At 37.3% G+C, this 122538-nt stretch overlaps 8 protein-coding genes and 2 long non-coding RNA genes across 12 annotated transcripts; 5 read left to right on the top strand and 5 right to left on the bottom strand.

The window, feature by feature from the left end:
* Nucleotides 1-2680: 2680 nt before the first annotated feature.
* On the bottom strand, nucleotides 2681-24339 carry LOC136260448 (uncharacterized). 2 transcript variants are annotated; one of them, XM_066054169.1, is made up of 7 exons: nucleotides 24168-24339; nucleotides 17033-17493; nucleotides 13178-13716; nucleotides 12126-12181; nucleotides 10387-10494; nucleotides 9995-10332; nucleotides 2681-3158 (listed from the first exon to the last, which is right to left on the bottom strand). In XM_066054169.1, exons 2-7 carry the CDS (start codon nucleotides 17465-17467, stop codon nucleotides 2784-2786), a joined length of 1851 nt encoding a protein of 616 aa, XP_065910241.1. In that variant the 5' UTR covers nucleotides 17468-17493; nucleotides 24168-24339; the 3' UTR covers nucleotides 2681-2783. The 2 variants fall into 2 exon arrangements, with proteins under 2 accessions (XP_065910241.1, XP_065910242.1); XM_066054170.1 differs by having other exon boundaries at nucleotides 24177-24335.
* Nucleotides 18442-19025, top strand: LOC136261522 (uncharacterized). The gene is made up of 2 exons (XR_010703931.1): nucleotides 18442-18688; nucleotides 18818-19025. It is a non-coding gene; the product is annotated as an uncharacterized lncRNA (long non-coding RNA).
* A 16714-nt stretch (nucleotides 24340-41053) lies between the features above and the next one.
* Nucleotides 41054-50252, bottom strand: LOC136260751 (cancer-related nucleoside-triphosphatase homolog). The gene is made up of 4 exons (XM_066054611.1): nucleotides 50144-50252; nucleotides 44570-44735; nucleotides 42377-42692; nucleotides 41054-41359 (listed from the first exon to the last, which is right to left on the bottom strand). The coding sequence occupies exons 1-4, from the start codon at nucleotides 50196-50198 to the stop codon at nucleotides 41285-41287; spliced, it is 612 nt and encodes a 203-aa protein (XP_065910683.1). The 5' UTR covers nucleotides 50199-50252; the 3' UTR covers nucleotides 41054-41284.
* Nucleotides 50240-57345, top strand: LOC136260752 (uncharacterized). Its single transcript, XR_010703648.1, has 3 exons — nucleotides 50240-50515; nucleotides 56608-56806; nucleotides 56855-57345. It is a non-coding gene; the product is annotated as an uncharacterized lncRNA (long non-coding RNA).
* Nucleotides 51491-54022, bottom strand: LOC136259739 (uncharacterized). Its single transcript, XM_066053260.1, has 4 exons — nucleotides 53726-54022; nucleotides 52767-53168; nucleotides 52363-52712; nucleotides 51491-52227 (listed from the first exon to the last, which is right to left on the bottom strand). The coding sequence occupies exons 1-3, from the start codon at nucleotides 54020-54022 to the stop codon at nucleotides 52530-52532; spliced, it is 882 nt and encodes a 293-aa protein (XP_065909332.1). The 3' UTR covers nucleotides 51491-52227; nucleotides 52363-52529.
* Nucleotides 57346-63426: 6081 nt separating the features above from the next.
* Nucleotides 63427-70686, bottom strand: LOC136261281 (uncharacterized). Its single transcript, XM_066055258.1, has 2 exons — nucleotides 69086-70686; nucleotides 63427-64507 (listed from the first exon to the last, which is right to left on the bottom strand). The coding sequence occupies exons 1-2, from the start codon at nucleotides 70599-70601 to the stop codon at nucleotides 63582-63584; spliced, it is 2442 nt and encodes an 813-aa protein (XP_065911330.1). The 5' UTR covers nucleotides 70602-70686; the 3' UTR covers nucleotides 63427-63581.
* A 292-nt stretch (nucleotides 70687-70978) lies between these two features.
* LOC136261287 (uncharacterized) lies at nucleotides 70979-76171 on the bottom strand. Of its 2 annotated transcripts, XM_066055264.1 has the most exons (3): nucleotides 74631-76171; nucleotides 72188-72763; nucleotides 70979-71210 (listed from the first exon to the last, which is right to left on the bottom strand). In XM_066055264.1, exons 1-3 carry the CDS (start codon nucleotides 76129-76131, stop codon nucleotides 71203-71205), a joined length of 2085 nt encoding a protein of 694 aa, XP_065911336.1. In that variant the 5' UTR covers nucleotides 76132-76171; the 3' UTR covers nucleotides 70979-71202. The 2 variants fall into 2 exon arrangements, with proteins under 2 accessions (XP_065911336.1, XP_065911335.1); XM_066055263.1 differs by lacking the exon at nucleotides 70979-71210 and having other exon boundaries at nucleotides 71276-72763; nucleotides 74631-76170.
* A 44-nt stretch (nucleotides 76172-76215) lies between these two features.
* Nucleotides 76216-102822, top strand: LOC136260088 (AP-2 complex subunit alpha-2-like). Its single transcript, XM_066053708.1, has 26 exons — nucleotides 76216-76361; nucleotides 76750-76834; nucleotides 78798-78866; nucleotides 81321-81460; nucleotides 81657-81850; nucleotides 83007-83136; nucleotides 83204-83305; nucleotides 83544-83652; nucleotides 84080-84138; nucleotides 85735-85823; nucleotides 87517-87588; nucleotides 87661-87757; nucleotides 88055-88192; nucleotides 88857-89039; nucleotides 90546-90643; nucleotides 93782-93911; nucleotides 93967-94068; nucleotides 94287-94478; nucleotides 95079-95112; nucleotides 97826-97985; nucleotides 98068-98150; nucleotides 98267-98356; nucleotides 99151-99274; nucleotides 99876-100065; nucleotides 101051-101185; nucleotides 102454-102822. Exons 2-26 carry the CDS (start codon nucleotides 76774-76776, stop codon nucleotides 102529-102531), a joined length of 2859 nt encoding a protein of 952 aa, XP_065909780.1. The 5' UTR covers nucleotides 76216-76361; nucleotides 76750-76773; the 3' UTR covers nucleotides 102532-102822.
* Nucleotides 102823-110309: 7487 nt separating this feature from the next.
* Nucleotides 110310-114725, top strand: LOC136260624 (uncharacterized). Its single transcript, XM_066054430.1, has 2 exons — nucleotides 110310-111863; nucleotides 113771-114725. The coding sequence occupies exons 1-2, from the start codon at nucleotides 110348-110350 to the stop codon at nucleotides 114688-114690; spliced, it is 2436 nt and encodes an 811-aa protein (XP_065910502.1). The 5' UTR covers nucleotides 110310-110347; the 3' UTR covers nucleotides 114691-114725.
* A 1238-nt stretch (nucleotides 114726-115963) lies between these two features.
* On the top strand, nucleotides 115964-119037 carry LOC136260630 (uncharacterized). Its single transcript, XM_066054438.1, has 2 exons — nucleotides 115964-117518; nucleotides 117964-119037. Exons 1-2 carry the CDS (start codon nucleotides 115991-115993, stop codon nucleotides 118881-118883), a joined length of 2448 nt encoding a protein of 815 aa, XP_065910510.1. The 5' UTR covers nucleotides 115964-115990; the 3' UTR covers nucleotides 118884-119037.
* Nucleotides 119038-122538: the final 3501 nt, after the last annotated feature.

Genomic DNA, 122538 nt, shown 5'->3' with positions numbered 1-122538 from the left:
ATATTAACAAACTAGTACAATATTAACAAACTAGTACAATATTAACAAACTAGTACAATATTAACAAACTAGTACAATATTAACAAACTAGTACAATATTAACAAACTAGTACAATATTAACAAACTAGTACAATATTAACAAACTAGTACAATATTAACAAACTAGTACAATATTAACAAACTAGTACAATATTATTACAGTGAACCCTCGCAAATCCGACCCTCTCTAATCCGGATCCTCGGATAATCTGAATGGGTCATGTAGCTAGCTAGCAAAAAAAAAAATCTAATTAGTGCCCAGCAATAAACGCATTTTAGCGAGGTTAAAAAGTTGAGGATATGGTGCAAAAACGTGTCAATTGAGCAAAAGTTTACTATATTGAAAAATATTACTGGAGGAGCAAGTTTAAGCAACATTGCTAAAGAATATGGCATTGGCAAATCAACTGTTGTAAGTGACATTAAAAAGAATGAAGATAAGCTAAAGTGAAGAAGTGACTAGACTAAGTGTTATTCATACCAAGTGCTTCACTTGGTATGAATGTCAAGATGAGTGCACTACCCCATCACTTTCAGTAATGCTAAGCAGCTTACTCTTGACACTTACTTTCATTCAACTTAATCCAAAAACGTATACACTGTACTGTAAAACTTGATGTATGTAAAGACCTCTTATATACTTATTTAGTCAATAAAACTTAAAACACAGTGTTAATTGATGATTCACAAATCTGAACGTTTCAGTAATCTGAACAGCCTTTGGTCCCAGGGGAGGTCGGATTTGTGAGGATCCACTGTACTTTAAAAATGAAGCAAGGGTTTCCAGTGATAAAAAGTAGTGAAACAAGATAACATGAATGATGACAGCTATTACAACATAGCTATGTGGGAAAATCCCTACTTTGGCATTGTGCAGATGGTAATAACACACCAATGTAGGGATTTTCTCACAAGGCTATGTTGTAATAGCTACCATCATTCATAGCTTGTTTCACTACTTTTTATCGCTGGAACCATATTTTTAATTAATAATTGTAGGATATGCTTAACTGAACTCCTGAACTACATAATACTTCTAAGGCAAATGGGTATTTCTTAATTCATGTATAATAAGACCCTTCTTCCTGACAGAAAATTTGATAATTTATTCAGGTACTAAATAGCTAAAACACAGAAAGTATGAATGCATGGGGTAGTAGTACCATATTATTATTATCCACACAAAAACAGCCAAGCTGTGAAAAAATGGTGCGGCCTTAAAACGCGTGGGTGAAAAAAGTTGTGAAATCTAAGGTGGTGGCCAAGAAATGGCTGCAATGATGTTAATGCTAATAAATTTTAACAATGCACACAGCCATTATTAATTTTTTTTTAGCACTAACATCATTGCAGCCATTTCTTGGCCACCACCTTTGATTTCACTACTTTTTTCACCCAGGCTTTTTAAGGCCGCACTATTGCACCATTTTTTCACAGCTTGGCTGTTTTTGTGTGGATTTCACTCCTTTTTGGACTGTACATGGTCCCAAAACCAGTCTATGGCTGACTTTGAGGTTTGTTTTTACTCATATTTCTTCTTTTCTATGTAGATACAATGATGATTATTGAAGACAGACTTATAAACGTATTTCATTGCATGATTTAATTCAATATTTGATATTATTGTAATACTCTAATAGAGTGCACATTTTTTAAGGACTTCTAATAGAACATACATAGAATGTTCTAGAACAAACTTGTACTTCTTTTGGTAAATCTATGAAATTGCAAACATTTGATTATAAGCAGATTTCAACTAGAAATTTCATTTATAAAGCAGAAATTAAAGCAGAAATTAAATGAAATGATCAGCCAAGGTAGCAGTGGTTCAGTGGTTAAGGATGCAGGTGTTAGGTATGGAGGTTGCTGGTTCGAACTCTGGTAAGTTTTTTTTCAACATTTTCCAACATTTTTTGCACACTTTTTTACCCAGCGGTGACTGCTCTATTAGAGTATGTCAATCCCGTGATTTTACACTTGCTTGGTTTTTGCTTTATAATTTTGTCACTGCAACTCTATTGCTATTCAAACTATCAAAAGGCACTGCTACAATGATCAGCCTATCTACACACCAATTTTTAAGTCATTTCTATACTCGGTTTACCCTGTAGCTGTGACAGACATCTGATCTTTATTTACATGAATAAATGCTCATAACTCCTTGAATATTCCTCAGATTCACAACAAACTTGGTACGTGAATCCACTGTTACACGCTCTTTATTTGTGCCAAAGATCGAGGCAATCGAGTTACATTTTTGCATTTTATAGCAATTTTTGCAAAGTGTGCAAAAAGAAATTGAAGCCCCCGTACAACATAAGAAAAAAATGAAGAAATTAAAACGAAACTTTGAACGCCCATATCTCGCAAATGGCTGTTGCAAATTTAATGAAAGTTGCTGTGTGGCGTACCCTACCTGGGGGACAGCTATAATGCAAAAATGGTGTACTTTGGAGAAGGGGATGCATGCATGTAAAGGCTGTTTTCTTTCTTCCTGTTACTATACTCATGGTGTGGTTGCCGGCTTCCTTGACTGCACAACACACTACTGTGTGTCTTGATTCAAAGTATATGTTGTGTATAAACTGCCTTTCACTCTAATAAAGCAAACATTACTTTAGTACATAATACTTAAGTATATTCATGTTCTGTGGAATGTTTATTTGGCATTTACAATCATTATGCATACATATCATCATATTATATGCATATGCAAGGAAGTGATAAACTACCTATGTACACATTATTTGTACAATTTTTGAAAGAACCTTTTTACAGTAGAGAAAGGTATTACATAAAGTAAGTGACTGAAGTTTGTCAAAGAACTCAACATAATGTGGATCACACCAAACACAGTTGGTGTGGTAACTAGTTCAGCACTCTTTTTCCTGTATTGTTCACAGTAATCATTGTCACCCCCAGCTGAACAAGCCATGTACTGATAAGAATAGTGAATTAGGTCATCTGCCTTTATTAAGATTGCAACCAATGTGCCAAGGTAGAAAAACAGGCCAATTCCATAGTAGCAGAATAAAAGAGTCAATTTGAACTCTCCAACTGAAAATCTGAGGCAAAGTATTTTAGAGACAGCAATGTTTCCTGGCAGCAAGCGATGCTTCTATATGTAAAATAAAGAAATAAGCTAGTATTATATATGTACATGTAAACTATACCATAACTATGATATGCACTGTAAATTTTTCATTCTCTTGAATACTCAGACATACAGGAAGGTAGTACTGTATATTGTGGATCATAGACGTTCACACTTCTTCACAAAAACTATTGACTAGAAACCAGCCTTACAGTACCTTCATGGTGCCTTTGCAGTGTTGTCTTCAAAGCAGCCAAAATGCTTCAGATAAGTTACTATAAATTTTTTTAAAACCCAGAATTTTCTACTACGTAACTGCCTGCCTGCCTGATGCCTTCAGACAAGTGTAACTCAATAATGGCTAAGGCTATGGGTTGGATTTTTTTACTGTTAGGTGTCATTTTAGCATGACAGGTGCCTTTTGGTATACTGTATTTGGAGCGGCCTACTAGGACCACTAGGGCAAGCTGGATGTTAAAACAAATCCTCAGTATCTCAGATACGTACACATACACAAGTATAAGGAAAGTTAGGAATTTTAAGTTCAAATAAGGATCTTAGAAAAAAGTAGGGAAACAAGGGAGGTCGTATACACCTGCAGATATACTAGTGGATATTTAATCCCTATACCCGTGACTAAATTAGGGATTAAATGTCCACTAGTGTATTTGCAAGTGTAGTGACCTCCCTTGTTTCCCTACTTTTTTCTATGATCCCTGGTCAAAATTAAAAAATCCCCTAATATACTTGTAGTAGGGTCAAAAACAGTGGTTTTGTAACCAATGTCTGGCAAACAAAGTTTGATGGTTAAATATTGTACTTTAGGGTATTTTAAGCAAATTGAGCTTCCATGCTGCTTTTTAAAGTCCGGGGAAAGTTTGGTAGAGCCAAAAATCCAAAATGGCTGCCTGCTGACATATGCAAAAATAAAGTAACAAAAAAGCTTAAATAAAAGTTCTCTTTAGAGTAATTTGGGGTCAAGAAATCCATTTTGATGTTATTTTTTTGATTGGAAGTTCCATTAACCAAGAACTTCAAGTTGGATCAGACAAATCTTTCATAGCAACCAGTCACTCCCACAGAATTAGCAAGCTAAGTTGAGAAAGAGAAAATTTTACTGGATAATTGAGATAAATATGAACAACAGCATACACATTTGGTGACAAAACAATTATATTACCTGTCTTTACTGTAGAATCACTTCAAATTGTCCGTTTAGAAATATAAGCGCCTCTAGAAATAATTATTGCTAAGCACTTGACTTACATTAAATCTTGAAAATTACATCTACTTAAAGTCTCCAACAAGTGTTCATCACAAGGCTATAAGCTTGGCTTTAATGCCTATGCTGGTTAGTTGCTCATAGGCTTTGTAAATAACCTTTTAAAGGCATTATTGTTTTTAGCACTAGCTATGTCTTCTGCACACTTTGGGTGTCTTCTTCAATGTGGAAAGCCATGTGAGTCAGCTGATTCTATTGACAACATGACTCAAGGTGCATGGGAAAAGCTGAAATTGAAGTCACTGGACTGGAAGGGGTGTGATAGGTTTGGAAATGTGTATGATAGTGTGAATTTGGAGCTTGGGCCACATGGCATACATCTGCATGCAAGCTGTCAACTTGACATATCAAGCTCAGACAAGCTAATGAGATCCAAACTTAGGCAGCAGAAGCAAAGTAGAGAATCAGCACTTCATGAAGAAACCAATCCAGGCTTTGAATCACCTGCACCAAAGTGTCTTAGATCAGGCACAGGTAAAAGGCACCCTGAACGAACTGGTAGATGGCTTCTCCTTTCTTACACCTCGGCTTGGAATGTTTTTAAAAGTCACACTGTAGTATTGCAAGATGACAGTATGAGGGATCGTATCAACTGCCTCATTAATTCTATTACCGATCCTTTTTCAACTGAGATAAGATACCACCAGAAGTGTTGGCTAAAGTATGTAGTTCAGTATCAGAAGATGTCAGTTGAAGAAAAGCTACCTCTTATGCATGACATGACTTACCGTGAGGCACAGACCATGTTCATAGACCACGTTCGTCAGGTGATGTTTGTTGATCATGAGATCATTACTCTCCAAGGGTTGTTGCGTGAATACAAAAGCATTATGGGGACATATGGCTTACCAAATTTGGGGATTAAGTCAAGTTATGTGAAGGAGATGTTGATGCATGAGTTTGGTGATGGCATTGGCTTTCATTCCCCCCCCAAGAAAGAATCCAAGTGAAGTTGTATATGATACTAGTGGCAGTAGCTCATACATTGAAGCTGTCATTTCATTACTGGGTATTGACAATGATCAGCTAGTACAGAATGTTGCCAGTATGTTGAGAGATGAGATCAGAAAAGCACGAAAACTTCCCTGGCCCCCACAGGTTAGGGAGCTTAAGCAGGAGGAAGACGTTTCCCCTCTTCTAGTTCAGCTGATATCTTCACTCAGAAAATCTGGTCAGGTCACTCCTGATGCGAAGGTTCTTGCACTAGCTTCAATGCTCACATACTACGCTACTAGCAGTCCAACCACAACTTCTGTCAATTTGGGCATGCATTTGCATGGACTTAGTCGTAGCAAAGAGCTAGTTGATGTTTTTCATAGATTGGGGGTTTGCATTAGTTATGCCTTAGTGCTTCTCTTGAGGGATGCATGGGCATTGCATGACCTCCAGCTTTGCTCTGACTGTCCCAATGAAATTGCTGAGAATAAGCCTGGTGTCATCATTGTTGACAATGATGATTTTCAGAATGATACCCTGACAGGGGACAATACATCACATTGCACGAATGTAATGTATGTACAGCTAGTCTCCCTTGAAAACCATGGTCCTCAATGTGATGAACGGAGTAAAGATGCCAAAGCTTTATCATCTACTCTGAAGGAAATAGCAACAGGGATGCAGACTCATGAACGCTACATCACTTTAAAGCGAGGAGAACCACCAGCTAGTGACAGAATTCAGGCTTGCATTGGAAGTACCGAACGTCACAGGAAGAGATGTGCTATTCATGTACTGGTACGTGCAGATGCTGCTGGTGAGTGACCTGCCACTACCAATCAGAAAGTTCCAGGGTTTGCTGGCTTTCAAGCCTTGATATCAGCTCCTGTGGAGAAGAGCAAGGCCTACTACTTTATGACCTACCCCGAGCCACCAAAGAAGCATGTCTTTAATGATGCCATGATAAAAATAAAGAAAGCCATTCAAAGAAAAAGGATGCCCTTTGCTGTAGTCGTTGGAAATCAGCCAGTTTACACACTGCTTGTTGAGATCAAGAATGAACATCCACAAGAATATGAACTAGTTATTCCATTTCTTGGTCCTTTTCATACTCAAAGCTGCATGATTTATGCCATCTAATCTACAAGTGGTACAAGGGAAGTGGTATTGCTGATGTTCTGGTTGCTGCTGGAGTTATAGCTGAGGGTTCGGTTGATCAAGCCTTGAGAGGAAAGCACTATAGGCGTGCCCTGTGTTGCCTTTCTCTTGATGCTTTTACAAATGTTCAACTTGCTGTGCACCGTGAGCCAATGTCAAACTCCCAAGAGTGCCTTGCTTTTGCTCTAGAGAAGCTTGAGAATGATCCAGCCATAGATAGTCTGATCTGCAGCATGTTTCAGGATCTGGAAGCATCAGATATGGCCAACTACTGGATTGATTTTATGTCAATGGTAGAGGTACTGATGATGAATGTGCATGCTGTACACACATGTAATTGGGAAGAGTATCTCATTTTACTGCGGGAAATGATGCCCTGGCTTGTTGTCTATGACCAGACCAACTACGCACGTTGGACATGGGCATTGGTGGACATGGGCATGATGTGGCACCTAGCATCTCCTACCGCAGAGGAAAGGGTCAAGAGTGATGGGTCACCATACACTTGGGGTGACTACACCAACAAAATAGGGTCTCTGATCCTGGCACGCCATGTCAATGCTACCACCATCATCTGCATCAATGATCCCTATGACTATGCTGAATCCATCAAGATAATGAGTGTGAATTGCGTATTCAAGGCCAAGGTCCCATACCCAATGTACATATGAAGCCAGCTGACCTGTTTCCCACACCCTGCAAATTCAAGACAATTCTCTGTAGTGCTGGCAACAAGAAACGCCTCCAAGCTCTAATAAAAAACACAGCTCACAGAACTGTCTAAGTCCATCAGTCAGGAATTGGTCTACTCAGTGGGTGAGGACTGTGTCAGCCTGTCAACTGGCAACACCAAAGACAGTCTGAGCTTCAGCCAGGGTGAAGCTGACACTATTATGCTATCTGCTTATGTAGCTCTAAGATCATCTGGTTACACTAATCCTGTAGTAATTGATGCAGAAGACACAGATGTGTACATTCAGGCCGCTGCTACTTCACATGATATCCCAGGTATTCTCTACATAAAAAACAGAAGCAGTTATTTTTTCTGCAGAGGCATGTGTACTGAAGATTTTGCCAAATGTCTAATACCTTTTCATGTCTTGACTGGCTGTGATGCCAACAGCTGTTTTTTTGGGCACGGCAAGACGTCGCTCTATAAGAAATTGAATAGTACTGAGGCCCGTAGCCTCATCTCAAAGTGTGGGAAAGGCCTTCTACTGAGTGATGATGTCTTGAATGACCTAAAGTCCTTTGTTATCCGCTACATCTATGGAGACACACAAAGTTCCTCCCTGAGTACAGCCCGTGCAACTATGTGGAAAAGACAAAAGAAAAAATCATTGATCCGTTTGCTTCCTGATGATGACAGTCTTGAGCAGCATATCAAGCGTGCCAACTTATTGGCCTACATTCAGCGCCACCCTGATATAAGGAGACACCCCTCTCCCATTGGTCATGGTTGGGAAATGGTGAATGGCTGCTGCAGACCAGTGCGCCACACAAAAGCTGCCCTTCCGATTTCGCTTCCAGTCCCATCAATGCAACAGGATGACTATGATTCCGACTCTTAGACCAATTCAGAGTCTGAATCTGAAGCTACATCTGTATCTGATTTTGGTAGTGAATCTGAATCATCAAATGAGATGGAATCATTGGATGAACCTTGAACTAGACTTACATAACACAAAATGTATACACTTATTGAAAAAAAAAATTAAATTTTTTATTAACAGAACATACAATTAAAAAAATAACATCAAAAATGGATTTCTTGACCCCAAATTACTATAAAGGCTTTTATTTAAGCTTCTTTGTTACTTTATTTTTGCATATGTCGGCAAGCAGCCATTTTGAATTTTTGGCTCTACCGAACTATCCCCGGACTTTAAAAAGCAGCATGGGAGCTCATTTTGCTTAAAATACCCTAAAGTACAATATTAAACCATCAAACTTTGTTTGCCAGATGTTGGTTACGAAACCACTGTTTTTGACCCTACTATTGTTTGTTCACTTTTTTGTAATACTATTATGACTGGTGAACCTGCGCATACAGCATCAAAAGAAAGAATGGCACCAGAGTTCTTGTTTCCGTCTGAACGCACACCCCAACTATCAATTACTGACTCAAATGTGAAGTAGCTATTATGCTTCGCTTTCAACTATGTTCAGCCCATTACATAGTGGTACAAACAAAGAACAGTAACAGATGCACCTCTGCAGTCTTGTTTACAAACGTAGCCATCGAGCTACCGCAAATCGACACCTTGGGCTGTCAGCAAAAAGAAATAGGACACAAAGGAGGACAAAGGTAAGTCAACGATACATGCACTGTACGTACTGCAGTATACCAAAAGGCACCTGTCAGGTTGAAGTGATGTCAAACAATGAAAAATCAAGCCTGTATCCTTAGATGTTATTGAGCCACGCTTGTCTGAAGGAATTAATCAGTCAGCCAGTCAAAGTAGAAAATTCCACCAAAGATTTTAAAAAATTTCGTAGCAACTTTTTGGAAGCATTTCAGGTCATACTAAAGGCACTTTTGGGCTTGGTTATACCTAATCAATCCTACCAGGGTGCCATAAAGGTATTGTGAGGCTGGTTTTAGGGTGATATTTGTGGCCAGAAAAGTCCAAACCTTCATGACCCCTAATATACAGTACATGTATGATACATACAACACCTACACATAAAAAAAGCAGCACAGCAGTCCTTAATAGTAGGGATCACACACGCACACACAAGCGCGTGCGACGCGTGTGCTCATGCACACAAGCTTAAGCCTAGCAAAGCAAAACCTACGGCAGTGGTGTGAAACACAGTTATTGCCACCCAGCGAACCAGCACTGGGATTTCTGTGCACCACTCAGGCACTTGAGCCTTGTGCAGACAAATCCTCCTGGAGCAGGGCTAGTAACCCACAGGAGGACTGTCCAGGTCTAATGGAGAGAGTTGCATCTAATGGAGAGAGCTGCAGAATCCTAAGTTCCACAAACGACCCAAACATTGCTACACAAGATAAGGCACCATAGCCAAGTGGCTAGAGGTTTGGCCTTGTATTTGAAAGGTTCCAGGTTCAATGCCCAATTATGACAATTTGGTGTTGTTGTTTCCTTGAGCAAGAAACTTTACTCACCTTGCTCCAGTCCACCCAGCTGTATATTGGGGACCTGGTGGTGTGTCATCTGGGGAAGCAGCCCACCCAGCTATAACATCAATGGGTACCTGGTGCTTACTGGGGAAGTAAATGCCCAACACACACACATGCATGAACACACACACACACATGAACACGCACACACACGCACACACACACACACACACACACACACACACACACACACACACACACACACACACACACACACATGCTTGCCGTGTTGCTGCCATTGAACGATTAAGCAAGCCATAAAAATTATATTCTGCACACACATACATATGCACACAACACAAGCACAAATATATGCACAAAACATACATGACTCACTCTTCGGAGAATCCAGAATGATCCAAATAATAATGTAAGGCCAGTAATATAGATAAGTAAACCTGGTATTAATCCAGCATAAAACAGAACCTCTTGAGACTGAGGAGAACAGTATAATCCATTATCCTGATACTGAGATATACTGATAGTAAGAACTGGGACTACAAATCCAAATGATACCACTATCATCACTTCAGTAAGGTGAACTTTTCTCCGAAACATGTTAGAGTCCATCATTTCTTTAACCCTGAATGGATACATCAAGCTGAGGAACAGGTGGAAAACATGAAAAACCCAAAACCCAGTAAACCAAGCAATGACAAGTTGCATTGTGAATCCTATTAACAAAAGCATACCATTAATGTACACACTCAGCAGTAGGATATACCAACCTTGAATTTGACAGAAGGTTGTAGGTTCACCTATGCTAACAAGAAAATTCCGATCTGAACACATCAATACTGATCGATCCATGTAAAATGGAAGCGCTTGTAGTAATGCTACAAGAATGCATATAATATTGTATTATACATACTGTTACATATACACAACAAATTCATGGTACATGCTGCTTTTGTATTGTAGACTACATATCTACTGATATACACATTTTAATGGTGCAAAATAGCAAATGATGTACATGCAACAACTTGGCAAAAAATGTGTGATTTTAATGAACCTCGCTATGAAATATGAACACTTTAATAATCAGGACATGCACTTGTCTATGAATCATGCAGTATGGTGGTACTGGATCATGAACGTTTGGGCTCTTCTAGCCAAATATCACCATGATTCCTTCTTGACAGCTTGGCAGTATAGGCAGGGCATAATCAAGCCCATAAATGTCCTCAGAGCAATCCCGAACTCTAACAAACCTTTTAATGAAATTTCTATTTAACAGAATTTTCTGCTGCCTAGCTGACTGTCTAACTGATGCCTTCAGCCAAGTATAACTTGACTTTGGATAAGCTTGATTCTTCACTATTCAAAATTGCTACAGCCCGAGATATGCCTTTTTCCAACTGCAGCAGCTTCAATGCTTGCATCATGAACTTAAATTACCTCTGTCCTTCTTTGTGTCCCAGTTCCTTTTGCTGACAACACAGAGGTGTAGCTTCGCAATAATGCAATACATCTTCTGCCTATTATGCTTATGTATTTTCCAAAGCAACTGGATTAATTGTATAGATGCTTCTTGTACTGTTCTTCATGTGTAATGGGCACAACATTGCTGAAAAAGTGTAATGGCCACTTCACCAAATCAGTAGTTCATTGTTGGGGCATGCGTTCAGACGCAAATTAATTTAGGGCATGCTTCTTTCTTTTGATGCAGTATGCGCTTGTTCAGTAGTCATAATCATGTAAACAAACTAGTAGAAGGAAAAATTTTAAGTTGGATTAGGGATGAAAGAAAAAAAGTAATGGAACAAGGGAATAACTAAAAAGTTGTGAAACCAAGAACCTTGCCTATACCCACAAATATACTATTGGACATTTAATCCATAATTCGGTCATGGCTATAGACTGAAGTACAGGGATTAAAATTAAGGTTGAATGTATACATTAGGGAGTTGAGGGGATTTTTTTTGTTCTACAACTAACTTTTAGGAACACATTCCTATTTCCTACTAATAAAGCCCTTTGACTGCTATCTGAACGTTTTATTAGTAATTTATTGACTGTTGCAATTTTCATCTCCACTACTAAAAGTATAATTTTGGAAAGATTTTATTCAGGGCTAAGCCCCCTTGGCAGACTAAAGGAGCTTCAGCCCCTTAGCTCCTCTCCTTTTCTGCAGCCAGTGGTATTTATTAAAATACACAAAACCAGATTGGAAATTTACAAAGGGAATAGAAACTGCATTTATACAAAGAAACTGTTGGTGTAATAAAGTAAACCACAGATTTCTATTTAGAGTCAAAAGGATTGTTGGGATAGTATGTAATTAATAATCCAATATTTCCTCAAGATAAAAGTCTAAATAAGGATTTTTGGTTTACATTACTGTGGGACACACCATGCAGCTATCTCCCTCTTGTTTTGCAGTGTAGTTACCTTCACATTTCATTTGTCTAGTAGATACACAATTTTAGGAAACAATATTGTATGTAGTGTATTGCTTGCTTACCTCCTATCTCATAAGCTATAGTGGTATACACTATGTAAACTTGAGGAAAGTGAAGCCTGAAAATAAAAGAACACAAAGTATTACTATACAACAAGTCTGAAACAATTATATGAAAATGCTTGGATACTTATAAAGGTTCAGCTAGTAGCTAAAATTGGTGGTTTAAATACTCATAAATATCACATTTGCTAGCTCATATGATGTAATTGGCAACAAAATGAATTGTACAATTTAAAGTTTTTGCCTGTCAGTATTGTGATGCTACCCGAAAAATTGTACACTGTGAAGTTAAAGTGAAGCTGGTTTCTGGTTGTTGTATTTGGCAGGAATGTGCAAACTTTCATGATCCCTACTACAGTGAAACCCCTTCAAAAGACTCCCCTGAATTGTGAACAACTTCTATATAGAGTAGGTTAACAGTTATCTAAGAACACCTCTTTACAATGGACAAAATATTCTCAAATTGTGTCTGTCTTAGAAGGGCACCACTGTATGAAATTAGGATTAAAACACTATAAATTGTATATATATATTTGCATATCCATAGCAACTACCATGGGAAAATTTCAACAACGAAATTAAAATTTTTGATGCAACAACAAATTTTCTTTGTTTTGGTAAACAATGAAATTTATTACGGCTAATTTAAAACACAGTACAGTATAACTAGAAGCGAAAGCAAAGGTTGTGTACATTTAAAAAGAGATAGCCACCACGTCTGCACTTGAAACTAGCAGCTCTGCTGGATTGATTGGTGCAAAGTGATACCTTACCCATAAGCTCACTACCTGATGATACAAAGCTCCTCGCCACTGTGCTGAAGTGTAATGGAATACCGTGACATTTACATATGTCCTAGCTAAAGTCCCCCAAGGGTGGCAGCATAATTTTCGTTGATACAGTCTACAACAAATAAAATTGATGCAGAGTTTCATGATTTATGATAAATGACTACATACAACTACCATTGCATGTGAGGAAACAGACATGCACACATTTGACAAAACATCTAATAGTCTAGTATATACATTTGTACACTACAGGTAACTTACACTTTTTGCCGGTTGTAATAACAAGCAGTTAAAGTGACGACTCCACCAATTAAGCCGATTATCCCACATGTGGCTACCACAAAGCGAATATAATAAGTAGACGTATCTTCTGTTAAGAGAGAATAATCACCACACACTGGTGCACATGTTGAGCCACAAAAATGATCAAATTGATTAGAACAGTTAAGTTTTGGAGCACTTGTGAAAGTCAGAACTCCATCTTTGGTAAAACTTGTACAATCTGGAATAGACTTATTAAAAAAATTCTCTACTATTCTCCACTCAGAAGCACATTTATTATCTCGAACTTCTTTACACTCTTCAATCAGATTCACTGGAGAACTATTATCATCACACAATAGAAGTGCTGCATCGCAGAAAAATGATAGTGTATCATTGTTGCATTGTGAAGCATTAACTAAGGATGACAAATTGTATACTGAATACAGATTAATGATAGCTGAGTAGTTACAATTAGGAGGTAAATCCATGATACACAGTTGAAGTAGATGATCAATAGTGGGAACAGAAATATTTGCCTACAAAATGATATTATTATATTGTGTGTAAATAGATTGCAGTAAATTCATAGCAATTAATTCAAATTCTCATAATAGGGTGTTTGGTGTATCAAGTATTGCTACATGACCACTTTGTTCTTAGTAAAGAAAGATTCTAACAGCAACATGCTGGATACAATCCTATTCGCCTACTCAGGAGGAATTCAAAAATCTTAGCAGTGCATCAAAGAAAATGTGAGATACGTATGAGCATTTGTTCATGCACGTCACATCAGAAAGATAGTATGCCATCAAGCTTAAACCTTTGTTAACTGAGTCTATGGCAAATAAAGATGATACAGGAAAACTTACCAGCAATGATTCATCTTTTTGTGGAAAACAATATGGTACAAGCTTTAAATATCATTGCATTCATAAGTTACTAGATGAATAAAAAATTAGAAAAAAGTACATAAACTAGATTAATAAAAAATTGAAAATTTCTAATGGGGAATAGGGATCACTGAAAAAAGCCACAAAACAAGAAGGGATCGCTGGGGTGGAAATGTAAATCACAAATCCCTATTTTGACTTAACCAATGTAGCAAAATATTGCCGTGACAGAGTCAAAATAGGGATTTGTGGTTTACATTTCTACCCCAGCGATCCCTTCTTGTTTTGTGGCTTTTTCAGTGATCCCTATTCCCCATTAGAAATTTTCTATTTTTTATTCATCTAGTTTATGTACTTTTTTCTAAATTCAGTATGGATTAACTTGTTAGACATCTTGGTATAGCCAACAGAGGTTTATCAGAGCAAAAGATTAACCATGCAGAGTCACAGATTTTATTATTCTTGTAGCTAATTGGTGTTACATAGACCTACAAATATACCTAAAGACAACACCCTGACTTGTAAAAAGCACTAAGGCAGATACCACACATGCATGCCTATAGCTATGTATAGCTATTGTCATGATATGTACATGCATGTGAAATTATAGTCTTGGCACTCTCAGTTGTCATTGTTCCACTGGCATCCTTAATACTAATAGTATAAGGCCAAATTAACCAAGTTGTTTCCTAGATTCCCATTTCAAACATTTCCTAAACTGATGCATCATTATTCATATTTTAGTATAGCTAAAGCTTGAAGAAAGCACTAAAATAACCCACTAACATAGTAATAAAATTATTTGAAAATTCATATTCAAGATGGAAATATAGATGGAGGATTCTATTACAGGAAATGGGAATCCAGGAATAACAACTAATGAAGACACACCAAGATATTATGTACACTGAGCTAAGTAGCTAACTGTCAAGAGACATGGAATCCTGACAAGTAAAAGTTCAATAATCTATAAGTAAAAAGTTGGCTATTAGTACATCAAATGTAAGCTGTGGTCACCAGCTGTAACTTACACAAACCACTGCAGACATGTGGCACCATATGTAATTAGTCCATAAACCACCAGATTCCTTCGCATAGAGGAAGGTGCTTGGCTCAGGCCTGTAGCGGTAAGATCAAAGCTATGAGTGAACACTCTTATGTCTTTGTAGCCAACTTCGCGCAATGCATATGATCTAGTGAAGTTTACTCAAGTAATGTCACAGCAGCTCGTCACAACGACCCACCCATGTATACAATCACAGTAGGAAAACTATCTATAAACAAACCTTTTTGCACAGGATAGGCTTCCTGAGTTGTATTAAGCTTTAATGTAATGGATAACAAGCAGAATACACAAGCAAATCCATCTTCAATACATTTAAGCATGTCATTGTATGGCTTTTTGTATGGAATGGTGGCTTAGCAAGAAGAAAAAGGCCCAGTTTGGGCTGTTCCTGCTCGAAAACAAAGCCAAAAATACCTCACAGACACGCACACTAACTCATTCAACAAGTCTTGCTACTTTTTATCCCAGAATTCACCTTGTATAATTCGTTATTCCTGTGAAACAAAATATTATGAATAATATGAATATGAACAAAATGGCAAATTTCAGTTTTGTGTGAAATACACATACTGTTTCCTTTGCATTGGGATTCAGATAACCGAGGGTCCACTGTAAGTTTTATTTTATAGTTTTATTAGTTTTAGTTTTATTTTTTCGTAATATTGTACAAATCAACCTTTCTGCTGTTATTACATACTTTGTAGCACCGTAACTCCAGAGTTGTCAGAATATGAAGCTGAAGCTTCACCAAAGCCTTTTCCCTTGGCTACATATATGGTAGAAGTTTAATAATACAGAATTGAAAATATATGCTAATACACTATTATATCTGGTTTTGCAGATCTGGTCACAAATGTCAAAAGTTTTCAATAAATACATATTGTAGAAATTAGCCAAGCATGCAGACTACATCATACAGCACGATAGTACTATATAGTAGGGACTATAAAGGTCTGGGAGTGGCCCATGAAAAAACATCACCCAAAAACCAGCCTCACATTTCCCTGACGATGATGAGGCAGTAATGGTTAAGTAAAACTAAGCCCAAACAAGCCTTCAGATTGACCCAAAACACTTTCAACAAAATGCTACAGAATTTGTTATCATCAAACAGAATTTTCTACTGACTAACTGACTGAGAAACTGACTGACTGATGCCTTCAGACAAGTGTAACTCGATATCGGCTAAGGCTATAGGCTTGGTTTTTTTCACTATTTGATGTTGCTTCAGCTTTTGGCATACTGCAGTCCATACAATGCATTCTCCATGGACTTACCAGTGTCCTCCTTTGTGTCTCATTCATCTTTGATGACAGTGAAAGGTGTTGATCTTGGTCAATTTGGTGGTAGCACATGATGGCTTCCCTTTGTAACAGAAATCGTCCATATTTTTCATAGTGGCTACTTTGATTGTGGAGATGCTTTTCAAACAGTTCTTGAATCGTAATGCTGTGTAATAGGTTGAATATAGCTGACAACGAAGTGTAATGGATACTTCACTTTTCACACGATAATTGATATATAGTTGGGGCGCACAGTGCCATTTCTTTCTTTTGATGCAGTATGCATGGGTTCACCAGTGATAATAATTTTATTTTACAGAAAGTTAACAAACAAGTACACAAAAAATTGGAATTTTCAATTAGGGTAAGGACCATAGCACAGTGATAAAAAGTACTGAAACAAGCTGGAGTAGTGCGCACGATATTCAATCACAGTAAAACAATACGAAGTGCTATATTCTTACAGTGCTGCTTTGTATACTTGCATAATATATGTTAACACTGTTTTTAAAATTAAACGTTTGAAAACTTTTTCACTTAAAATAAGAAAATAGTCTATAATTTTGAATAACTAATATGGAGACACAGTATTGAAAATCACCTATTTACTTACTGAACAGCTCTCAAAGTCTACACCATTGATAATTTTGTTTAATTCCATAGTTGGTGGTTTAGTAAAATACAAAATAACTGGAACTGAGAATAACACTATCATTGTGCAAATAACAACAACCAGTGTCACCATTGTATAAAACTTTATGAGTTTTGCAACATTCTCTGTTGTATTGATAGCATGTACTCTTTCGTGAATTGTTTCAGTGAGATTGGCTATAGAAGATCTAATTGCATGGTGTTTTTGTGAGTCATTGCCATCTATTGTAGACTCTTGCAAGACAACAGTATGGTTGACTGGTTCAATTTTTTCCAGCATTAGTGATAATAACGTTACTGTATCCTTTTCATTCTTCAATTCTTCTTTACTGACTGCATCCTTAACATTACTGTTTAGTTCAATAGAGGTTGATTCAATGTTCAATTTTTCATCCATGATGTATGGTCAATTAATTGCTGCACCTAAAAGAAGCAATATTTAGGTAGCATTAACAAGTATTTACTACATAACATACATACAAGCCCTCAATTTAGATTACTCTTTCATCCGGGTATTCATACCACAATTACTGGGGTCAACAATTGCTTATGTTGTTGTACTTTCTGTACATAAGCAGTTAAGAAGGATTATCAAACACCAAGTGTCCAGGCCTAGAATCTTGAGAATCACCATGAAACTTTAATATGTATACCTGAAAACAAATCTCAACTGGTCTATAGCTATATAGTTCTGAATCAGCTGAAAGGCAAAAACCATAACAATACCAACCAGACCCAGTTTAAGTGGAATGTAAGTACACAGAGGAGGTTGGACGCGTTCACGTGAGCTGTACATTTTCATTGGAAAATCTCTGTTTCAAGATAATTTTATTAAAACTATAATGCATTTGAAAGTTTATGTATTTCTAAATCTAACGGCGTAGTGATCCCCAGCGAACCCCGCTGATTTGGCTGGTAACAAGCCAGAGTTTAAAGCGCCAATAAAATAAATTATGCAAAATCTGTTTTATCGAGGAGGGTAATGCAGCAATCTCAGTGTAACACAGTGCAGAGTCGTTGTTTCATTATAGCGAATGTACGTGACAAGTCGTATGCATCAAATCACTAGGGCTGAGCAATAGTATCGATAGTGCGATATATCGCGATAGTAAATCACTATCGTTATCGCGATAGTAGGGATATCACTATCGTGATAGTTATGATAAGCTCAGATCTGCATTAAAATGGTATTAACAACCCTTCTATACTGTTTTACAGTTGGTATACCAGCTTTCTTACAAAGGAGTGGCCTGTAAAAGCTTTACCAAAAGTCCATATTCCATCGGCCGCCCACGCAGTTAATTAACAAATGTCCTGTGCATGCAAAATAACTTTCTATATGACTGCAAATCATAGCTATACAACTAAGACTTTGTTAAGGGTGCTCGCTGATATTTGAAGCCGTTTAAGTGCCAGCCCAGAAACCACATGCGGCTATTACATCATAATTGGCATTACTACGCATACTTGTAGTATCCGTGTTAAGTGGACATGTTTTGCACCAGAGAACACGAGGAAGAATAGCTCGAAGAATAGCATGTTATTTCGCTTTAGAATCGTCACTGAAGTGTTAGCAAATGATTGTCTGATGGATCAACAGTTATGAATTAATTTAAAAGTAAGTGTTATTTAAGGCAACAAGTGTGAACGCACTTTTCGCTTGTAGGCAACATGCGTTCGTGCCTTGTTTTCTCGAGTGATAGGGTATGCTGGTAGTTAGTATTGTAATTGTAAGCTGCTTATGTAGGGGACAATGTTACCAGCTGGAATCACAAGGCGTTACAAGCTGATGATGATGGCGTGCCTAGCGTAACCTATCCAAGAGCGACTTGGAGACTCCAGGCGGAGCAAGAAGCTGTTCCTGTGTGTGAAGAAGAGAAAACAGAGCTTTTTGTGTTTAGAACAGCGTTTATGACATGTTATTTTGAAAAGTTGGTGATTGCGGTCAATAGGAATTTGTGTGGTTATTGTATCAATAACGTTGGGCGCACGCAATCTTTACACATGTTTACTAAAAATAAAACTAGTTTTTGAGTGATACCCGTGAAGGCTTCAAAGTTTGTAGGGAGATTCGCTGATAAATTCTCCAGAGGTCTATGTTTAGATTTTGTCCGTAGCGTTATGGCTTCATGAGTTACGGCACCGAGAACATGAGGTTTTGAATGGTGTAGCACACTTTTAGTACTAACTTAAGTTCTATGTACGCTGTGTACTAATACTAAACATAGAGTTGTGAGTTATAAGCTGAAGTTTGTTCAACGTGGTTTCCTGTGCGCTACTGCGAAAAATGGAGGACTAGTTTCGATTTAAGCGCTTCATAAAGAACTACGCATAGTTATAAAATGGTATAGGCTAGAAGAATTCTGTTTGGTTTGTGTTGAAGAGAAAGAGAAGCACTTCCAACGCAAGTAGCATATGGATTCATTTTATACATTATGTGAGTATTAGCAACAATACAAAAAATGCATGTTGTATGGCTTCAAATAGCCGCGAGCACCCTTAAGAGCAAAGTGTTTCATAAACTATCGGGATAGTTTTCACTATCGCGATATTTAATGAGTAACTATCGTGATAGTAAAATTTTTACTATCGCTCAGTACTACAAATCACAATTTGTTAATTTCACCCAGTGCTTTGAGAAAACAAAGTACATAGCCTTGAAGCCTACGTGAAGGACGATCTGAATATCTAATGAACCCCAGTGAACCCAATCATTTTTCAGTTTAGTATTTCGACTATTGAGGGTCACGTGAAATACCAAAGAAAAGAATGCAATTAAGAGCAATATGTTTAAGTAGCGCTTATAGCACGTCCAACCTCCTCTGGTAAGTAAGTACACATACTTACAGGCAGTTCTTTCCATCCCACTTTTTAAACAACAAGCGTAGGAAAAAATCAGAAACTTTACATCTAAGTAGGGAAGGGAGGCACCTATACTTGCAGTGAATAAATCTACTACAGTATAAAATAACCTCCCTTGTTTCATTGCTTTTTATTTCCATAAATCCTGCTGAAATGTAAATTTCTAACACTATACTTTTTTATTATAATAACAACAGAATTCATCACTGGTGAACCACACCAAAGGAAAGAATGGCACCAGACAAGTTATTACTGTCATACTGTATGATACAATTACCAGTAATACTACATGATGCACCCAATTTAAAGCTATAGAGACTAAATACAGTACTGGTATTCTATGTTATAGCTTTAAAACACTCTATACTGCGAAATTAGTTGATAATACATATGAAAGTGCCAGGTGCAGTTAACAACTGGGCCACTGGAAGAAAATGGAGTCTATGAATTATAATTACCGTATTTACTTGATTTGTGCCCCAGGGGTACTATTAATTTTTTGCCCAAAAATAAGGATTAAAACCTATTCGAATAGTCGAGGGTACTCTATACTAATATTTTAACTAAACCTGCTACTACTACATTATAGTTTTATACAACACATTCCCACTTATTTCTTCTTTCTTCACTCAAGTCCCTTGTAGCACAGCCATAGCACAACCATCGTGCTACATGGTCAATTTACTAACTAACTAATATCCGGAATTTCAATTATGTGACAGCCATTTAAGTTTTACCAGAGATAATAGAGGGGTGCTCTGTGCCCCTCTATTATCTCTGGTTTTACCAAGGCAATGCCTTCCTTAATCGAGATGGAGATTAATACTAAAGGTATGAGAGCACTAGTAAAGAGAAATTACAGAAGTATAATGCGGTACTATTTGAGGGTGCAGTACAATTAAAATTATTTTCAGAAACAAGGATAAAGACCTTCGAATAGTGCCACACTGCAGTACTATTCAAGGGTATGGCATAAATTGAGTAAACATGGTACCTTCCATTCATGGCTCTTGTGATTCTAGAAAGTTACTGGAGATATGAGAATTTACAGTGTGTGAAATATACATACACCTGTGTTGTCACTAGAAGGTGTTCATTTTGACTCATTGACATGTTAAAGAACTCAAATATTGCAATTATACCTGTACTCTAAGGGTATCTAATTACCAACATTGCATGGCCTCACCTCCAAAATGTCAATTTCATTTTGTTTAGCTAAAACATTGATCAGCAGATCCTTAAGCTATAATAAGCATGACCCAAGTCAACCCTTAAAATGCACACCACTTTGGGTAGTTCAAAAATGCAGACAAAGGGAGACCAAATAGATATACTTGAGCTTCATGATATCACGGAACAGTTGGCAAGTCTATAGTGAGGTTGACAAACTAAAATCAACATTTTGTATCCAATACATAAAGCCATTTTACTGCAATGACTTTGTCAAACTTTCCCCACTGCTAACAGTTAAGTTTCTGTCTCGTAGGCTGCCAAAAACTCAATCATTCTCCTGCCTGCAACTTTTCAAACATAATTCTTTAAACAGGCTGTAGGAACAGGTGCCCTGCATGCAGACCTTTAGCACTTGTGAAATAAAGCCTTTTATAAAGAAAACCCTCTAGTGAAGAAATAGTGTTTTAATTACAGCTCAGATCTATGAGTTTGACAACTGGCTTCTTAGTGTCTCTATATCTAGTCCAACTACTCATACTATACATATGGTAGACACATACCCACATATCATACATATGCAATCACTGGACAGAATTATCAAAGTTATGGTAAAACCATTATCAAGAGTTCATATTATGAACTCTTGCCGTTATAGTTAATCAAAAATTGTCTAGGTAGTCAATGGTTACATAGTTGTCACCTCAAGATGACCATAACACAAGCAGTAAGCACAGTGACTACACATGACATGTACAATATGTTATTGCTTGTAAATAGAAAAATGTCCTTATGATGTTAGAGCTATGCCAAATGCCTTCAAGAGGACTACAGGATTTTGGGGGTACTGATTGTTGTGAACGAGTCACTTTGATGAGTAGTGATTTAGGTGCTGATGATGATAGTCGTACAACTCAATTACAATATCCATTGTGTATGCACAGGGTAATTACAACACATATCTTGAGGGTGCAAACTGGCAAGTACGTAGTGATCTGCTTCACTGTCTACCTCTGACCCTATCTTAGTTGGAATTCTACCCTAATGGTACATATGTATATAAAAAGTACCACTACAGGGTTTATATGGGCCCTACATGTCAAAAAGTGTTAACTGAATCAATAGACTCTGAACAAATGCAGTAATAATAGAATTGAGCTATACAGATGCCTCAACAAAGCCATAGACTAGTGTACCCAACAGGGAATGGCTGTTAATTAATCAAGGAGGATTCAAATGATTACAGTTGGAGGTGATCATTAAATGATGCAATTATAAACACTTCATGCCTTTCAATGAGTATATATGTACATAGAGACATTATAGGTGAGGTAGTGTATTCCTGTTCAGTGTCAATTACATGTAAAAGTTCAGACACCAAGGAATTCATATTGACAAAGATGCGCAATAGTTCCATCCAAAAGCTACAAAGATCAGAAAGTCTATGCACACCAACATCACATACACTACTGGTCATATCTCCCATATCAACTAATAATATATGTACAGATTTCCGAGGGGCACAAGTTTAGTGATTTTTTCAGTTGCCTAGGTGTCCATGAAATCTTCATCCTTGAAAATCAAGATTAGCTCTATGCTATCTAATCGGTAATCTGTCAGTGACAGAAAATGAGTGACCCACAAAACAAATTTATGTACTTCGAAAATTCGTATATACGGCACTGCTCAAATGTAATGTCATTTTGCGAGAGTGCAAGCGATTAAAAAAACTAGCTAATCAAACACCCGTTTCACGAAACAGGATAAATACTTGCAAGTGAAACAGGTGCCATGTCTTTTAATTAACTTGTTTTTTAATCACTTGAACTCACATAAGACAACATTACATTTTAGCAGTACCGTATATGGTAACCTTTCCAGAATGGAGATCAATGACAACATTGATATAAAGTGTTATGTAATCACATTATGAATGTCATGATCTCAGATTGACATCCACATATTATGATCATAACATGATGAGAAAAGAAATTTATCAATAGTCTGGTATGATGTCACCCAGTGAATTCAAGAATGATTATAAAGTTAATTACATTTTTAACACTTACAAGGCAGTCAAACCATATTCATTACACACACACTACATGAATATCAATAGTATTGCACAGCTCTAATGGATTGTGCATAATAAACACAAAAACCTCATTTAGAATAAAAAGTGGTCTGGGGGATTTATTATATAGAGCATGGTGTGGCTTCTTACATGCTTCTGTTATCATTACTAATATGGACTTAGCACAACATTATTTTAAAGAAGCCATTTGATGGTTCTGCTTTTTGACTTCTGTACATCAAGAAATCAAGCATCAAGTGATAAAAGTTCCAAGAACATTTCTAAGATGTTTATCAAGGAATCAAGCATATTTTTTAGTTGAAATCAAGCAATCAAAGTAAGGCCAGGCAAACTTGATTAATTGTTTCTCATCCCTGCCCGCATCCCTTTTTACCTCATTATTGCTGTTAGCTATCAATCACATGCACATGTATTTTGATGCTAAGAAGGTTGGCTATCATTTTACAGCACAGCAAATGTCACTTGCACCTCAGAAACAGTGGTAAAACATAGATGCTAGTTCTTCAAAGGTTTTAGCTAACCTTCATAGTAACAGACAGCTTGATTTGGAGTATTTTCTTTAATAATGAATAATGAAAAATGACCTCCCACCTGCATGGAAATCTTATGGATGAGAAACAAGTAATCACGTTTGCCTGGCCTAATGCCAATCAAATTTCTTAATCTTTACCACAACATGCTGAAGGCAGGACTGGTGTAGTAATGGCCTGGCACATACAATTATAATGAATAACCTGTAGTTTGTAATAACATTGTAGCACAACCAACAACAGTTGCCAAACCCGGTTACTCGTAACAGGCAAGGAAGAACGGCTGTAGCCGATTGCCTGGAAGTTAAATATAAAAATCAAATCAAGTCCGCCATGGCCATGGCTCCATGCCCACACATTTATAAAACATGCAATGGTACATCCTTGAGTAAATCATTGATCAAAAAAAAACCACTATGATCAAACTGAACGTCACTCACTGACGGCACCTTCAATCTCGCCTTCCGCGAAGTACCAGTAGTTGGCTATCCACTAGAATAGTACGACAGTTGACTTGTCCAACTCCTTTGGCTTCCCTTTCTTGTTTTCTTTGAGATATCAGTGTCTTTCGGGCGTAGCAGGGGTTTTTTTTTGCTGTTTTTTTTAATAGTTTAATAGTGTCGGGTTAATTACCGTCACGGTGACGAGATTAGTTATGATAGGCAGTTAATTGAAACGGAAACCGGAAACAGAAAATGGAAGTGGTCAAATCGGAATGTACCATTGCAGGTGAGCTGCTGTCATAGCAACATTCGCCATGTTAGAGTACAACCAAACCTGATAGCGCTGCTTCTTCTGCATTCTACAGCTAATGCTCTCTCCTACGCTATCATAGTTGCACAACGGGTTGTACTCCAAGATGGCGATGTTGCTATAGCAACAGTTCACCTGCAATTGGTCTATAAAGTAAACTGAACCCTTGTTTAGTGGCCATCTCTTACAAAGACCAGCCACCTCCGGCATACAAAACCCCACATTGCAATTACTATACATCTCAAAGATGGCTGAGACATATATGAGCTAGCTACTTAATGACCATGATGACCCTATATACCGAGATACGACCACTTCAAATTGTGTGGTCACTTTTTATAAAGGTCATTGGCCTTTTCACATTGCAGTTCCAGACATCTATTTCATGACTTCATTGGCTTCTACTTATGCTTATAAGGCTTTCTTTTTTTTCTTTGATACAGTAGGTTTGCAGCTAGTGTACTAGCTACGTACATGACTTGCATGGAATAATTTTGACATATTCTGGTACAAACTAAGCAATACAGATATATAGCCAGATGACTCATGGACGGGAAGTGACATTGACCCCCTTCTATGAGTCATGAAATACATGTTTAGGGCTTACCAATCAGTTTACCATGTATATAAAGATGTGGTCTTAAGAAAAAGTGACCATGAAGTGGTCTAATCAGTGGAACCTGATTATAATGTGCTCTGTGGTCTTTATGAGGTGACCACTAAGTGAGGTTTTAGTTTAATTTTAGGATACATGTATAATAATGATTTGATCATTTCCATTTTCCATTTTCCATTTCCAGTATCCATTTCCACTGTTTCCATCCCCCTATAAATTGATGGTAGGAGTAGCTATGATGATCATACTACTGAAGTATTATGTACATCATACTAAGTGACCACAAGGAGCATACATTTAAGGCTAGTGTATCATCTGATCAAGTTAGCCTTACACCATTAAATTTTGTGAAAATTCATTCATCAACTAAAACATGCTAACATCTTAAGCTTATCAGTGATTCCCAACATGGCTTCCACTTCAACTGTTGCTCTTCTACTGTTGGCAATTAATGACTGAGTGTCTTGCAGAACTCAGTCCATTATGAATTGTTTTGTTAGATCTGGTCAACGCATTTGACTCAGTTCCCCATCCAGTTGTCGTCTTATGCTTGAATGCCAGGAAAATCTACTCTGTCTCTTGTTTTAACTCATCATTCTTAATATAATAAAGAGTTGATATTATTGAATAGCTTCCTATTTGTTCACACAAGGCTCTGTCTTTGGTTTTTATTTACATTGACAAAACTTCAAGTCATGTGTAACAGTATGCATTGCCTTGTACAAGCAAATTGCCTTCATTCAAGCTCATGACCAAGCCTTGCTTCAGGAAGACTTATCTATGATTATGTCATTTATTAATGCATGGTCACAGTTTTGGCAACTCAAACTAAATCCTCAGCTGCAGATTCTATTTGTATTAAGTGATCTCCACAACCTTGTAAATACCACCTCAATGGTCAACCCGGCTATTCCATCTAAAAATCCTTGGGGGATTTACAATAATTCTGATCTTGAGTCAAATGGAGCTGATAGTAATCAACTAGACCTCCATTCACTCATTTTAGCAAGTCCATAATTTGTTAAAGCTGCTGCCTATACAAAGACCATGCATGCATTACTGGAATATGCTTCACCGGTGTGGTTCTGTCAGGGAAATATACTGCTCAACAACTGGAAGCACATGCTGCACAATGGGTGGGTGGTAGCAGATTACCCATAACTGCATGCATGATCCAAATCTAATCTTATAACTCACTCTCATCTGTTTAACCTCAGATGACATACTCATCAATACACTTAGTTTGTGTTGATTGTAGCATTTGACGAAAGTCTGACGTTCTGGAAACTGGAAAGTAATCGCATTCAAGTTACGAAAGTGAATGAATGCGTATTATTTAGGTGGCCTGAACTGAAGCCATGTGGCGCAGTATAATAACTTAGCCTTGCACTAATGCTATTCATAGCATGTTAAATATGCAGTGCACTTTTTGGCTCCTTGTATAACTTTACTGGGAAAGTCTGTTTTCCTATAGGCTTCAATGTATTTTGACATCACTTTTTTGATTAGTTGTTGATCTCTATAGTTCAGTGTATTTTAGTGATATGGATTTTCAGAAACTTATTGAAACCACTCTATTAATTGATCCTTGTTGAATAGCGCTGTAACCACTAATGAAGATAATATGAAGTGATATTGATGACCTATCAATCATGACACCATTTGTGTGGGAGTTGTCAAAACAGGTAAAATGATAGCTGTTTTGTGATGTACGTAGGCACTTTGTGGTGAAGTTTTAAAATGATTTCTGGTCTAGTAGCCTTTAGCAAGCACTGTATGCTTTGCCATCTAGTTTTCACATGTGGCAGTATTGATAGGATTTGATTTGATCTTTTGTTTAAACTCATGACATTTTGGCATATAGCCATTCTTCAGTACCAGAGTACATATAAAGCATACAAAGACAAAGTACAAAAACAAAGAACACACACAAATACATAAATTAATGACAGAAAAGTAAATAATATTATACACATACATTAACTATTATTAGTCAGGTAGTAAGACTTAATTAATGAGACAACATTGATAGGACATTTCCCGTAATCTAACCATCAAGTCTTAAAGTGTTGCTGCTGTAATTGATGTTTTTTTGCTTGTTTCTGTTAGGGTTCCTTACTGTTCTAGCCTCCATTCTAGCATAGATAATATATACCTCCGGACACCGGAGGTATATATTATCTATGATTCTAGCCTTTGTCTTCTGTGCTTTCTAGATTATTCACACAAATGATGTCATTACTCATTATGTGAGTAACTATTTCTACTGCTGCATATTTTTGTCATGATAATGAACTACCAACATGGACAGCAGTCTTAAAAATTTATAAAACTTTATCCAGTACAGTCTAAAATGCCGGAGCACCATGCCTAGAAAAAAGAAGACTAAAATACATTGTAGCAATGGGAACATGATTCGCAGTTAAAATACGGCACCCCACAGAAGCCGTAAACTTAATTGCATACCTTAGTTGCTTATTGACATATACTTACAATATAGTTTACCTTACCAGCATACCATGATGCTTTCTCTCCATACCACAATCAAAAGTATGCTGCTCATTGCCATAGTTGGTGTTTAAAAGACTATGTAATGCAAACTATTGCTTACTGAGTACCATAATCAAAACAAAAAGCACGTGATATCATTTGCTGAACTTTCAATGAGCATAATCATTATTAAGATCACACATTTGCATGTGTGTGGCTTTGCATTATGCTAATTCATTTTATGGTACCATTGGTAGACTATCTACACAATAATTATCAACTTTCTCCATTAGCAATTTGTCCTATAAGCATGAAAAATGATTCAAGAGGTCCAAAACTCACTATCTTGTACAGCCCGCTTTACATTTTCAGTCAGCTTTGCAATATCTGAAATATTACCAAACCATAATTATCTGCATACTATCCATAAGTTTTTTGTACAATATTTGTACACTAAATATGTGATAGTTGAAACACAGGCATAGGGCTTTGTCTGCATGGCATGTATACCTGATAACCCAAAGGTTGCAGGCCCGAGGGATGAGGGCATACATATCAGGCAAAAACCTGAGTGCCCCTTGCTAGCTAGAGCCAATATGTAATACATTTTAGCAGGCTGAATCATCAGCTTCTGCTAAGAGTTCAGGACTTACTTATATACACCTCGATACTAAAATAAGTACAATTATTACCAAGTGATACACTTGTGCATAAGCCTCACACAAGCCTGGTGTATACAAAGGATTTTGCTAATACATACAGTATAGTATACCTGAAAGCCCGAGGGCTAATTGTGTATATATCTGATGCAGTCATGGAATAATAGTCTAGTAGTTGAAGCTCAAAAAGGCACACAACCCAGAAAAAAATGGTATAAAAGCACCTTTTTGCTCCTGTGTATAAAATTTAATGGAGAACAACATATCCAAAGTCCCAAAAAATCCACTTCGGGGAAAAATTTTTACAGCCTTTTAAAATTTTGCTATAACTAACTGTATTTAAATCCAATTTTAGGCTAATTAAGCTCTTAATGTACTTGAGAAGCAAGATTTTGATACAGATGGGAAACAGCTGACATTTGAACAGCTGGACATTTGTCAACAAATAGTATTTCAATAGGTTTGTATTGTGTTGGCATGGTTACCATTCGTTTTGGTGGGCTTTGTTTGGAAATGTTTGCTAGATATTGTTAGTGCAGTTTGAAGCTCCTTGAAAGTGGCTACATAGATATGGTGAGTTTATTTTGTGAAGCAATATAATTTTACTATCTAGCTTATAGACATATATCATTATTTTAGGTTAAAAATGGTAGAAAACTGCACCACAAATAAGTTCCAGGAAGACTGTTGTGTCATCTGTTAATTAGGTTTTGAAGGTGAAAACCAGTAACTGTAGCAAGAAAAGGTACATTACTCTGATAAAGTATAGTGAAGAGCATGGGGAATATGAGCTTAAAGAATACTTAATTATATATATAAATTCAGCTCAAAGCAGAAGTGTTTTGGTACATAAAAGTTGTCATAGAGATTTTACAAGAATTTACAGCAGTGTTGAACATGAAAATGCTCCCAGTGCTAAAAAATTGAGGTCTGGTTTGCTACCGTTTAACTGGAAAAAGGAATGTGTGCTTTGTGGAAGTAAAGCTAATTTTGATACTCGCCATCCAAAAGGTCAAAAGTACACAAGATTACTACACTCCCTATTAAAAATAGACTCCTTGAATGTTGCCAAAGACGAGGTGACTCATGGGGATTGGAAGTTCAAGAGCGCCTTCATGGATGTTTTGATTTAGTTGCTGCAGAGGCTGTATATCACAACAACTGTTATTCAAGATTTATGTTAAGTAAACAGATGGGTAAATCTAATTCTAAAAGAGATCAAGGTAGACCACAAGACCAAGAAATGCTACAATCATTTGAACAATTGTGTCAATGGTTACAACTAGAAGGTGGCACAGAATTGTACACTCTTTCTGAGCTGCATGAGAAATTGGAAGAATTAGCATCAAGTTCAGAAGTCTACACAATCAAGAGATTGAAACAGAAGCTTATGGATTATTATAAGGATTTTACTGTATATTTTTTGCTGAGGTTGAAGGACGTCACAATGTTGTTTGTTTTAGAAACATGGCCAAGTTTATTGTCAATGAAAAATGGTACTTGGAGAGGAAAGATACTTTAGAGGATGAATCTGAACGTATAGTTAAAACAGCAGCACAACTTATACAAGCACAGATTAGAGAAGCTGAATATGATATTGCATCATATCCGAGTAGTGATGAAATCAACAATATCAATTGCAGCAGAACTCAGGTTCCACAACTCTTACAAACTTTCTTGAGAACCATCATTTCATCAGAATTGAAGCAGGCTAGTATTGGTCAGTGTATTGTGCAGGAAGCACGACCACGGTCGGTAATTATGCCTATTCTATTTGGATTAGGTGTTGAAATTGATCATGTTTTTGGGTCTAAGTGGCTTATAACACAATTGTCAAGATTAGGATTTTCTATCACCTATGATGAAGTAGCAAGGTATAAACAGTCAGTAATCCAGGGTGAAAATTCAGACAATTTGCTAGCTGAGTATTTACCTGGTGCCTTTACCCAGTGGGTTGCAGACAATATGGATCATAATCTAGCAACATTAGACAGACAGGGAACTTTTCATGGCATGGGTATCATTGCTGTTTCTACTCCAAATCAAGATCAATTGTTTCCCTCACCATCAAGGGTTGTCAGAAGATAAAAAATTAAAGTACACGAGCTGGGGTATACCAATAGTCTATTACAAAGGTTCTGACAAAAAAGGTTTAGTATCACTCACTTTTAAGCCAGTTATTGAGTTGCAAGTCGGGGAGGACTAACAAGTGGTAGGGGACTGACAGAAACCATTCGTCTTCAATGGGTTTACAGTATGCACAAGTGTGCTGCAATTCATAGCTCCATGACCACTCTCACTGGTTTGAATCATCACACAAGTGACTAACACATTGACTTGGGAACTTCCAGAAGTAGTCGTGATTTTCATGACCTGAATAGCATTCAGCAATGGTTTGATCAGCATGAGCCATTTGACCTCCCTGAAGAAAGACTACGATCCTTGTCGTCAGGATTAATAGCTGCTGATGATGATCATATAAATTGTGACAAAGTAGAGAGGAGATTGAAGCAAAAATTCAAGAGAAGTTGGATGGTCTTAGAATCCCAGATGCATCAATCAAGAGGAACGATCACATACAGAGTTTAAACCATCTATATCCTGCTATTCAAATTGACAAGCAAAAGATACATTTCAATCCATGCATTTTGTTTACACAACTCAGTACTCTTTTGCATAGAGAAGAGGATATTAAGCCATTCTTCGATTACGAACTTACAGCTATACCTACATCTTTGTTCAAAGACTGTTACATGTGAAAAAAACCTGTAAAATCACAATTAGCACAGTTTCTTACCCTCAATGTGCAGTCTACTGGCTGTAGTAACCAAACTTTACAAGTGATTGATGGTGAAGCTCTTCTTCACAGAATTAAGTAGGTAAAGAAGGCTACATACAGGGGAGTTATAGAACAGTATGTATGGTATGTCCAAGAAAGGTATGGCCCAAGTTGCATTGTGTTTAATGGCTATGGATACAGCCCATCAATTAAAGATCAAGAACACCAAAGAAGAATTAGAAAAACTTGTGCAGATATTCATCTAAATGAGTTAATGATGGCTCACAATAACCAGCAAGTATTTCTTTCAAACAATAAAAACAAAAATCAGTTTATTCAGCTGCTGAGCTACTACTTACGACAAGGTTCTCACATTGTTCACAATAGTACTGGTGATGCTGACACCATGATAGTTAAATGTGCACTTGACTTTGCTTTACAAGGGAAGGAAGTCACTGTAGTGTCAGATGACACTGATGTATTAGTCCTTTTAATTCATCACTGGAAAATGAACATGAGTGCTGTGTATTTTAAATCAGAAGCAAAGAAGATGGTGTAGAAAATACAAGACATCATCGATAATGATGGTGAATTGCTTGCATCACATATACTCTTCATTCACGCATGGAGTGGTTGTGATACCACATCTGCCACATTTGGACAAGGCAAATGTTCTTACTCAAAAAGTTTAACAAAGAATTTGAAGAGTTACAACATATATCATCAATATTTCAGAGTCTCGAATAACAGCAGAAGAGGTTGGTAAAGCTGGCAGTCATGTATTCGTTATTTTATTTACGTGGTAAAAAAGAAGAGTCCTTGAGGAACTTACGATACTACAAATATATGGATATGGTGGCATCAAATAGTACATCTCTAGACCCACAAAAACTTCCACCTACAGAAAGGGCTGCCTTTTATCATAGTTTAAGAGTTTATTTACAGATAATGCTATGGAAGAGACTTTTAAATGAACATGATGATTTAGATCCCCAACAGTGGGGTTGGAGGCTTGACCGTGATGTGCTAAGACCAATTATGACAGATTTAGATGCTGCACCAGACAGTTTACTGAAGTTTGTACGGTGCAAATGTAAGTTGTCATCCAAAAACCTTGTGGAACCAACACATGTTCTTGTCGAAAAATGGTTTGAAGTGTGTAACAGCTTGTGGGGACTATCGAGGAGAAAATTGTGAGAATTCAAAAGAGGTTGAAGAAAATGATGATACTGATGAACAAATTTTCAACTGTTAAACAGAATTTTATGTACACTACTATTACTGGTATATCAAAACCAACTATAAATCAGGTGATATTAAAATTTTAATAACTTCAGGAAAGAAAACCTTAGTCAAAATGCATTAGGGCTGATGTATATTAGTTAACTGGCCAGCTCAATTTTGCTATGAGAACATACCAAAAGTTGAATCATCATAAAAAATTTTCCCCGAGAGGGATTTTTTGGGATTTTGAATATGTCGTACTACAAACCAATACATTTCAAATGATACCAAGTTTGCTTTTATACCATTTTTTTCCGGGTCAAAATCCTCAACTACCAGACTATAAGTGATATCACTCACCTGATAGAACTAACAAGCATTCGCCTTATATTGTAGGCTAACAGCCCTCAGAATGTTATTCATATTCCCATATAGCAGCTGCAGTGTAACCTGAATTATTATCATAAGAGCTGCTGTCAGATAAGAGCCACGGCTTATATCTCTATATTAGTGTTGATGACAACACATGTTTAAAGGAGAAACCATGCAAAGGAGCTGTTTTGAGCCAGGAAATAGCTAGCATTTTTGAGAGGAACCAAGGAGGAAAACAGTCAAATGTCAGCCATTTGAAAACTCAGAAAAACGCCATGGGTTACTGCTACACAAGCTCATAGTAGCCACCTTCATATAATAGCCATATGGCTTTCCTTGCTGAAAGTTATAGCAGCTGTGGCTATTAACCGGTAAAATACAGCATACATAAAATTATATGGTACAAAACATTTATTATGGATACACATACATATGCCATCATACAGTACAGTAGTGCTGATCATGGAGTTAGGTCACCTTTCTTTCATACCAGCTTGGAGGTAATGGTTAGACATAACCAAGCGTTAGACATAACCAAGCGTTAGACATAACCAAGCCTAAAAATGCCCTCAAAACAACCCTAATAAAACCTTCAAACAAGTTGTAATGGAATTTTAAAAATAATTTGATTTTCTACTAACTGACTAACTGTGCCTCCTTCCATACTAGTGGAGATTTAATTCCTACTTCAGTCATATCACAGTTTACCTTTTTTTTGTTGTAAAATAAGTTTCATGTGCAAAAATTACACAAAATTTCTTACATGAAATTATTTGCACAATTGGCTATCTACAGAAAGTTTTCATTTTATTAACTGTGTGGCATAGTGCTTTAAATAATATTGCAGCTATGAGCTTGGTTTTGACTAAGACACAGTAAGCATCAAGAACATGGCTAAATCCTTCTTTTACCATTGTAGCTACCAATGTTGCAAAAGATCGAGATGCTCTAATAGAAGAGTCATGTAAAAGTTAGTGATTTTACATAATTTTATGCATATGAAAATAATGCTAGGGATGCGCCGATTTTGCCGGCAAAATTTTTGGAAAACTACGTTGGTAAAAGCAAAGAGCAAAATGCTGGAAAAATAGGTGGAAAATTGGAAAAATGGGCTCCAAGGAATGGCAACTTGGCACATTTTGTATGATAAAGATCGAGATACTCTAATAGAGCAGTCACTACGTACGAAATATTCTAATAGAGCAGTCACACATACTTGTAAGCTAGAGATACTGCAATTAATTTTTACTAATGCTCAGCAAAATAGAAAAATTTAGAGCAAAATATTGAGCAAAATAGGTAAAAAATAAAAGAATTGCTGGAAAGAAAAATAGGTGCAAAAAAAAGCAAAATAGGCTCATCCCTAAATAATGCCAGTTATTGATGACATCATCATGTGATACAGGGTACTAAAACTTACTCAACAGACAGTGAATTTGCACATATGATGGCTCTAGTGTCAACTCAGTATGACATTACATGCATTTGTACTATATGATAATCTAAGCGTCTATAAATTATTTTTTGTGGTATAGCATTGTTCCTCCAAGAGTTCTCAACACATAAAGTTATCACTTCACTTGTTATTTCCTTTGGCTTTGCAGATAACAGGAATGTAAAAAAATGAGACTTGCACTATTATGTCAGATTTTTGAAGCCTTGTCATATTTTAAGTGGTATGTGGAAATGTTTGACGGGTGTGCATGCAGTCTTATTGTTTGTACATGAGAACATATACTTATATAAATATTTTGTCAAATGCCTATAATGGTGCATTGTGTAATATGATAACCTATACTTTTTGCCAATTGCAATAACAAGCAGTTAAGGTGACAATTCCACCAATTAAACCAAGTACCCCACAAATGGCTACTACAAAACAAAAATTATAAGTATAGAAGTATCTCTTGCCAACAATGACTATTCACCACATACTGGTGAACATGTTGAACCACAGTGATGATCAAATTGGTCGGTACAGCTAAGAAAAGGAGCTTTTTCAAATGTTAGGTTTTCACCATCATACAACTTGGATAAATTATATTTAAAAAGCTCTCCATTATTCTCCACTCAGAAGCACATTTGTTATCTCGAACTTCTTTAAACTCTTTAGTCAGGTCTACGAAGAACTGTTACCATTACACAATAGAAGTGTTAATGCTGCATTGCAGAAAAAAATGGTATTGGAATAGTTACAATCAGATAAACTTGTTATACTGTTACACTGACCAAGTGACTGCTGAAGTTGCATGGAAGATTGTCAGCCTAATATTATGTACATGTAAAAACTCTGTTATAAAGACCCTGTCAATTTTAAGTTGCACATATGAAAAAAAAATCATAAGAGCACTTTAAACTACATAGCCAGACATCTTTAACAATTTCCAGAAAGTTCACGTGTCTATATTAGCAATTAATCGTCGTTTTGCGAGGAAATTGCTATAGACCAACCATCACTCTTAAAAACAGTTCCTTTGACATATGTGATGTAGTTTACATTCAAATGTTTCATGGATAATATGAAGTGAAAATACAATAGTCAATTAATTTTAAAAATATTCCTGGAGCAGGCTGTCTTGTATAAACTACTGTTCAACTATCGTACCCATATTAAAGTCTATCCTTTCTTTGTGTACATGTTAAAATTTATTTTCATATCATGTGTTATTTATTATCACCTCTAAAAATGACTCTTAAATACCTTAATTAAGCAATCATCTACTTTTTAATAGATGAACATGCACACAACAAAGAGGAAATCACTAATTAACTTACTGAACAACTATCAAAGTTTACTCCCAGAATGATAAACAAGTCCACAGTGGGTTGTTTGGTATAATACAAAATAACTGGAACTAAAAATCACGCACAAATAACAACAACCAGTGTCACCATTGTATACAATTTCATGAGTTTTGTAACATTCTCTGTTGTTGTATTGATAGCATGTGCTCTTTCATGAATTATACTGGAAGATTAATTTTGGATGATCTAAATACACTATTTTCAGATTTACTTCCATCTACTGTACTCTCTTGCAAAACAACCGGTACTTGTAGAAAGTGTTGTGCTGGCACGGGTTTTTTTTTCCAGAATTTTGAGATGAAATGTTTGCGGTCTTATCAAAATCTGATTCTTCATTACTGACTATAATCTTTATTATGTTATCATTGCCTAGTACTTAAATGTTGGTTCAGTTTCACCCATAGTGTGTGGTCAGTTAACTGATATAGTACCTAAATTTCAAGGAACAACATTCATACACATACCATTGTTAAGCACAGTAGGACTCTGTAGTAGGAACCCACTCACATGTTGTCTCAAAAGCATCATAATCATAATACCATTCAAAAACACCTTTGCAGAAACAGCTTGATATACACCCATACCCATATCTGTATCAAATCTGGATCCTAGTGCCATTATTAAATCAAAGTTTGATTATACGAACTAACTCATCTATATATATATATATATACATATATATAGTACAAGTACACAAAAAATTGGAATTTTCAACCAGAGTAGGGACATATGATTGGTGAACCCACGAGTACCGCATCAAAAGAAAGAAATGGCATCGTGCATCCCAGCTATCAATTATCGTCTGAAAAGTAAAATATCTATTACGCTCAGTGTTCAACCTGTTACACAGCATTATGAATCAAGAACTGTTTGAAAGCACCTTTACAATCAAAGTATAGTCACTATGAAAAATACGGATGATTTCTATTACGAAGGGAAACCATCATGCATGGCTACCGCCAAATCGACACCTTTTGCTGTCAACAAAGATGAATGGGACACAAAGGACACTGGTAAGTCCATGAAGAATGCATTGTATGTACCACAGTATGCCAAAAGGCATGTGTCTGGTTGAAGTGACGTCGAACAGTGAAAAATCAAGCCCATAGCCTTAGCTGTTATCAAGTTATGCTTGTCTGAAGGCATCAGTCAGTTACTCAGTCAGTCAGTCACTAGAAAATTCTGTTTAATAATTAAAAAAAATTCCATAGCAATTTGCTGAAGCAACCTGAAGGCTTGTTTGGGCTTAGTTTTACTTAACCAATACTGCCCAGTGGCGGATCTAGGAATTTATAAAGGGGGTTTCCAGTTTAGAAGGTGGAGATATACACTGACATGAGATATGCAGAAGTTTGCTCTACATTGTCTGGTTTGGTAAGGTGAGACCAAAAAAAAAAAAAAAAAAAAAGGTCACAGCCTATTGATAGTATATAAAATACCTTAAATAACTTGCTACACACTGCTTTAATAGCTACTGTGAATGCTCTATTAGAGTATCTCGATCGAGGCGCACGCCGCAATATTTAAAACATTTAATTGTTACGCAATCATTTTTCAAAGGGGGTTTCCGTGGAAACCTTGAAACCCCCCTAAATCCGCCACTGCTGCCTCATTGTCATCAGGGAAAAAGTATAAGGCTGCAAGCTGGTTTTTGGACGATACGTTTTCATGTGCAACACCCAAACCTTTGTGGTCCCTACTATACAGCACGCTTTAACCTTAGCTAAGTGGAAGTTATGAATCCCAGCTGTTGTGGCTCCTTTGGTACATGCCTAGAAAGCATGTTATGAGAGGAGTGGGTCTAGGAATTGTTTCTGTATTCAACAGACTTCTTCCACTAATCTCCTTGTGTTTACAGGCTATAATTATAGCCTTCTCATGGTCCCTATTGGGACAGCAGTTCCAAAAGCTGGTATACATGTATAGATAGTATGAATTTGAATATTAATGTGAATCTGTATAGAAGTGTTCAAGGTAGCCACACTTACATGGGATCTGGAGTTCTTTCTGTATTCAAATTGTTTTAGCATTATGTTTCTAGTAGACAGCGGAAAATAATCTAATATAGTATGCAAGTAGAGAAAAAAAAAGTGGTTTTTCATTTTCTGAAGGTGCTGATTCTCCTCTTTACATGTAGTCATGCACTATAATTCTATAAGCTACTCAATAACTGGAAAATGGTTAATGATGCTCCTGGGATGAATACCACTATATAATAAGATTTTGGTACAAGCCTTTAAATGCTCCAGAAGATTCACCTCAAATTGCAGGGAAGCATTTGTAAATAGCAAGATAGTCCCAGAAGAAATAAAATTAGGTAGTAGTTGATGTCATAAATGTAGAGGCAACGTACGCTTTCATGTACACAAATCAAAATAACGTTTGTACCACAAATGGATTTCTGGCTATATACACTATCATATTCCATTCTATCTTTTCTTCATGATTGGAGGGTGGTGAGTCTAGTTTCTGCAAGCCTGGTGAAAGCCACAAGTTCAGGCTTGGCACCATTATGTTCTGCGGCCATGGTTTTGTTGGATGAGCTGGGAAGCCTCAGAGAGTTCACCATTTGTGTTCTCCTTCATTTGGAAGTGATTTGAGTGGAAGGAGAGTCCATGGAGAGCCCAAATTAGACACTTATCTTCTTGCTCCATTTTATGATCCTATAGCAAGCTCACCCACCATGTGCGTATAGTTTTGTTTTTGTATCTGTTTGCTGTACGTATGTGTTTTAGCTCTGGTAAGGAAGAACAGCTCATGCTGATTACCAAGAGGATAATAATACACCAACCCACCTAGACCTACCCTCTGCTTCTATTATTATCCCCACATAAAGCTGCTCAAAACAGAACATATTTATTTTGGACATCAAAAAATTTATACACCTACACAGTGATGGCTAATAAATAGATGAATAATTATTGCAAATTAAAGTCATTTGCACAGCTTTAGGCACTGCACAGTTATTACACATGTACAATGATTACTTTTAAATTGCTTATATCTACTAACAAAGCTTTGCATGTTGAAGCTGGGTTTTGTCAGAAATGTAAAATGTGCCACAGTAATAAAGCTCTATCATTATATTGACTACACCATCATGTAGAAACACAGGATCAAACACTAGACTGGATTCTAAGGTATTATCTATAATACACTTTATATGCAATGCATCATTTTTAATTTTTAGCTTTTTTACCATGGTCAGGTAAACAGATTATAATACCAACAAAGTATTCTTAAATATCATACCCTGAACAATAAAGAAACTAGAAACACAATGTCCACATTGGTACTGTATGGAATTTCCCCTAATGTTAAGCATCAAGTTTCTGCACAGGCTTTAGCCATCTCAGAGATTCTAGTAGTGATTATTCACTCCCCCTCAAGGTATACAGTTGATCTGTAGCACTACAGGTTAGTTGGTATGTTATTGATAGTGATATTGTCAATCAGTACATTACACTGTTAATTTTCTATCAGGTGTTCCTCTGCTATTCCTCGGTTAAGTTGGAGAATGCAGCCAGATGTACTACATTAAAAATTTAGCACACTTCGCTTATTGACTGGCCCACACAAAGTACAACAATCAACCATATATAGAGATACATGGGAAGGATTCCTACACTGTTGTTTAATGACATATAACTGTAAATTGAATCACATCAAAATCCCATGCACCTGCATGTGACTTCAGTCTACAGCAAGTGAAATCAGGGGAAAAAATGTAGTAACATATTGTGCCACCACTCATAAGTCAGTGGTTCAAGTCAGTTGTGTGAAGTACACGACTTCCATATCAAATACATACTGAGTACATAAATTACCAGAAATAACCCCCTGGCTATTCCAGAAGCCTCGATCGAGGGGGTAGCTCCCTGATAGCATGCATAACCTGCTCCATGAAGACACACCAACATGACTGCTGCTTGATCGAGGATGAACTCTTGACTGATAGAGCATGCACATGTAACTTAACTTAGAATTGATACCTACCCCAGTACACGGACAACATTAACTAATAACAATGACAACACTAATATACCTGACTGTAATGGGAATTGCATGACATCAAACGCATACTACAGTGCATGCATAGTGATATCCACTAGAGGTCATGATCAGAGAGTATTCGAGCAACATTAATTGTGGAATCACCTCTATAGACTAAATCTATTATTATACAAATAGAATTGTTATTATTGTTCAGTTTAATCAGTGGAACTCCCTCTCCTAACACATAAGAACAATATAATCTAAACCAACATCGGAATGAAGTTGGATATGGACAGACTTATATAGAATAACTTTGATTATACATTGTGTCCATAATTTAATACTATTATATCATGCAGGTATGACAAAAATCAGTCTATTTTATACAAATAATGTCCATAACATACGTGGATCTGAAGGTTTTTTTTTCCCTCACCCCCATCCACCCAGCACTTCTCTCTTGCCCCCTTTGACTCAGGAAAATATTGACACCAACAAACAGTCTGGGAATTATTCACACTACAATACACCGAAGTACAAATCTAGAAAGCCAGTGCATGCATGGGTACGAATATAGACTCATGATCATGCAGCAATAATTGGTATACAAAAATTCTGTAAAGGCCAGGAGGTCAAGGGCAGCTCGAGAGGTTTCAAAATTTTCTGTTGCATACACACAAATCTATAGGGGGGTCTGGAGACATCTTCTCCCAGGAAAATTGTGCATTCTGAGATTGAATATGGTCACAATTTTCACCAAAAAATCTTTAAGCTGATATTTTAAACCACATAATATAATACTATTGCTTGCTTCTGCTGGCACAGTATCAGAAGCAGACCAAATTAGAGTAAATACCTGGAGCAGTGTGAAGTTTGAAGGACTGGATATTATTCTGGGGGTATGCCCTCAGAAAATTTCAAGTCTTAAGATACAATTTTAGACAATTTTTACTGTGTCGAAACAGATAAACACAAAATGTGAGTATTATACGTGGGTGGTTGACCGCTCTATTACAGTATTTTAATCTAAACACTTTGCAAGTCTATGTAAAATGTAATTTTAGTTGACCAGTTTCTGGAACCTCAAAAACCCCTTGGATCCATCTCTGGGGAAGTAATAGTCAACAAATGCTAACACAATATAATTGGAATCAGTAGTATTCTGTGAGTGATAGCTACAAATACCATGTCCTGCTACAAGTGACTATGAAATATGGTATGTCATAATATGCCAAGTAGCCTGTTTTTTGCCTGAATAATTAAAGACTCATTAGTCTGAGCCAGAGAGATATACGTGTGATTATTTTGGCTTTGATCTGCAATGTCCTAACCAATCTATGAAATTCTCAATATTTTGTACTAAAAACAGCAGTACCCTAACACTGACTGCTTTGAAACATACACAGCAACCATACAGATAATTAGTAATATTCATTTATTTATAAGGCTTTACAGTGCAAGTGCTGAAGGTCTGTAATACACCTGGTCCTACAGCCTGTTTTAATATAAAAAGGGACTAACTATGATCCTGGTGAAAGAGCCAACACCAGAAGGTTTTTACTGGAACACTGAGTCTGGTCAATGTTGTAACTACCACCACAGGAATTGTAAAATATGTTGGGTGCTCTCCATACTAACTGTACAATTGATGTCACTGGTTAAACAAGGAAATATATATATAGTGCTTTTGTGCAATGAGAATGAACTAGAATTTCAAAGATACTCTTATAGTACAGCCATGTCCATGTGTGCAATAAAAGTGCACCTTTGCTTGTACAACAAATCCACAACTTCGCGATTGATAATATAAAGTCAGTGTATCATCAATGAGGTGCAGATATACATAACAACAGCAGGAATTAATCAAATGCGTGACAAACTGTGCTCCAAGTAGCCTTTAATTTCTGAAATTAATCCATTCCTATTATCAACTGATACCTGCAATACAAAGAAGGCACATACGTACATAATTAATACCCGTAGCACTGATGATAACAGTCAGAAAAAGACAAAACTATGCAGTAAACATTAAAGAAATACATTTATGCACAGTTGCAAATTTTAAAGAGACAGGCTGTTATTATGTAAACCCATATATATGTCGCAAACAGTCAATTGTTCAGTTACTGGATGCTGTATACTGTACAGTGGATATTCAATCCAATATAGCATCGGTTACAAAAAAATTAAAGTACATGCAGTATCGGCTGTGTCTTCATATCAGTTTATCAGAAAAACTGCATCAGAGAGACAATAAAAATATTGGATATCAGTATAAGGTGTGAAATGTGGTATTGATACAGAGTAACACAATAAACCATATATAGTCTGTGAAAAGTTGGAAAATGAGTATTTGCAAAAATAACGTACTGCGTATATGGTATCTATGGTATTCGAGAGAGAAGAAGGCTTATATGTACAGGCTATATGAGGCAGAAGGATTACCATAGAATCGGGTTGTTTAAGCACATGTGTCTATTAAGCGCATATTATTTGAGCGCATACACATTTCTTGTGATTAATCATGCCTGATAAGCACACATGGGCAAACGCAAGGCTCAATATGCGACAAAGCTACACACAGGAAGAAAAACTGGAAATACTGGAAAATGAATGTCTCCTTGAACGCTTACGTCTCCCTTGAGGTCTCCCTTCACCGTATATACAGCAAATCAGCTTTCTGAATTGCGATATTCTTGTTTATTACAAAGGATTTTACCCAGAAATAGAGTCAAATATCCTTACACACTGGCGTGATAACTGGCATATACTACTAACCCCTCTATTACAATGTAGTGATTCCATGTTAAACACACCACAATTATTTACATATTAGGCATAACAGATAGTATGATTTTTACAAAGTTTTCTCTGAAAATTATAAGCGCATGTGCTTAACAACCCAACTTTACGGTAGTTCAATGATGATGGAGTTGCAAAAAATTGATAACATACTTCAAATATTTGAACATCTTTTCTGCTCCGCAACTCTTCCAGTATCCAGTGGGACTTCCCCTTTGATATTGGTATAGTAGCTAGCACAACACGGTGAGGTGACTGGAATGTCCTCTGAACTGACTGAACAAAATCCCTACTAAATAATTCCATTTTTCCTATTTCATCTATAACTTGTAAATGTTGTATCTGTTGAGCTTTATCACTTTTGTCATTCGGGTCACTAAATGTTGGCAAGGCAACTTGCTCAAAACTGTTCAACAAAACTTCGTACTTGCCAACATAATAGCCTTTCCTATTTCCAGGTACCTGAGCTCTGTAGACAAAGCAAACACAACAACATGCCAGCATAACCGTTCACCATCAGTTATGAACACCCCACAGTGGAACTTCAATCCGAAATCATGGGGACCACCTGGTATTCAAATAACTGTAAATTTCCTAACTCTAAAATTATATGCAACATCAATTTCAATGTGTCACTAATTGGTACCTATGTATTTCAATAATTCCAATAAAACACCTACTACTCTATTAGGCAACTTACTACTCTTGGACCTTTTAGGTGCCTAGTTAACCAAAATTTGCATAATTGGTGTTCAGATAACAGAGGTTCCACTGTACTAGAATGTGTGACAATTACTATTTGATGCAGTCTTCACAGCACTAAATTTAAAAAAAAAAAAAAACATTTGCAAGTTATTGGCATTCAAAAGTTTGATTTAATTTAATATCTTCTGTCATGAAGCCGATTGATTCTAGCTATTCGATCGCTTCAGTTCTCAATACTCAGTTTAGCACACTCAATTGCAGACTAAATTTTGCACACAGATATAGAGTATTTATACAAGCTGTAGTGCTAAAGTCAGCAAAAGGTCAACTATACAAGCTTACAAAGAAAGTTAATTACCTGTACAAAACTAGAACAATAAAGAGGCAGAGATGTGTCAAAACAACCTACTGATTACTTACAAAAATAACAACGAAGACAGGGATAGATAAAAACACCTGGCTAATTACACTAATAAGCTACAAAAAGTAACTATGTATGCATACAAAGGGATAATTAACATTAATTAAGTATGAAGTCATAGCTATTTACAGTCTGCTTCTTCACATCTTTGCAGGGCTACAGAAACTTCAATTTATTTTTATACACTTTGCAAAAATTGTATAAAATGTAAACGTGTAATTCGATTGCTGCAATCTTTGGCACAAATGAAGAGCATATAAATGTGAATTCACGTACCAAGTTTATTATGAATTTGATGAATATCCAAGACGCTATGAGCATTTATTCTGAAAAGGTCAAACTTCTGATAAACTAAGTATGAGAATAACTTGAAAATTGGTGTGTACATAGGCTGATCATTGTAGCAGTGCCTTTTATGGTTTGAATAGCACAATAGAGTGCTAGTTACAAAGTTATAAAACAAAAACTGAGCGAGTGTAAAATCATGGGACAAAGATGCTTTAATAGAGCAGTCACACAGGGTAAAAAAGGTGCACAAAAAATATCAAGAAAAAAATCAACTTACCAGAGCTCAAACCATAGCACCCGCATCCTTAACCATTGTTATCTTGGCTGATCACCTTACATAATTTCTTCTTTATAGATCAAGATTTTAGCTTAAAATAAACGTTTGTAACTAGTACTATGTAGAACATTCTATGTATGTTCTACCCTCAAAAAATGTGCATTCTATTAGAGTATTATAATAATATTACCAAATGTTGACATAAATCACATGCAATACAATACATTTATAAGTCTGTATAGAAGAGAAGAAATGTGAGTAAAAAAACAAACCCTAAATTCAGGCCTTATAAAGTACAAAAAGATTTGAGATCCACACAAAAACAACCAAGCTATGAAAAAATGGTGCAGTCTTAAAAGTAAGTTGTAAAATCAAAGGTGGCAGCCAAGAAATGGCTGCAATGATGTTAATAAATTTAGTAATGGCTGTGCACATTTTTGTTAAAATTTATTAACATTAACATTATTGCAGCCATTTCTTGGCCACCACTTTTACTTCACAACTTTTTTCACCCAGGCTTTTAAAGGCCACACCATTTTTTCACAGCTTGGCTGCTTTTGTGTGGTTGAATTTATCATCACAAAGAAATTTTTCAGCAAAATATCGAGAAATTAGCAGTTCCCCTGTTTACAAATTCACCCTATTAATTTCTTACTGTGTCACTCTTGCCAGAGGTGCTCTCTGTCCATCAAGAGTCACCACATCAAATCCTATTCTACCATGATGACCTCTGACCTCTTCAGTATAGAAACCAGTGAGTGGTACACCTGTTTCTTTTAACTGCTGAGCAATGTGTCTGACTAGTGTGGTTTTGCCAATTCCTAATAAGGAATACAATAGACATATGTACTTGCAAGAGCTTGATATAAAATCATTTTTAGCCTTACATAAATCATACCAACAGGGTTATAACTTCTGAACAAAATAAGCTATCAGTTTCAAATAAATACCACCTTATTCCTTTCAGTGAGACCATTCATTTGATACCAAGTTTGACTAATTTGTAATACGGATGAAACAGTAAAAAGTCACATTTTTATCCCAAACACCACAAAATGTCACCTTCCCCTAAATACCACAAAATGTCACTTTCCTTTACATGGGATTGCTTAGAACTTTTAATATGTTGTAGAGTACATTTTCTGCACTAGAAACTGTTAGTACAGCTTTTGTTAGCATATGGGTAAACTATAAAACGACTGGACTGTATATTAGGTTGACAAGACTCTGCATCAAACGGCATACCTAGATACACAGATAGAAATAAAAAGGATTAATTGATGATCTTTCTCCCAAAGTTGTATTATCAAATGGTCAATATTCAGCAGAATCACAGGTTGCTGTATTTGGTGGATCACGGATCGACGAATTACAGATCAATGGATCATGTGATGAACACATTCTACTGCTCATTGGACAGTGTTGGGACAGTTACTTTTTAAATGTAACTCGTTACATATTACATATTATCAGTGTTGGGAATAACGCGTTACGTAATATTATTACTTTTGTGGTAACAAAGTAATATAACGAAATACGCTATAAAAACAGGTAATATAACGCAAGTTACTTTACTTACAAATGTAACGCGTTACCTAAGTAATATAGTTACTGTAACGAGTCTAATATTATGTAATATTATTACTACAAGTAACGAAGTTACTAATCTCGTTAGTTATCCTCTCAGTAACGCCTAGCCACAACGAAATAACGGGGCCTACTGAATGAAGCTTATTCACCAGCTTCTTACTTATAACCAAGATTTACATATTGTCCAACAACGCAATCATGTCACGTGATAAGGTGGTAGTTTCACACGTGACAGCTTAAGGCTGTGGACACAAAGTAATATAATATGTAATATTATTACAGTTACTTTATTTTATGGGTAATATGTAACTGTAACTAAATAGTTCAGTTGTAAGTAATATGTAATATGTAACTAGTTACTTTTACAAAGTAACTTGCCCAACACTGCATATTATATATTATTTTACAACTGAACTATTTAGTTACAGTTACAGATTACCCATATAAAGTAACTATAATAATATTACATATCATATTACTTTGTGTCCACAGCCTTAAGCTGTCACGTGTGAAACTACCACTTTATCACGTGACATGATTTTGGTTGTTGGACAATGTGCAAATCTTGATTATAAATAAGAAGCTGGTGAATATGCTTCATTCAGTAGGCTTCATTACTTCGTAGTGACTAGGCGTTACTCAGTGGATTACTAACGAGATTAGTAACTTCGTAACTTAAAGTAATAATATTATGTAATATTAGACTCGTTACAGTAACTTCATTACTTAGGTAACGTGTCACATTTGCAAGTAAAGTAACTTGAGTTATATTACCTGTTTTTACAGTATATTTCGTTATATTACCTCGTTACCACAAAAGTAATGCGTTACCACAAAAGTAATGCGTTACCACAAAAGTAATGCGTTACCCCCAACATTGTCATTGGAGATGTTTATAAGTATCGTGTCAGTGTTGTACTATACTTGGTATAATCATTATTTTACTGATGATGACAAAATGCTGCACATTTCACTTCATCACTAAAACCCCCATACACCGTTTCACATTTATGGATTTAGCTATGGTTGTTCACGGTCATATGTATATAGTACATCTATATAGTCCACTATCTGGCGCTGCACGTGTACATCGTTAGCCATGGATAGGCAGGTGTTTGAGGAGACTATGGATTGTATCGACTTCTGAGTAAGTTAACTTGGTGAGCTGATTAGCTATTGACGATCTTCTATATTGAAGCAAAGATTCTGAACAGGAAAGCAGATCAATTCAGCGGTCTGATGGCCAGGACACACTCTCCTCCCATGAGAAAAGAAGGTAAACTATAGAATGATTGTAGGGTTACAGCTGCGGTATGGGTTGGCTGTAATTATCTCATCTTCCCGACTAAATGACAAAAGAAATATACTGACTGGCTTAGGCTTTAATACTTTGGTAGCAGACCTAATCTACAAATGTAATAATGTGCCAGGGGTAAGCGGCTTTACCTTCAATTGTTACTGTGATCACGTAGCTTATAGCTAAATCCAGGAACGGTGTGTGGACATTTAAGCGATGAAGTGATGTGTGTAGCATTTTGTAAAATAATTATTACATCAAGTATATTTAGTCATAGATTATATACTGACACAATGCTTATAAACATCTCCAATGAGCCTGGAATATGTTCATCACGTGATCCGTCAATCCGTAATCCGTCGATTCGCCAAATACAGCACCCCCAGCAACACAGTAAAATTTTACCAAAATTGTGTATTTAATTAGCAACCTTCACACCTAATTCAGTTTCAAGGAAGGGAGTTTCCCCCAAGAAACCCCACCAAGCTTAGCATTTTGGAGTATATTTTGCACTCTTATAGCAGGAGCTTATAAGCACCAAAGCTCCTGCTTATAGTGAGCTCCTGCTTATAGTGATCCTGTCATAATCTTATAAACCAAATCCTACCTTCCAAACAACTTAATTTGCACTCCCCCTTTCCAGTTTAATGTTCTGGTTTAGCCCTGTATCACCACTAATTAAAGATCCCCAACAATACTGGCTGCACAAATACATTAGGCCATACCTATTTGATCTTACGTTGCGCGGGCAAAATTATTTTAAATTTGGGTAGGTAGGTTGGTTTGAAAATGAAAATTTTAAACACAAGCATACAAAATGCAAATAATGAATGTAGCTATAATAGTACCAAGAGTGAATAATAAAAGAGGTATGGCCTAATGTATTTGTGCAGCCAGTATTTTATTATTCACTCTTGATAGTACATACACAGTTAAAAATCTAGGTTTCATACTCTTCTAGTAGCATCAGATATCTCCAAAAGAGCTTTCCCATTATATTCTACAATTTTAGAGCATCGGATGATCTTCAATGGTTCCTTTTGGACTATATCACGAGGGTGCTGATGATGTGTTGTCTTTAATTAAGTACATGTGATCCGCACACATGATTTTCAAAATAATTTAATTTGAAGAAAAATGTAGTCGGTCGGGCCCGCGCAACATAAGATCAAATAGGTATGGCCTTATCGAAGATCCACCAGACCCTTTTACTCTCCATTCCCACACAATACAAAAAGCAAGAGACTAAAATGCAACATGGAATTGTAATTGCAATATTTACACAGTACATGCAGTACCCGGGACGGTACATGACGAGGGGTCACTAACTGCTTTGAAATCTCGTACACCTCCAGTAAAATCCTGCCTGAAATACGAAATCTTATGTTGTTATCGTGATTCTGATTCTATACTTGTTCTGGTACCGTAGCTTACACTCAACTGCTCCTGCACAAAAGTAAGAATGAAATCCGATGTTCCGCTCCGCTTTGGATTTGTATAATCAAGTTGTGGAAACCGCACAAAACCAGGAGTTGTGGGAAAGAAGCCAACAAACCAGGAGAGAATCCATGCAAAGTCCGACGGTCCGCTCTGTTTCGGATTTATATTAAGCGAGTTGTGGAAGCCAAACAAAACCAGGAGCTGTGGGAAAGAAGCCAAACAAAACCAGGGGAATCCATGCAAACTGCTCCTGCACAAAAGTAAGAATGAAATCCGATGTTCTGCTCCGCATCGGATTTACTTAGCAAACTGCAAACTTAGCAACATAAACTTAGCATAACTTCATAAGGCCACTCCAAATAAATTCTCTGTTTCCCGTCCTGGGCTCAAGCATATTTGCATGCGGGCGGGCGGTTCATTTCCATTATTCATTATAAGATTGGCAGCTTTTCAAACCATTATTTACCTGGCACAACCATAAAAAAGCTGCATAACTGCATGCTTATAACTTCACCTTAAGCTTGTTCCTTCCTTTTTAAGTTGCAAAATAACACAAACGTGACGTTTGTGCCGACTTGATAGCACTGCTGACACGTGAGCTGACATGGTTCAAGTGAGCCTCTCAGTATGCAACAATAACCGGAAAATAATGGAAGAATACGGAATAATGGAATATTTAGAGCTGACAGTAACTAGATGCGGGCGGTGGACGGGAAACAGAGAATTTATTTAGAGTGGCCTAAACTTAGCAATACACCAACTACAAAAGCAACTTAAGCATACACTGAGATGCTCCTGATTTTGTGGGGTTTCACACCAGATAGAGCTTTGACAGTTGCTCCAGGTTTTGAGGGGTTTCGCACGGGATTTCCCCTGAATGATTGGCCTTTTTCCTGGTTCATAGGGCTTCAGCTGCGAGTTGCTCCTGGTTTTGTAAGGTTTCATTTAATAGTTATGCCAAGGCTTTACTCCTGGTTTATATGGCTTCGCAATTCCTCTCAATTTCGTGAGGCTTTGCTTTTACATGCCTGCTGAACTTCTGTTTCCTTCTCCCACTATTTTTTTGGTGATTTCAGAACTTATCACTCTACACCAACCTGTAATTTAAAATCAGATTTTGCAGCTCTCGTTCGATTTTGCGAAATCTTTTGAAACCCGTGAAATCTTAAGAAATTTGTTCAAGATTTTGAAATCCGTACCCTTTTTTCGTGAGTTGGTGACCCCTCGGTAGAGTAGTGGTGGTAGTTATGAGACACTTAACTTCAAAGCATTGCTATTACCTTAAACTGTAACCCTGGTATTTCACAATACTAATAGGGAAAGGTATGCCCATAAACTATATTATCCTAAAATTTCAAAAATTTTCATAACATTTGGTGGTCTGTTTAATCATTTTTCTGGAACACTGTAGGTGTGTGTATTATGAGACATAAGGGGGTATTATGAGACGCTGTGCTTGCAAGTTGACTATTTCGTATTTGATTATGGTAAATTTCATTATGTAAAAGGTAGCAGGGACACTGTAGACAGTCAAAGTAGATTAGTTGACTTAGTACATGCACTTCACATCTTCGTATTCTTTACTGCATAGTGAGTGGTACAAAGACAATCATTGACAGTCCTCCATTATGATATAGCAAATTTTAGGAGCTATATTATTCCCTAATTAGTATTGTGGTTGACTTATAATCACTATCTGTGATGATCTGAATAGGTACTATCTCTTTACTCCTGAATCTGCAGGATTTAACCCACTACACTTGTTTTAAGCTATGTGAGCCATATTACCCCCTGTCCCATAATACCAGCCTCTACTCTACATGATGGTAAGAAAATACAAAAAGCTTTGCAAGTTTGGCTAGCTGCTAAACGACGTACAATTAAACAGATACACGAACGTACCGGGAGGACCTGTGATAAGAGCATGGATTAGAGGGACATCTGGCAGTTTAGCCATGGAGAATCACATCGATCAGTGCACCAATGACTTAGAATCGAACACGTGTTGAATTAGGGCGGTCGGATAGTTTACGTTAGTCGCACCGTATGCACCGGTAGTGTTCGAAGTAATGGTCCCTTAGATTTCTATTGGAAAGCCCTAATTTAATTGGAGATCGCCTTCTTTTTCCATCATGAGTTAAACTATAGCTCTCAGCTCGGCTCTCAGTGTCCGGCAGTGATGGTGGTGGAGAATGACACAAGGATTCAAGGATTGAAGATGGTTTATCAGGAAGAACGGAAGCATTCCAGCTTCTTGAAGAGATCCCTCTGCACGTAAGTAGTGTTTTTAAAAATTATTATTAGGCCGTGGCTATTGACACCGATCGGTGGCAATAAGAAGCTAGTCTCGCGTGGCCAGACCGCTTTTTTCCGTATACAGTATACGGAAAAAAGCGGTCTGGCCACGCGAGACTAATAAGAAGCCACGAAAGACTGCTGACACCGACTAGTGTTAAGAAGCCAATCGTACCCATCAGTGGCATAAAAAAGCCACCGATCAGTGCTTGGATTGGATTGGTGGTAATAAGAAGCCACCAATGACTATCGACACTAATCAATAAAGACCATCAACTTGATTAATACTGTATCGACACTTGCAATATGCATTGTGGATGCGTATAGCCATATACAAATGTAGAATAACGGCCACTGCATGCATGTCACCAGCTTAAACTCCTAGCTAGCTAAGTGTTGACTGAGTGCCACTGGCCAGCAGACTATCATAATATATGTACATGGATGAATACTTCATCTGCACACACACACTACACTGCTCATGTTTCAAGCATACCTCATGCATGTGTACATACTAGCTACATGTACCATGCGCTAAAGAAGTTTGTCATGATAATGTAACAGCTTACAATAATGAACTTAATACAACATTTAGAGTCAATGAAAGATGCATATGACTTGCAGTCCGTAGTTACCTACAGTCTTGACAATACCGCAGTTTAGGCAAAGGTTTGTCATCTTCCCATTCATTTTCTAAGCTTGTTTGGTGAAACCATTCCAGACATTTTGAGCACTGAACCATGCTATCCCCAGTATTTTGCAGGCGACAAGTACAATATACCTTTACTCTACGCAATAGTGATTTTCCAGGGTTTTTCATAATTTTATCATCTGGAAAGTTGGTAATTTCTTTGCTCTTTAGACAACGGAGATAGTGTGATCTAAATTCACCCTGGTGATATAATAACTTTGCTGGATCTGTCCCAGAGCACAAAGAGAAACTGAATGTAAGGGCATATAGGCCACAATCTGATCCTCCTTGCTGTTGCTGAACATCTGGAAAAGTCAATGATAAGCATTTTCTTGATGTCTTCACTAGTAAAGTAATGATTTCTTTTCTATTGACACAGAGGTCAGCTGTGCGCATACTGTCATAAACCTTCACATCATTTTGCTTACAATTTTTGTTGGTGATGCAAATCCAGTGGTTTCCAAAACAATTTATTATCTACAAATTCATCTTCACCAGACTAATCAGAATACCCACAAGTCCCAACACTTACCACATTTTTTAATCCAACTATGTTCGGAAACTTTTGCTTGAGTAGAGACAGTCCAGCATTTATCAATCTATCATTCGTCCAGCCAGTTGAAGACTTCAGTGTCTCAAAATCTAAAGGAATAACCTTTACATTAGGAAAGAGTTCTTTGCTGCTGTCTGCTTCTTCATCATCTGAACTTAGTGCAATTCAAACATCACTCAGTGATTCACCACTCTTGTCAGATTCCTTTCGTTTTAACTCCCTCTTAATTCTCATTCAATTAGCAGCCATTCCAGGTTGACATGTTTTCCGTCTCTTTGGCCTTGGCATTACTGGCTGTTCATTACCGCATGGTTGGTTCTCCTTTTCTCTCTGCCGTTTTTTGTTCTTGGAAGGCCACAGCTTGCTGCTTTGCTTAAGTCAACCTTTTGGCTTTATATATTCTTCCATCTTAATATTCTCACACAGAACAGAGAGTTGCAAACAGCCCTACAAAGAGAGAAACATAGTTAAGCACTATACATAAAAGGATTACATACAATCACAATTAATACATACCCATGTATTTTATTATAGAGATATAATAGTAGTTAGGCAAGTGTAAAGTTTAGTAGTTAAACTTACATGTCCTTCAGTGGATTTAAGAAGTTGAGCATCATTATGTACTGATGAATTGCTAACACTGGTGGCATTCTGTAGCTCTTGCAAATGATGCATTGTCTTCTCAATATCCTGTAGTATACAAGTGTTCTCAGTCTCTTGTGAAACAGTACTCTCAGTTTCCTGGGGCATCAAGGTGTTCTCAGCATCCTAAAGAATAGTCCTACTCTCAGTTTCTGTGGCATTAGGGTGTTTTCAGCCTCCTGTGAAAAGATCTCGGGCATGGAGGTGCTTTCATCTTCCTGTGGAATAGCAGTACTCTCAGTCTCCTGGGGTATCAAAATGTTCTCACTCTCCTGTGGCACTGCATTCTCCTGTGGTATTAAAGGTATGAATAAATATGTAATGCAAATAAAACATTTACTTACTAGAACCACCGCCTCATCCTCCTGAACAGGGACTATTTCTATATCACACTTTCTCTCCCAGTAACTTAGCAATGACTCTAGAACAACAATCTTTCTTCTAAATTCAGCCATGCCACACTCTGAACTGAGTGCTGCCAACTTCTGACCTAATCCCAGAGCTTTCTTATATTTCTGATTTTTAGAAAGTGTGCTCTTCAATGGAAAATTAGTAGTAAGTGAAGACACTTGTAATGCACCACTGTTGTCTTCTTCATCACGATCATCTGATACTTCAGATGGATCCATCAATAACTGAAAAGCTTTGTGCCACCTTCTTGCTACAAGTTGCACTTCAAATACTGGTAAATTTTGAGAGGCTCTCACCACAAATATAAAATTATGTTGACAGGGGAGTCCCATCACCTTTGAAAAACCACAAGAGCAGTTATTAGCAATGAGAGACACACAATGCTCCCAGGATTTGTAAACTGCCTTAAAAACACCATCACGATCTCCACTTAAAACAGTATACATCACAGAACGTGACAGCCTTAACTGTATAACAATCCTCTCAGCTGAATACACTGTGCAAGTTGCATTAATTGTAGACACATCACTAATACCATCATTGGCTGTATTATGTGTAGAAAATTCTTCAGTAAACACCTTGTGTGTGCATACTCTTCAGCAATCATTCTACAGAAGAGAAGCACCTTTTCAAATATTTCAGAAAGTGACATTGATCGAGAAATAACATCTTTTAACTTGTGATTATGGCATTCAAGCTGATTATTTGTTGTATTGGCAAAATGAAGATGATTGTCATGAAGAAAGGTTACCTATTTTACTCTACAAACATCCCAGTTTTTGATAAAATATTCTTTAAATGCAATGTTGGTGTTGTCAAAGAGGTCTTGCTTCAATGCAATATATGATTCTGCACTGTCAGCATTAAAAATCCTCCTGATGGTTTCTCTGACCTGCTCCCGATTTTCTTTGGCCACATCAAGATCAACAATCTGCTTAAAAAAATACTTGATGACATGAAACTGGCAGAAAAGTACTGTTGTTTGTGGGAACTCCTGTTGTAGTGCTGGTAACTTAGTAAAATCTTTATCAATTACTATCACACGAACATTGAACCAGGAGGGATTAAATGACTTAAATGTCTGAATAATATGTAATAAGTGCACAGCACTTTCCTCAGCAGTAGCAGAGTAAAATATGTTCCTACCACTACCAAACCCATCTTCAACCATAAAGCAATAAAGAGCCATCCTAGCTCTATTCACATTATAGGTACCATCCACCAACAATATTTCAGAAACTTTTCAAACAGGGCAGACATTTGTCCAGATTGATATGACACGGTAGTAATCTCATTATTTTCATTCACTATAATACCACCTTTACCACCTTTCTTTTGAAGATGCCTTTTCCAAGGCATCTTCAAGAGAATCAATCAGGATCTGTTCATCTCTTCTACCACCTGCTTTCATCTTTTTCATAAGTAGCTTCAAATTCTGAATATCTTTTAGTGTAACCAATTTCTTGTATTTAGCTTGAATATAATCCTTTAGTTGCTTGTTATTCGGCCTGAGCTGGAGCACTTCATCCAATTCCTGCTGTTGTTGTATGCTCAATTTTCTATTTGAAGCATAATGCTTCATGATTTCACTGCTGATTCGATGGCTATGTTCCAGTGTACAATGCTCAAGAACAAGGCATTTGAACTCCTTGTCATATGATATGGTGATCTTTGCAGTGCACTTTATGGTTAAATGGCGCTAGTTGCATCTGTTGCCTTTGCTTCTTTTCCTAGGCTGGCCGAAGTGGACACATGCAATTACATAGTAAGCGAATTTCCATTTACTATCAATGAGTTCTAAAGGTACCCTGGCCTTTGCACGTCTCTTGTTGTAATCATCTACTTTGACTATTAAACATGCGCATAGGGTGATTATACGCTCTTAATTCCCTAAGTAGTTCCTGAACTTCTTCGAACGAGTTGAACTTTCTGCCTACCTGAACATCATTCATCAAGTCACCATTGCTGTCCACTATTTCTTCAACATCATTTCCTGAATTTGCTGAGTCGTCCTCAGAATCCACTGACGAAGACATTACTCCAGGTTATTGCCGCTGAACTGCCAACAATCAAGGGTGGGCGCAATAATTCACGTCTGTACACATCATGTGATTTACTGTCGGTGTCAATAGTTGGTTGTGGCCCTTATTGACACTGATGATCGGTGTCAATAGCCACTGCGTTATTATTATAATGGTTGCAAAACCTATAAAATGCAATATGAGTATAATAAAAATCACTTGATCAAAGTTAAAATCACTAAGTAGCTAAGTCAACAAAAGTGTCACTTGAAGTAGTGTTAACTATTTCATGGTAATTTGTTCCATGACGTAATGGTAGGTGGAAAGAAACTAAACTTGTATGCATCAATCCATGTAAAAGGAACAGTAAGTTTGAAATCCGTCACGGCCTCTAGTAATTCCATGATTGTAACTAGTACAGTTTAGTTGTTTTAAATTAACTATATGGTGGATAATCTTATACATCATTTGTAGTCTAAGAGTGTCTCTACGATTGTGAAGACTGTTCCATCTTAGGGTATTAATCATCTCAGTAGCACTACTTGTGTAGCGGTAATCACCAGTTATAAATCTTGCTGCTCGTCATTATACAGATTTCAGTTTGCCAAAAAAATATATAGTATGGGGAACCCAGGAACAAACAGCATACTCTAAAATTGGACAAACAAATCAAATATGCATCAGATTTTATTTGACATTTGCATGAAGATAAATTCCTTGTATGAGCTATAGTGTGTAGCTAACAAGTCTAAAGTAGCTAGCTGTATTTCAGCTTTAGCCTGGAGTGTGCATCAACACTTGTCAAGTCAACTAGTCCTGTCTTTAAATAGCTTTTCTTAAAATAGCCATGCAGCGCATGCTAAGTTGTGTGCATTAGTGGTATAATAATTTAGCTGTTATTTATTTGCAAATATAGCTAATTACTTCGCCAGCAAGTTCGTCCACATACCACATTCATAATTTCAAACCTTTCTGAGCTATGTCAGGTAACAGCTGGATCAAGTCTGCCTCTATACTCTTGCTCGTGTAATCTGTTATTCTGCTGACATTGAATTTCCATATTTTAGTAACGGCCCTGCACCAACGTGCAGGCAAATCACTGCTCTCTCTCTCTCTTACGCAAGCTCGATACTCGATAAGGCATGAGTTAGCTAGCCCGGAGAGGAGGTGCACATGCCGAGTCACCGTGACACTTAGTTGATTCACAAAACTAGCACAGTCCAGAGTATGTGTATTGATAAGCATTGTTTTTATAAATATTGTTATTATAGCATTTGTAGTGAGCTATAAAGCTACTCTTTTCTTGACTTGATGTTTGATCTGCCAGCTGTAAAGCTCTTGATCCTTTGATGCAGCACACTTTGTCTCCTTGATCGCATTTTGACCCCGGTCAGAAATGGTTCTACAGGACCACTGGTGGTGACTATCCCTTGCGACTCAACTCAGTTTGTACCTATCTTTTGTACAGCCTACAACTCTGTATGTATAAAAGCGAATAGTGCTTTAAGAAATGTGGGAAAGAGTGACTGTAAACAACTGGTGTAGCTAGTTATTCATTTCTCCATCCAGGTGGCTTTTTGATCACTTCCCACCTAACCTCTGCACTTTTTTCCACTGATGTAATTAGTTAGATATGCATAGTTGAAACCTTTGTTAGCTAATTGGCCACTGTACTATATACTGTAAACTCCTACATGCTAACTAAGTTAGTTAATAGACATATTATGTAGTCATGTTCTTTTAATTCCAATAGATCACTGAAAGTGATGGAGATCTACGCACAGTTTTGGTGTCATTTTTAGAATTAGGTCAAGCCAGCAATGCATCTGATGCTGTTAACATTTCACATTGGGTAATGCGTGGAGATGACAATGATAAGAGATGGACATGCAGAGCCACTGGAGCCACAGAAACGCTGTAGTAGTGGGAAACCTCTGAAGAAAGTTAGACAGGTATATAAAGTAGTTCACAAGCATACAGTAACTACATATTCACAGCAGAAGAGAAAAGAAATAGTTGATGCATTAACACCTGTGGATCTGGACAAGGTGTTGGGAAAGTATATTAAGGAAGAGAACGTTACACTAGAAGACCAGCCACTGTATAAAGATGTTAAGACTGAATCTATCAGATGTAGATGGTGCAGTTTGTTTAAAGGATCTACTGAAGCACGTGTGATCAACCAGCATATGAAAACTTCAAAGTCCTTTTTGAAACATCGAAGTGGCCCGTGTGCAGAGGAGACACAAGGTGTGGATATAAGGCCATACTTTTAAAGTACTACTTCCAGCAACAATTAAATAATATGATCACATGCACTGATAGTTACAGAACAAAATATTCATTGGTAAAAATCTATACAACTCATCTTGAAGCAATTGGTGAATAACAATTGGCTAATTATTGAAATGACTCTATTATTTGCGCATGATGTGTGTTAAGGTGACTTTTTTGCTATAATGAGATAAGTAGAACAATTATTATGTGTATTGAGGTGTTTAATACACAAAATGAGCATGGGGGTGTGAACAAATTGCTTTGGGTAGCTACTCTTCTAGGTCACACATCACATATGATATGTATTTTATTCATACTACCAAATATAGCTACCATGAGATCAGACCATGTAGAAACAATGGACAAAGTGGATGCAGATCATAGCAACAGTGCAATCTTTAGATGCGTGCATGCTTGGAAAGTAGCTAACATTATGCACCTTTTCTAATAGCCACAGATGTATATAGTTTCCTGCCAAGGATAAATATCATATATAGTCTGATGGCAACAACTGCCCAAAAGCTATGGCTGATAGCCGAAATATAGGAGAATGTGTGACACATCTGAGTGGAAAAGAAGTAACTGTAGTTTGTGAATGTTGTACTAAATACACTGAATGGAAGAAAAAACACCATGATGCAGCAGAAGTGCTTCAAAGAATTGCTGATACGCCTTGTTACTATAAAGTGTGTAATGAATCAGTTACAATTGGGCACCACTACTTACAACACGACCATTTGTGCATTGCATTTAGCTCCACTGGGAGCTTGCAAAGGCATAGCTCTAAAATCAGGGCCCCACGCATACATTTGTGATTCATGCAAAGCATTACAACATGGCAAAAGTAGTCAATTGCTGCACAAATTAGGACGTGCCTCAAAATTGAAATATTAGTAACCCTTTACAGTGACCTGCACTGAAGGTCTGACAGCAACATGTGCTGCAGCCTTAGGATTACCTAACCTAATTTCAAGGATCCACAGACAGTGCAGAATAGAGCAACACAGTGTGGTATAAGTCATAAGCAATGCAGCAAAGAACATATAGAGCTAGTGTTACAGGGAAAACATCAAAACACAAAGTACAAAACAAAAAAATAACACATCTTGAAAATGAAAATAAAAGGCTTCTTGATAGTTGGAAACAAAATGCTACTGTGTGACCCTTCCTTGTAACCTTCCAAAGTTAGAATCAAGAGAACAAGTACAAGAATATGTGTAGTCTGTTAGATCAAAAAGAAGTTATGCTGCTGAAGCTTACTCATTAGATTTGGTTGATACAACTGGCAAATCACCTGATTTAATGCTTGGGTCTTTTCCAGAGGCAACTTTTGGTGTTACTGCAATTCATTTGTATGCTGTAATACTAAAGGTTGAATGTAAAGCATCAACTCATAACATGTCTCTCATAGGACATTGCACTACTAATTCTTTGAATGCATTAGTTAAACTAGCTATCCCATCTTGCTACTTAATTCTTAGTTTCCTTGGGTTGGTGATTAAAAGCTTACTATTTATTTGCACCTTTTTTCGATATATAAGTATCTCTCAATTGCCTATGCTTGCTGGGATCATTCTGGGCAGACAGTGCTGAGGAATTTACTGAACCAAAATTGCACTATAACTTACAGAAATTCAGGAATTTGCAGGAGTTGGATGCAAAGTGTCGCAAGTGTGCAGGACCTTCAGCACCTCAAAAGAGTGTTTCCTGCTTCAGTAATTAAGCATGGTGAATGTGTCAAAATTGTGATGCCACAACATGTTTATTAGCAAATGCTGCAATCAAAGAATTACATGCAAATGTCCCTACTTCCAATGCCACACAGTTGTACATTCAGGCTGCAGTTTGGGCGCATTGTTCATATCACAATGAGAGCTTTGGATCACCACCACAAAATTAATGGTAATTAAGAAGTTTATGGCAAGCTTAATGACATGGAGGAGTTGGAGACAATATGTGACTGGATTTTGGAAAAACGATCCAAATCGCACATTAGAAGTTCCGAGATAAACGGTTTTAAAGAATTGAAGCCAGCATAACTCTCCAAGGATAGCAAGCACGCGTATGAAATTTACACAAAAGATGAGCACGCGTATGAAATTTACACAAAAGATGCATCAATCTGTTACCTTTCAAGTTTCAAGCCACTTCCAGTACTTGTAGCTGCTTGTACAGTTTCCCGCCAAATAAGATAGAAAATCTGAGCAGTTGGACGAGCGAAGTAGTATCACGAGTGCTCACAAAGGGGTGGAGGCTGGGGGGTGGCTGGGGGGTGGAGGCTGGGGGGTGGCTTGGGGGGTGAGGCTGGGGGGTGGCTGGGGGGTGGCGGGGAGGGCAAAAGTTAGACCTCAAAATGGAGGCAGACCACGATTGGAGTCCAGACACGAGATTACAGGGCTGTGCTGGCTCCTAGTGGCTGATATGTAGCAAATCAACAGAGAACACGTCTGGCCAACATTATAAGGCTGTCCACCAGTAAACCACTGACTCTTGCCAAGCCAGGTCCTTCACAAGGCCTGAAACCGCCATTTGAGCACTCCACACCACCCAGAAAAGACGTGTGTAAAAACCAGCCCTCTTGTAGTTTGAGTAGTGCTGAGGGTCAAAACTGTAGTACGATAGTGTAGCTATCCACTGGTGGTGTTAGTTTGATTTTGCCTGATGTGCGATTTGGATCGGTTCTGTAAAATCTGGTCACATATGTTAATATATCTCCATCTTTGTCTTTGGAAATTCATTTTATTTCCCAACAGCACTATATACTTAACTGAAGAAGTGTTGGTTCATGTTAGTATTAACCATCTGTTGTGTTTGTACTTATGCTTCCTAGACATTAATCTTTCCGGATTACAATCTTAGGCATACAGGAAATCGGAGTATTGAAGCCATTTATGGTATGTTCCATGGAGGAACTTGCTCGCTACCATTACTTCTCCGAATCTTAGTTTCCAAGAATTTTTGTCTAAGATGAACAAGGCACAACAAATGCAGAGAGATGAACACTTTCTTCAAGGAGTTACAGGTAATAGCATAGTAGCTACCAAAAAGAAAAGAAAAGATATGCCAAAGCTAGTAAGGAAACACCAACCAATGGTCAAGAATACCTTCTGCCACCAACACGATTTATGAAAAGTTTTTAGATGAACTGAAGGATGCCTGCAAAAATGGAGATAGTGACTCTAAGAAGATGATAGAGAAGTTAGTCCTTCAAATGGCAGAGGCTTTAAAGAAAGAAGAGCAATGGGAATATCCGGTTGTTCCTTTAGATGATGTTCCAAAAAACATCCAAATTGTTTCACGTTTGAAGGATTAAATTTGAGGTGAATATCACTTGACACAATGATCTCTACATAACCAGACACTGCAATATGGACTAATGATTCCATGCCAGATGATCCAAGCCAGGCGCTAGCCAATTATTTCATGCCATGCACTGTAGATAAGGATCAAAGCTTGTTTAAAGTACTAGTCTCACAGGGTGAGAAGATTAGAGCTACAACATTACTTAAGGGTCTCCAACCTCTGACATAGAGATATGCCAATATGAACAGGAGAAAGAGGTTTGCTGCTGTAGATAGTGCAGGAGATAAGCCATTGCATGAGCCTGGAAACTCAATTGAAGAACTGCAGTTTTGGTTCGTAAATCCTAAATCTCAAACTTTGCAAAGAGAGAATTGCCTTGATATTATATCAAGGTAACCATAAAGTAGTGCAGAGAAGAATCCATCCAGTATTAACAATGTATGGATATGACAGAGACAAAGATATTACCATTCAAAGGGAAATCACGGTTGTAAATGTCGCTAAGTTTTTGAAGATTGACGTAACCAAGCAAGCATACACATGCATGCAGGGTCAGAACCATCAGAGGTTAAACTCACACTGAGGGACAGGTATAAAGAATTGGAAGAATATGTGCCATTAACAACTGACATTGACATAGATAGCTAGACTGGAGGAAAACAATGATGATGCAGAAGTTACTGATACCGAAGGTGATGATGACGAAGAGGAACCCTTTACTGTAGCATAGTTAAGAAACAATTTAATGCAAAAGAAGGCCAGTATAAGTTTTTAGTCAGATGAAAAGGTTATTCAGAAAAACATAACACCTGGGAGCTCCTGAGAAACATTCCCGATAAGATTGTCAATAAAGTTGAACTGGAACATGCAAAGAAAGCGGTAGATCCACCTAGGAGATCTGGTTTGCGAGATCGCAGTGAAATAAAGGCTAAGCATTAACCTGAGTATCTGTTAAATTTGATGACTGAATAACAGTCACATTATAATCATTAGTATTATTACGCTATATATACATTCAGTGACATTATGGACTCTTAATTTAGTTTTGTATTGTACAGCTGATTTTATAAAGTACTGTACTACTCCATGCAACTATCAGTGCACTGACACCTACTAGAACCAGACCGACATGTTGTGCCACTCTGGCAAATATTCCTGCAGGAAGAATGATTCATAATTATACATACTAAAAATAGCTAGACCAGTTGTAAAACATGCTGTTCCCTCACCTATACAGTATCAAATCTATCAATTAGATAAAGTCCAGAGGAGTGCAGCCTATTTTGTTATTAGTTACAGTGTAGAACCTATAAAAAAGCACTGGTAAAAGTTAATTACACAGATGGTACTGATAAATTGTGGATTTAAAGTTCTCAATACTTGTTAAGATGACTTTTCTTGATTCAGTAGTGTAACCAACATGCTGGACCACCTATCCTGGCCAACTTTAGTGCAAAGAAGAATTACTGATGCTCTTTAAATTGATTCACGTTCTTGTTGGAGTTTCATCAATATTACTCTAACTCCCTTCACCTCATGTACTTGCGGTCACTCTTTTGTCGTAATGTTATTCCACCATGTCCACTAGATTAAAGATTAAAATGTCCACTACTATCAGAAGCTAGCCATTCCAAGTGTTTCGATTGGTAAGTGTAATGTGTGACATAACCAGCATGTATACCTATATGTACATAATTCCGTGCACCCAGTTTTGATTGCCTGCACTACTTCATTCATTCATTAACCAATGAACAGCTGTCACTGCTTGTGTTCACTTTGACAATTTTCACTGCTGCATACACATAGATTGATAATTACTGTTACAATTCTCTTGTAGTCCACCATCAACTCAAGACAAATGATGCAAAAGATGGAAAAACTGACCATTATATCGTTTATATAGTAGGCTGTTTACTGTCAGCAATTCTTTTTCATTGCATATTGTAGTGCCATGTGTACATATCAATAATTATTAAGAAGTTCATTTTGTAAATGTAGCAAAACTATGTTCTGATATCAGACCTATATAATTGTGAGTAATGCCTGCATGATAGCTTTGCTATAAAGGTTGTCCCAATTCACATCACATTATAGGGGGGAGGCTACTATGTCACATGGCTTCTGTGAACAATGTCTTTAAATAAGGTTGCTAAGCATCAACATGTTTAATTATTATTGGCATGCCTGTGGAAGTTGTACATGCCATGTATGTAGTACATCATACAGAGGATCATCAATACACTACCTACAATCCAACTCTGGCTCCATAAATATTATACACTGTAGTTGACGGTATGACTCTTGCAGTCACTTAGTATGATGATAAGTGACTGCAAGAGTCATACCGTCAGTACGAACTTAATACTTCTGAATTTACAATGTATATTGCTTCACACAATAATTTTATTGCACTTTTGCAGAATACTTTTCATGACAAGGTCACAGATCATCATATAAATCTAAACTGAGGGTACAGGAAGGGAGGCAAACAGATAGGGTGCCTATCACCTGGAAAGTTATAGAAAGCAAAAGATAACACTGTATAATAGGACTGCAGTAATTATGCCAGAATGATTTTGAGCATAATGGCAATATCATTTTATTTACTGTGTTACAATAACGGATCAATTAAGATAGTCCATAATAGAACACATAACAAGATGCATTTAACATGTAGCCTTACGTGTTATCAAGTTACACTGGTCCAAAGGCATCAGTCAGGCAATCAGTTGAAAATTCCACTAAATAAAGATTTTGTAGAAACCTGTTGGAAGCATTTCAGGTCATATGAAGCCATGTTTGAACCTAACCAAAGGTGCTGTGAAGGTATTGTGAGGCTGGTTTCTGGTTTGTGAGAAGGTGAAAACCTTCACAATCCCCAATATACAACTACCATACTATATGATTATGCAGTAAAAGGATATCAAATGAAAGGTTTGTAGCTTTCAAGGAAATGTTTGCAAATTAATAGAAGCAAGAGTGATAATACACATTTGGATGAAGAGACAAGCAATAACTATTTTGAAAAATATCCAGACTTCTATGGTTAAAGCCTGTGTCTATTAAAAGTAACAGGTATCACATGTATACAATTTCTGTCAGTAATTGTTTTGTACACTTCCTAAACGTTATGCAAAATTTGCACATTTAACAAGCTAGGCATTGTGGTACAGAGTTAGGACAGTTAGTAATATCTGTCACACTTCCAGTCACAGTAAACTGGTCTCTCAGTAGTGTCACACTCTTGTTACTTTTCTGTGGAGATGCATTACCAACATGAACCACAAAATTTGATCCAGGAACTATAACTCTGTTACCATTTGGTGCCACTGATGTCATTAGGTAAGCATGGATGGTAAAATGAAACTCAATTGCACTACCTGTAGTAAAATGAGTCCGGTTGAAGCCAACTAGATGGTATTGTGAGCCTACCTTTATTATACCAGGAGCTTTAGGTGTTGTAAGATATATCTGAACAACTTCATCACTGTCCATTTTGCCCATGTTGTGCACATCTACAAACACATCCACAGAATTGCATGGTGAAATTTTCTTGGGAACAATCCGAAGGTTGTTATACTCAAATTTAGTGTAGGTGAGCCCATAACCAAATGGGTATAAGGCTGACTTTGTAAAGTATCTGTAAGTACGTCCAGGATTAGTGGCCATATTGTAGTCAACTGATGGTGGTACATCTTTGTCACTTTCTACTACCATCACCGGCATTCTGCCAGCTGGACTCACTTCACCAAACAATACTCCAGTTACAGCTGTACCACCTAGTGGTCCTGGATAAAATGCCTCTACTATAGCACGAACTTTATCAGACTGATCTTCTTCTACTATTGTCAGTGGTCCACCATTCAATAGAATTAGTACAATATTGTCATTGATTTCTTCAATAGCTGATATCAGGTCATGTTGACATCCAGGAAGACCAATGGCTGATTTATTTGTTGAGTCACAAGGGTGACTAGCTCTGTCTTTACCTTCCTGCTCAACAGACTGATCCAGTCCCATTACCATAAATACACAGTCTGCACCTTTGGCTGCATCCACTGCTTCAGAGAATCCTAAGCAACAACATTCAGAATAAACTATCATTATAACTACAGTTAGCAGATATTTTACCATGGAGCAAGTCTTACAAAGCCCATACAGTTACCATAGCATGGCTACAGTAGTTGGTTGCACCAAGGCAGTACCTAGCTTAAGAATTGTGGGTAAAAACAAACCCCAAAGCCAGCCTATAGCTGGCTTTGGGGCCACATAGAGTACAGAATGAAATGAACCGACATAAAACAGCCAAGCTGTGAAAAAATTGCAGTTCTTGGGTGAAAAAAGTTGTAAAAATCAAAGGGCTGCAATGATGTAATACTAATAAAATTTTAATAATAGATGTCTTTATTCCACAGCTTAACTAATTTTATGTGGTTATCTTATACATTTCATATTACATAGTATATTTAAAAATTGAGTTTTATAGCTAGGAAATAAAACTAGATGCTCAGCAGTGTATGGAGATGTATCATACACTACGATAGTAGTGTATAGTAGGGACCACAAAGGAGTAGGCGTGGCCCACGAAATAATACCACCCAAAAAACAGCCTCAATTTCCCCTAACGACAATCAGGCAGTAATGGTTAGGTGAAACTAAGCCCATACAAGCTTTCAGATCGACCCAAAATGCTTTCAACAAGTTGCTACGGAATTTTAAAAATAATTTATTTAACAGAATTTTCTACTGACTGAGTAAGTAACTGACTGACTGACTGATGCCTTCAGACAAGTGTAACTCGATAATGGCTAAGGCTATGGGCTTGATTTTTTCACTGTTCAACATCGCTTCATCTCCAACAGGTGCCTTTTGGCATACCGCAGCATGTACAATGCATTCTTCATGGACTTACCAGAGTCCTCCTTTGTCTCCCATTCATCTTAGCTGACAGCGAAAAGTGTCAATTTGGCGATAGCACGTGATAGCTTCCCTTCACGTAACGGAAATCATCTGTATTTTTCATAGTGGTTATTTTGATAGCAGAGGTGCTTGTCAAACAGCTCTTGATTTGTACTGTTGTGTAATGGGTTGAACACAGCCAACAAAGAAGCGTAATGGATACTTCACTTTCCATATTATCGATATAACTGGGGCGCGCGGTATCATTTCTTTCGGAATATGTCTTGGTGTGCAGAGGTGCTTTTCGAACAGTTATTAAATCACAGTAAAACAATAAGAAGTGTTATATCCCTACTGTGCATTTCCATTATATATGGTATCTTGAGCACAGTAGGGGGATATAACACTTCTTATTGTTTCACTGTGATTTAATATCGTGCACTACTCCAGCTTGTTTCTAGGGACCTGCCTATTATGCTCAAAATTTTACCTATTATGCTATGCTGCACTGCTCAAAAATTTTACCTATTGTGCTCAAATTATGCTCAACCTTTATGCCTCATTTCCTATGTTTTACTGCAGTTATGGGCACATAATAAGTGGATGAAGCACATCTTTGCTCTACAAAATGCATGTGACCAAAAAATCGATATACTCTAATAGAACAGTCAGCTGCTTGATTGTTCTATTAGAGTATATTGATCTTTTTCTGTGATTATGTATTTTTACCATCAAGGATTTGTAGTATGGCTCATATATTCCTCCTATTATGCTAGCATTATGTTCAATGCCTATTATGCTCATAATTATGCCAGCATAATCGGCAGGTCCCTACTTGTTTCAGTACTTTTTATCGATGTGATATGGTCCCTACTCTAGTTGAAAATTCCAAATTTTTCTGTGTACTTGTAGTAATAAATTTTCTACCACTGAAAAATGAAGAGACGAGTTTGTTCTATTAGACTCTGATATTTTCAGTCTAAATTTACTAGGAATACAAGTACAGTATTTCCTCATATAAAAGCTGCATTCGACTAAATGCCTGTCTCAATTTTAAGCCGGGGGGGGGTTTCTAGCACCTTTGGAAATATAGTCAACACACTGCATCACTGTTTTCTATGACTATGTTTACCATTATAGTAATCCCGTCTCCGAATTCGATTAAATGTCCAGGTGTCAATCAGACCAATCCAAAATAAATGCCTGGTCTCTAAAAAAGGCCCTATTTGTTTACAGCCCAGATTAAAAGTGCTGGGAAGGAAATAAAAGCCTGGGCTTTTATATGAGGAAATGCGGTACTAGAAAAGAATATGTATGCATATCTGCTAGTAGGACTACCAGTTTGGTTTGTTCTTTGAGAGTGTATTAGTGGATTTTAAAAGCCTCATTATCTCTACTACTCATCTGGTAATCACTATTAAATCAGTCAGTACAGTTCTGGTCAACAGTACACAAGTACAGGGTCTATTTACATGGTTAAGTGGCAAGTATGCACTACATGAGTTTTTACTTTTTGCTATATTTTCAGATGGATCTGCATAAGGGTATCTAGCAAACAAAATATCAAGATATTTAGTGGTGGATCCAGAAGGTTTCATAAGTAGGGCAGATCAATCAGGGAACACAACTAGGATAACTAGTACACTCTGAAATAGAGATGTACCGATCTACCAATCTAGTATAGGAATGGTGCCGATCTAGAAATTCTTGGTAGGAGCATGCATTAAAGTATTTGTGGGTATACTGATTGTCCGGGTGGTGTCCACACCACCATTGGTATTGATTCCAGTAACAATACTGTGATTACTATTCAGCTAACAATTGACCAATAAGATAGTTTGAGATTATAAAATGCTATAAGAACTACCTGTAACAGATCAGTCATCACATACATACTTCTTACATAAAAGATGTCAGATCAGTACAATCGGCAATAAATTTCCTAGATCGTATCGGTATTAGAAAAATTAAATCGGTACATCTCTACTCTGAAATACAAAGCACAAAGCATTTAGTGGGGTCTAGAGAACCCTAAGAAAATGTTGAACAGTTAGCTTCTGAAGATTGCATTTGGTAGCAATGCTCAACTTGCATTATAATTTGTAAATACTGTTTACTAATCTTGAAATTAGGAAATATAGCAGTTATATAGGCCAAGCTATAGCCGATTAAGTTAGGGGCAGAGAAACAAGCTAAATATTTGAGGAGGAACCAAATTGGTAATAAGGTAATATCATTTACAATGATGTTCAACGTACATGACATTCTGAAGGCATTGTGTCCCAAGAATTTAGAATGGAATATTTTCACTGCATCACCGTGAGTAAATTTAAATAGCATAATAACATGGCAATTGACTGCTCTATTAGAGTATTATCTTTCATTACATGCGTTAACATCAAAATAAAGAGGGATCACTTTTGAATTAAGGGTACAATCAGTGCAGCATTATAGTGTCATGCTGGTACAGGGTTCTTGAGGTCTGTGTTAAAGGTTAACTATGTAACTACAAATAATGCATTAGGTTATGCTACCCCTTGGGCATTTTTCTACTAGTCTGCAAGGTATGTAACGCAGTATATTGCCCACAAGATTAGTAAACTGGTCTCAGGAGGAGAGTGTAGCCATACCCAATGACAGGATGCCAAGAGCTCCAGTACCACTTGAACAGACAAAAAGTACATCAGTCACCTGGCAAGCTATAGGAAGTGATATTATTGCCATCCCAGGAAGCTAAGATCACTTAAATGGTATATAGGTCAAATCATTTCTACCATCATGGCACAGTCTGGCGAAAGCAGCCACAAAAATAATCTGGATAGTTCAGAATCAGAAATTAATGGTAATAGTGAAGGAACAAGGCACAGTATTAATTTTTAGTTACTACTAATAGACTGCCAAGTGGGTGGCATCAAAACTGAATCTAAGCACACAAAATTAAAGCTTTATACTTTTCAATGGCTACTTTGTATTATAATATAATAAAGTAGTACATATACATATAGAACATAGTGAACTGATATGGACTGCTGAATTATAGTAGAAATTTCCAAAATACACATGGTGCAATGTGAGTATATGAAAAAGGAATAGATAATGTTGACTGACATACTCTAATAGAACAGTCAAGCAACCCTAAATGCACTCTAATATTGAATTTCATACATCAACTACCAGTTGATACAGATGGGAAGTACAGGACATGAAATGTGAAGTACCAGATCAAAGTAAAATAATAATCCATATTTGCCATATAGAACAGTTTACGTGACTGCTGTTCTACATCAAGTAGTTATAGAATGGCACATGCACCAACCTGGGAAATAATGTTGAGTGGGCAGCGAGACACTAAACATCCTGAAGAACAGGTTCTTGGACAGGAGCAGTGGCAAATCTATTGAAGATGAATTTTAAGACGTTCAAATTCTTTCATGCACGTTGTTTACCTATTGCCTTGCTCATGCTTTACAACAAATATAACCAAGCAGTTGTGTTGATATGACTACAGCACTCAGATTTGCCATGTGCTATATTTGCCTCTTGCTATATTTGCATGTAGCTCTTGCTGCAATACTTACTATTACTATATAGTGGGCAGAGTCAATACAATGGTATGTCTACTATACATTTTCATTGACAAAAGCCAGGGGTACATGTGGTACATTTTCCAGGGTAATCACTGCAGCCCATTGAACAAGCAGGTCTACCAATTGGAGCATAACAAGCACAGAAACAGCACCACATCAACTTACCATCCTTAGAAGGACATGTAACATTGGGACACCCCATAGCTGTAGAAACAGTTGTGCTGGAACCCAAATAGCCAACAATACCATCCTGTATGGTGATTGATTTTGAAGGGATACCTTCATAGTTGGATAATAGTACTCGAGAATTGTTAGCATTAGGGCCGATAATGGCTATCTTTTTGAGTGATGAAGAAGAAATAGGAAGAAAGTTGTTTTTGTTTTTAAGGAGAACAATTGATTTAACTGTGGCTTCCAAATTCAAAGCTTGATTATCAGCAGTGTTAAGGTGGTCTTGCCCAATTGATTGATATGGTACTTCTAATGGTGGATCAAAGTCTCCCAATCTCATGCGAAGATAGAAACTCCTCCAAACAGCTTCTCTGATAGTCTCTACTTCTACCAAATGCTTGTCAATGGCTTTCTGAAGATAATCAGTGTAAACCATGTCGTGACCCAAATCCAAGTCAGTAGAAGCATTCATAGATACAGCTGCACTCATCTCTGGACTATCAACATACTGGTGGGGTTGGTAAACAAAATATATTCCTCCATTGTCAGAACACACTGAAATATTAGGGACATTAAATCCCTCTCGGAGGACAGTCTTCAATAAGTATTTGTTGGCACAGTCTGGTGCTCCATCATCTGATAGACCAGGAACCCTCACTCCACTATATGCCGGCATTATTTGAGCAACTTTGGCTGCCAAAACTTGCGACTTAAAAGCCGGTAAGTAAGTGTCATGCAAGTCATAAAGACTAACGTTAGCTACAAAGCCAAGCCTTAGCTCTTCAGGACCACTGTGAACTGCATAATGTTTAGCACAAGCTGCCACTTTGAGATATTTGCTATCTGTACCTTCCTGAAGTCCTCGGGTATAAGCCACTCCCAACATTGACAACAAATATGGATCTTCTCCATATGTCTCCTGACCTCGACCCCAACGTGGATCACGAAAAAGATTAACATTTGGAGAAAAGCAGTTGACACCAGCAGCTTCAGTGCTTGCACCAGAATTATTTTGCAGCATCACGTTATGTAAGGCTCTCCCTTCATCAGAGGTAATTTTTCCAGCCATGTTAAGCAAGATTGTGTCAAATGTTGCACCAAGACCAATTGGAGCTGGAAAAACTGTCCAATACAAGCCATCAAGCCAGCTACCACCTGATTTAGCCCAACCATGTACACAATTCGACCTCCAGTTGTACGCATTGATCCCAAGACGAGAGATGGCTGGTGCAATAGATGATGTTTGGTTGATCAGCTCGGTGGTGTTTAGGCGGCCCACCAAATCATTTGTCCTGCTCACGAAGTCCAACGAATAGTTACAAAAGGGATACGATGATTGGGGAGAACTTTCACACATGACCGATTGAGGCGGTGGAGGTGGTTGGCGGGGAGCGAATTTACTCAGGGTAAGTGTACCCCCGCGAGCATCTAAAGTGCTGTACGATATATCTGCGATTCCCAGGAATGCCGTCAATAACGTCACGATTGTTATTCCTCTAACAGCTGCCATCACTGCACTTATAGATAATCTAAGCTGCACTGGAGCTCACTAAAAGGAGTAGTGCGTGACCTTTATTTAAATTACCTCTTCACCGCGCAAGCGCTTATTATTTTCTTAGCGCGCGCCGCACAACAGTGCAAACATTCAACTAGTGCAAGGCCATGATATCCTTAGCCGAAGTAGTAGCTGTTACCACAATGAAACTGACATACATTGATGTTATTGAGCTTCAACATGCACATCAAGTTTAGCTGCAATTGCCTCACAGTTTAGTGATTTCTTCTGCACTAGACTCCCAACATGGCAACAGATAAACCCAAATGTACAGAGTACCTGTGGGGCCAATAGCTAACCCAACAAATGTTAGATGTGAAAAACTTGTTCATCTCTCTGTAAGCGGCAATGATGAAATTATTATAGTGATATACAGTCATGCAAAACATTATAAACATCACAGGTCATAATTGCCTGAACACAGTTAGCTGCTTTTCAATGTCATCAAACAAGCCAGTGAGAAGGACTGTGACAAGTTGACAATTTAGTGACAGAGTTCAATCTTAGCCAGCAATCAGCTGCATCATCAACTTACTATGCTTGTACTCTGTATAGCCTACAGCCCTACACAGTAAAAAAAAAAAAAAAGTTTTCAGTTTTTAATTTAATTATTTTTTAAAACAAACTAGTGAAGGTTACTATTAAATGTAGTGATGTTCAATACTAATTTTGTACTGAGTAACGTTCACTACTATGTGTACACTACAAAAGTAGTGAACATCACTACACAACAATAGTGAGTATTGTGGCAAGTCTACCAACAACAATTTTTATATAGCCACCATGCATGTTGCAGTTACATCAAGTACTAGCTGAGTACAAAATCTGGCAAGATGTATGCAGCTATGTGGCTTGCTCTTAACACCACCAGCATTAAACAGTACAAAGTGTGATCATAGCCAGAAGAGTTAATTTAGTGTGTGACTGCTCTATTAGGATCACTGACTGCTTCATCGGAACATCTCAATTTTTGTGATACTGTTTCATGTTCAGCGGCCATTATTTTTAGAATGATATGTGTATATACAGCTGGTAAATTAAGCCTTGGTGCTAAACAATATACAGAGGCATTGTGGCTATATTATACACATCAATAGTACACCAAGGTAGATGGACATCAGGACATGCATAGCCCCAGCTTGCTGTTAATGAGTTACATATGTATAGCCATACCAATAAATTTTTTGTTGCTAATTAACATGCAAGGCATTGTGGTACAGGGTTAAGACAATTTAAAGTATCTGTCACATCTCCTGTTACAGTATACATGTCTTTAAGTAATATCACATTCTTGTCACATTCCTGTGGAGATGAGTCACCAACATACACAGTAAAGTTTCCAGGAACTATGACTCTGTAACCATTTGGGTCTACTGATGCCATCAGGTAAGCATTGATGGTAAACTGTATATACACTGAACTGCCAACAGTAATATGAGTCCTGTTATAGCCAACGAGACTGTTTCGTGGACCTATGTTCACACCAGGAGCTTTAGGTGTTGTAATGTATAACTGAACAACTTCATCACTGTCCATTTTACCTGTATTCTGTACCTTCACTGAAACCACAACACTGTCACAAGCTGCAATAGACTTTGGTGTTATCTTTAGGTCTGAATATTCAAACTTGGTATAAGTGAGCCCATAACCAAATGGGTACAAGACTGATTTTGTAAAGTATCTGTAAGTACGTCCAGGATTAGTGGCCATATTATAGTCAACTGATGGTGGTACATCTTTGTCACTTTCTACTACCATCACTGGCATTCTACCAGCTGGACTCACTTCACCAAACAATACTTTAGCTACAGCTGTACCACCTAGTGGTCCTGGATAAAATGCCTCTACTATAGCACGAATTTTATCAGACTGATCTTCTTCTACTATTGTCAGTGGTCCACCATTCAATAGAATTAGTACAATATTGTCATTGACTTCTTCAATAGCTGATATCAGGTCATGTTGACATCCAGGAAGACCGATGGCTGACCTGTTTGCTGACAACCAGCATGTATATTCACCTCTGTCCTTTCCTTCATTCTCTATGAACTGATCTAATCCCATGACCATGAATACACAATCAGCATCTTCGGCTGCATCCACTGCTTCAGAGAAACCTACAAAATTAAGGTACATGCATTTAGTAAGCATGCATGTGAACACCAATAAGTATACAGAGTAGTAGTAAACTATAGCTAATTCAAGGTGAGTGTAATATGACCCACACTTTAAATCCCTACATATGATTTTTTTATAACAAAGTAATCCATTCTGCTATGCACCAGAACTTCTTCATGGTAATTGTGAATTTGAAAAAAGATCTTATTTAAATGGTTATTTCTGCTGTGAGTGTTACAGAGTAGAAAAATTTTAATTGCTCATAGAGATGTTAACGTTACACAACTTATGGACTTTCTGGTTATCTGAACAAGGTCCCCTTGGGATTTGGATAACTGATATCCTGCTATATCAGTATACTATAACTAGCTAGCCTCAATTAGATGACATGTAAAATAATAACTTTGACCCCTCATTGAAGAGAAAGGGAGTACGGTTATAAGCCAGTGACTGTGAGATAATACAACTCAATTTGAAACTTATAAGTACTAGTTATGGTAATTGCATGAATGATATAGCTACACCTTACAAATTGTCAAGTGACAATAAAATGTTTACAGCATTTCCGCTAACAATGATTAATATGCATGCAGGCTGTTTGTACTATGTATTGCCATGAAAAATTTATTTCTGCCTGGTCATTTTTATGGATAAGGATTGTGTGATCATTACCCGGTATAATGACAGTCAACATGTATACATGTGTAATCATTTACACTTAAAACATTTATTGGTCTTGAAGGTAATTTTTCTTATGTCAATGCTCAAACTGTAATAATTATTTTGTTTGTATATATATGACTAAACACTCCATTCAGATTTACAATTCTAAATGCAGAATGCAACAAATAAAAACCCTGATCACTGCAGCTGGATCAATTTTGAGGAGTTGGTAGCACATGGGTGACCTAATGAGCTATGAAAATTTAAAGGACATAATCATAACTTATTAAGATTTAACCTATAAAGTATGCCCCATAACAGTCCATACAGACACAGACAAGCTATAAACAAGGCTGTGGTTCGGTACAAAGTCAACGAATGCTGCATGCAGTGCATAGTGTTTGAACTAGCTTAGTAATACGATGTACATACATACTATGCATGTTTCAATATACATACCAGTCCAAAGTGTTTCAGCAGAGGCATGCCCATGTAGCCAGTACATTTTATAAGCTTGAGTTCACCATTTACACTGTGTTGTTAAGCATTCATAAATTATACAATGCACAAATACGATTGTTCTATTAGAGTGTAAGACAGCTATAACAGAATAATTCAGTCTCAAGAAGGTCTGGTCACACACTCTCCATTTCCACTGGCTATGACTGAATTCATTTATTTCAGATCCTCAGAAAAGTATTGGCACAATAATTATATCAAGTGATGCATAAATCAAGAGTTCATATAATAATCAAGAAGTTTTACTTAATATTGATCAAGCTGTTCTATTTTCTGCCCTGTACATGGTCCCACTGTCTAACAAGTTGTAGACGACTTGCAGCCTTGTAGATACACTGGACAATAATGTAACCTCTGGCATGGCTAACCCAAACAAGTTTGGTTACTAGTGAAGACCAATTTTGGTGGACTGCATCGGTCTAGCCTAACCAATTTTAGCCCCAGACCAAATTTTCGCTACAGATGCTGCCAAAGCACATGTACCTCATTAATAAATTCTTAAGCAAAAGCTCTGAAAGCTCAAATCTTTGGGCAACATGCACTATCATTTTTGGATAAACATACAATGCTTCATACATGCATGTAGCTAACCATATGCAATAAAATAAAGCCTGGCAGTATCCAACTTTATGAAATGTTTGGAAACTAAGCGTGCATGCACTATGAGAACATATAATGCCTCACCAAGTGTTGTAGGACAGAAAACACCATAACATCCTTTTATAGAAGATACAGTTGTATTGGGGCTCAAGTAATTGGTAATACCATCCTGTATGTTAACAATTTTTGAAGGGATGCCTTCATAACTCGACAAAGGCACTGTAGTACTGTTAGCCAATGGGCCAATTATGGCTATTTTCTTGAGTGATGAAACTGAAAGAGGGAGAAAATCATCTTTGTTTTTAAGAAGAACAATTGATTTAACTGCAGCTTCCAAATTCAGAGCTTGATTATCAGCAGTATCTAGGTGATCTTCTCCAATTGACTGATAGCTTACTTTTGATGGTGGATCAAAGTCTCCTAATCTCATACGAAGATAGAAGTTTCTCCAGACAGCTTCTCTGATAGTCTCTTCTTCTACTAAATGATCATCAATGGCTTTCTGAAGATTTGTGGTGTATACTTTATCTGTACCCAAATCCAAGTCAGTAGAAGCATTCATAGATACAGCTGCACTCAACTCTGTACTGTTTACGTACATGTGAGGATCATAAACAAAATACACTCCTCCATTGTCAGAACAAACTGAAATATTAGGTGCATCAAATCCATCTCGTAGAACTGTCCTCAGTAAATAACTGTTAGCACAGTCTGGTGCTCCCTTGTCTGATAAATCAGTGACCCTCACTCCACTATATGCTGGCATTATTTGTGCAACATTAGCTGCCATTACTTGTGATTGAAATGCTGGTAAGTAAGTGTCGTACAAGTCATAAAGACTAACGTTAGCTATAAACTGCATCCTTATTTCCTCAGGACCACTGTGAACTGCATAATGTTTAGCACAAGCTGCCACTTTGAGATACTTGCTATCTGTACCTTCCTGGAGTCCTCGGGTATAAGCCACTCCCAACATTGACAACAAATATGGATCTTCTCCATATGTCTCCTGACCTCGACCCCAACGTGGATCTCGAAAAAGATTAACATTTGGTGAAAAACAGTTTAACCCGGCAGCTTCAGGACTGGCACCAGAATTATTTTGCAACATCACGTTGTGTAAGGCTCTCCCTTCATCTGAGGTAACTTTTCCAGCCATGTTAAGCAAGGTTGTGTCGAATGTTGCACTAAGACCAATTGGAGCTGGAAACACTGTCCAGTGTAAGTCTCCCCAGCTACCACCTGATTTGGACCAACCATGTAAGCAGTTGGACCTCCAGTTGTACGCATTGATTCCGAGACGAGAGATGGCTGGTGCTATAGATGATGTTTGATCAATCATTTCTGTGATATTTAAACGCCCTACCAAATCATTGGTACGACTCAAAAGGTCCAAATTGTAGTCACAATACGGATAAGAAGATTGGGGAGCATTTTGACACATTACAGACTGTGCAAAGAGAGGCAGAGGAGCATCATCCCCCGCATCATCCTGTTTAATCAGCACGTTGCCGTGCACCTTGGCCTCTTTTGCAGCACAAACTACTGCTACAAGCATAATTACCATTATCCATATGCTTTCCATACTTGTACAGTCAAAGTACAGCCTTCCGCAAAACGCTGCAACAAAAAGCAGCTTAAGAAGGGCGGGGACCGTTGAGCACGAGATCAATTGTGGGTGTTGTCACGTGAGCACTACAGGAACTTGAAAGGCAGAAGTGCTGCGCGGACTGTGAGTGGCGACGACAGAAAAGTTGAAATAGCATAAGTGATTATAGCAACTGAACGGCGCATCTCTCTGAATAGTCAAAGCTGGTAAGTGGTATAGTCTTATGTACTCACGGGCAGTTTAAACTTAGCGGTACTTTTAATTAGCCTTTATAAGTTATTGTGCCAAGATGTAAGTACTTCGTCATCAATTAGGCGTAGATTTGTGTACCAGAACAATGTTGCATGCTTGAGATTGATAAAAGCTTTTGTGATTTCTAATTAGAGCACATCAATTAATAACTCGACTACTTGCTGACTTAGTATAAAATAAGACAATGTGAATTTGTTTTCAACTTGAATGCTATGTTCTGTGCATTTGTACTTTAATAACAGTTTTGTAGTTGACGAAACCTCTTTCAATAGCTACTGTTTATTGTTAAAAGCATTTCAAAGAATGCAACATGTTTGAAATGAACTTTGTGCTTCCATACAGGTAGAGTCAGGACATTGGGAAATCATGTCGAAGTTTGGAGATCAAATGCGAGGGCTGACGGTTTTTATTTCTGACATAAGAAATTGTAAGTGATAGTGTGACATCAATTAATTGGCATGTTTCATCAGTGACTGCTTTTTGGCTTCTATTGTAGAAGGAAAATGTGGTGGAGTTTTCTTATTAACTGTTATGTCTTGGCAGGGTGTGTAGCATACAACTGTGTGTAGTGTTTATGTGTAGTGTGTAAGTCTTCGATAAGTGGCTAGAAATTTGTTCATCCTATATGTAGTAATAAAATAATATGGAACATAGTTCATTACTATTTTCATGGGGTCATGGTAAACATGTACCCTGTACAGGCTCTTCCATCTGTATTTGTCTGTATTTGTCTTATATACATAAAATCTCATCACAAGTGAATTACTGAATAGTGAACAATGCGATATCAAGCACAAATTACTGACAAAAAGAAGTTGTATCTTTAAAATGTACACTTTGTGTGTCCATGCGTGCGTGCACAGTCACACTAGCTACACACATACACCCACTTGTATTATTAGCTTATAGCCATTGAAATCTTTAAAAAACAATTCATATACAATTATGATTATGCTGGCTGGAGATCAATAAACAAATTAATTTCATTTGCATGTAAAATTATACACTTAGATTTTTTTGTATCAAGAGTTTTGGTTTTTCCTATTGGCAATATTCATTGATGAAGGCCCACACATTCCATTTACTGTACATAATGAGTTACAGGTTGCCAGGCAATTTATCACTGACAATACTTAATGAAACCTTAAAGGGACCACCTTTATTATGAATAATTGAGGGGTCTTACTATTGAAGTCAAGAAGTGCACCTTAGTGCACCACAATAGTGATTAGGTGTACACCTAGTCACTATTGTGAGGTCTTATTCATGCCATGATCAGTAATGAAGTTGTTAAGCACACCTTTGATACCTAATGGCCTTCAAAGTGGGAGCCTAAGATATGTTGTACTATTCTCTTCTGCCAAAGCTACTGTACAATGTACATACAGTATGTCTTTTGTAAAGCAGTCCCTTGTGAATAGTGCATATATTCTTAATGGTGAAACAAAAGTTAGCCTGTGATATAATTGTACACATATAGCATGCATGGAGTCCGATGTTTGATGAATTTAAATAGTTCAATTGCTGTTGTAATATTCTAGTTGTAGTGTACGTGTGTATTTAATCTAAGAGCCTGGCTATCTTAGATGTGGCTGTGGATCTGTGGAATATGATTGTGTGACCTATGCCTTTGTGTGAAATATGTTTGAGTGTCTTTTGAGTATAAGGAAATGTGTGTTTGTTGGATTAGTGCTGATATTTCATAGATGGTACGATATTGTTACTTGATATTGCAGTATAACTATGTTATTGGCTTACCTTAGTTAGATGCCATTTTAGACCTCTACTACTAGACCCAGATACAGAAGTACAGTTTCTAAACATTTTTTATATACTCAAGACAGAATTGTGTTGGCAAGCTGATTGCAGTATATTATTGTAGACCAGGCCTCATCCTTTCATATGTGCACTTTGCATACAAATGTTACGCTTTAAAGACTGTTTTTTTTAAATCCATGGTATTTCGGTGTTAAGAAATTAGACGGTATCACAAACAGACACAGCAGTTTAACTAAATGGTCAGTATACTGCTCAGCACTATCTTGGACCTAATCTTGTGGTGGCATCCCTGTGTAAGTTTATGTGAGTGTGTGTATGTTTGAGTAGTGTGTTTTTGTGTAGTGTGCGTGGGTGTGCATGTGCGTGCGTGCATGTATGTTGCATGTTTGTAGTGTGTGTCTGTGTGAGTGCATGACCATTCGTTTGCTTGTTCCTGCATTTGTGTGTCAGTGTGCATTAATTCAAATGTTCAAGCAGGTTACTTGCACTCACTGTCCTAACTAGCATAGCAACCTACAAACATCTCATGCATACACACACGCACACACATGCGCGCGCGTGCACACACACACACTGTGGTACATACAAGAACTAACATGTTCTCCCCATAGGCAAGTCACGGGAAGCAGAGAGGAAAAGAATTAACAAGGAATTGGCCAACATCAGGTCCAAGTTTAAAGGTACATGTAGTATAGAGCCCTCTGGTATTACCAAAAAACCTTTATTAGTATATATTTTAAATGTTATATTGGTATTGCTCTTGAACAGATACTGTACAAAAGATTGATCACTAATAGATGGGAAAATTTAGTAAGTGGCAAGGCAACCCCTACTGAACACTCAGTGTACTTTTGATGCCATATCATCCTAATTCCTTGTGTTTTACTATTGTCCACTACTATATATTCACTATTTTTGATATTTCGGTACCACAGATTCAGTTTTTGGGCCTCAATATGATAATTTTAATATTGTGGCTCTGTTAATACCTTGGTATGACTAAATATTGGTACATTTCAGAGACCTAATGTATGTGTTTGGATGCACTATTTGAATGGCACTTATTTTAGATATGCAAAATTGAGTCATTACAAACAAGTTGATGCCAATTCAGGCACACCTCATAATAATATATTAATTAGTTTACTAAGTGCCTATTAGGTGATTGAATTGAACAATTTTGTCATGAATCGTTACTGTGGAAGTTTTCAGTGAAGAACAAAATATTATCTTCATAGCTATTTCATCCTTTCTCTGGTTCACTTGTGGCTGCACTGCAGGAGCATTACTATGTCTACTATGCAAGGTGAAGTGATTCACTGTTCCTACTAATGTGAGGCCAACATTGCTTACAGAGCATGTAGGAAAACCCTAAGAAACTGGTAAACAGCCAAGCCACACCATTAAATTATATCTTCACATTTCTGTGATTGTGCAATCAAAAATTAACATGAGCGTGGTATCGGTATTGCAATGGAGCCATAGTGTCATGATATTCTGATATATTTTGATTTTTAGTTTAGCCTCACGGTGGTCGGCAAAAACTGTTCTTCCCTACCAGAGCACAAACAACAATAAACACAGTACAAAATACAACTACTAGACAACCATGTTACACATGCAATATAACATAGAATAACTATACTACACAAGATTATTTAAGTCCTTAATAGAGGATATAAATTACAAGTAACACATGTAGCATCAGTGAGAGAATTCCACCAAGGAGTGGCAGGTGAAAGGGAAAAGTTTTTGGTGTAGGAGAGATGACAAGTTTTCAGATTTATATATCGAAACTTGTAAGCATCTTGGTACGAAGGAGCATGATACTAACTATTGCCCAATTATTTTATACCTCAAGTCCGTATAGGGCTGTCATCCTATATTCACTGCTGTTCAGTGGTTTGCTTTGCAGTGCCAGGAACTTGTAAGTGCCTTACAGCACTTCTGAATGCATATCTCTAATTTTTCATTAAAATAACAATTTATGAAATCAGGTGTGCACTACTGTGTACTTGATACACTGGGACCTGTTAGTGTGGAGACATCACCGTATTACTACACAAGGTGGTCAGGAAAACCAGAACAGTTTTGGTCAGTTCCAGGGTGTGCACGTATGTGCATGTAAATGCCTCCCATGCATGGTTTAGCATTAATTCTATAAGCTACCAGGCACTACAGCTACACAAGATCTTGTTCTCCCACACGATCAGCTAAAAGTAACATGCTTACAAAAAAAACAAACAGCTTAGTACAGGGTGGGCATCAATTGGAATGAAACAAAGTTGATGTTTTTAGCAGGAGTGTAACAAGTGTGGTGTACTAGTGTGCTATATACAAGTAATAGTTGTATCATGGGCCCAAGTGATTTGCCTGATATGTACACCTAAGCTCAAGGGCTGAGAGCGTGGGTGTACATATCAGGCAAGCCACAAGGGTATGCGATACAACTGATATGTACCATGCCAATTGCAGGCTAAGAGCCCACAGGCAATTAATCATACACCCAAACCAATATGAGACCAACCACTGAATTTTTTATATAGACCAACTTGTGAAATTTGATTGTGGGACAGCAGCAACTAACGTTGTGACTATGTTGTTAACATGAACAGGCAAGTCCTAAGGGTATCACGGAAAAGTTCAATTCACTGATTTTACAAATATTTTTAAGCCGCTGCATCGTTTTGTAGACTGTTTACAACATTTACTATACATCTATAGGAGTAAGCTTCGCTATAAAGTTTGAATAGTGGGTGTGGTCTGTATTAAAAAATGAGGCGAATTGCTTGTGAATATGCTATAGCACTATATAGTTATCACCTCATAGGATGGCAAGGGTGGCAAATCGCTTCCGTCTGAATGCTGTAGGATGCAAAATCGGACACATGGTTTTCATCACGTGACCAATAATATATTCCCACAATCAATTCTGGCCTGAGTTTTTAGATAAAGAAATTGGCAGTACTGTTCCCACATCAAGGCCATGGTACATGTAAAATGTACATACCATGGCCAGCCAGGGTTTATAAGATAAGTACCCTGAAGTTTTCCTTTGAAGTTAGGTGGCTTCATGGTACATATACATTTCTAGACACAAAAAATTAAGTGTTTTTATTGTCACCTTATTATAGGAGACAAACTCGATGGGTACCAGAAGAAAAAATATGTTTGCAAGTTGATATTCATATTTCTGTTGGGTAACAACATTGAGTTTGGCCATCAGGAGGCCGTCAACTTGTTAGCTTCACTGAGATTCTCTGAGAAACAGATTGTAAGTACTTAGTACATCTGAGCATTTATTAGTGTGTGTTTAAGGGTGTGTGTGTGTATGCGTTAACTGTATAAGGTAATGTTGACCAACACAGCTACATTTGTCTTGTATTGTAGTTCTGTTTTATCTGTGCTATGTTATTTTTGTATGTCATGTTGTAAAGATTATACACAACACATGTCTTGTTGTGCTGTAGGGCTACCTGTTTGTGTCAGTGTTGGTAGCTGAGAATCACGAGCTTATTCCACTGATCATCCAGTCCATCAGAAATGACCTTGAGTCACGTAACCCAGTCTACACTACACTGGCCATGCAGTGCATTGCTAATGTGGCCAACAAAGCCATGACTGCTGAGCTTGGTGCTGAGATTCCCAAGATCCTGGTCTCACCGTAAGTGAATTTTACATGGTACATATCAATGTCCATTGCAGATATCACACTGTCTCCACACACTGTACACATGTGTATGTTTTGTGTACAGTTGTATGCACACACACACACACACACACACACACACACACACACACACACACACACACACACACACACACACACACACACACACACACACACACACACACACACACACACAAATGCTCTGCGCTACTGATGCACACGAGACACATACAAAGTCACATAGATATCAGAGCCTGTGATAATTTGATTGGCAATGTGTATGCTGCATCTGAAACACTCTGCGTCTGGTGAATTTATGAGGTTAAGGTGTCTTCTGCTCTGGACAGCTTTCTACAACCACAGAATATTTCGTGATGATCTCTGAATATTTTAAAAGTACTATAGGTATAGTAGATTTAGTCTTCAGGTGCCATTAAACGTTTTAATCTGATTTTTTGCCTACTTGTTGTGTTGAGGGTATTTGACTGGCAAACAACACCACAATACCCCTCCAGTTTTGCATGGTATGCTTCATTTATTAGTCTGCTCTTTTATAGTATCATTTTGATTCTTTAAATACTACTCCATGATTTACCAACCTCAACAAAAATGCTGTTATTTGAGATGGATCTTTCAATAGTACAGTACAAATTCAGTGTATTATGAAGATTCAGCACTATTTTCCCAGGGGAACTAGACTTTTGTTCTTTAGACAAAAAAATGGAGCTATACAATGATCTAAATACAACCCAGGGCAATTAAACATCAGAAGCATCAATTGAAGCACTCAATATGTCAACTACTTTATAGAAATTAACTTTGGGGTGACTAAATCACAAACTGCCATCACTTTCAGTCAATATACACTCACACTGCTTGGTTTCTTATCCTGTTTCTGTACGCTCTAATATATGCTTAAACAGTGTGCACTATTCGTGTTGTCATGCATACATTCAAAACATACTTCACGTTTGAAACAATTAGTTGGACTGATTGTGTCTAACTGCCCACCACAAGTGACTCAACTTAGCAATAGTGTTGGTGCTCCTGTCAGTGTATTTACTCTTTACTACTACTTGCTGTTGCTGCTATTTAGTTGTGTCTGTTGTGTGAATGATACATAGTGTTAGTATAAACTGTCACTTGTCAGAGATGCTACTAGTGGGGTGAAGCAGACAGCTGCTCTGTGTTTGCTAAAACTAGTCAGGACTGACCCAAGGTGCTTCTCACACAAGGACTATGGCTCCAGGATTTGTCAACTATTAAATGATAGGCATTTGGTAAGTTTGTGTGTGCGCGTGTGCATAAGTGTGTGTGTGTGTGTGTTTATGTATATTCCTGCTGTAGGGAGTGCTGACTGCAGTGAGCAGTTTATTGGAGGAGTTGGCTAAACATGACCCAGAGAACTACAAGAGTGCCTTGGGGTATGCCATAGTCCGATTGTCCAGGGTAAGCGGTTGACATAAAGTTTAACATTTATACAGTAATACTATGTAATACACAGAGGGTATGATATGGAGTTTATAGCTTGTTAACTGCACTGGACCAGTCCTTTGGTGCATGTATACCTTAAACTGTTTTGGGTAGACCAGATTGTGTATATTGTGACCTAGCTTGATTTACATTACTACAAAAAAATTTATCTGTGTATGTACTTGTGGTACTAAATGTTGTTTGTGTTTTATAGATTGTTTCTGCCACACATGCTGACCTTCAAGACTATACTTACTACTTTGTACCCGCCCCATGGTTGAGCGTGAAGTTGATGAGACTACTACAATGTTATCCTATCACTGGTGACTGTGTTGTGTGTGTAGTGTGTGCACACATGTGGTTCAGGAATGATAGACTTGTTGTTTCCTTGAGCACGAATAATCACATTGTTCCAGTCTAACCAGCTATATAATAACTGGGAATGCAATTGGCCACTCTTGTGTAGTGATTGTGGGCTCAACTTTGACGTTCACTTGTGAGAATTGGTACATCCTTTTGTGGAATACTAGTTTGCTCCTAGATTATGCCAGCACTGACTCATAGCATCTGATTAGTCCAGTGTTTGAGTTAGGTCTGACTCCTGTCACATTAGTGTACGTATAAGAGTACAATTTGTGATATGCTTGCTACTGTGTAGTAGTGTTTTCTTTACATACACTGTGGCGTGTCTTGTGTGTGTGTGTGATGTTTACTTGTATCTATATGTTACTAGTGTTGTGTTTACTATAGATGGTTCAATGATAAGGGGATTGGTAGAGAGCCTTGACTCCGTTTTGAGTAGAGCTCAGGTACAAGCTTTTTGTAGTATGTGACTGTGTGCGTGTGTGCATGTATATTATTTTTGTGTACTGTATAGTATGTAGATGTGTGTCTTAAAATGTGGTGTGTTGATGCTCATTGTTATTTTTTGGTATCATGTACCATGGTAGTGGTACATAATAGGGATCAGGCAGAAATTTTTCAAAACACTCTAATAGAACGCACGCCAAAAGCAGCCTTCCGGGCTTTAGATTTTATTTCTAAAACATTCTAGACCTTTCTTTTGTGTTTACAACACTAGCCAACAAGTATTAAAAGTAAGGGAAATGGTTTTAGGTGTTTTTTAAAATTTTGAAAATGGTTAGATTCTCCATCTTCTTCTTTCTTTCTTCTTTCTTTCTTCTTTCTTGTTTCGCGCGCCTACAGCTCGTAGGAAGTAGATATCAGCCCTAAAAACGTATGGCGTATTTAAAAAACATTCGTACCCAGGTCTGTGTGGTATTAAAATCTTCCCTCTCTAATGCGATTGCGAGATATAGAGCAAGAATCACTCTTCGAGACGCCATTCGATCGAGAAGCCATACAGATGATAATATAGAATTGTTTAAAATTCCATTGCTTTAGCTCACAGGACTAAAATGCATCAAGTTGTATCACACTAAACATTAAACATAACTATTGTTCACTGAAACTCGGGTTTTAGACTTCCTTCATTACGAGACAGTGAAGAGGGTGTGGCCCGCACCTCGTCACTTAAACTATTACTGTACGCCTTTCGTGTATACTTTCTATTATATTCTTCAGCTGTTTACCAGCTAAGAGTCGACATAACAAGGCTTGTAAGCTATTGGAACACACTGGTAAATTTCGAATTGAAAAGGGGTGTGTCCCTTCCGTACGCGATTGAAAAATAAAAAGCGGGATACTCCGTATACTCAGCACTTTAATTGGAGTCGACCACGTTTTGTCAAGCGTGTGTTTTACTCGTGTTGAGATTTCGCACCGTTTCGTTGCAGTAAACGGTCACACTAGTGGATTTATCTACTCGTCAAAGGAAAGTGGTATTGTTTACTGTATTGTTAACTGTATTGTTAACTAATTGTTTATTAAACTTATTTATGTAATTGTTTATTGCCAGTTGATATTACAATGGGTTTCTTTATTAAACAATCATGTACTGTTGAACGTATATTTAAGTAGTCCATGTGCATGGACATGAAAAAAATCATGAAACTAGTGGGGCAAAAAAATTATTAATTTTCAACAAGTAGAATAGGGATCAAAGATTTGATTTTGAAAAAAACTGCGTAAACAAGAAGTAATAGGGATGATAATCCACAAAATTCTATGCATCATCAGTTCAAAGCAAGTTATTTGAATAGTTTACACTCAATTTGCGATTCCTATTTCAACTTGTGGTTAAATTTTGTTAAAATGTTGAAATAGGAATCGCAAATTGAGTGTACACTATTCAAATAACTTGCTTTGAACTGATGATGCATAGAATTTTGTGGATTATCATCCCTATTACTTCTTGTTTACGCAGTTTTTTTCAAAATCAAATCTTTGATCCCTATTCTACTTGTTGAAAATTAATAATTTTTTTGCCCCACTATTTATTTTAGGAGCCACACAAATCCAAGAAGGTGCAGCACTCCAATGCCAAGAATGCAGTGCTGTTTGAAGCCATCAATCTTATAGTTCACTTACAGAGGTCAGTACTCATTGTGTAATAAGTGTATGTGGTGTATTCATAGTCTCATAATTCACTGTTGAAATCCTGAAAGGGGGAGTCCCCTTATGCCACTGCTACATTTTATTATAAACATACATTATCCTAAATTAATACCCAGATATTGAATTGTTACCCAAATATTGGGAAATATGGATATCTGTTTCAGCCCTACTTAACCCTTAAATGCGCATAAAACTTTTAAGGAATTAAGCTATAAATGCACACGTAACTTTTAAGGAATACGTGTTTAGATGAAGCAAACTTATATGGTGAGGCAAGATAGCCTTTCCTAACTCTATTAGCCTAAAACGAGATATCAATAGAAAGCTTATTCATTGGCCTACTTAGAGACGGCTAAATAACCACTAACAACAAAGGCTTACTTGTTATAAAGAATAACTTCTAACTGTATCACAACAGCACATTCTTTGTCTTGCCTGTCATATTGATTGTGGGTTTAATCACTTGGGCTGTATATGGCCTGATTCAATTCGACTAATCCTTGTTTGCAGCGATTCGGACCAACCGGCAGGGAGTTATGGATCATTTTCTAAAGGTGTGTAGCACATTTTTATAGTTCTTTGTTAAGAATTATTTTCACGGTGAGTTTTAGTTCCAATACTTTGATTGTAGGATAAATTCCTAGGTATAATTTTAATGCTTATTACATCATGAGTAGAATGGCACAAATTACAAAGCCATGCGATGAACGCTCGAAAGTTACAGTGCTTTGTTTACAGCCATGCATAAAAGCCTGTATATAGGCTTATGCGTTTTCCAGGGACATGCGTAATCTGTTTATACATATATAGGCTTATGTGCATTTAAGGGTTAAAAGTTCCAAAACAATTGGTCTTTATTTCTTAGATCATAAAACTTTAATTGTGAATTTTGATTATTAAAAATATTTAGCAGATTTTAATTCAAACATTTGAGTCCTCATTAATGTTACTTTTGATGAAAGCTTTCTGTCTCTACAGAATAGTAGTCACACAGTTTTCTCTGCACTCAATCACACAAGTGTAAATGGAATAGTGTAACCATAGATAATAGACACCTCATACTGGATTGGAAATGCCACTTAGCAATGTGCTCAGTACCGGTAGTAGGTTGTATATACACATGTTTTGTTTGCTGGTGAGTAGTAGATGTACAGCTATAATTATAAGATTTCATAGTGGGTGTACTGATGTGTATGAGCAAGAAGTTTGCCAAGCACAAAAGGTTGATATGAGAGGCTGAAATCACACATTTGGCTGAACTGGAGCATGCCATGAAACACATACCAGTACACATAGCACTAGTAAGTAATAAACATCGGCCTTAAACTAGGTTTGTTTGTCCTGCTATGTTCACAAACATGTGTAAACACTCTTTATTCGGATTACAGAAGACACTTGTACCGGTATAAGGCCAATCACCGTCCAAGAAGCAATCTACTAAACTTAGTTGCTAAGCAGACAAGCATCATACCAGCATCTTTGAATGGAAAAGTGTATTTCAAAACTTCAGATGTGAAATGCAGATAGTCACGTAGTTTTGTACAGGCACTATACATTTGCTTCCAATCCAATCCAGTTAGGGGTGTCTATTATGGAGTAACTTATCACAAGTTATGTAACTGCTTAGTAACATTTGTGTCAGTTGGTAGACAAGTACTTGTTTTCTGCAGTGAGACAAATCTTCAGATTAGGAGTTGTATTTATCTAGGAGCTTTTCTAACAGCCAAAGAGACTAATTTAAGGTATGTAATGTGCGTGTGTGTGCGTTGGCACTATCATAAAACATATTACTGACTACTTCCCCACTGTTTCAGATACCTTGCCCTAGAGAGTATGAGTCTATTAGCCACATCAGAGTTATCACATGATGCTGTGAAGAAACACCAGGACACTGTTTTGTCTGCCCTGAAGGTATGTGTAACAATAACTGATCATGTTTGTCCTTACCCAATCTGTATGGTGGAACCTTGTCTTATTTTGGACACTTTGGGACCATATGCTGAAGCATGCTGATTAAACAAGAGTCCTTATTTCAGGAGTAGAAAGTGTTTGCATACTACTGTAGTTACAATTGAGACCATAGACAAGTGTCCTAACTATCAAGCAAGGTTTTAACATTTGAAGGTGTCCAATTTAAAGGGTTCCACATACATGTGTGTACAATCGTATGTATGTAAATCTTCTTGTTACTGCGTGTTGTTGTTATAGACGGAGCGAGATGTTAGTGTGCGTCAGAGAGCAATAGACTTGCTCTACGCCATGTGTGATCGAACTAATGCTACTACAATTGTTGGTGAACTACTGAACTATCTTGAGAAGGCTGACTACTCTATTAGAGAAGAACTGGTATGATCTAACCACCATGCTTAATATAGTATTTTTAGGGGGGTTACACCATGTACGTATATACTAGGGCTCAATGATATTATCGTTTTAACGATATTTTGAAAGTATCAATATCATGATATTTTGTTATTAACTACATGCCTGTACACTATTGTCATTAAAATCCATTCGTTATGCAGTGCTAGGCTAAGAATCTTTGCAAGTCATAACCTGGTTATACCCATGCAGAGAGGTGTGAACACCATAACATAACCTCAAAGCATGTGTTACAATAACTGTTACTGTAAACAAGGATGATAGTGGCTAGTTTGATGCTACCTTTAAAGATTTCATACAGGAATACAGAACAATACTCTATGTAGTACTGACTTATTTGTAAGTATCGTAAACTATTCAGTATTGATTATTGTGATACTAAAATGGCAGTATCACTCAGCCCTAGTATATACATATGTGACACTTGCACACACATGGCACACATACACATGCACATACTACACACTCAAATTTTTTAACCTGACTTTATTTGTCACAAATCAGCTAAAACATGTAGTACATATTTCAACTTCATCCCTTGTAAACACTGTCTTTCTAGTACATCTTTGTGTGTGGGTGTCACCTTTACTAATCTGGTTATATCAAAAGTTTCACTTGTTCTCTTCAGGTGCTCAAAATTGCCATTTTGGCAGAGAAGTTTGCAGTTGACTACACTTGGTATGTTGACACAATCCTGAGTCTAATCCGATTGGCTGGAGACTATGTGTCGGAAGAGGTGTGGTACCGTGTAGTCCAGATAGTTATCAACCGAGAAGATGTACAGGGATATGCTGCCAAGACTTGTTTTGAGGTGTGTGTGTCTGTGTGTAGTGTCTGTATGTGTGCATGTGTGTGTAGTTGTAGTAGAGTATACATGCAGTTCAAGTGTCAATACAAATTTGTGCTCATACTCACAGAGCCTTAAGAAAACAATATGTACAGCTATTATGTGGGTGTTGGGAATCATCAAGAACAGAAAATGAGTGTCAATCACTGTAGTTACAGCATATGCATATAGTTCAAGTGTACAGTGTGATGACAGTGAACGTGCTTGTGTAAATTTTACTTTGTCTTCCCCGACTGGTAGTTCATCAGAGGCAATTCAAAGTATTCATGTGACTGTCTCAGCAAAAACCCGACTTGTTTGCACAAGCATGCGTATTGAGAAAATCTAAATTTTATAAAATTATGCATGCTACAAAACAACTACGCAAGTTTTTATTGAGCCAGTACTCTAAGAAGGAAGACTCAAATCGATTAAATCTATATACCATCGTATTCGCCTGTTAATGGAGAGTTCGAAAATCTTCGTTTCGTTTCTCTAGCTCCAACGGTATGCACGTCACATGCGTTTGTTTACAATGTGGTAAACGTAAACAAGATTGTCATCGACCAAACCGCCTTCATATCCATATGCACAAGTATCTACGGGGCTAATACTATACTTTGGCTAATGTGCTGATCCATGGTGAACGTTTTAAGCCAAATTGCGACGTTGTAGACTAATCCAAACAGAAGTTATGGCTGCGAATGTAAGTGCCTGTAGTTTATTTTCAGTTTAGTCACTGTACAAATCGATTAATTATCTTGCTCTTCTTACTGGCTAGTGCTATAATTCCGAACTACACACCACAGAAGGCTGAAACTTTGGTGGTCCATTCCTTGGACACTGCAGAAATTGTTAAGTCAATAAATTTTTTTTTTTAATTGTGCAAACAATTTGGGTTTTTGCTGAGATGGTCACATAATTAGCTAGAAAACACTCAACTTGACTCTACTCACTCTACTGGGTTACGTAGCAAGCCTGTGAGTATGCAAAGGATCCAGTTATCTCAGAAACGGGACCTCTGTGTGGGCGTGTGCATTCAAAGTCCCCAATTCCTCTCAAGTACTTGGTCCCATCCATGTCTGCATGTTTGTGTGTACATTAGTGATGTACAATAATATTGATAGTGTGATGACTGTATCGTATTAATCCAGTATCGTGATATGATAATAGCTTGTGATTAGTGTGAGTGCAAATCAGATATTGTTATCTTTACAATTGAAGCATATGTTAGTTTATTTCAATTATTTAATTAACTCGCAAGATTTGCTGTAGTTCTGAAGGTGTGCTCTCTCAACATTTGCTGTATTAGGTTTTGTTACATTTCAGTATGGCATAGGGTCAATAAAATTGCTACTAGATTATGCTACTTATCTACTATCATGATAAACTATTGTAGCTGTGGTGCAAGTATCGTGATAATTTATATAATAGCAAAAATCATTATCGTGTGTCATGTTTCATACATGAGTTGTGACTCTGTCCATGTAGGCACTACAAGCTCCAGCATGTCACGAGAACATGGTCAAGGTTGGTGGTTACATCTTGGGTGAATTTGGAAACTTGATTGCCGGTGACAGCAGATCAAGGTACAGTTAATGTACACTGCATTTAGTACAGTTTTCAAGTGGAAGTCTTAATTACCTCAGTCTATATAATATACAGATATGTCACTTAAAGGTGGACTGATACCAATGCCAGTATCGGATCAGTATCGGTAATACAAAGGTACAGATATCCTCACCACTTTTATTAAACCATCTCTAGCTAAGTTTCCAGTAGCAAATAACTTAGTTGGGCTAACAAAGTAGTGAAAACAAAGCTTTTGTTACTCTTTTCCCAGTATAGCTGCAAATGCTCCAGGTGTATTCTAATATATTAGAGCATGTGAATCCTTTGTAATTAAATGACAGCAGTTGTTCTTCAAAGAAATAAGTTTATGACTACTTGGCTTGCTTTTTCATGAAAAGGTTTGGTTGCAAGGCTGTAACAAACTTTGTAGAATTATCAGCCTCCCACGCAATTAATTACCTAATCAATAGGCTTACAAGAAACTACCTCAAATCAAGCAATTAGTAATCCACAATGATGTTTAGGGATCACCCTGCACCCTGAAAATTTTGCATACTGCCCAAAATTCTGCCTTTGAAAATCATCCTAGAGACATTTTACACAATGAAAATCACCACCTCAAATCAAGCAATTAGTAATCCACAATGATGTTTAGGGATCACCCTGCACCCTGAAAATTTTGCATACTGCCCAAAATTCTGCCTTTGAAAATCATCCTAGAGACATTTTACACGATGAAAATCACCTACGGAATAGTACTGGTCCATATAATATACAAATTTAAGGATAAATTAGGAATTTTAAGTTCGATTAGGAAAAAAAAGTAGGGAAACAAGGAACATTTAATCCCTAATTAGATTGAATTAGGGATGAATTGTTCACTAGTTGTTCACTAGTATATCTGCAGGTGTAGGCGACCTCCCTTGTTTCCCTACTGTTTTTCTATGATCCCTAGTTGAACTTAAAATTCCAAATTTTTCCTTAAACTTGTTTTTTTTGTAACATTATTATAGCTGGTGAACCCATGCATACCACATCAAAAGAAAGGATGGCACAGAATTAATGTTTTTGTCTGAATGTGCGCCCCAGCTATCAATTACTGCTTTGAAAGTGCGGTGGCCATTGCGCTTCGCTTTCAGCTATGTTCAGGCTTTTACACAGTGCTACAGACGAAAACAGTAGAAGAAGTTCCGTCACCACGAAAATACGACGTTTCGCGTGCCCTAACTATCAGTTACTGCCTTGAAAGTGTAGCAGCCATTACACTTTGCTTTCTAGCCCATTACACAGCTTTACAAATGAAGAACAGTGTTAGAATCATCTCTGCAATCAATCCAGTCACCACAGAAAATACGGACAATTCCCATTTACAAACATACTGTACGGAAGCCATGTATCACGCTACCGTGAATCAACGCCTTGGGCTGTCAGCAAAAAGAAATGGGACAGAAAGGAGGGCAAAAGTTAAGTCCATGATGCGTGCATTGTACGTACTGCGGTATGCCAACAGGCACGTCTTGGGACGAAGCGATGTCAAACAGTGAAAAAGTCAAGCCCATAGCCTTAGCCGTTATCAAGTTACATTTGCCTGAAGGCATCAGGCTCTAAAAATTTCATAGCAATTTATTGGAAGCCTTTAGGATCGTACTGAAGGCACTTTTGGGTTTGGTTATACCTAACCAATACTGCCAAGGTGCCAGGATGGAGTTGTGAAGCTGGTTTTGGGGTGAATTTTTTGGCTAGGAAAACCCAAATCTCCAAGAGTTTGTTATTGTGGTGAATGGTGGTTGTGTGCTGCTTTGTTTGGCCTCTAGCCTTGCAACTGCAGTCAGTGAGTGAGGTAAGAGGCTAGAGACAAAAATTCTAGTTTTGGCGATTTTTAAAAATTCTATATCCGGCCACCTGTAAGTGTTTTGTTTATCATACAATACGGTAGTACTGTATATTAGGGGATCATTACCAGTGGGATGAGTCTTTTGGGGTTACGACAAGCGTAGGCCCTCTGCACCTTGTCTTTTCTTTTTTTCTTCAATCAGACTGCTTGTCTTCTTCTTCATCCGACGAAACCACATCGAGGTGTTAATTTTCCGTATCAACACTTTCTTTCAGCAACATATATAGACGCCACAGAATTATTTCAGAGCTGGATTTCAGAAGCGCTTCAGTGCAGGCACTGCTACAAGACTAGATATGTGCAAATTCGCGACTAGGATCCCGTTCGTGATAGGTTCGTGACCGCGCCCATCAATTAAAGATCTAGGTGGATTAATAGCAGTAGAGTACAGAGACCACACCTCTTAACAATCTAGCTGTTTACTTAACAGCAAACAAAATGACTTCACCCCTTATGGGTCTAGCTAGCTGCACACCTCTTGGCTGACTCAAGATATACTCTAACACAACAGTCACTCTAATACAACAGTCATGTATGATATTCAAATAAAACACAGTCACCAGTTACATTGTAGCTAGCTGTGCTACAACAAAAACTAAACAAACTAGTATTTTAAAAAATTGTAAATTTAAAAATGAAGTAGAGATCTATACAGCAAAAAGTAGTGAAACAAGAGATGAATGATGGTATCACAGCATAGCCAGTGGGAAGTCCCTACTTTGGTGTCACATTAGCTATAACAATTATTTGCTCAATGCCGAAGTAGGGACTTTCCCACTGAGCTATGCTGTAATACCGTCATTCATCTCTTGTTTCACTACTTTTTGCTGCATATATCCCTACTTCATTTTTAAATTTACAATTTTTTTTAAAACACTTATGTTTAGCTGTTTATACAATGAATATTTTGAAACTTGATTGAACTGAGATCATTACTTTTCAATCAAACTGCACAACTACTATGATATTTTAATAGCTAGCTATGTATCACAACAGTAAAATTTCTATAATAAACTTGTCTAGGCTTCAATGCTCAGTATCGGAATTAGTATTGGCAGATACTTTCAGTGCAAATACTTGTATCAGAAGTATTGATAAAAAGTGGTATCGGTCCACCTCTAATGTCACTACTACATGTCTACTTCTAGTTACAGTGATATACCTCTTTGTTTATTGTATCCATTTTCTATTGTGTGGAGCAAGCTTGTGGTGTATGTATAACTACTTAATTACATATTAATTGTTGTTTGTTTCTTTACAGTCCACTGGTACAGTTTCAACTACTTCATTCTCGGTTCCATCTGTGTTCTGCCCCCACAAGGGGCCTTCTGTTATCTACCTATGTCAAGTTTATCAATTTGTTCCCTGAAATAAAGACACAAATTCAAGAAGTAAGTATCACTTGTGTAGGGTTAGAAGTGATGTGCGTATTATCCCCTGCTTTAGGTACTAAGATTAGACAGCAATGTGAAAAATTCTGATGCAGAAATTCAGCAGAGAGCACTGGAGTATTTGCAGCTTTCTTCTGTCACCTCATCAGAAGTTTTAGTGAGTAGAACAATAGTGTGTGCGTGTGTGTGTGTGTGTGTGTGTGTGTGTGTGTGTGTGTGTGTGTGTGTGTGTGTGTGTGTGTTCGTGAGTGTGTGTACGTGTGCGTGTTTTGTGTAGCATCTGTGCATGCATGCATGTGTGTGTGTTGTAAAGGGTGCATGAGTTTACCACATGTGTGTTACACATATTTTTGTTGATATTAATTACCATGCTAGGCTACTGTATTGGAAGAGATGCCACCATTCCCTGAGAGAGAATCCTCCCTGCTGGCCAAGCTACGCAAGACAGCTCCCAAGGCTGCCAAGATTCATGACAAGGCACTTCCTCCTGTGGACAACATACAAGAACCACCAACCATTGCTGTGGCACAAGAGCCAGAGAACATTTTACCTATTAGCAGCAGTGAGGTATGTCCTGTTCGGGCCAGGTGCTGTGTGTGTGCATGCTTGTGTGGTAATAATCAGGACACTTGTTCATGATCTCATTTTGTATCAGTGTACACAATTCATACCTGAAATCAGGATGCCTCACTAATTAGGGCACTTTAGGATAACCCCAAGGTATGCTTGAAGAGGATTTTGATTTACATGCACTTTGTATTGCATTTATGTCAGTATTGCAAGAGCAACAGTTGGTTATGCATTTCACCTGTAAAGACAATGTCGCAATGTTAGAATGTATTAACAACAACTGGGTGTCACGAGCTTGCATGGTATTTCTTGTATATCTGTATCTACCTTTTTTTGTGATCCGAAACCAATAACAACTGAAACAGGGTTTTCCAATGACACCAGCAGCACTTTAGACCTTCCCTATGAACAGTAGCTGATTATGTACAGGTGTACTGAGATATGCTGTATGTTTACGTATTGAACATGACATGTGTACACGTGTAAGGGGCTCATCTAGTACTAGACACAGTAGTATTTGTTTTAGCTTGTGAGTGTGTATCTAGGCAAAAGCTACTTGCCAGACTTACCATGTGTGCATTCTTCTATCCACTACAGCCAACTAAAGCAGCATCACCGATGACTACTCAAGGTATTATTATTATTATTACAAGATGTTGTGTGATAGTGTACTGGTTAACCCTTGTATCGTGGTGGTACCATTTAATGGTTAATTAAGTGGAAACAGACAGTATCACAGGTTTTATATGTGAACACTTAATGGACAACTAAACATTGTTGTGTATTCATTTTAGTTTCTTGTTTTTGGCTTATGGGCACTCCTATAATTCAAGTGTTCTCTCATCCTTATGACAAGACAGCAGCAGGCAGGATATAATATATACAGTAGATTGTAAGATAGTTGTCAGTTACTATTCTTTTTGCTGGTGATATCATGTGAAAAATAGCCAATCAGATACTTCATAAGAATTTGAAATAATCCCGCCTATCATTGGTTAGTTTTCATGCGTCTCCCATTCTGAATTTTTGTACAACTGACAACTGACATGCAAAACACTGTACATGTGAGTACTAGAGGCTTCCTGTGGGGTCAAGAGCCTTAGCGAAAACTCTAGGAAAGAAAAGCTATAAGTAATGTACTTTTTTCTCAGTATTTAACCAAGCAATTGTAGTTTTAGTTTTACCTTTCATTGTTTACGTTGTTACTAACATTAAAATACAGGATGGTGCCAGACTTATCATGTGCCCCAACTATCAATTACTAAAAAGTAATGCTTCATTTTCAGCTATGTTCAGCCTGTTACACAATGTTACAAACGGTGCTGCCACGATATAGAAAACTCTATATCATATATCACCAAGGTTTATGTAATAGTTATACCATGACTGTGAGGGATTTTGCTGATATATATACCCAAAGCCCGAGGGCCGCAGGCCCAAGAGCTGCAGGTGTATATGTCAGTAAAATTCCAAGCACCCATGGTATAAGTAATATATATCACTTGGGGCGCACTCACCTAATAGGTGAAAGAACTAACGAGAACTCATCCCGTTTGTTTTATATAGTAGCATCTGAAGATCAATCGTGGTTTTAATAGCATGGGCTAATAGCCATCAAAACGTTAAAACGTCATTAATATTTTACTATGCTTCAACGTGCAATGTTAGAAAACTTGCGATTGTGGGATGAAATTTATATTGTTATCATTTTTTTACTAAGTTAAGCCGACTAACTTCACTATTGGGACAGTAAGTAAGTTATTATATTAAGTTAAGTACTTAGGACTGAAATTTACTAACCTATTTTAACATAGCAGTAGCAGCTTTGCTGTTCCGCGGTCTGTTCAAAGGCTGATACGCGGTGGGTAGAAATACACATCCACGATCGCCCAAACAATTATTTTGTGCCTTCATTATCCTTTAGTAACAACCAACTAGTTTATCTTAGCAAATGTGCTAAGCTTAGCAACCACTACAAAAATGAGTCCCACAATACAAAGCTCTATGTCGCTCAATATAACAAGTCAGAGCTCATCAATTCTTTGAACTGGCTGGGTATCAAAGTCATTTGCAAACCGCTTTCCCACGATATTGCCTGGGAAATATGTTAGTTAAACACCAAGTGGCGCCTTTGAATTCCCACACTAGAGTGGTATATATCACGATATGAACATATATCACGATATAGAACTAACTGTAACATTTGCAAGGCAAACATGTACATACTCCTCATTGTAAGTTAAAATTTAAGGGTGCTCTGTACAGTTTGTACAAGGCTTCCCAAAACACAGTCTGTTTTGCACTAAAAGAATATTATGATCACTTAATTAGTCTGTGACATGTTGACACATTTTAGTACCTGTAAATTAGGTATCCCATAGCAACAAGCACATGAATCTTGCTATTCTACACCCTATCACTTAAATTAGAACTACTCCATCATGTTTAATCCAATAGACATGAAATTTTCACACAAGCTACTTTAGTAATTTTACCCAAGGAGGGCCTTTGCCATTTTGAAATAGCAAGCTCTGATGATGAATAACATAGAAGTAAAAGAAGGATTTCTGGGACTGTCAACCCAAAAGATAAATGTGTGATGATTGAGAAGCTAAAAGACAAAAATAAAAACGCACAATGGTTTGTGCTGTTTAGCATAGTGTATCATAAAAGTATCAAGGCTGTAGTGCATAAACTATAGGACTAGTTCTAGTATAAAGGGAAAAACTGTAACTCATGTTCTAAAGCAAATTTAGCAGTTGGGTTTGGACTAAACTGTGTACTAGTGTTAGCTTATATCCAGTAAAAAAGTACAGGACATTTGCTAAAACCATTTGTAAGTTACAGAACAAATTATATTTCATGGGAAGCCATATAAGTGGGCTATACAGAGCACCCTTAAGTCAGATGTATACCAATAAGCTACTCAGGTTTACCAGTGCTATGCAGTTGAGACAAGTGGCTGGCACTTCATACAAACCTTAAAACCTCACAGGTTGGCATGTGTCCACTAAATCATCTACACTTAACTTAATTAAATGCCAAATATCATATGTCTGGCCTCCCCTACATCATTATACTATAATCATGATACATCGATATAACTGATTGGCTATAATACCACCTTGTTCTATCGATACTATCAATATATCGTGGTAGCACTAATAAAAAACAGTTTGAGAAGCAACTTTGTAATCAATCCAGTCACTACGGAAAATACAGACAGCATAGGGAAATCTTCACACACTACCACAAATCAGCATCATAAGCCAAAAAAATCTTGAACCCAAAGTGTCCATTGTAGAGAGGACAAGCCTTAACCCTAGAATATGTATCTCTTATAGTCAATAGTGTGTCACCAATCTCACAGCCAGCTCCTAGTGATGTTAACATGTTAGTTGATGTGTTTGGGGGTACTGCAGTAGACACCACCACCACTCCGTCTGGTCCTTTTGATGGAGGTTTATTTGAACTAGACTCTGAGGTACAAGAAGGGCTTAAAAAGTAAGACATTACTTATCTGTATTAATGTTAGTGTGAATTGAAATTTGCTTGCACAAGTTTTTAATGATCATTTCTTCAACAGATTCTACACGAAGAACAGTGGTGTACTGTATGAGAATGATGTTATTCAGATCGGAGTGAAGTCAGAGTATAAAGAAACTTTAGGTGAGTATATGTACATACACTACACACATACACACACACACACACATTGCCATTCAAGCTGTGTGTGGTTACATAATTTTCCAATCAGATTTATTTCTTTTGATTTTTACTTGCAGGACGTGTTGGTGTATTTTATGGCAACAAGACGAACTTTCCTCTTGTCAACTTCAATGCAAACATCAATATTGAAAAAAGCTTAACTCAAAATATCCTTTTTGTTGTAAACATCAGTGACATTTGTGACCTAATTTTAGAAAACCGTCGATATCCGCACAATTTTCAAAATGCATTTTTTTTGTTCTTTGTTTTCTACAGGGACAGAGGAATGGACTAGCTACGTTTCAGCTTCATAAGTTAAGTAGCGTTGGAAATACAGCACTAGACAGCCGGACGAGCAAATAAATTGATATGTACAGAAGCTATCGAGAAAAGAATCTACAGACGGTTACATAAACCATCATAACTTACTGATACAACCTTGTACGGAATTGAATCTTGGCTCATTGTGTTTGCCATGAATTTGTGCATCCACCAAGGTATAGTTTTTACCCCAGGCTTGCTTCTGTGTTCGAGAAGGAAGGCAAATTCGCTGAAAAACTATTGTCGTTAAATTCTTTCGTCACCGCAATGTAAACAAACATCTGTAACTTTGAAATCCTTTCGTGTATGGAGATGAAACAAAGATTTTTGTACTCCCTATGAACAGGCGAACACGATGATGCCTGGGATTTATCCATTGGAGGCTTACTTCGCCCACCAGTGAGGCGATAAAAAATTACATAATTTTTTTTCTGGAACTTGCATTTTTTACTCATAGTTTTTAAATGCGTTTTATTACAAAAGTACTATTGTGCATATATCGACAGGTTTTCCAAAATTTGGTCACATTTGTTGTGCTCGGCTTCATCTTATGTGTGCATTGCAATATATCTGAATGCTCTGTTAGAGTGTATTTGTATTTATAATTATGTGTTGAGGTTTTTCTTAACACTGTTGATACGTCTCAAGTTACAGCCCAAGCCAATTTCCTCTACAATTGATGCTGGAGCACAAGCCCAACAACTGGTCAATATTGAGTGTCTTGCTCCATTCAATTCTGAACCGACCATAGCCATCACGTTTACGTGAGTCATACCATGTCTGTTGTTGTGTAGGTCATTTGAGCACAAGAAATTTATACAATTCATATTATTGTATGCCTTTTAGCATGAGCTTGCCATACAAAATATGTATTCATCTGTCTATACGTGTGTTGTGTGTGTGTATGTGTGTGTGTGTGTAAGCTTGTATGAATGAAGCACGTCACTGCAGCCATTTGTGGTAAACCAGCGATCTCAAAATAGAATTCCTATATACAAGGTAGGGCTGGGCGATAGTGGATTTATATCCGAGCGATAGTAAAAACATTGTTCATGATAGACGAAAACACAACGATAGTGAAAATTCACCTATCTTCTACTTATTACTTTCAAAGAGATATGCAAGTAGATATGTTCCTTGTGGGTAAGTTTTCATCAGCCTTTTTATTTGCTCCCGAATATTATTTTTAATAGCATTTTGCAGTAATATCTGCATATTAATTACTGTCCGATGGTAATTTTTCAAATGATAGGCAATACCGATAGCGATACTATCCTGATATTCCGATATGTCCATACTATCCCCCAGCCCTGATACAAGGGTCAAGTTATTGCTGATCAAATTACAATATATTTCTAACCATAGTTACAATGGGGCTCCCAAGAAGTTGGGCTTGAAGTTACCATTGTTCATCACTAAATTCATCCAAGGCACGTCCATGAACTCACAAGAGTTCTTCAAGCGTTGGAAACAGTTAGGCAATGAACCAAGCCAGGAGGTGCAGAAAATATTTGGCGGCCAATTCCCCAGCAATCCTGCAAGTGTTAAGGAATCTGTAAGCATTTATAAGTGTGTGTATATGTGTATGTATTAGAATACTAGCTTAATACAGATATGATTGTATCATTGTATGGTACTCTGACAATTTCACAATTTACATTTGCCAAATTTAAGTTTCAAGGATATACAAACTGCTGACTAAGATTCTAAGTCAAATACTAAAGTCCATAGTCTTAAGTTGGGCTTATTGAGACATACCGTTAAGCAGAAATTTTGGCGAGCTGAATATTTGGTGATTCCTCAATAAATTGCATTTGGCGAAAAATTAATTTTGCGAAATGTATTATGTGTAAATGTGCGTGTCAGCAAGCCTTTCACTTCCAGCTGGAGTTACACGTGGTGAAAAAGTGTGTACGTGGCTACCGGCTGTGGTATAAAATCAGGCAAAAGAAAGCTGAAGATCGGAGTGGACAATTTCAAAGGCCACTTATCTTCCAGGAAGAGGGAACACGCAGCAGAGATCTTATGTGGAATATTATGCCAAATCATGTATCTTCCTTTCTCAGTGATAGCTACTGCATATGGATTAAATAAATTTTCATTCTCCATTTCACAAGTTGGATTGCAATTTAATGCTTATATTTAAGAGTCGTGACATGTACAAAATTAAACGGCTAGCCCTCCCATAGAGGCCGAACAGACGGAGCCATTGAAAAGAAATCTAGACTTGCCACACAAACCACCAGCCAAGAAGAAAATGACCATAGCAAAAGTGGACACAGCTTCGATTTTCAGCAGGTCTCAACCGTGTGCAATTCTATTACTTACCTATTATAATTATTGTTATTACAGAAACACAAACACAAATGGCAAAATTTTAATTTGGCAGTTTTGTAACCATTCGCCAAATCGCCAAATTTAATTCCACTCCAAAATTTCTATTTATGCGGTAGTATATTGAATGGCATTAATGTATTTTTGATCTTGTGAGTGTAGTATATACAGCTTTGCACAATTGTATTGTCTATTTGTTTCTGTAGTTGAAGTCAGCTGGTTTGGAAGTAATGGAAGGTATTGATCCCAACCCTGATAACTATGTGGCTGGAGGTATTTTGAACACGTCCACTATACTGGTAGGCTGTCTAGTCAGACTGGAACCTAATAAGCAAACTGAGGTATGTCTAATATTGTGTGATGTGTCTAATATTCTGTGGTGTGCCTTATATTTTGTGTTGTGTCTTATTGTGTGGTGTGTAGGAGAACCTTGTGAATAACTAGTTACCCTGTTTAACCATTAAACCCACATAGTGAGTTTCACCATGTGAGTTGTAAACTTTAAATGCAAAGGTTGATAGGAGGAGCTACCACCATCAAGTTATGAATCATTTCATAAAGATATGTAAAGGGTTTGCATGTACTACGTGGCTTTGGCCTCACCTACAGGTAAAACCCTAGGTATCATTAATCTTTGTTACATTACAAGTAGAGTGACATATAATGTGTAGCCATTAGACGTATGCTTCATAAGTTACAGCACTTTGTGTAAGGCAAGTGCATTTGTTACGTTTCCTGGACAATGCAGGATTATGGGTTAAAGCTACAATGGAACTTTTTCTTTTCATTTTGAGACTGAAAGTTTTTTATCCTTTTTGTGCTGCAGTATAAAGGAGTGGTTTAGAGATAATAAGTGTAGGTTATCGCCCAAATCATGGTATCTTCGCTATTTTAGAGACCTGAGGAATGGCACAATAATCACCGAGGGCAAAGCCTGAAGTGATTATGTGCCATTCCGAAGGTCTCTAAAATAGCAAAGATACCGTGGATTTGGGCGATAACCAATTTAGACTATGGTTCGTAGACTCTGGTCACTGTCAATAGTGACAGCTTCCTGATCGAATTAGTGTTAAACCAACTCACTGGTAGGCTTCCTAGATGAATACAATCATCTCTGTTATCCAGCGATGTTTTCTTCACACTATAGTGATGATTTCTGATGGCTGTTGTGACTGGAATCCAGCTAAACACGTGATGCATGTGACAAAAAAATTTGTCACGGGTATCTAACCAGTTTAGATACCTACCCACGGGTATCTATTGGATTTTAAATACCTCATTAACGACCAAACTTCAAAGCATACTATACGTACCATAGTCTAATAATTATTACTATAAAGCACTACCGGGATCAAATTCTGTATATCCTTATTGTGCGACTTTTGTATGTGAATACTTTGGTTGGAAAGCTAAAGATTAAAAACTGTTTCGTTGTCAAGGTCCAAAGTAGCTCAAAATTTGTATGACTGTTTAATTAGAGTAGTTGTTTAGTGTGTGTTCTATTAGAGTATTTATGAACATTTTGAAGTGTCCTTATTTATTCATTATTTTCCTGTGTTTCTTATTTGTACAACAGTATTATTAAATATATTCTTTATTACATTCACAGATGTATCGATTGACAGTCAGATCTTCAGATCCAATAGTTTCTAAACAACTTGTCGACATGCTAGCAACACAGTTCTAGTTGTTGTTGTTGTTGTTTATTAATATATTATTATTATTATTTCCTCCTTTTTGTTAACACAGAACGCACATTGTTGTAGTAGACGCAATGGTTCATATAGTAATGTCATATGTGCTAGGAAAATGTCTTATAAAAGAACAATAATATTGACAATGATGTAGTGTTTTAAATTGTGCATACACACTATTTGTATAATGTGTTAGGTTGACAACACAATTGTATTATACTTGTACTAGCTACTCATTGTATGCATGCATTTGTTGTGAACACCAATAAGAGTATTTTTATAGATGTACGTCTACAGTGTGTGTAGTGTTCATGTTTTAAGAGTGGCAATAAAATTTCCAGTTTCTGTTTGTACTGACCGTATAGGTAATACATTATGGTGAATGCCACACAAGTTTGCCATGCCAGTAGCAACATCATATCCCTGACAACTGGAAAGGAGGAAGTATCTTAGGATTAGAACACCTCAACAGACTTCATAATTGTAGTGGAAGGTATCACTATAGATAATGTGGCCCTGCACATAAGACAGGTCAATGGGAGTAATGTTTCTTGCTCAAGTTGAATTGCTACCAGGGAATTAAATCTGCTAGAATTTATACATCACGGTTGCAAAGCCAATGCCTGTAGAGAAAACATCCTCCACCACTTTAATTTTTGGTAGCCTGTAATACTTCATAGTCTTAAACAGTTGTCAATATTTGTAACAATTTATATTAACAGGGTATGTGTTATTCTGTCTCTTATGCAACAATGCCAACAGGACTTGGATGAGCACAGGCCCATTCACCCTTTATGTCATTAATTTAATCTAAAATTATATGGGCTAAAGTATAGGGTTTAGTGTACAATTCTGAACACTTTATTTTTATGTTCCTTCCATACTAGCTTGTAAAATTCATGTTTTCATCAATATGGCTTGCAGCACACTGAATAGGCAATGGTGGTGGCCATGGTCCAACAATACTAGTACAATACAATGGGTATGAGGACTGATGTTAATATACGAAATAACAATACCACAAATCTGCATGTAATAACATAAAGTCTATACCACCGTTCAGCTAGGAAAAGAGTGGTTCTTGTACAAAATGAATGGGCCGAAGTGCAGTTTCTAATCCGGGGGGTATGTTATCTATGTTGGCACATTCTGGACAACATGAATACAATACAGGCTTCACTAATATGTGTGTGGGTATGAGAACTGCTCCACATGTTCTATTATATCCACACTAGAACTTGTTGGATACCCTCACATCTACCTGGTGGCCTTAATGGTGAATAAAAAAATCATGTTGTGGTAAAATTTTGTAGATGTTTCTTGATTTTCTTGTATATCATCCATTGCCATACCTCAAGGGAAGGGGGGCTCTTGAACCCCCTCCAAAAATATTTAGTATACCAAGGTCAAGATACTCTAATAGAGCAGTCATTCTAATAAAGCTCTCAGAGTAGTGTGTAGTGAGCTATGTAAGGATTTTTATGTACTTTATCAGTGATAAATGTATAGTTGGTGAGGAGGGCAGCTATTGTCAGCTAGCTGTGACTTTTTTTTTTTGGTCTCACCTTATCAAACCAGACAATATAGAACCTCGGTTCATTTTTGACCCCCCTTTCCATAAGTCTGGATCCGCCCTGTCAAGGGATACCACTACCCACCCATGGCCATGTCTACACCACACACAGCTCAGTCAGGGGTGAGCCATTCTTCATCAATGGATCATCTTGCAGATGACAAATCTTCCAAGTATTTTTTGGAAAAGGTGAATTAACTGATTTTGAACAATGACAGAGCTTCTCAAAGACTCTACTAGTATCATCTTTGACTCAATTTGTCTGACTTTTGTCTAAACATGCATGTTTGTATGTACACAAGTGTTGCAAATGTATGCATCTGTGTATCCCTTTTCTTTTGTTTAAAGACCAGTTAGACCACTGAAATCCAAGAAGGTGCAGCACTGCAATACCAAGAATACATCACTCTTGAAGCCATCAACTTTATGACTCACTTACAGAGGTCAGTATTCACTGTGTATAGTTCAATGGGGATGTAGTGGCTACCAGTAAATACCTTGATATTACCCGTGCTGATCTCCCATGAATGATACTACTCTGTCTCATTATGTAAGCTGTACCAATAAAAAGTGACAAGAGAATAAAAAAAAAACTATGTTGCTAAGAATGGCTCCCTTAAATAACTGGTCATTACACCACACAGATTAGTAGCCAGTCTCATACAGTGTATGTTGTAGTGTTGCTAGGTGTTGTAGTGTTGCTAGGCGAAATATTGGTTGAAGGAAATTAATGAACACCCAGGTCCTAATTCAACTTTCTCTTATATACACTGCACACTGAATGCATGAGTATGACAACAACTGTTAGCAAGATTGTTTTAAAATTACATGTAATTAAGCATAATGCATATGGTTACTTGGATACACTTATGTACATAATAAAAAAAAGTTAATGTTCATAATACGATAAGACACATAGTCACAGTTCTTTATGGGTGTGGAGCAACTTAGTTGACTCTCCAATACCTCTTCAAACACCTCATCATTGGGCTGTGGACTTGTTTAATGTATAGCCCGAACACTAGTGGGTGGAAGAATAGTGATACGTTGTTGCTAATGACCAACTCCCAAACTTCATATTAAACTTTGTAGAGTCAATCAGATTTCTTCCTAGAAGATGTAAACTGGAGTAGAATGAAGTAATAGCTATGCTACCCAAACCTACAATAAGCAGGGTGATGATGGGGTTCTTGTGCTGCATCATATTGCATCATTTCTTTTTTAAGCCTGTAATCCTCTCAGACTGACTGCCGGTGGTTCCTGCTAATCTGGTTTCCCTTTCAATTTGCTTGTGAAATTTGCAAGCTTTGATGGTTAAGTAAATGTTGAGAGTTATTGTAATGATTGATGTTATGATAAATGGCACGAGGTAAAGCATCACAAGTTGAAGGAGAGCAGCACCTTCTTGCATACAGATGCCATACTTTGTAACTTGACTGTACCCATTAGCTTTAGAGAGAAATATCTGAACAGTAAGTGTAAGCTAACAGCCAAACACCAGTGATAACATCAGCTATAACACGAGATGTTATCATTCTCTTGTGCTTGAAAAGAGAAGTTATTGCTATCACCTTATCAGCTGCTATTATCACGAATGACATGTTGTTGACATGTGATGGAATCAAATAAAACCTCAAGGCACCACAACCAAAAAGAGGCTAACTGAAAACTGATCATCATGGTGCTAGCAAGTAACACAGCCCATTAGTGTAGCTATATCATACCAGATATTAGTAGGTTGGCTACAAATATATTGTGAGGCTTTTGTAAACTTCTTGTGGTCTTGATGGTGTAGACCATGCACCCAGCCAGACAGCAGCAAGATAACTGTTGTAGCAATCAGTTTGAACACAAAGGAAAGGTAGGGAACATATCCTGGTAGAACTGAACCTTGATCATCTATCACCTGATCACTTCCTAAGCCAGAGTAAGTTATACGGCTCATCTTTCTTCTCTGTTGTAAACACTAACTGAAATGTCGTATACACACTATCAGTGAAATACTGTCAGTGTGTGTTATTTTACTGATAGTAGAGGAAGCTTTTATAATTATAATACAAAGAATGTGATAGTTAGCACAGCTTTATTGTTGAATTGTATGTATGTACATCAAAGTACACTTGCCTGCCATACTAGCTTAGCATTACCCTGTGTCTTGATATATTGATAGCACAAAACTGTTCTAGTTGTAATTTGTCATTGCTATACATGTGCAGTCCCACTGCTGCAGCAATAGTTTATCAGGATGTATAGCACATGCCCACTTACTGTAAGTCATTTTGTGTAGATAAATTTATCATGTCATTTTGCACAACGTCTGCTTGGATGATACTGGCTAGCTTCACTAGCAGTGATCATCTTCTGGCAGCAATGTGTCAACCAATCAGGAGGATGCACCAGGTATCCATCACACATAATCCTATAATAATTATCACTGCTTGAAGTATCTTAGTTTACTACAGTGGTATATCCCCAGTATATGGAACAGTTAATTGTTTGTTATTTTAGTAGTTTTTCAGTAAACCCGCATCACTGATGTTTTACTGAGAGTTTAAAACTTAGTAAAATAATTATGTTCCATATACTTAAGTTTACTGACACTTTACTATCAGTATAACTACAGTAAGGCATCTTAACAAATTAGTAAACTAAGAACCTTCAAGCAGTGTATGTGGACACAAACACACACACAGAGTCACACACCTTATCAGCCTGTCTGTTGACAATAGCAGGGTCCTGGTTCCAAAGAACTGGACCTGGCACAAACTTAGCTTGAGCCATATTGCTGGTGCCGGGTGAAATCACTTTTACGATGGAACATTCTGCCACATCCACAGTAGCTATTGTCAACCCACACAACACACCGCATGTTGTCCTGATGACAGGGCATTATCATGATATTACCCTGTGGTTACGACAATATAGCCTTAACGACCAACAACACAAGCCTCACCACAAATGCTTTGATACTAAGGCAGTACAAAGCTCTTTCATTCTATATATTAGGTTGCTTAAAGTTTTACATTGTGAGTTTAGCATAGACTCTAACATATTGGTTTACTTAGACAAGTGCCCAATCTCTCAAAGGAAAAGCATTGTATGATTTTTGTATAGCTCAGCAGCTAGGCATCACTGATTAGTCATTTTTGCAATGTTGAGGTTGTTTTCTACACAGTGCGTTTCTATTCAATTACATAATAAGATGGCCCAAACTTTAGTACCTTATAATCTTAAGTGTACTTATGTACCTTAGCTTACCTTAATGGAGTTATATGACTAGAAATAGTACCACAAAAACCAGTGGAACCATAATTTCATTTTAAGAAAAGCATTGTGTACTGGCTATATAGTAATGTTTTGCAAGTGTGTTTTAAACTCACGATCAATGTTTAGATTCATCTACGTATTAGGTGAGCATGGGCCATGTTATAATTACGTATTACTTATACATTACATAGCTTGCTTGTGTATTTGTACTATAGCTAGTGTGTATTCGTGTAGGTGATTCAAAAGTTACTGTCACTGTCAAAAGTTATTTTACTGAATTTGTCCTTCCTACGGTTAGACAAATCTTAAATAGATTTTCAGATATGAGGTGCATCTATCCAGAACATTTGTATCAACTTGAGCAAAAGTTCATAATATTAGGAAGTACCTGCATGTAGTTTAATATTATAAACTATATATTTCCCTGAGTGAGTGCCAAGACATGCCTTCCAGACCTGTATTATATGCATACAACAACTTATCTTGCTTCATTCTCTCTCAAAAGCATTGATTAGGGAAGATGTGATGGCTTCATGCCTATCTATCACATAGGACCACACTAAATAAATTTCAGTAACTTTCTATTAGTAAACTTACACCATATCAATAATGCCAGTCACAATTAGGCTACAAATTTGCAAACGTATACTTCACTTGCTGCATGCTGCTTTAGTTTCGAGTATATACTATGGCTATTATGTCTGCAATCAATCTGCAGGAGGAAGCATGTGTTCTATTACAGTACATTACAGTGGAACCTCTTTATTACAGACATCTTGGGACCCAGAATTTTTGGCCACTTTTTACTGTAATATAGAGGTTTTCCTCTTTCAGAGGTAAACAAATGTAACCAGACTGCTGGGACAAAAATATTTGTCTTTATTATGGAGGTTTTTTCTATTGTGTCCTTAATTCGGGGCATTTGTTAAGCTCATACTGTAGCTATATGCATGTTGTGAAAACCAATAAGAGTAAGTGTGTTTTCATGATTATCAATACATGTACAGGTGGAGTCTCTTTAGAACAAAATGAATGTCTTAAAATTGTGCTTTCATTGAGGGTCACCCTGTAATGAATTACTGTGTAGATTATTGATTGGCTTAGGTTGAAGTGCTGCAACACACACTGCAAATACCTTGGATACATGTTAAGTACTTTGATGCATGGTATATGCTCAGATAGTACTTGCAGTATACTTGTTAAGATCCACTTTTGTCAGCTCAATGTGATCTGTCATCAACATTATGACTCTGTGTGTGCATCACTGTTGTTGAAAAGTTGCAAACTGTTTATGGTCCATTCGGCTTAAAGTAACCTGAGTACTCGATCATTAACACTAGAGAGTAATACATAATCAGTCAGACTCATTGATTTCAGCACAGTACAACACTGCTGGCATCTCGAGGTATTTATATAAGATATAAAGATGTATATACACTGACTGTACACCTTAAGACATTGTGACCATGAAAATAAAACATACATGTGTAAAGTACTAGCAAGGCCCACTGGTACCCTATATACCAGTGGCAAAAAGTTACATCAATTACATCAATTACAGCCTATAGTAATTGGTAAAATTATGAATTAGCTATATTGAGGAGAATTCTTTATACAGTTACAAAAAAATAGCTGCATTCATTGTCAGAGTCAATGTAATAAAAATGTGAAATGATTCCATAGGTAGGCACGTAGTGATTGCTCTATTACAGTATATCTTATTTTCATAAATTGTCCTTTACTGAGGAAGCTACATTGGTTGTCTCAACAGTAGATGGGTTTCAAATTGGCTAGTTTACACATGCAGGTGGTCTAATCACAGTGCTGTTACACCAGCAATGTAAAGTAAGTAGTACATACATTGTGTGACATCATGAGATACCATAGCTTACAGTACAACTTATTTATTTATTGAGGCTTTATAGCACAAGTGCTGAAGATCTGTAGGACACCTGGTTCTACAGCCTGTTTAAAGTTGTTACTGAAGCTGTTTAGAAGAGAGTGGCTAGTTAATTGCTGTTCAAAATACCAGAGTGTTACAACTATATTGCAACTTGATTGGTCCACTCTACAGCCGGTATGACAAAAGAAACCAAACAAATTAATTATTGGATTTGTCTCTATCCAGCATAATTTACCCCTATTAAATTATTCCTAAACAATATCTCCCGAGGCCATCCATAAACCAGCTACCAGAGTTGATTGTCACGGCAAATAAGCTGAGCTTATTAATAATTTTTCCCACCACAATGGGAACAGACTATCAATACAGTAGTCAGGTTAACCAATTCAAGGACAGTCTTATCTTTAAATAGTTTACTTAAGTTATACTCATACTGAGTTGTCAGTACACAAGTTGATGTACTTTACATAATATTTGCATAAGGAAATACACGTCTAGGTACAAGTAACAAATTACAGCATAATAAAAACCCCAGTGTATTAACTAGCAATTTTTACTTCAATCAATTACCGCAGATCTGGAATACACTACCCATCATCACTTGTGATCTTAGTATAATAACAATAAAGAAAAAATCTTACTAACTACCTATGGAATCATTTTGAAACTAATTTTGATTCTAATAATACATGTACATATTCATTTTTATGTCCCTGTAGCCATTGTAACAAGTCCCCAAACCACCTAATTTTGAAGTATTGTAGCCCTTGTAATAACAATCACTTTTGTAATATACGCAAAAAAAATTTTCTAACTAATCACTACTAACTATAACTAATCAATTGTAATTATTTTAGGCCACTGGCACAGGTTGCCAGTGGACCTTCAGCATACTTGTAGCCACCAATCTGTTGTAACCATGTATCATTGTAATTCTGTATGCTGTAAAGTCAAAAAATAATAAATTATGATGGCATGGAGCGTCTAGACAAATAAGCGCCTGCGCGATAAATGAGCAATACAATTTTCGTGTGCCCCACCTATTCCTGTAACGAGCAGTCAGGACATGGCAAGTAGGCAGATTATAATCATGACGTTGTTGATTGCAGTCCTTGACATCGCATGTATGGCGCAGAGTAGCCCGGATGTTCGTGGAGATGCAATAAGTAAAGTTGTACGACGTCAACCGCCTCCTCTACCGCCTCAGTCGGTGATGTGTCAAAGCATTCCTCAATCTACTTATCCATTTTGTAACTACACTTTAGACCATGTGAATCGTACCAATGATTTGTTGATGCGAGTAAACATTCTGGAAATCATTTATCAAACATCATCCATAGCACCAGCCATCTCTCGTCTAGGGATCAACGCGTACAACTGGAGGTCGAATTGCTTACATGGTTGGGCTAAATCAGGTGGTAGCTGGGGAGAGTACTTGCACTGGACAGTGTTTCCAGCTCCAATTGGTCTTGGTGCAACATTTGACACAATCTTGCTTAACATGGCTGGAAAAGTTACCTCAGATGAAGGGAGAGCCTTACACAATGGAATGATACGAAATAATGCTGGTGCCAGTCCTGAAGCTGCTGGATTAAACTGTTTTTCACCAAACGTTAATCTTTTTCGTGATCCACGTTGGGGTCGAGGTCAGGAGACATATGGAGAAGATCCATATTTGTTGTCAATGTTGGGAGTGGCTTATACCCGAGGACTTCAGGAAGGTACAGATAGCAAGTACCTCAAAGTGGCAGCTTGTGCTAAACATTATGCAGTTCATAGTGGTCCTGAAGAGTTAAGACTTGGCTTTGTAGCTAACGTTAGTCTTTATGACTTGCATGACACTTACTTACCAGCTTTTCAATCACAAGTAATGGCAGCTAATGTTGCACAAATAATGCCAGCATATAGTGGAGTAAGGGTCACTGATTTACCAGACAAGGGAGCACCAGACTGTGCTAACAGTTATTTACTGAGGACAGTTCTCCGAGATGGATTTGATGCTCATAACATTTCAGTTTGTTCAGACAATGGGGGAGTTCTTTCTGTTTATAAATCCCAGAAATATGTAAACAGTGAAGAATTAAGTGCAGCTGTGTCCATGAATGCTTCTACTGACTTGGATTTGGGTCATGATGAGGTTTATCCAAACTATCTCCTGAAAGCCATTGATGATCATTTTGTGGAAGTAGAGACAATTAGAGAAGCTGTTTGGAGGAGTTTCTATCTTCGTATGAGATTAGGAGACTTCGATCCACCATCAAAAGTGAGCTATCAGTTAATCGGAGAAGATCACCTAGATACTGCTAATAATCAAGCTCTAAATTTGGAAGCTGCAATCAAATCAATTGTTCTCCTTAAAAACAAAGATGATTTTCTTCCTATTACTTCTTCATCACTCAAAAAGATAGCCATAATTGGCCCTAATGCTGACAGTGATTCAGTACTGTTATCTAACTATGAAGGGATCCCTTCAAAGATAGTTAACATACAGGATGGTATTACTAGCTACTTGTACTCCAGTTCCAGTACAACAATATCTTCTGCAAAGGGATGCTCTAATGCCATCTGTGCTACAAAACTTGGTGAGTACTTGTATGCTTAAGGTTAAAATATGGTGATCAAGACGCTTCATACAGTATGATAGCACTGTATAGTAGGGATCCCCCAAAAGTGATGCATGTCCCCCCAAAAATCATCGTAGAAATATCTTACATGACCTTTTTCAGAAGAGTCTTAGTGTTACAAATGCCAGATATGGTATTAAAAACAATAAAACCGTACGCTTACAAAAAGCGAACACTGAATTTTTTAAAAAATACTGCCATATCCAAATTTTAGTCTGCCTGCCTTACTTCCTGCCTGACCATAGTTGCAAGGCTAGAAGCTAAACGACACATTGTATGACCACTATAATGCCAACTCACCAGTGGGACATACCTTTCGGGGTTCCAACAAGTGTCTGTCCTCTACACCTTGCCTTTCCTTTCATCTTCAATTATGTTGGTTGTCATCTTCTTCATTCAACGGAACCATATTGAGTTGTTAATTTTCCGTATTGATACTTTCCATATTAGATGCAACAAAATTATTTAAAGCACTCAGGCTGCTGTACACAAATAATACAATAATTATATGTTGATTAATTAATAAAATTTGTCTGACAATGTCAAGAAATTCTGCTGATGCTATATCATGTGCTGCATTGGTAACTTCATCCACAGGGCCAGAGGAGGGAAAATTGAGTTGGTTTGGTCAGGCCATTGTATATGTTGAAGTTGCTACTACGTATATCCATGGTGCTGCCAATGAGAGGAGTTGCTGCATAATGTGCAAAACACACTCTGCAGAAGTGCGAAGTACGAGCATTCAGGAAATTTTTGAAAATTAGACACTCAGATATGCAATTTTAGTGATATTTCACTGCTAGCTAGCAATATAAATCTCAAGCCTGTAGCTATCTGTTGTTCTTCAGACTTTCTATATAAGTAATTGTAGACCTGACATACAGGGGACACAGCATGAAACTTGCTAGGCTCATGCAGTGTCAGCTGGTTAGTTATAGCAATTAGAAATTCAAAGGAGTCTGGGGGTGCAACCCCCAGGAGCTACAGAATTTTGTAATTTAAAGGCTTGAAAATGCCTTAAAATTGATGTTAAATTTAAAAGTAAAACTAGCTAGCAACTTCCCCCCAAATTTCACAGGGAACTCATGCAACCGCCTTATAGAATATCCTATAATTAATGTATTTACGAGTAGGTAGCTAGCTGGATACAGCGAATAGCTACACAGCTACAAAAAATGCAGTATACTATACTGGTTTGTATGCAATATAAGTGAGCGGATCATCACGTAAATATACTGGTGGACAGTCACGAAATCAATCACTATTCGAAAATGGCGTGATATGGGGTGAGACAGAGTTTGCTCACTATCTTGACAGGAAGAGTGGGTTGTTGAAGAGGAGTGGTTTCTACTCAAGATCTCATCCAGATGGCCTCCGTGTAACTTGATGTATGGGTGTACAGCTTCTTGCCGTACACGTGATACGTAGAACCCACAATCATTTCTGTACAATATGATACGAATGCTATGCTGTACTGTAAGACAATTGGAAGTACTGTATGTGCTTTAGTTAGGTTGATAAACTATAGGTAACTACTCGTGCCATGCATTTTCAATAACATCTGAAATGTACATGTAAATACGATCATCCAGAGATTGTATGAAAGTAGTATAGTTCGAGCTGGTCAGCTAATTGGTCCAGTTCCAGATTATTGGTCCGGCTCAGGCCTGACCAACTGGACCGTCTCCTCCGGCCTTGACCCACTCTTGCATTACACTACTGTAAGGATTAACTATTTTATGTAATAAAGCATATAATAATGCCCAATAATTCATTGTTATTGTTTAATACACTCAATTATTTGTATTCCATTTGGTACATAATTAGCTGTAATTATTGTGTGAGTATGCATTTACTTTGTGTAGGGTTCACTGGTGCAGTGAATGCAGCCAAAGGTGCTGACTGTGTATTCATGGTAATGGGATTGGATCAGTCTATAGAAAAGGAAGGCAAAGATAGAGCCCGCCACTCTTGTGAGTTATCTAGCAGATCAGCCATTGGTCTTCCTGGATGTCAACATGACCTGATATCAGCTATTGAAGAAGTCAATGACAATATTGTACTAATTCTATTGAATGGTGGACCACTGACAATAGTAGAAGAAGATCAGTCTGATAAAATTCGTGCTATAGTAGAGGCATTTTATCCAGGACCACTAGGTGGTACAGCTGTAGCTAAAGTATTGTTTGGTGAAGTGAGTCCAGCTGGTAGAATGCCAGTGATGGTAGTAGAAACTGACAAAGATGTACCACCATCAGTTGACTACAATATGGCCACTAATCCTGGACGTACTTACAGATACTTTACAAAATCAGTCTTGTATCCATTTGGTTATGGGCTTACTTACACCAAATTTAAATACTCTGACCTAAAGATAACACCAAAGTCTATTGTAGCTTGTGACAGTGTTGTGGTTTCAGTGAAGGTACAGAATACAGGTAAAATGGATAGTGATGAAGTTGTTCAGTTATACATTACAACACCTAAAGCTCCTGGTGTGAACATAGGTCCACGAAACAGTCTCGTTGGCTATAACAGGACTCATATTACTGTTGGCAGTTCAGTGTATATACAGTTTACCATCAATGCTTACCTGATGGCATCAGTAGACTCAAATGGTAACAGAGTCATAGTTCCTGGAAACTTTACTGTATATGTTGGTGACTCATCTCCACAGAAAAGTGACAAGAACGTGATGTTGCTTAAAGACATGTACACTGTAACAGGAAAGTTGACAGCTATTTCAAGTTGTTCTACCCCTGTACCACGATGTCTTGCGTGTTAATTATTAACTTTATTGATATATTTTAAGACACAGAATTTGTTTATTGAACCTTGCTAGCATAGAACTACCGTAATTCGTTTTATTTTCGCGCAAAATTTTTTCGTGATAAAAAATTTTCGTGTAAAAGTATTTTCGTATGATTTACGTAAATGACTGCTCTATTAGAGTAGTTCGATCTTGTATAAAAATTTTCGTGCAAAAAATTTTCGTACAAATTTTGCATACGAAAATTATTTTACAACAAATTATGGTGTACTTCTTTCCTAGCTGTTTTATGATTATCATCTATCAGTTTGCAGTAGAATGATTAATAAAACTTGAATCAAAAGTGTAACTATGTGTACATGTATTGATGACAACAAAACAGGAATATGTACTTTGTGCATACATATAATATATACATTAGTGTGTGTTTATTTGTATTTGCATGCTTACATGCTTACATATGACTCTGTACGTGTTGTGTGTGTGTGTGTGTGTGCGTGTGCGTGCGTGTGCGTGTGTGTGTAACTGTCCTTAGTAGTGTTAGGGGGTCATTGTGGAACTTCAGGTTCTGCAACCACTCTCTGAGACCTGGACAACCCTTACTATAGTCCTGCCCCAGGTAGGTGCACAAGACTTGAGTGCTTGAGTGGTGCACAGGCATCCCAGTGCTGGTTCACTGGGCAGCAATAGCTGTGTTTTACATGGTTGCTAGAGGTTTCCTTTGTGTGTTTGTGTGTACAGTGAGTCAATAAACTGAATTAATGATGAAGGTAAAGAGTGTTCATTAAAACTTAGATAATAATATATACATTACAGGTATGTACATATATACTCAAACATTATTTCTGTTCAGACTTTCATTTAATTATATGGTTTAGTCACTCTAGTAAATTAGCACATACACCTGGTGTGTACGTATCAAAATACTCTTAATAGTGTACCCACTGTATACAGATATCTACACATAACAGGACTATTAGCTAATTTCTGCGACTTCTGTATGAGTTTTATATGTGTTAGCTAATTGCAGCAGAATCACAACCAGTAGTAGCAGAAAACAATAATAATCATCACCAACAACAGCAAAATAACTGGTAGCTATCAGCTTAAGCAAAAGATACATGCAGAAATATCAGCATGCAGCAGTCAGTTTCAGAGCAGTCACCAGCAAGAAGAATACCCACTAGGAGGTACCAGCATCTATATATAATCTATGCAGCAGCAGCAACAACAGTATATTATATAGACGGTAACAAAACTACTGCGCATGCGTGCTGGTTTATTTTATGTGCCACACCCTCCCTTGTGACTTTGCATGTGGCTAACAATCTCCCTAACCATGACCAGAAGGATTGTAATAGTGCTTTTACTGAGTACAGTTCTCAACACTGCCGATATACATGTGGCGTACGGAAACGTGAATATTCGCAGCGATAAATTGAGTAAATTTGAGGTACCACCCCCACCTCAGTCAGTTATGTGCCAAAGTGCTCCACAATCGTCATATCCATTTTGTGATACTTCCCAGAGCTTTAAGAATCGTACCAACGATTTATTGAGGCGCCTAAACACTAAGGAAGTTATTGGACAAACTTCAACTATTGCGCCAGCCATCTCTCGTCTAGGGATAAATGCGTACAACTGGAGGTCGAATTGTGTACATGGATGGTCCAAATCAGGTGGTAGCTGGAGAGACTTGCACTGGACAGTGTTTCCAGCTCCAATTGGTCTTGGCGCAACTTTTGACACAACCTTGCTTAACATGGCTGGAAAAGTCACCTCAGATGAAGGAAGAGCCTTACACAATGTTCTCTTACAAAGTCATGATGGTGTAAGCACTGAAGCTGCTGGATTAAACTGTTTTTCACCAAATGTTAATCTTTTTCGTGATCCACGTTGGGGTCGAGGTCAAGAGACATATGGAGAAGATCCATATTTGTTGTCAATGTTGGGAGTGGCTTATACCCGAGGACTTCAGGAAGGTACAGATAGCAAGTATCTCAAAGTGGCAGCTTGTGCTAAACATTATGCAGTTCATAGTGGTCCTGAAGAGCTAAGATCCAAGTTTACGGCAAATGTGAGTCTTTATAACTTGCATGATACTTATCTACCAGGGTTTAAGTCACAAGTAATGGCAGCTAATGTTGCACAAATAATGCCAGCATATAGTGGAGTAAGGGTCACTGATTTACCAGACAAGGGAGCACCAGACTGTGCCAACAGCTACTTACTGAAAACAGTATTGCGGTATGGATTTGATGCTCCCAACATTTCAGTTTGTTCTGACAACGGGGGAGTATATTTAGTTTACAGTGGCCATAATTATGTAAACAGTACAGAGTTGAGTGCAGCTGTATCTATGAATGCTTCTACTGACTTGGATTTGGGTCATGATGAGATTTATCCCAATAATCTTCAGAAAGCCATTGATGATCATTTTGTAGAAGAAGAGACTATCAGAGAAGCTGTCTGGAGGAGTTTCTATCTCCGTATGAGATTAGGAGACTTTGACCCACCATCAAAAGTGAGCTATCAGTTAATCGGAGAAGATCACCTAGATACGGCTGATAATCAAGCTCTAAATTTGGAAGCTGCAGTCAAATCAATTGTCCTCCTTAAAAACAAAGATGATTTTCTTCCTATTACTTCTTCATCACTCAAAAAGATAGCAATTATTGGTCCTAATGCAAACAGTGATTCAGTACTGTTATCTAACTATGAAGGGATCCCTTCAAAGATTGTTAACATACAGCATGGTATTACTAGCTACTTGAACTCCAGTGCCAGTTCAACTATATCTTCTGCAAAGGGATGTTCTGATGTGATCTGTTCTAAAACTGATGGTAAGGAACTTAACTCGGTTGTATCGTAGATACTAGTGTCATAATAATTAGCTGCTGACCATACACACACACACACACACACACACACACACACACACACACACACACACACACACACACACACACACACACACACACACACACACACACACACACACACACATACACACAGCTTACACCTTTGCAGCATATGGTTTGTTGGAAAGTATATGTAGTGACCCATTTCATAGAAAGGTATACTCAGTAAGATATACATAATAGAGCTACTTTATTAAAAGTGACACCACCATGCATGTTACATAGCATTAGGGCTGATGTTTAATGCTTGGTTTCCAATGCATTGATTTATGTTATTGTGGTATATAAGTGTGGAATCAAAAATTGTACTGCACATAGGAATACCAATGCTAGTATATTATTGTGAGCAAATACTCACTTTCTGTAGACTTTACTGATGCAGTGGATGTAGCCAAAGATGCTGACTGTGTGTTCATGGTAATGGGATTGGACAGATCCATAGAAAGTGAAGGAAAAGATAGAGCTAGTCACTCTTGTGGCTCAACATCTATATCAGCCATTGGTCTTCCTGGATGTCAACATGACCTAATATCAGCTATTGAAGAAGTCAATGACAATATTGTACTAATTCTATTGAATGGTGGACCACTAACAATAGTAGAAGAAGATCAGTCTGATAAAATTCGTGCTATAGTAGAGGCATTTTATCCAGGACCACTAGGTGGTACAGCTGTAGCTAAAGTATTGTTTGGTGAAGTGAGTCCAGCTGGTAGAATGCCAGTGATGGTAGTAGAAGATGACAAAGATGTACCACCATCAGTTGACTACAATATGGCCACTAATCCTGGACGTACTTACAGATACTTTACAAAATCAGTCTTGTACCCATTTGGTTATGGACTTACTTTTACCAAATTTGAATACTCTGACATAACAATATCACCAAAGTCTATTGCAGCTTGTGACAGTGTTGTGATTTCATTGAAGGTACAGAATACAGGTAAAATGGATAGTGATGAAATTGTTCAGTTATATATCACCACTCCTAAATCTCCTGATGTGAGTGTAAGTCCACTATACAATCTCGTTGGCTATAACAGGACTCATGTTACTGTTGGTAGTTCAGTGTATATACAGTTTACCATCAATGCTTACCTGATGGCATCAGTGGACTCAAATGGTAACAGGGTCGTAGTTCCTGGAAACTTTACTGTATATGTTGGTAACTCATCTCCACAGAAAAGTGACAAGAACGTGATGTTGCTTAAAGACATGTACACTGTAACAGGAAAGTTGACAGCTATTTCAAGTTGTCCTATCCATGTACCACGATGTCTTGCATGTTAAGATCATCTATATACTGACAGAATATTTGAAACTAATAGTACAGAATGTTTACTTTTGAACAACATTTAAGCCAGTTAATTTAGTTTTGTTTTAATGGTTGTTGTTGTTCAGCTGTCAGTTTGTTGTGAAATGTTCAATAAGTTTTTCCAGTAGAGTATAGCCACACACCTTTATTTTCAAAGTTTGAAAGAGTATAGGCGCTTTACTTAGAGGATTCAGATACTCTAATAGAGCAGTAATAAACTCAGAATAAACTGTCAAGATATCAGATATTATCTACAAAAGAAATTCCAATTTTCTTTAGTAATGAATACTGCTTTAGTGGAAATTGAAGTTTACTTGGCTGCTCTTCACCCTTCAACTTATTTTCTACCATATATGATGAATGCTACATTAAAATTTTTCAGTCCTTGAGGGGCATATCCCTGACCCCTTAAAAGATTCATGATATGCAATTCAGAGTGTAAAGGATAAATACATCATGAACAGCTCAGCACACCCACAACTGAAAACACAGACTGAAACAAACCCTATAATAACCACTTCTCAATAAAACTGCTACCCACTTCTCAAATAACAATACAAATAAAAAATAAAACTATGTTGGATATTAGATGAAGTCCAAGCCTTATTTAGGTGGGACCTGTGAAGTGCTGACATTATATAGCTAGCTTTGTAAATGCTGAAATCTTAGAACAACAGTGTAATTACCACCTCAAAGCATCAGATCAATTGTAGTACTTAAACTGTACAGCTATTATTTTTATCATGATGCCACTACTCAATAATAATGACTTCATCAAATTTTACTGGCTCAACTTTGATTACTAATATGGACTCTAACTGCTGGTGACAAGCCATAAAATAAATATCATTTATATTATGTAATTATGCATGTGTCTTAATGACAGCAATATTACCAATTTAAATAACACGTATTAATTACTTTAAGCTCTATTCTGAAAGAGCTTCTCAACTGCTGCAATGACTTGTATGAATCAATAGTGCAAAGGACAGCTGCATGTGAGCCATCCACCCTAAAATCTACATGCATGATGCAGCTATACTGTATACCTGTATTGATAATAACCATGCATATATAGATGACTTGCAGTGCACACACATGTTTCACTGTACATGCACTTTTGTTATAAAATACATTAGTTAGTAATATTACATGCTAAGCTTTACTCTATATATGAGCTAAGCTGCTAGTAGCACAACATTCTAGAATATGCAGCCATCGCCAACTACAGCTTGTGAAGTGAGTCCATAGCATGCCCTTACCTCTTATGATGAGTGAGCACATCACAGTACATGCATACAGGGGTATATGTGGATGGTTTTCCTAAACCCCATTTGAACTATCTATACTTAGCTTCAGGATTATCAATCACCCCCATTAATATGCCCTTGATCAATCAGTTTTGGTAAGTGAATTCTCCTTCATGCATTTTTTATTTGCACTAAATTTCTAGCAAGACAATCGAGCAAATGATTGCATTTTATCATAATTTATGTAAAAGTGAAGAATAATCCCACCCCATGAATTTCTTAGAAGAGAATGAAGAAAAAGTCCAAACTTTGGTTCATATCTGTCTTGCAAATTGCTGGAGTGTGTGGGTAGCCCTCAGGCAGCTATATGCAAAACTGATGCATGCGCACTTGAAGAAGAAACCATGGAGTTCAGTGTGGATCATATTTTCTTCTTCCTGTCAATGCACTGGCTTTCCATGGTCACACAATACACTATACTAATTTACTAATTTCTATAACCACATGCAGTAACTACAGTGTGTACACATCAGTAAACTAAGTGGAAAAAATAATGCAAGCATGTGCAATCAAAAGTTAACTATTACAATTCCTTGGTCTTATTTTAATTTCAATGAATGGAAGTGAGTACCATTTTCCATTGAGCTGTATGTTATAGCCACGATGGTTAGGGTATATCAGAGAACAGTCATTGTACCACCATCCTCCAGAGTTACCGCCAATCTTGCCATTATAATGTGGGTGTACTGCACAACTATGGCTTTCCCACTTGTCATTGTCTTTATCTTTTGTTGTAAATTTCATACCGTTGTTGTATGTGAATGGATTAGTTGTTGCTCCATCAAATCCTGTTATTGTTAATGGATACTGTTCAGTGGCTGGTCCTACTCTAAAGTTGTTGTATGATAAGTAACCCTTTAACCCACCAGTAAGCTTATAGTCAATACGTAGCTCCCACTGTCCATGGTTGGTGAGGCAATGAAGAGGTCGTAACCCATACCAAAATTCTTCAGTCAGGCTGCCAAATCCATCTTCATAATCCGACCAGTTTCTGTTAAAGTCAACACTTCCATCTTGTCTCCTTTGAATAACCAACCATCCTCCTCCATCAGTGAGTGTATCACAATATCCTCTTTGAATTGTTTGACAGTTTCCACAAAAGTTCTTGATGGTATAAACAGCAGGTTTATTAAATGTTTCTCCAAACGTAGAATACCTGTAGCCCAAGTTGCAGCAGTTTTCAATGATCTGGCTATCTTGTACTACACAACCAACTACAGGGTTGTATGCATTTCTGTTGTTTGCTGTTACTACTCCAACTAACAGTAGAAAAAAAATAACAGCACGTTTCATTTTAAGGCATTAGCAAGTGCACTATATACTGAGTTAAAGATCATAGTAAATATATTTACCATATAGATGATGTCATATGCATTGCTTCTTTATTTGGTGACTGTTGTTACTATTATTACCGAAAACATTCCCTTCGTGACCAATGTAATTATAGGGCATTTACTTGTGTCTGGTTGCCATGGTTATTGTTTACATATTACACCTTCAGTGTATCAAGTATCTTACCACAAACCAGATAAGTCTTGCATGTACAGTACATTGTTTTGACTTAGTATGTTGGCAAATTACCTTTATGAATGTTCTTCATAAACCATGTAAATATTGCAGTTCTCTACCTACAGTAGTACATCATTTACCACCATGTCCATGTGATCCCCTTACGCTATACTCACACTGATTTACCTCTCAAGTCTTTACCCAATTAACCTGTGCAAAAGAGCCTCAAAAAATGTATGCATTGTTAGGTAATTTCAGCATAATACCTTGTCTTCTCCTCTCTGCTTGCAGCTCTTGGTGGTCGTTGTGGAACTTTGGGTTCTGCGATCTCTTTCTGTGAGACCTGAACAGTCCTCCTGTAGGTTTCTAGCCCTAGGCCTACTACAGGAGGATTTGCCTGCACAAGGCTTTAGCACCTGAGTGGTGCACAGGCATCCCAGTGCTGGTTCGCTGGGCGGCAATATCCATGTTTTGTACAGCTGCTACAGGCTTTGCTTTGTGTGTTAGGGAGATTAGAAAGACCATGTGATGTGACCCTTGGGAAGTGATTCATAACTAGTGAGTGGATCTCTAGCTAAGCGGAGTTATTATTGTTGAGCACAGGACATCAATAGGTGGTGTATACCAATACTGCACCACCTCTCAGGGCGGTTTGTCAGATCATAGTGCATGAAGGAAAACAGTTTGGATCTTGGAAGTTATCCATTCTATGGTAGACACAAAACAAGATGAAAGGAGGGGAGAGAAAATATAGTGGATTTAACAGTTAAAGTGACACAAAACAAGGTGGTTGGTTTACAAGAGATTAGTT

The sequence above is a fragment of the Dysidea avara genome, chromosome 7 (assembly GCF_963678975.1).
Source record: "Dysidea avara chromosome 7, odDysAvar1.4, whole genome shotgun sequence".
NCBI classification, from domain to species: Eukaryota; Metazoa; Porifera; class Demospongiae; order Dictyoceratida; family Dysideidae; genus Dysidea; species Dysidea avara.
This window is presented reverse-complemented; position numbering and strand designations above follow the sequence as displayed.

Coding starts and splice junctions, on each gene's coding strand:
- LOC136261287 (XM_066055263.1), bottom strand. CDS start 76,131: ATGGAAAGCATATGGATAATGGTAATTATGCTTGTAGCAGTAGTTTGT. Junction 72,764..74,630: donor TTTCTGTCCTACAACACTTG/GTGAGGCATTAT, acceptor TTAATTTTGTAG/GTTTCTCTGAAGCAGTGGAT.
- LOC136260088 (XM_066053708.1), top strand. CDS start 76,774: ATGTCGAAGTTTGGAGATCAAATGCGAGGGCTGACGGTTTTTATTTCT. Junction 87,589..87,660: donor GCCAAAGAGACTAATTTAAG/GTATGTAATGTG, acceptor CCACTGTTTCAG/ATACCTTGCCCTAGAGAGTA. Junction 99,275..99,875: donor ACCATAGCCATCACGTTTAC/GTGAGTCATACC, acceptor TTCTAACCATAG/TTACAATGGGGCTCCCAAGA.
- LOC136259739 (XM_066053260.1), bottom strand. CDS start 54,022: ATGGCTCTTTATTGCTTTATGGTTGAAGATGGGTTTGGTAGTGGTAGG. Junction 53,169..53,725: donor CCAAAGAAAATCGGGAGCAG/GTCAGAGAAACC, acceptor GGTTTTTCAAAG/GTGATGGGACTCCCCTGTCA. Junction 52,713..52,766: donor AGGATGAGGCGGTGGTTCTA/GTAAGTAAATGT, acceptor TTAATACCACAG/GAGAATGCAGTGCCACAGGA.
- LOC136260624 (XM_066054430.1), top strand. CDS start 110,348: ATGGCAAGTAGGCAGATTATAATCATGACGTTGTTGATTGCAGTCCTT. Junction 111,864..113,770: donor CATCTGTGCTACAAAACTTG/GTGAGTACTTGT, acceptor TACTTTGTGTAG/GGTTCACTGGTGCAGTGAAT.
- LOC136260630 (XM_066054438.1), top strand. CDS start 115,991: ATGTGGCTAACAATCTCCCTAACCATGACCAGAAGGATTGTAATAGTG. Junction 117,519..117,963: donor GATCTGTTCTAAAACTGATG/GTAAGGAACTTA, acceptor CACTTTCTGTAG/ACTTTACTGATGCAGTGGAT.
- LOC136261281 (XM_066055258.1), bottom strand. CDS start 70,601: ATGGCAGCTGTTAGAGGAATAACAATCGTGACGTTATTGACGGCATTC. Junction 64,508..69,085: donor TACATGTCCTTCTAAGGATG/GTAAGTTGATGT, acceptor GTTGTTGCTTAG/GATTCTCTGAAGCAGTGGAT.
- LOC136260448 (XM_066054169.1), bottom strand. CDS start 17,467: ATGGATGAAAAATTGAACATTGAATCAACCTCTATTGAACTAAACAGT. Junction 13,717..17,032: donor TAGACTTTGAGAGCTGTTCA/GTAAGTAAATAG, acceptor ATCATTTTGTAG/GCAAATATTTCTGTTCCCAC. Junction 10,333..10,386: donor AACCTTCTGTCAAATTCAAG/GTTGGTATATCC, acceptor TTTTGTTAATAG/GATTCACAATGCAACTTGTC.
- LOC136260751 (XM_066054611.1), bottom strand. CDS start 50,198: ATGGCTAAACTGCCAGATGTCCCTCTAATCCATGCTCTTATCACAGGT. Junction 44,736..50,143: donor TCTTATCACAGGTCCTCCCG/GTACGTTCGTGT, acceptor ATTCCTTATTAG/GAATTGGCAAAACCACACTA. Junction 42,693..44,569: donor CCTCTGGCAAGAGTGACACA/GTAAGAAATTAA, acceptor CTTTGTCTACAG/AGCTCAGGTACCTGGAAATA.